The following is a 144179-nucleotide window of genomic DNA, read 5'->3' as shown; positions in this document are numbered from 1 at the left end:
ACACAAACTGAATGGGCACAGATGTCAAAACACTGATCCAGTTATGATTGGTGGGGTGCTGTAAAGCTAAGGTGGGTTCAGATTACGGTCTGAACATGCCTGAGCTCATCCCAGCTAATTACAGTGTAAAAGGTTTAGAGTAATAATGGTTAAAGGTTCACCTTTTGGAACATGTTACATGTTTCAGCTCCTGCAACCATTCCCCAGATTTTGTGACAGCGTGGGGTCAGGGGTGGGGTTGTGGGTGGGGTCCGGGCGGTGCCAGGGGTGGGATTGTGGGCGGGGCATTGTCAGGTACTCTTTATGGGGCCCCATTATTTCTAACAGAGGCCCTGGTTACAGGTGATGTATTTTTCCAAAGCAAATACACCTTTGCACATCGGTACTGACTAGTAATCTGATGTTTCTCTTCTCCCTCAGTTTTACTCTCAGTTAATGGGACTCCAGTGCTGACAGAGGTGGGCAGGGGAGGGATGAACAAGGATGTTGTGCAGGTATTCGACACCCTCTTTTTTTATCTGATGACATAATTGATTGTTAGGACGCTGCCGGCTGGAAGGTTGTAATGGTGCACTTAAGTCAGGCGAGCTTGTGGTGATGTTCACAAGAGTCAAAGATAATGGTGCTCACACGTCCAGCTCACGATCACATGGGTACGTCCCAGAAAAAGAGTGGATTTTCCAATACAATCAAGGAAGGTCTCAATATTCATATGTGGTTACCAAAAATGAAAAAAAAGGTGCACATAGCGTAATAACGTAAGGATTTTTATTATTAAAGTAAAAGGTACACTCACATTTCTGTAGAACATAAAAGCATTGAATGGAAGCACAAGGTAGAATTTCATCTTATAAGACATCATCACTCAGATGATGTCTTATAAGATGAAATGAGTCGGGGGAGACCTGCCTGCACCACTACGCTACTTTGTGCTTCCAGTCAATGCTTTTATATTCTATGGAATTGTGAGTGTACCTTTTACTTTTTCCTTTAATAATAAAAATCCTTACGGCATTACCCTATGTGGACCTTTTCTTTAATTTTTGGTAACCACATATGAATATTGAGATCTTCCTTGACTGTATTGGAAAATCCACCCTTTTTCTGGGACGTATGCGTGTGGTCGTGATCTGGACGTGTGAGCACCATTATCTTTGACTCTACGGTGAACATCACCACAAACTCGCCTGACATAAGTGGTATACACCTCTTTAAGTCCATTACCTCCGGTAAGCCTTGACACAGTCAGTCTGGCCCTGGCAGAAGGTATATTATCTGTGTGTGGAGGGTGGTGGATTATATGTGTGTGTGTGTGGGGGGGAGGGGTGTATTGTGTGTGGGGGGGGCAGGGGGTGTATTGTGTGTGTGTGTGAGGGGGGGCAGGAGGTATATTATCTGTATGTGGAGGGGGGTGGATTATATGTGTGGGGGGGAAGGAGGTATATTATCTGTGTGTGGAGGGGGGTGGATTATATGTGTGTGTGTGTGTGGGAGGGGGGGTGTATCGTGTGTGGGGGGCAGGGGGTGTATTGTGTTTGTGTGTGTGGGTGGGTTGGGGGTGTATTGTGTGTGTGTGTGTGGGGGGGGGGCAGGAGGTATATTATCTGTGTGTGGAGAGGGGTGGATTATATATGTGGGGGGGCAGGAGGTATATTATCTGTGTGTGGAGGGGGGTGGATTATATGTGTGTGTGGGGGGGGGGGCTTGAAGGTATATTATCTGTGTGTGGAGGGTGGTGGATTATATGTGTGTGTGGGGGGGGGGGGGGGGGGAGGGGTGTATCGTGTGTGGGGGGCAGGGGGTGTATTGAGTTTATGTGTGTGGGTGGGTTGGGGGTGTATTGTGTGTGTGTGTGTGTGTGGGGGGGGGGGGGCAGGAGGTATATTATCTGTGTGTGGAGAGGGGTGGATTATATGTGTGGGGGGGCAGGATGTATATTATCTGTGTGTGGAGGGGGGTGGATTATATGTGTGTATGTGTGTGTGGGGGGGGGCAGAAGGTATATCATCTGTGTGTGGAGGGGGGTGGATTATATGTGTGTGTGTGGGGGGGAGGGGTGTATTGTGTGTGGGGGGGGGCAGGGGGTGTATTGTGTGTGTGTGTGAGGGGGGGCAGGAGGTATATTATCTGTATGTGGAGGGGGGTGGATTATATGTGTGGGGGGGAAGGAGGTATATTATCTGTGTGTGGAGGGGGGTGGATTATATGTGTGTGTGTGTGTGGGGGGGGGGGTGTATCGCGTGTGGGGGGCAGGGGGTGTATTGTGTTTGTGTGTGTGGGTGGGTTGGGGGTGTATTGTGTGTGTGTGTGAGGGGGGGCAGGAGGTATATTATCTGTATGTGGAGGGGGGTGGATTATATGTGTGGGGGGGAAGGAGGTATATTATCTGTGTGTGGAGGGGGGTGGATTATATGTGTGTGTGTGTGTGGGGGGGGGGGGGTGTATCGCGTGTGGGGGGCAGGGGGTGTATTGTGTTTGTGTGTGTGGGTGGGTTGGGGGTGTATTGTGTGTGTGTGTGGGGGGGGGCAGGAGGTATATTATCTGTGTGTGGAGAGGGGTGGATTATATATGTGGGGGGGCAGGAGGTATATTATCTGTGTGTGGAGGGGGGTGGATTATATGTGTGTGTGGGGGGGGGGGCTTGAAGGTATATTATCTGTGTGTGGAGGGTGGTGGATTATATGTGTGTGTGGGGGGGGGGGAGGGGTGTATCGTGTGTGGGGGTTGGGGGTGTATTGAGTTTATGTGTGTGGGTGGGTTGGGGGTGTATTGTGTGTGTGTGTGTGTGTGTGGGGGGGGGGGCAGGAGGTATATTATCTGTGTGTGGAGAGGGGTGGATTATATGTGTGGGGGGGCAGGATGTATATTATCTGTGTGTGGAGGGGGGTGGATTATATGTGTGTATGTGTGTGTGGGGGGGGGCAGAAGGTATATCATCTGTGTGTGGAGGGGGGTGGTTTATACATGTGTGTGTGTGTGTGTGGGGGGGTTGAAGGTATATTATCTGAGTGTGGAGAGGGGTGAATTATATGTGTGTGGGGGGGGGGGGGGGCAGGAGGTATATTATCTGTGTGTGGAGGGGTTGGATTACATGTTTGTGTGTGTGTGTGTGTGGGGGGGGGGGGGTTGAAGGTATATTATCTGAGTGTGGAGAGGGGTGAATTATATGTGTGTGGGGGGGGGGGGGGGGCAGGAGGTATATTATCTGTGTGTGGAGGGGGTGGATTACATGTGTGTGTGGGGGGGGGGGGGGGTTGAAGGTATATTATCTGAGTGTGGAGAGGGGTGGATTACATGTGTGTGTGTGTGTGGGGGGGGGGGGGGGGGGGGTTGAAGGTATATTATCTGAGTGTGGAGAGGGGTGGATTATATGTGTGTGTGGGGGGGGGGGGGGCAGGAGGTATATTATCTGTGTGTGGAGGGGGTGGATTACATGTGTGTGTGGGGGGGGCAGGAGGTATATTATCTGTGTGTGGGAGGGGGGTGGATTATATGTGAGTGTGTGTGTGTGTGTGTGTGTGTGTGTGTGTGTGTGTATGTGTGTGTGTGTGTGTGTGTGTGTGGGGGGGGGGGGTTGAAGGTATATTATCTGTGTGTGGGAGGGGGGTGGATTATATATATATGTGTGTGTGTGTGGGGGGGGGGGGTTGAAGGTATATTATCTGAGTGTGGAGAGGGGTGGATTATATGTGTGTGGGGGGGGGGGGGGCAGGAGGTATATTATCTGTGTGTGGAGGGGGTGGATTATATGTGTGTGTGTGTGTGTGTGTGTGTGTGTGTGGGGGGGGGGGGGGGGGTTTGAAGGTATATTATCTGTGTGTGGGAGGGGGGTGGATTATATATATGTGTGTGTGTGTGTGTGTGGGGGGGGGGGGGGGGTTGAAGGTATATTATCTGAGTGTGGAGAGGGGTGGATTATATGTGTGTGGGGGGGGGGGGCAGAAGGTATATTATCTGTGTGTGGAGGGGGTGGATTACGTGTGTGTGTGTGGGGGGGGGGGGGGTTTGAAGGTATATTATCTGAGTGTGGAGAGGGGTGGATTATATGTGTGTGGGGGGGGGCAGGAGGTATATTATCTGTGTGTGGAGGGGGTGGATTACATGTGTGTGTGTGTGGGGGGGGGGGGCAGGAGGTATATTATCTGTGTGTGGGAGGGGGTGGATTATATGTGAGTGTGTGTGTGTGTGGGGGGGGGGGGGGGGTTGAAGGTATATTATCTGTGTGTGGGAGGGGGGTGGATTATATATATATGTGTGTGTGTGTGTGGGGGGGGGGGGGGGTTGAAGGTATATTATCTGAGTGTGGAGGGGGGTGGATTATATGTGAGTGTGTGTGTGTGTGTGTGTGTGGGGGGGGGGGGGTTGAAGGTATATTACAGTGGTGTGAAAAAGAGTTTGCCCCCTTCCTCATTTCCTGTTCCTTTGCATGTTTGTCACACTTAAGTGTTTCGGAACATCAAACCAATTTAAACAATAGTCAAGGACAACACAAGTAAACACAAAATGCAATTTGTAAATGAAGGTGTTTATTATTAAAGGTGAAAAAAAATCCAAACCATCATGGCCCTGTGTGAAAAAGTGATTGCCCCCTAAACCTAATAACTGGTTGGGCCACCCTTAGCAGCAACAACTGCAACCAAGCGTTTGCGATAACGTGCAATGAGGCTTTTACAGCGTCCTGGAGGAATTTTGGCCCACTCATCTTTGCAGAATTGTCCTAATTCAGTTACATTAGAGGGTTTTCGAGCATGAACGGCCTTTTTAAGGTCATACCACAACATCTCAATAGGATTCAGGTCAGGACTTTGGCTAGGCCACTCCAAAGTCTTCATTTTGTTTTTCTTCAGCCATTCGGTGGTGGACTTGCTGGTGTGTTTAGGATCATTGTCCTGCTGCAGAACCCAAGTTCGTTTCAGCTTGAGTACACGAACAGATGGTCGGACATTCTCCTTCAGGATCTCTTGGTAGACAGCAGAATTCATAGTTCCTTTTATCACGGCAAGTCTTCCAGGTCCTGAAGCAGCAAAACAGCCCCAGACCATCACACTACCACCACCATATTTTACTGTTGGTATAATGTTCTTTTTATGAAATGCAGTGTTCCTTCTACGCCAGATATACTTGGACACACACCTTCCAAAGAGTTCCACTTTTGTCTCATCGGTCCACAGAATGTTGTCCCAAAAGTCTTGGGGATCATCAAGATGTGTTGTGGAGAAATTGAGACGAGCTTTGATGTTCTTTTTGCTCAGCAGTGGTTTTCTCCTTGGAACTCTGCCATGCAGGCCATTTTTGCCCAGTCTTTTCCTGATGGTGGAGGCATGAACGCTGACCTTAACTGAGGCAAGTGAGGCCTGCAGTTCCTTGGACGTTGTTGTGGGGTCTTTTGTGACCTCTTGGATGAGTCGTCGCTGTGCTCTTGGGGTAATTTTGGGCGGCCGGCCACTCCTGGGAAGGTTCACCACTGTTCCATGTCTTCGCCATTTGTGGATAATGGCTCTCACTGTGGTTCGCTGGATTCCCAAAGCTTTGGAAATGGCTTTATAACCCTTTCAAGACTGATAGATCTCAATTACTTTCTTTCTCAATTGTTCCTGAATTTCTTTGGGTCTCGGCATGATGTGTAGCTTTTAAGGATCTTCTGGTGGACCTTACTGTGTCAAGCAGCTCCTATTTAAGTGATGCCTTGATTGTGAACAGGTGTGGCAATAATCAGGCCTGGGTGTGGCTATAGAAATTGAACTCAGGTGTGGACAACCACAGTTATAGTATGTTTTAACAAGGGGGGCAATCACTTTTTCACACAGGGCCATGATGGTTTGGATTTTTTTTCACCTTTAATAATAAACACCTTCATTTACAAATTGCATTTTGTGTTTACTTGTGTTGTCCTTGACTATTGTTTCAATTGGTTTGATGTTCCGAAACACTTAAGTGTGACAAACATGCAAAGGAACAGGAAATGAGGAAGGGGGCAAACACTTTTTCACATCACTGTATCTGTGTGTGGGAGGGGGGTGGATTATATATGTGTGTGAGTGTGGGGGGGGGGTTTGAAGGTATATTATCTGAGTGTGGAGAGGGGTGGATTATATGTGTGGGGGGGGGGGGGGGGCAGGAGGTATATTATCTGTGTGTGGAGGGGGTGGATTATATGTGTGTGTGTGTGTGTGTGGGGGGGGGGGGGTTGAAGGTATATTATCTGTGTGTGGGAGGGGGGTGGATTATATATGTGTGTGTGTGTGTGTGGGGGGGGGGGGGGGGTTGAAGGTATATTATCTGAGTGTGGAGAGGGGTGGATTATATGTGTGGGGGGGGGGGGGGGCAGGAGGTATATTATCTGTGTGTGGAGGGGGTGGATTACATGTGTGTGTGTGTGGGGGGGGGGGCAGGAGGTATATTATCTGTGTGTGGAGGGGGTGGATTACATGTGTGTGTGTGGGGGGGGGGGGGCAGGAGGTATATTATCTGTGTGTGGGAGGGGGGTGGATTATATGTGTGTGTGGGGGGGGGGGGCAGGAGGTATATTATCTGTGTGTGGAGGGGTGTAGGGGAGCCTGCGAGTGTCCTGTGGCAAAGTGGTCTTACAACACTGTTGGAACGCATATGGCGTCGTCGCACATGTGCACTCCAGCGGGTAGCAAAGTGTGATGGGTAGCCGAATGTGACGTTACAGGGACAGATGGTAAAAAAGTTTGTAACTGTGGGGAATGAGCTGATGGAAGTGGTAAAAGAGATTAGTTGGAGACGTGATAGGCTGTCCTGAAGAGATGAGTTTTCAGGGATTGCCTGAAGGTAGAAAGAGTAGGGGATAGCCGGACAGGTGGAGGTAGCGAGTTCCAGAGTGTCGGAAACCATGAACCAGACCGAGACAGAAGTACAATTAAATCACACTTGTTTATTAATAAAAAAAATGAGACAGTATGGTGGATGTCTGTGTGTAGTGCACTAAGACTGGCAAATATTTTAAGCAACAGACAGCATGGATTCATGAAAGACAGAAGTTGTCAGACAAACCTGATTTCTTTTTATGAGGTGGTAAGTAAAACCTTGGACAGAGGGGTGGCGGTGGACGTGATATACTTGGATTTTGCAAAAGCGTTTGATCAGTTCCGCACACACGGCTCATGTGTAAGGTAAAGTCTACAGGTTTGGAAACATCAGTTTGTAGATGGATAGAAAACTGGCTAAAAGACAGAATTCAGAGAGTCGTGGTTAATGCTTCTTACTCTGAATGGTCTAAGGTTATGAGTGGTGTACCCCAAGGTTCAGTGCTGGGACCCTTACTTTTTAATATCTTTATAAATGATATTGGGTCTGGGATCAAAAGTAACATTTCTGTCTTTGCAGATGACACCAAGATATGCAGTGGAATAACGTCTTTACAGGATGTCTCCAATTTACAAGCCGACCTCAATGCTCTGTCTAATTGGACGACTATGTGGCAGATGAGGTTTAATGTTGATAAATGTAAAGTTATGCACTTGGGGGCTAAGAATATGCATGCATCATACATGCTGGGGGAGTACAACTGGGGGAATCAATGGTGGAGAAGGAATCAGGGGGTTTTAGTAGATCATAAGCTCAATAGCAACATGCAATGCCAAGCTACGGTTTCCAAAGCGAGCAAAGTCCTTTCTTGTACTAAGAGAGGTATGGACTCCAGAGAGAGATATATCATTTTGCCCCTGTAAAAATCATTAGTAAGACCTCATCTTGAATATGCAGTATAGTTTTGGGCATCAGTTCTCAAAAAGGATATCGGGGAACTGGAGAAAGTGCAGAGAAGGGCAACCAAACTGATAAGAGGCATGGAGGAGCTCAGCTATGAGGAAAGATTAGAGGAACATGATAAGAGGAGATTAAGGGGGGATATGATCAACATGTACAAATATATAAGGGGTCCATATAGTGAACTTGGTGTTGAGTTATTCACTACAGTCAATAAAGAGGTTTTTGTTTTTTTGGAGGGGGGGGGGGGGGCGGTAAACAACCAAAACCCCCACCCGCTCCCTGGGTGGCCAGCGGCACTTAGCCAGCACACCCTCACCCCCCAGATCCCCTCCAGGCAGCGGTGACGGCTGTGGGTCAGGCGGTGGGCAGCAGGCTGTGGGTCAGGCAGCGGGTGATGGGCGGCGAGCTGTGGCTCAGGCAGCCGGTGATGGGCGGCGAGCTGTGGTTCAGGCAGAGGCTCCTATGTCCTCCCCTAGATCACGGTTGCTTCTGCCTTGCGGCCCTTCTCTCCTCCTGCTAGGCATCCATTAGGAGCGCCTGTCCTTTCAGCCAATCGGGTGATGGGTCTCCGACCCACTTCCCGATTGGCCAGGAGGATCAGTGTGACAATAACGAATATTAATTCGCTATCGTCACACAACTGGGTGTGCTCCCTACCCCCTCCATTGGAATCCATGCATCCGGCGTCCCTGTATATAGATGCATGGGCCACCACTGAGTTTATTGTGTTCCATATATGATATATGACCTGCATTACATCTTTACCCCCTCATGTAATACTCTACATCCACTTGCTGACCATGACTTCTGTCATGGGGGTCATATAAATCCAGTGGGTAGGTTATGTAGCTGGTGTTGGTGGAGGAAGATCCTAGACACTATTGTTGGATGCATGGAATCACATGCACTTTTGGATATCATTTGATGGGAATTGAATGGACTTTGTTTACTTATTATCATTTACTTTTGGACATTGCACTATAAGTTTATATTAATAAAATTATAGTTTACAGAAGTGTATTGTCACACACTGGAGAGATCCGGTGGTCACTACATGTAATTGGGATTTACAATTTTTGCACTGTCACTTTATCGTTAGCAACCTGCTGGGAACACCTAGTGTTTGCTTAATATATTGCATTCATTTGCATTTATGATGTACAGTGCATGTTTAGTTAGTAAGTAGGGTGCGTGGTTTATTATTTTCTTCTACATGTAAGTTTTCACACTCTACAAGGAGCAGCCCCTATCATCATCACACATATACACATTTGCACAGGTAGGAGAATAACAATTGGTTTATTGGGTGGTGTATTTAGGTTTTGTGCTGCCCCAGGCCTGACTAAGCTTGTGCACCCCCTAATTTAAATATGATCCACCCCTTCCTGTCAAGGTCACTCCCTTCCTGTTTAAGACATGTGTTTTGTCACAAATATGGCGACCCATCACATTTGACTACCCGCTGGACTGCGCATGCGCGATGCCGCCATGTGCGTTCCAACACTGTGGCGATCTGAGCTTGCGCAGAATTTTGTGGCCACGCCCCTGAGTCCAGTTCTAAGCCCCAACATCCAAGTGGACATAGAGTTAGATTATAATTATGCCGCCCTGCCCAAAGCGTGGCGAGCCAAGCGAGGCCGTGCCCGAAGCGTGACGAGCGAAGCAAGCCCGCGAGGGACCCTGCGGCAAAGTGGTGTCTTACAACAGTATTGGAATGCATATGATGGCATTGCGCATGCTCACTCCAGTGGGTAGCAAAATATGATTGGTAGCCGAATGTGACGTGACACCTGCCCTGAAATTTTCCAGTGGGTACACTAGTTCTGAGAGGCGTGGGGGGGAGGCATTCCCTTAATCTGCAGAGATTTCCTCTCACTTCCTGTTTGGCTATGGGGCAGGAAATGAAGGGAAATGAATGGATGAATAAAAAATAGAAATTTACCCGCTGAATTTTTTATTTTTTTTGCTCACCTGCAAAGCAAAAGGCATAATGAGCTAGTATGCACTGCGCAATTGTTATTCAAAGAGTGACAGCGCTAAAAGCTGAGAATTGGTCTGGATAGGAGGGAGGTTTAAGTGCACAGTAAGCGAGTGGTTAAGGCAGTTCTGAAGGCAAAAAGGGGTGCAACCCGGTACTAGGAAGGTGTACCTAATAAAGTGGCCGGTGAGTGTATACTCAACTATTGCATCCAATGGTTAAGGAATGCACCATTCTTTGCTACTGACGCTTCCAAAAAATTCACAGACAAGCAGCCAAGTGCCCCCTTCGGCCACGGAAGCCTTAGTAAAGGCAGTGCAGTACCACATACAACCAACAGGTGGCGCTACAATCCTAAACACTGTTAGTCAATAAATTTGCTATTTCTGACATTTCCATTTCAAATTTTTTTGAGATCCAATATTCTGCAGCAAGGGTATGTTTCTGTGATTTGTATGATTTAAATTTCTGTTTCAGTCTTAATTAGCCTGTAGGTACCAGGAATACCCAGGGGTGTCTGCCGTGCACAGAGACCACTTCTGATGAATGCAAAATGAGTTAGTGGTGTACATAAGAGCCTTGGGGACTGGAAAATTCAATTCAAATTGTAATACGAACTCTGGTTCTTCTCGGCGTACCGCCGCTTCCCAAGAAACTCTATGATGGCAACAAAAGTAAAACTTGCATCTGTTTAGAGAAAGTTGACTGCTACTTGCATCAAGCTTGTCAACAGCTTTGTAATTATTGTTGTCGCTGCCTTGTGATTCAATCTTGAAGTCTTCTAGGAAAAAAAAAAATTTTTTTTATATTTTTATATTATTACAAGCTGTCAAAGCACGTAAACAATTTTCACTAGTAGAGGCATCGCAAGAGCTTTTCCTGCTTTTATGATTTTTTTAGATTTTTTTGAAATGTACAATTACCTGGTAAAGATAAAGCAAATAGCTGATGAAGCTCAGTGTGGATGTCAGCAAGAAATGCTTTTATCTTGTCAGGCCTTAATAAGATCACAAGGATAGAGAATCGCTGGCAGACAAAAATTCTCATGTATATTGAGTCCAACGAGAGTGCAAAACAAACAACCAAAATTCCAAAGTTTTTAAATGACTGGTTCATAGCAGAAAAAAAAATACCAACATGTTTCGTGCTAATCTCCCTCTTCATCAGGGCTCAGGACTTTTATTGATGCCCAAATGGACGCAGATAAGCAGATATCAGACAAACCTGTACTGTGGTTTTCTTGGAACAGTTTCAGAATGCAAACAAGTGCACCAAAAATATAGATTTAAAAGCTTATTTTAAAGAAAAATGACACCTTTGCTATGGAGTGTGAGAAAGGGGAAGCAGTACAAGAAGCTGATCGATTCACGTGCTGACAAGATGCATACTAATAGGAGGAGAGAGCAGTGTGACAGAGAGGTGAGCTTAAAACTGTGCTGCTTCTCCTTTCACTGTCCAGTCACAGGCAGAGGGCAGGACAGGATGACCTGGGATCAGAGGAAGTGAGTTGAATAATGCTGGCCTTCATGCTAACAGCATGTAGTGGCAGAAAAAAGTAGACATCAGTGATCTTTTTAGCTGTCTTTACAGGTGGCATTCTGACCACCATTGTAAAAGGGACATTCTTGCTACTGACCACCAATGTAAGGGGCATTTATCATTATATAATTGGTTTTAGTAAGGGTTCCCTGAGACTTGGACATTATTTGAGGAATTCCACTGGGGTAGAAAGGTCAAAAAAGGCTGCTATAGATGGGCCATACTCTGTTGGAAGGCTGGTGGCCTCCATGGGCAGCCAAGGTAGCCATAGGAATGAATGAGCCTGTGACAAATTAACTCTAGGCACAGGACCTGTTTGGGAAGGTTTTTTATTGCAAACACTGTGCAGTGCCCGCCAGTGCCAGCAAAGGGCTGCACAGTAAAGAACTCGGAAGCAGGGATGAAAGGAAGTATTTTAACATGCGGGCTATATTTGAAGTCATCTTTACGACATATGAAGTCTTCCTTTAAATAAATGTACTTTCGTGGCTGTTTCTGCCCCAACCTGGGAGACATCTCATTACTGCTCATATGACATATGTCACCTGGACAGGAAATGAGAATAAATCACCCCAATGGGGACAGCAAAAATGGCCTGCCAGTGGTTCCTATCTGCCCAGAATAGGAGAGGGACATAAATCACTTAAATTCTGAGCACTTTCTCCCCCTTCCTGCCAAGGCCAATTTTCAGCTTTCAGCGCTGTCACACTTTGAATGACAATTGCGTGATCATGCTACACAGTACCTAAAGAATAATTTTATTATTTTTTTCACACACATAGAGCTTTCTTTTGGTGGTATGTAATCACCGCTGAGTTTTTTATTTTTTGCTAAAAAATCTAAAAAAGACAGAAAATTTTGAAAAAACAAACAAACATTTTTCTGGCAGAAAATTGTGTAAATAGATAATTTTTCTCCTTCACTGGTGTGTGCTGATGAGGCAGCACTGAAGGGTACTGATTATGTGGCACTGATTATGTGGCACTGATGAGGAGGCACTAATATGCCACACCGATGGACATGTATATGTGGCACTGATGGGCACAGATAGGCGGCACATATGGGCAATGATAGGCAGCACTGAAGGGCACTGGTTGGTGTCACTGATGGGCACAGACTGGCATTACTTCTGGGCACTGCTGGGGCTGCACTGATCATCAGGGCACTAATTTGCCACACTGATGGGCATTGATATGCGGCACTGATGGACACGGATAGGCGGGACATATGGGCAATGATAGGCAGCACGGATAGGCGGAACTGATGGGCATTGATTGGTGTCACTGATGGGCACAAACTGTCATTACTTCTGGGCACTGCTGGGCTGCACTGATGATCAGTGCCCTGATTATCTACACAGGTCTCCCCTGCGAGGAGATGCCACTGATTGGCTCTCCTTTGCTCACACTCTGTTAGTGTGAGGAGAAGAGAGCCATTAAACAGTACTTCCGTGTTAACATGGGATCGGCTGTGATTGGACACAGCCAAACGCATGGGTAAAGAGCCGAGTCATTGGCTCTTTACCAAGATCGGGGATGGGCCGTGTCCTAGGGTCATGGCATGCCTGCGATCGCCGAGCTGCACGCGAGAGCGGTGACACCAGGGTGATGTCATATGATGTCGTCCCAGGACAAGAGGGGATCCCGCCCCCTGTCATTTTACTATATGGCAGGCGGGAGGGGGTTAAGAAGGATCTCTGCTTTTGCAGCTTATTGCCCGGATTCACGACCAGGGCTGGATCTAGCCCATCTGATCTGGGAATACAGTATAGAAAAGTCAGGGGGCATAATGTCAGCACTGTGTGTGAGTCACTGACAGTCTGTCACACAGTGTCATAACCTGGAAAACACTAGTATGTAGTAGTCCCTCTTTACATCAAGAGTCCTTATCTGTGTCCCTCTTTACAACATGAATACTTTACATCAGAGACTTCATCAGAGTGCATCTTTACATCAGAGACTTCATCAGAGTGCTCCTTTACATCAGAGACTTCACCAGAGTGCAGCTTTACATCAGAGACTTCATCAGAGTGCATCTTTACATAAGAGACTTCATCAGAGTGCCCCTTTACATCAGAGACTTCATCAGAGTGCAGCTTTACATCAAAGACTTCATCAGAGTGCCCCTTTACATTAGAGACTTCATCAGAGTGCCCCTTTACATCAGAGACTTCATCAGAGTGCATCTTTACATCAGAGACTTCATCAGAGTGCTCCTTTACATCAGAGACTTCACCAGAGTGCAGCTTTACATCAGAGACTTCATCAGAGTGCATCTTTACATAAGAGACTTCATCAGAGTGTCCCTTTACATCAGAGACTTCATCAGAGTGCAGCTTTACATCAAAGACTTCATCAGAGTGCCCCTTTACATTAGAGACTTCATCAGAGTGCCTCTTTACATCAGAGATGTCATCAGAGTGCCTCTTTACATCAAAGACTTCATCAGAGTGCCTCTTTACTTCAGATTTCCTCATCAGAGTGCCCCCTTACATCAACTGTCTGTGTCAGACTGGCTCATGGATCAGTGGATGGACTCTTAGAGACTTGAAGGGGCACAACTAAAATCTGGGGGGACACAGCCCAACCCAGCAACTCCCCTAGATCTTTTTTAAAGTGGTTCTAAAGGCAGAAGTTTTTTTTTTACCTTAATGCATTAGGTAAAAAACCTTTCGGGTGCAGCCCCCCCCCCACCCAGCCCCCTTATACTTACCTGAGTGATGTCGATCCAGCGATGTGCATGAGAGCAGCGACTCTCCCGTGTGCCTCTCTCTCCTCATTAGCTCATACAGCAACAGGAACCATTAGCTCATGCTGCTGTCAATCAAAGCCAGTGAGCCAATGAGGAGAGAGGGGGTGGGGCCGAGCTCACACAAAGTCCATTTACAGGAGCACAGCTTGGGAGCGAGCCTCCTCGAGTGCCCCCATAGCAAGAGAACTGATCCCCATGGACTAATGGACTAACGTTATTTATTAGATTATCGCCCACTTACATGTCTGCAGTCCCACTGTCTTTTGTGCTAACAGTTATCTTTTTATTCATTTATTGGGGGCACTCGGCAGGGGGGGAGGAGCCAGGATCGCTGGCGGGGAACCCAAAAAGAAGAGGATTGGGGCTGTCCTGTGTAAAACTATTGCACAGAGCAGGTAAGTATAATTTTTTTATTTTTATTTTTTTAAATAATACATTTAGAATCACTGTAAGTTGATTGTAAATCCCCTACGACAGCACTGATGAGGTTTTGGGAGCGAGAATAAAATGATTACCAAAGCAGCTAGAGCATGCAGCTTAGTTCTTTGCTAAGCAATGAGCGTTCAGCATAGTACATTGTGTTTGGTCCCAGGCATCATGGAGCACCCTGCAGAGATGAGGATCAGACAGCAAATTCCATATTTTTACACTCACGTATGCAATACCTTAGATGACCTCAACCTGCAAAACTTAAATCCTTGCAAAAAAATCTTTTCTGAACTAATATAATTTTAGCTCGATTCATATTTCTTATTTTTATATTGAGATGGGAAGATGAAACATTTATCCTCACCTCTATTATTGTGTAATAGACAAGTGTTCCTGACACCAAGATAAAAAAAGGTGACAGAGGAGGAAGCTCCAGCTAATTGACAGCCTCATCTCTGTTCCTGTGTGGTGGGGGGTGTGTCTCTTCCCTCCAATCAGCTCTCAGAGCTCTCCTCACTGAGCTCTACAGAGTGTGATTTTAGTTCTCCTGCCACCGCTCCAGGACCGCAATATAAACATTGTGGGTTCTAACCCATACTCACTTATAGTGGTTTTAAACCCTTACACACACCCACATTGACACAATGACTTTCTTCAGGTAATACTCAGACACGGAACAAATCCTCCTACATAAGTTGTACCTGTTTATCTGCAGTCTTCTCTTCTCTAAAGTGCAGAATTTATACAGCTTGTCTGAGCTGTCAGAAAAAAGGGGCGGAGAGCTAAAATCACACTCTGCGGAGCTTAGTGAGGAGTGCTCTGAGAGCTGATTGGAGGGAAGAGACACACCCCCACCACACAGCACACAGGAATAGAGTTGAGGCTGTCAATTAGCTGGAGCTTCCTCCCCTGTCACCTTTTTTATCTTGGTGTCAGGAAAACCTGTCAGAAATGATTCATACTGATAACAGAGGAATGAGGCAGCAGACGGAAATTACATTTAGTGCTCTGGACTGGAACATGTACACATTATAGAAGGATATGCTTTGTTCATACACTATATTGTAAAAGTATTGGGACGCCTGTCTTTATACACACATGAACTTTAATGACATCCCAGTCTTATGCCCTGTACACACGATCCAAATATCGTACAACCGATCTTACGACCGTTTTCGGTTAATAATCACAAGTAGAAATTGAATAGCTAAATAAAGTCACGAAAATTCTTGCACGATAGAAAAATAAAATCGGAAGTGATGTCATGTGTTGTAATGTATCTGTATTGTATTTTCGGACGACAACTATACTGACTAAATGAAAATCGTACTATCTGGAATCGTACAAGGAAAATTTCCGTGCCTGTCCGATCGAATAATATTGGATGAACGGTCGTGATCGGCTGTCGAAAGTAGTGTACACACGATCCGAAAATCGTAAGATATTCGGATCGTGTGTATGGGCAATAAGTCCGTAGGGTTCAATATTGAGTTGGCCCACCCTTTGCAGCTATAACAGATTCAACTCTTCTGGGAAGGCTGTCCACAAGGTTTAGGAGTGTGTCTATGGGAATGTTTGACCATTCTTCCAGAAGAGCATATGTGAGGTCAGGCACTGATGTTGGAGGAGAAGGCCCGGCTCACAGTCTCCACTCTAATTCATCCCAAAGGTGTTCTATTGGGTTGAGGTCAGGACCAGTCAAGTTCCCCCACCCCAAACTTGCTCATCCATATCTTTATGGACCTTGATTTGTGCACTGGTCCAAATCATTTGGTGGAGGGGGGATTATGATGTGGGGTTGTTCTTCAAGGAATGGGCTTGGCCCTTTAGTTCCAGTGAAAGGCGTCAGCATACCAAGACATATTGGACGACTTCATGCTCCCAACTTTGTGGGAACAGTTTGGGGATGATCCCTTCTTGTTCCAACATGACTGCGCACCAGTGCACAAAGCAAGGTCCATAAAGACATGAATGAGTGAGTTTGGGGTGGAGGAACTATACTGGCCTGCACAGAGTACTGACCTCATCCCGATAGAACACCTTTGGGATGAATTCAAGCGGAGACTACGAGCCAGGCCTTCTCGTCGAACATCAGTGCCTGACCTCACAAATGCTCTTCTGGAAGAATGGTCAAACATTCCCATAGACACACTCCTAAACCTTGTGGACAGCCTTCCCAGAAGACTTAAAGCTGTTATTGCTACAAAGGATGGACCAACTCAATATTGAACCCTATGGACTAAGACTGGGGTGTCATTAAAGTTCATGTGCGTGTAAAGGCAGGTGTCCCAATACTTTTGACAATACAGTGTATTTCATGTCTGAGGGTTTACAAGCCCTTTAAGATTTATTTTTGTCTATGATCCAACTGCAGAGACTTTCTATCATTTCCTATCCTGTCAAGAAGTGAGGGGAATGTCCATAGAAAGGATGCAGATGTCAATAAAAATAAAAACCTGGAAGAGGCTCTAACTCGTTCCTTCTCTATAAAAGAAATAAAATGCTTTGACTGGAGTTGAGCTTTTTAAGTTGTAAATTATTAAAGATGAAAAATCTAAGCAACCCGTGAAGCAGAAACTTTATTAAACTGAACTGTTATTAGGTTTGCCGAAGCGGAATGTCTGGATATTGCTCATTGAGCTGCTTAGACAAAATTTGCTTGAAGAAAATTCTCTTTTATTTAGAAAGTGCTTTTTTTTTTTTTGCTGAAATGTATTTTGAAGAGTTTCATTTATTTTTTAATCTAGTGTTTATATATGTATTTGTGTTCATAAAAAAAAAAAAAAAACACAAAAAAAAATGCATAAAGTATTGAGGGTAGTGAGGGGAGAATGTTTGGCTCAAGAACAGGTCAAGGATAAGTGTAAGGAGCTTCCAAAACCCTCAAGAGCCCATTAACCACTTCAGCTCTGGAAGGTTTTACCCCCCTTCATGACCAGGCCATTTTTGGCAATATGGCACATGCGTTAATTTAACTGATTGCGTGGACGTGTGGCACTGTACTGCCCCAAAAAAAAAGAGATATTTTTTCCCACAAATAGAGCTTTTATTTGGTGGCATTTGATGACCTCTGCGGTTTTTATTTTTTGCGCTATAAACAAAAAAAAATATAGACAATTTTGAAAAAAATGCATTTTTTTTTACTTTCTGCTATATACATATCCAATAAAAAAAAATGTAAAAAATCGAATTTCTTCATCAGTTTAGGCCAATATGTATTCTGTTACATGTTTTTGATCAAAACAAATCCTAATAAGTGTCTAATGATTTGTTTTAGCAAAAGTTATAGCGTCTACAAACTATGGGATATATTTATGGAATTTTTATTTATATATATATAAATAATTTATAGTATATATATATATATATATATATATATATATATATAATATATTATATATTATATATTATATATATATATATATATATATATATATATATATATATATATATATTAAAAAAAATCTATAAATTATTTATATATATAAATAAATAAAAATTCCATAAATATATCCCATAGTTTGAGCGAAAGTTGTAGCATCTACAAACTATGGGATATATTTATGGAATTTTTATTTATATATATAAATAATTTATAGTTATATATATATATATATATATATATATATATATATATATATATATATATATATATATATATATATATAAATATAAATATAAATAAAAAAAATCTATAAATTATTTATATATATAAATAAATAAAAATTCCATAAATATATCCCATAGTTTCAGCGAAAGTTGTAGCATCTACAAACTATGGGATATATTTATGGAATTTTTATTTATTTATGTATATATAAATAATTTATATTTTTTATTTATTTATATATATATATATATATATATATATATATATATATATATATATATATATATATATATATATATATATATTATTTTTAATTTGAATTGTTTTACCAGTAATGGCAGCGATCAGCGATTTTTTGCGGGATTGCGGTGGACAAATCAGACATCTGACACTCTTGACACTTTTTGGGGACCAGTGACACCAATACAGGGATTGCTGCTAAAAAAATAAATAAATAATAAAAAAAAAGCACTGTCACTGTACTAATGAGACTGTCAGGGAAGGGGTTAAGAGGGGCGATCAAAGGGTTAAATGTGCTCTAAGGGAGTGCTTTCTAAGGCTGGATTCACACCTATGTATTTTTAGCGCTTTTTGCATTATGCAGATTTGCTCTACAGAACGTGTTCCATAGGAAACCATGGTAAATTGACTGTAGTGCAAATCTGAAAAATGCAAAAAGCGCTTCAAATGCATAGGTGTGAATCCAGCCCAACTGTAGGGGTGGATACTTTGCCTGGTGGAAGACTAAGATCTGTGTTACTGCTTAGAAGAAATATAAGATCTCTATCTTTCCCTCTCACAGAGCAGCAATCTGCCTTGTTTACGTAGGCAAACCGTCGCTCTGCCTCTCCTGAGAATGACTGGCAGGTCCCCGGAGGACCCAATGATTGTCTTCTGCTATGTCCAATCACAGCGGGAGCGGGGTGCTAGCGTGTGCCCCAGACCCAGTGCATGAAATCACGTACACGTAGATGATTTTGTGCAGGAGGGCCGCCCTCCCAGGTTTATACATATATTTATATTTTGTATTGTGTTATATTGAAATATATTGTGCTGTCGTCCTATGTTGGGATAACAGCACAATTTCTGTAATCACCTGTGTAAATATTTAGCAGTAAAGATATTTCTGGTTAAGTATCCAGCTGTGTGGCGTACTGTTTCTTCCCACCAGGCGAAGCCTGGTACAGGTACTTTGCATTGTTTTATATTGTACTGTATTACATTGCACCACAGCTGTGCCAAGGGGATTGAGTCAAGTTAGTGGGGTTTCTTGGTAGAGTGCAGGCCCAATTTAACCAGCAGCTCCTTCGGGGGTTAGTGCTACATATGTCATGAAGAATGAAAGCATTTCAGAAGGCAAAAAGGGGTCCAACCCGGTACTAGAAAGGTGTACCGAATAAAGTGGCCGGTGATGAGTGTATATTATCCACTTCCTGCCCGCCCTATAGCAGAATGATGGCCAGGCGGTGGTTCAGTTATCCAGTTATCCAGTTATCCTGATAAAAGCCGCCACGCGCCCAAGGGGACATGCATCGCTGCGATCGGTGGTGCGGTGTGTCAGTCTGTCACAACTCTACACCGATCTCGGTAAAGAGCTTCCGGCAGAGGCTCTTTACCACGTGATCAGCCGTGTCCAATCATGGCTGATCACAATGTAAACAGGAAGAGCTGGTGATCGGCTTTTCCTCACTCTCGTCTGACAGATGCGAGTAGAGGAGAGCCGATCGGCGGCTCTCCTGACAGGGGGGGTCTGTGCTGATTGTTTATCAGAGCAGCCCCCCCTCGGATGTCCACACTAGACCACCAGGGAAGCCCCCAGCATGTGGATGGCCAGGTACATCCCCCATGGCCATCCACATGTGAAAATCAATGCTCTATGGCACAAAAAAATGAGTGATGCCCAGCAATGCCACCCATCAGTGTCCATCCATGCCACCTATCAGTGCGCATCAGCGCCCACTTATCAGTGCCCCTCCATGCCACCTATCAGTGCCACCCATAAGTACCCATCAGTGCCATGCATAAGTACCCATCAGTACCGCCCAAGAGTGCCCATCAGTGCCATCTATGAGTGCCCATCAGTGCCGCCTACCACTGCCACCTATCAGTGCCCATCATCAGTTGCACCTCATTGGTGCCACCTCATCATTGCCTATCAGTGCTGCCTTATCAGTGTCCATCAGTGCAGCCATATCAGTGCCTGTCATTGAAGAAGAAAATGTACTAATTTACGAAAAACTTTAACAGAAACAAAGAAAAAATTATAATTTTTTTAAAAAATTCGGTCTTTTTTTATTTGTTGCGCAAAAAATAAAAATCACAGAGGTGATCAAATACCACCAAAAGAAATCTCTATTTGTGGGAACAAAATGATAAAAAATTTGCTTGGGTACCATGTAGCATGACCGCACAATTGTCATTCAAAGTGCGACAGCGCTGAAAGCTGAAAATTGGCCTGGGCAGGAAGGTGGTTGGCCTGGTATTAAAGTACAGCTTATCGTTTTTGGCTGGAGATCCACTTTAAAGATGAAGGGACTTTACTGAAGACGCTCAAACAAGCTCACACTGTAAAAGAATAAAATTCTTCTCTGAAGTTCTTGCAAAACTGACACTTCCTGGAGTGTCAATTTGCTGTGTCCCTGGCAGCACTCAGTTGTTCTACCAGCTGACTTCCATCTCACTACAGGATACAGGAGGTAAGTGTAGAATTCATCACTGAGGGCAGCAGGAGAGGGAAGAACACAATAGATTTGCTATAAGCATCACAACACAACAAAGCAACACCCAATGAGGACTCATGCACACGGTCGTAATAAAATATCGATTTTTACATAGGATCTTGCTGGCAGAAAACTGGCACATTCTGTGTAAAAACAAAAAAACAAAATGTGCTTCTGTCTACATGTGTTTAGACGCATATGCACATGGTGGCCACGTAAACGCCTGTACATGCGTATGTGTATGGAGAATTTGACGCATTTAAATTCTGTAGGGATATTTATGTGTATAAAATGTCAAGATCCTGCTTTTAGATCGTAAATCAGATTCATTGCGGAGTGCATATATCCATAACATCCTTAACCTCTTCCCTACCACCCTATTGCAGAATGACGTCCACAAGGTGGCTCTGTTATCATGACTGGGCATCAGTCAGGATAAGCCACTTGTGCCCGCCCCCGGGGGGGGGGGGCGTGCAGCACGGGCCAATCGGTGGGGTGGTGTGTCGCTCTGACACACCACATCTCCGATCGTGGTAAAGAGCCAATGACGTAGGCTCTTTACCACGTGATTAGCTGTGGCCAATCACAGCTGATCACAGCAACCAGGAAGTGCCGTTCATCGACTTTCGTGCTGACAAGGCGAGCAGAGGAGAGGTGATCAGCAGCTCTCCTGACAGGGGGGTCTGCGCTGATAACACATTGATTATCAGTTCAGCCCCCATCAGAGGTGCCAATTAGATGTCAATCAGTGCCAATCAGTTGCCAATCAGTGCCCATCAAAAAAGCAAAATCAGTGCCCATCAGTAATGCCTGTCAGTGCCCATCAGCAATGCCTGTCAGTGCCTTCTCATCAGTGCTGCCTATCAGTGCCATCTATTAGTGCCTATCAGTGTCACCTATCAGTGGCCATCAGTGCCACCTATTAGTCCCCATCAGTGCCGCCTATCAGTGCCGCCCATCATTGCCACCTATCAGTACCAATCAGTGCCACCTATTCGTGTCCATTAGTGCCACTTATTAGTGCCCATCAATGCCACCTATCAGTGCCCATCAGTGCTGCATATCAGTTCTGTCTATCTGTACTGCATATTAGTGCCTCCTCATCAGTGCCACTTCATCAGTGCCAATCAGTGCTGCCTTGTGTCTGTTAGTGAAGGAGAAAACTTAATTTTATAACGAAGAAAAAAGTTTTTTTTTAATTTGTTTAGCAAAAAATAAAAAACCCAGTGGTGATTAAATACCACCAAAAGAAAGCTCTATTTGTGGGAAGAACATGATGAAAATTTAATTTGGATACAGCGTTGCATGACCGCGCAACTGTCATTCAAATTACGACAGCGCTGAAAGCTGAAAATTGTCCTGGGCAGGAAGGGGGTGAAAGTGCCCGGTATTGAAGTGGTTACATCTTTACGAATGGGCCTGATCAGTCGTGGCCAGGGCCAGATTAACATAGGGGCTATTGGAGCTGCAGCTCCAGGCCCCTTACCTTAAAGGCCCATTTAAAAAACAAAAAAAGATTGACTTTGAAGGTCATGGCTTGGTGACCAGGGGTCACATTTAGGGGGCAGGTGTCTGAAGGTCTACCCCACTACTGGTCAAAATTTGGAGCTCCTATCATCTATGGTTCCAGAGATACAGGGCTCCTTGCGCAGCCTGTCAGAAGCTACATATGGAGCGGCCAGTTTAAATACAAGCTGGCACACTCTGTTTGCAGCAGACTGAGAGGATGAGCTCACAGTGCCTCTCCTCACTTCTTGTCAGGGGCACTGAGTTCAATGGGCAGCTTGGAGCCTGCAGAGTTTGACAGGCAGCACCGCATGAACGCCTGTCAGCTACTGCTTTACCACTCATTGAAAAGCAATACACCACAGATCACTTTTCAGAGGGCAGTAAGCATCATCCATTTCACACTCACCACCAACCAGGTCACTCCCCATGTTTTCCACCTCCCTTAAACTTATATCACAGGTGACCATTTCCCAACCTGCAGATGACAGACCCTACTCCAAAAGATATCACTCCCAGTTACTCCCCCCCCCACCTGCTGGTTGACATCCTTCCACAAACCTTTACATTTTTCCTTCCCAGTTTCCTCCACACTCCACTCCTGTACATACTGCCCACTGTCATACCCTCCACACTCCTCTCCTGTACATACTGCCCACTGTCATACCCTCCACATTCCTCTTCTGTACTTACTGCCCACTGTGATACACTCCTCTCCTGTACATACTGCCAACTATCTTTCTCTCCACACTCCCCTCCTGTACATACTGCCCCTATCATACCTTCCACCTGTACATACTTCCCCCATCATTCCCTCCACACTCCTCTCCCTCACTTGCAGATACTTCCCACTTTTATACCATCCATACTCCTCCCCTATGCCTTTTAGACACAAAAAGTGTCCTTTAGGCTGGGTTCACACTGCTGCGGGGGGAGATCCGGATGTGATTCGCACCGCACTGCAGTGCAAATCACATCCGATCTCCGTAGCGATGCGAGTTCAGCCATACAGATAGTATGGCTAAATTCGCATCGCTCCCGCAGCAAACTCGCACGGGACCCTTTTTTTGGTCCGCAGCAGAATCGGATCGCATGGGTGTTCACACCATGCGATCTGATTCCTGTGCGAGTGTGCAGATCGCACTGCGATATGCGGACGGATCTGGGGGTGTCATTAACATTTCATTGACACTCCCAGCCATTCGCATAGGGCAGTGTGAACTGCCGGCGGGAGGCATGCGATGCGGGAAACCGCCGCGGATTCGCGGCGTTCCCGCATCGCTGTGGTGTGAACCCGGCCTTAAAAAGATATTGAATATCCTCATTGTTACCCAGCTCTAGAATGCGCACACTTTTATTCCATCTTCACCCTGTCTTCCTTCTGGCTTCTTTGCCTTCAGTCACTTGCCTTGGTCTGGCTGTGTTGCTGTCACTTCCACGCATGCTCAGTCGCATTCTCTCTATCTAATCTCTCTCTATCAAAAAAAGTTTGTATTTTTAATTATTTTTTTTTTTAATAAAAAGCCCCACCATAATCCTCAGCACCAGGACCATGATGTTCTTAATCCGGCAAGTAGTCATTTCTTTTGGGGCTGCAGTGCTTCTCCCAGGCTTTGATAGTGGCTTCCCCTGCTCTCCACAGGCATTGCGGTGACTTCTGTTTCCTCCCTCCTCCTCAGTGTCCAGTTGGGACTTTTCTCTTCAGCCAATTGGAAAAACGGGTCTCAGACCTGCTTCTAATTGGCCGGATTGAAGATCAGTGTTTCAATAGCAAATATTCATTGGCTGTCATAACACCTGGGTGGGGTCCTGGTGCAATGGTCTGTGCCCCGATCCCAGCCTATTTTCATAGCTCCCAACTGTCCCTGATTTGGAGCAATGTCCCTCTGTCCCTCTTTCCCTCTCATTTTGGCTAGAATTATTGCTCTCGCTCTAGCGATCACGGCGGTACTTCACATGTGTGGTTTAAACACCATTTTCATACTCGGGCGCTACTCACGACTGTATGCGAGTTCGGCGGGACGGGCGTGCTTCAAATATTTTTTTTTCTTATTTATTTTACCTTTTACTTTTTATTTTTACACTGTTTAAAAAAAAAAAAAAACTGTCACTTTTATTCCTATTACAAGGAATGCAAACAATCCATGTAATAGAAATACAGGATGACAGGACCTCTTAGATATGAGATCTGGGCTCAAAAAGACCTCATATTTACACTAAAATGCAATTTAAAAAAAAATAAAAAACATTTGTCATTTAAAAAAATTTTAAAAATAAAAAGCCCCTTTAAGAGCTATGGGCGGAAGTGACATTTTGACATCGCTTCCGCCCTGCACTGTCATGGAGACGGATGGGCGCCATCTTCTTTATGTGAACCCAGGGGACAGACACGATCGCCTCCACCGCTGCCAATGGGTGCGGTAAGCGGCGGAGGGCACCAGATCACTGCGGGAGCGGGGGCCCCTCTCCCGCCATATATAAAAGTGATCTTGCGGCGAATCTGCTGCAGAGACCACTTTTATCTTGTACTGGACCACTGGCCGAACACGGGGATACCGGGGTTATGGCAGATAGCCATAACAACGATATCCATCCCCAAGGTAGGGACGTACATCGGCGTTCGGCAGTCCAGAAGTGGTTAAGGAGGTGTGGCAAGAAGTGGTTAAGGGGGTGTGGCAAGGGGTATGTCCTATGCCTGCATACTTTTGCTGATAGGTGTCCCTCATTCCCATCTCAAAAAGTTAGAAGGTATGTCAATACCACCTACATCCTCTGCCAGCAATACGGGAGGATGAAAAGCTGGAAACGGGGGGTGAGGGGAGAAGGACCGGGATAGGAGGGGAACCACTGATCATTCTTCCTATCATCCCCTGGATGGTGCTGAGTACCCCAACACTGCCCATCCCTCAACCACAGTCTTGTCTGAATGTGTCCGGGTTTCATTGCCCCTGAAACCCGGACACACGATTCAAAACCCGGACAGTCCGGGTGAATTCTGGACAGGTGGCCACCCTACTAACAGCAGACACGTAATTTACTACCTTGATTTTACACAGCCAAATTCAGAAGTGCTAAGCACAATCAGCTGTGCATGGGTCCATACTATACAATATTTCTGCGTTCAGATATGTAAAAACTATACGCTAAACAGATATGGACGCAGCATTTTTTTTTTTTACAAACTTCTGCAAGAAACATTAATATATCAGTTTGTTTTAGAACCTGAACATTCCAAAAGGGGTCGGATTATTTTGACCCGGACAAGGTTTATGTGCTGGGTCAATGTGACCGTGTATGCGTAGGGAGGAGAAAGGACAGAAGCCATCTCCTGGAACATTGTGACTGCGAGTTTTGTAAAAGCAATGAACTAGAACCCTAGAACGTCCCTGGAAATCCAGAGAGCGCGGAGCCGGGGGAGTCGGCACTCCCTGTGATCTACCGCTCAGGTAAGGCAGAACTGAAGCTCCACTGGGGAATATTCTAATTAACTAAAGCCAGGTTACAAATGCATGTTTCATTATAAAGATACAGAAGCTGGCAGCCAGGCAGAAAATGATCTCACCGCCTACATACCTAAAACACGACCAAATCTACATTAAACATCCCATTCCTAATAGGCATGTAAATGCTAAATTGGTTTCAAATGTACACAAGTAAATTAATATGGCCATTATCATATAAATGACTGTATAATAATATGGTAAATGGTTGCCAGACACTGTTTTAACTGTTTTGAATAATCCTATTTATAAAAAGTAGAAACATAACAGCTTTTACTGTCATTTGTGGCACATTATTGTCACTTTTGCACTCATTTACATTTAAAGAGACCCTGTTCTGCTCTATTTTCTATTTCAACAAAAATCATCCTGTGCGAGGGGGTAAGCGATTTTTGACGGGGGATGGCTGGTGTTGGCGCTTCAATCATCACGGCACCATGGTTAATATGGTGTCAGGATGATTTTTTCTATTATTACATTGTAATATAAAATGAAATAGTTCTACTCACCATAATATGGAATCAGTGGGAGCCCTGAGCGGGTCACTTGCCCTGTTGCCTGCCACCAGATGCGGCTTGTCACTTGCCACATGGCCTGCCACCAGATGCGGATTGTCACTTGCCACATCACCTGCCAGCAGATATGGATTGTCACTTGCCATGTTGCCTGCCAGCAGATGCAGATTGTCACTTAGCATGTCCCCTGCCACTAGATGCGTACTGTCACTTGCCACATTGCCTGCCACCAGTTATGGGTTGTCACTTGCCACGTCGCCTGCCAGCAAATGCAAATTGTCACTTGCCACGTCCCCTGCCACCAGATGCGTATTGTCACTTGCCATGTCACTTGCCACATCGCCTGCCACTAGATGTAGATTGCCACTTGCCACGTCGCCTGCCACCAGATGCGGAATGTCCTTGTCACTTCTTCTGCCACCAGATGCGGATTGTCACCTGCTACGTCACCTGCCATCAGATGCATATTGTCACTTGCCACATCGCCTGACTTCAGATGCAGCTTATCACTTGCCACATTTCCTGCCACTAGATGTGGAATGTCACTTGCCACGTCGCCTGCTACCAGATGCAGATTGTCACTTGCCATGTCGCCTACTTTCAGATGCAACTTGCCACACCACCTGCCACCAGATGTAGATTGTCACTTGCCACATCACCTGCCACCAGATGTGGAATGTCACTTGCCTCATTGCCCACCACCAGAGGTGGATTGTCACTTGCCACGTTGCCTGCCACCAGATGCAGATTGTCACTTGCCACGTCGCCTGCCACCAGATGCAGCTTGTCACTTGCCACATTGCCTGCCACCAGAGGCAGCTTGTCACTTGCCACGCCGACTGCCATCAGATGCAGCTTGTAACTTGCAATGTTGTCTGCCACCAGATGCGGATTATCACTTGCCACGTCACCTGCCACCAGATGTGGATTGTCACTTACCATGTCACCTGCCACCAGATGCAGATTGTCACTTGCCATGTCACTGGCCACCAGATGTGGATTGTATCTTGCCACGTCGCCCGCCACTAGATGCAGATTGTCACTTGCCATGTCACCTGCCACCAGATGCAGACTTTCACTTGCCACATCTCTTGCCACCAGATGTGGATTGTCACTTGCCACGTCGCCTGCCTTCAGATGCAGCTTATCACTTGCCACGTTGCCTGCCACTAGATATGGAATGTCACTTGTCACGTTGCCTGCCACCAGATGCCAATTGTCACTTGCCACGTTGCCCGCCACCAGATGCCAATTGTCACTTGCCACGTCACCTGCCAGCAGATGCGGATTATCACTTACCACATTGCCTGCCACCAGATGCCGATTGCCACTTGCCACGCCCGCCACCAGATGCCGATTGTCACTTGCCAAGTCGACAGCCAGCATATGCAGATTGTCACTTGCCACATCCCCTGCCACCAGATGCGTATTGTCACTTGCCACGTCGCTTGCCACTAGATGCGGATTGCCACTTGCCACGTCGCCTGCCACTAGATGCGGATTGCCAATTGCCACGTCGTCTGCCACCAGATGCAGATTGTCACTTGCCACGTCGCCTGCCACCAGATGTGGAATGTCACTTGCCACATCGCCCACCACCAGATGCGGATTTTCAATTGCCATGTCGCCTGCCAGCAGATGCGGATTGTCACTTGCCACATCACCTGCCACCAGATATAGATTGACACCTGCCAAGTCGCCTGCCAGCAGATGCAGATTGTCATTTGCCACATCCCCTACCACCAGATGCGTATTGTCACTTGCCACGTCACCTGCCACTCGATGCCGATTGCCACTTGCCAGATGCAGATTGTCACTTGCCACATCACTGGCCACCAGATGTGGAATGTAACTTGCCACTTCGCCCGCCACTAGATGCAGATTGTCACTTACCATGTCACCTGCCACCAGATTGTCGCCACGTCTCTTGCCACCAGATGTGGATTGTCACTTGCCACGTCCCCTGCCTTCAGATGCAGCTTATCACTTGCCACATCGCCTGCCACTAGATATGGAATGTCACTTGCCACATTGCCCGCCACCAGATGCCGATTGTCACTTTCCATGTCACCTTCCAGCAGATGCAGATTATCACTTCCCACATTGCTCGCCACCAGATGCCGATTGGCACTTGCCACGTCGACAGCCAACATATGCGGATTGTCACTTGCCACATCACCTGCCACCAGATATGGATTGTCACTTGCCATGTCGCCTGCCAGCAGATGCAGATTGTCACTTGCCACATCCCCTGCCACCAGATGCGTATTGTCACTTGCCACGTTGCCTGCCACTAGATGCGGATTGCCACGTCACCTGCCACTAGATGCGGATTGCCAGGCCGCCTGCCACTAGATGCAGATTGTCACTTGCCACATCCCCTGCCACCAGATGCGTATTGTCACTTGCCACGTTGCCTGCCACTAGATGCGGATTGCCACGTCGCCTGCCACTAGATGCGGATTGCCACGTCGCCTGCCACTAGATGCAGCTTATCACTTGCCACATCTCCTGCCACTAGATGTGGACTGTCACTTGCCACGTCGCCTGCTACCAGATGCAGATTGTCACTTGCCATGTCGCCTACTTTCAGATGCAGCTTGTTACTTGGCACATCACTGCCACCAGATGTAGATTGTCACTTGCCACCTCGCCTGCCACTAGATGTGGAATGTCACTTGCCACATTGCCCACCACCAGATGCAGATTGTCACTTGTCAGGTCGCCTGCCACCAGATGCAGAGTGTCACTTGCCACGTCGCCTGCCACCAGATGCAGATTGTCACTTGCCACGTCGCCTGCCACCAGATGCAGCTTATCACTTGCCATGTTGCCTGCCACCAGATATGGAATGTCACTTGCCACGTCGCCTACCTTTCGATGCAGCTTGTTACATGCCACATCGCCTGGCCACTATATGTGGAATGTAACTTGCCATGTCGCCCGCCACTAGATGCAGATTGTCACTTGCCATGTCACCTGCCACCAGATGAAGATTGTCACTTGCCACATCGTTTTCCACCAGATATGGATTGTCACTTGCCACGTCGCCTGCCTTCAGATGCAGCTCATCACTTGCCACGTCGCCTGCCACTAGATATGGAATGCCACTTGCCATGTTGCCTGCCACCAGATGCAGATTGTCACTTGCCACGTCACTTGCCATGTCGCCTGCCACCAGATGCGGATTGTCACTTGCCACGTCACCTGCCACCAGATGAGGAATGTCATCTGCCATGGTGCCTGCCACCAGATGAGGAATGTAACCTGCCTCATTGCCTGCCACCAGATGCTGATTGTCACTTGCCACGCTGCCTGCCACAAGATGCAGTTTGTCACTTGCCTTGTTATCTGCCACCAGGTGCAGATTGTCACTTTCCACATCACCTGCCAGTGCCATCAGATGTAGATTGTCACTGCATTGGTGGCGGCACTGGTTCATTTAGCAAAGAGGCAGGTCTTTGTGCACTGGTCATTTCTGAATGAGGCGGGCGAAGAGAGATGATGTAATTTTTCTGCTCTCCACCGCACCTCTGACATGGAAGAGGCCCGGCTGTGAGGGTGGAAGAGCGGTGATGGGGGTGGGCGGAGAGAGATAATGTCATCTCTGCTCGCCCGTCTGCTTCTCTCACCTGCCCACCCGTTTCTCTCATCCACTCGTCTCTCTCATCCACCCACCCGGCTCTCTCATTCGGCCCTGCCCTCCCCCACGGCCTGGCGGCAGAGAGGCCACAGCCCGATAGTGCATAGAGAAAAAGGGTTGGAACTTTAAATGAGCTAAATGAGGTGTCTATATGGTAGCTAATCCAAGGAGTCAAAGTAAAACAAAGAAGTATTTATTTGTTTGCCATGATTAAGTAGGTACATGGCAGACAATACATGCAATAATGGCACATAATGTAACAAATCATGTATCTAAAAACATTTACATGTTAAAAACATGAATAGAATATACAATATACAATAGTAATCATTATAATATGACAGTTATAATTCACGGCATTGCCTAAATCCAAAGACCATGTAAGTATGTATGCATTGCATCTAGGTTAGGGCGGATGCATGATACATCTATGAAAAGAGGTAAATATATCAACATCAACCATTCATGGACAAGAAATTAACATATATACAGGGAGGATAAGGTGGTCATCCCTGTAAAACTCACATATCTGCTTAGTGTTTTGTTTCACTTTTTTGTTTTGTTTTTTGTTTTATTTCTTGTCCATGAATGGTTGATGTTGATATATTTACCCCTTTTTATAGATGTATCATGCATCCGCCCCTGATGATTGGATAGATCCCATGAAACGCGCCGGGCCTAACCTAGATGCAATGCATACATACTTACATGGTCTTTAGATTCAGGCAATGCCGTGGATTATAACTGTTATATTATAAGGATTTTTATTATTGAGGACAATACTATTGTATATTCTATATTCTATTCTTGTTTTTAACATGTAAATGTTTTTGGATACATGATTTGTTACATTATGTGCCATTATTGCATGTATTGTCTACCATGTACCTACTTATTCATGGCAAACAAATAAATACTTGTTTGTTTTACTTTGACTCCTTCAATTAGTTACAATATAGACACCTCATTTAAAGTCCCAACCCTTTTTCTCTATGTACTTGAATAGGGATGGAGATGCATATTACCACGCATCTCATTTAAAGTCCCAAAAGCCCACTCTATTGCCACAGCCCGATAGTGGGCCATGGCGTGGTGGTTGGCGACCCCTGCTCTTTTGGACTGTGATCTGGTGAGTGTGGACACCATTGGAGTACAGTGACCTCATTGTCATGTTCAAGAAACCAGTGGTGAGATGATTGGAGCTTTGTGACATGGTGCATTATCCTGCTGGAAGGAGATCAGATCAGAAGATGGGTACACTGTAGTCCTAAAGGGATGGACATGGTCAGCAACAATACTCAGGTAGGGCGTAGTGTTAAACGATGCTCAATTGGTACTGAGGAGCCCAAAGTGTGCCAAAAAAATATCCCCCACACCATTACACCACCAGCCTGAACCATTGATACAAGGCAGGATGGATCCATGCTTTCATGTTGTTTACGCCAAATTCTGACCCTACAATCTGAATGTTGCAGCTGAAATTGAAACTTCTATTGTCCAATTTTGGTGAGCCTGTGAGAATTGTAGCCTCAGTTTCCTGTTCTTAGCTGACAGGAGTGGCACCCGGTGTGGTCTTCTGCTGTTGTAGCCCATCTGCTTCAAGGTTCGATGTATTGTGCATTCAAAGATGGTATTCTGCATACCTTGGTTGTAATGAGTGGTTATTTGAGTTACTGGTGCCTTTCTATCATCTCAAACCAGTCTGCCCATTCTTCTTTGACCTCTGACACCAACAGGGCATTTTTGTCCACACAACTGCCGCTCACTGGATATTTTCTCTTTTTCGGACCATTCTCTGTAGACCCTAGAGATGTTTGTGCTTCAAAATCCCAGCAGATCAGCAGTTTTTGAAATACTCAGACCAGCCTGCCTGGCACCAACAACCATGCCACGTTCAAAGTCACTTAAATCCCCTTTCTTCCCCAGTCTAATGCTCAGTTTGCACTTCAGCAAGTTGTCTTCACCACGTCTAGATGCCTAACTGCACTGAGTTGCTGCCATGTGATTGGCTGATTAGAAATTTGTGTTACCAAGCAATTGATCAGATATACCTAATAACGTGGCCAGTGAGTGAATGTGCATTTAACATAATTGATAAATGTTAATTAACTATAAAAGCCTCCCTTGTGTGGACATTCAAATACCACCACCAGGGTGCTGCCGTCTTTGATATGATGTCAGCAGCCTCAGCAGACTTAAGTGACACTTTATAGCAGACTTTCTCGGCCTTTAACTATGGAGGAACCCTTGAAATATTATTCAGGTCTTAGGGATCCCCTGCTAAAATGCTCAGATCTATAGCTCATGGTACTGTACATTAGCCACACCACATTGGTGGTCAATGAAAAGAAAGGCTTCCTTGCACTGGTGGTCAGTGAAAAGAATGCCTTGTTACAAGGGTGGCCAATAAGAAAAATGCATAGTGTAATGGTTGTCTGTAAGAAGAATGCCCGTTTTAATGGTGGTCATGGTAGACCCCTTATATATTGGGTGACGCTTGGAAGTATGTGATTACATTGGTGGTCAGTGGGAAAAATATTCTCCTTTTAGAGGAGCGGATTTTGGTAAAATGATCACTGGTGTCAGGGATTGCTTATCTGAGAAATGAGAGGAGATGCTCTATCAGTTCCATTCTGATGGTTCTGTTCAGGGGTGCTGGTGCCAAACCTATGTGGGCACCATCGGGTAGGAGATTTCTACATCACTGCTCATGAAACCCCTAACAACCTGTAGGCAGGTTGAAATAGCCAGTTAGGTGCTGTCCTGGATGGGAGAGTAATAAATAATGCCTATCCCGATTCTTTGGTTTTGGTTGGTTATCTTTGGGTCCGACCTATTGATCCTGTGATATAAAAGAGGGACAGTGGTATGGAACAAGAGAGGAAATAGTCGAGAGCCCGTAAGGGAAAGAGACGGAAAACAGCAACCATAGGGAGAAAGGAATGTCGCTCACTATTACCTGGATGTAGAGTCATCAGAAGCTGGGGTTTGCCCCCAACACACCAGCAATGGAAGAATGCCTCTGAAGTACTCTGCATCACAGACACTGCCTTTACAGGTGAACATTAATCTCTAAAAGCAAAGGCTCGACTTAAGGTCAAGTATTCTCCCATGGCAGACTCAGCCTTGTCCCAAGGCTTGGATGAATATGGAACAACAATAAAGGTACCTCATATGTAGTCAAGTAACCCTGTACAAAGTGCCTAGCATAGTCCAGAAGAGCCCACGCTGGGGTAGTCAAATTTTCTTAAAAGTTCCAAGACATTTTGCAAGTTAGCGAAAATTATTTATGGAAGGGAAAAAAATACAAGTACACATTTTAAAATTTTACCTGCAACGTTGGTGATTGAGTCTCATTAAATATGCCACAATTACAGCCAGATTGTAAATTATTATAAAAAACCTTGTGGAAACTGTCTCACTGGAAGTTTTTACTTAGCATAAACTTCTATAATGGTTACGAAGAAAACACACAGAATTCAGCAACATGTCAAGAGTTGGGGCAGGGACCACAGAGAGAAGTAGTGGTAAACTCATAAAATGCCCTACATCCATGGCTATATGTATTATAAGGAATTCATGGGCTAGCGCCTAGGGTAGACCATTAGTGGTGGCATCATCAAGACTAAAAAAATGATATTGCTCCCTTTTATCCAGGTCATGGTATATCTGGTCATAGTTAAATACGTTCAACTGGACTTATTCTGTTGCGTTGAAGACATTTCGTAGGTTCTTGAACTAAAGAAGATAAGCTACCAAATGTCTTCAACATTATATAGCGTAGAACGAGTCCTATTGAATATAATCAATGACTACCACTTATCCTGGTTTGTTATCTTTTTGAATTGAACATGAGATGTTTGCTGATATCTCTGTTGCCAGAAAGCCAACTTCTGTGTCTCTCTGATCCTGGTTCACTCCTTTACTAAGGACTCAACCTTCTTGACCTCAGGACTGAGCCCTGCACCCAGAAGCCAATCTTCTCTCATTGTGCCATCTTCCTCCAATTAGAGAACCTTTACTGAACACTGAGGTTTTCTGATTGGACAATAGGAGGATCAATCAAAAAGCAGGGACTTGCTCAAGGGATGGGGATCGGCCCAAAATCAGGGAAGTCAGTAGGTTTTGATTCACTTCATTTGATGTTACATATCATTTCCAATGTGGTTTATACTGAAGTTAACCTGCTTAGTATTTTTTCATCATATGCATAGTATGAATTGCCCAGTAGGTTGGTCATCATTTTTACATTTATTTGTTACAGGTGTCAATATATCACCAACATTTTACATTGCACTTTAAATATTGTGCTTTCACATCAGGCCATGTTCTCAAGGAGCGTACAATCTAAAGTCCATAGCTCACATAATAGGGCCAATTTAGACAGAAGCCAAATAACCTTCCAATATATCTTTGGAGTGATGTAACAAACCCACCAAGCACAGGGAGAACATGCAAACTCCATGCAAGTAGTGTTGCAAAGCATAAATGTTAACAACCATGCCACCATGCATGCTCATCAATTTATTTGGGTGATAGAACCAATCAAAATATAATCAGGTATAGCCAGTATTAGACACAGTCGCAGAGCCCACGTTTAGCCAAAGACTGCCATACATTCCTCATATTGTGGTGCCTTGGGTGTCCTTTTCAACACCACCTGACTCAATAAAAGTTGATTGTTCAATTGCCTTTTGTCAAAGAAACCAAGTGGAAAATTGCCACTGTGATATTTTGGGGTTCTGAATCACCAGCCAGCTGTCTTTATTTTGCAAAAAGGCAAATTAAAACAACTTATATTCAGCATGAAACAAACAATAAAGTAAATCATTCTGGTACACAAAAACAAAACTCTGGCTCACAGCCAGCATAAACTTGTCCCACAACAGGGTTTAAAGTCCCTTCCTGCTCGAGGGGTCCAGAAAAGTCACAAGAGCCCAGGCAGCATGTCAGTAGCCAGGCAGTCCACAGGCCTCTTACAACTGTGTCCTGTTACTCTCGACACCTCGTGGACACCTGCTGACTACTTCCTGCCCTGTCCAGCCTTCTCTGGCAGGCCGGTTAACGGTTTCAGGACCAAACTACCCATAGTCAGGGTTGCAGGCTTTTTCCCACCCAAAATCTCTTCAAACTCTGGGAACCCATATGAGGATGCAAGTCAGTTTTCCCTCTTTATTGGATCATCCCGCCTGTTCCAGGGGTCCAGAAACTTCACAAGAGCCACGACAGCATCTCAGCAGCCAAACAGCCCATGGACTTCTCACAAATGTGTCCTGTTCCACTAAACACCTCATGTACACCTGCTGAGTGTGTCCTGCACTTTTCAGCCCTCTCTGGCATGTGGGTTAACCATTTCAGGACCAAAGTACCCATAGTCAGGATTGGAGGTTCTTTCCCACCCAAAATCTCTTTGATCCCCTGAACCCCTGGACCCATATGAGGACTTAAAAATCCTGGGAAAACTGCAAGTCAGTTTTCCCCTTTAAATTGATCACCCCGCCTGCTCCAGGGGTGCAGAAAAGTCACAAGCACCCAGGCAGCATATCAGCAGCCAGACAGCCCACAGGCCTCTCACAACTGTGTCCTGTTTCACTCAGCACCTCATGGGCACCTGCTGACTGCTTACTGCCCTTTTCAGCTTTCTCTGGCAGGTGGGTTAACCATTTTGGGGCCAAAGTACCCATAGTCAGGATTGGAGGCTCTTTCCTACCCAAAATGTATTTGATCATCTGAACTCTGGGACCCAAATTTGATTACTTAAGAGTCATGGGAAAACTGTTGGTCAGTTTTTCCTTTATGGGATCACCCTGCCATTTCCAAGGGTCCAGAAAGTCAGAAGAGCCCAGGGAGCATCTCAGCAGCCAGACAGCCCACGGGCCTCTCACAACTGTGTCCTGTTCCACTCAACACCTCATGGACACCTGCTGACTGTCCTTTTCAGCCCTCTCTGGAAGGTGGTTTTTCACTTCAGGACCAAAGTACCCATAGTCAGGATTGCAAGCTCTTTCCCACCCAAAATCTCTCAGAGCCTCCGAATTCTGGGACCAATATGGGGACTTAATAATCCTGGTGAAACCGTCAGTTTTCCCTCCATTACGGGATCACCTCAGAACCCCTCACATTGCACGGGTGAGTATCTCTGAGGGGTCCACAATGCTTCTTGTCACCCCCCTTAAAGGGACCACAACCTAAACCGAGGAGACACCTACTTCCTATCCAGGACCACCGCCACAGCATGCTGTATATCAGCCTAACAGCCCCATCCAAACAGATGCAGGCACTGTTCAGGTATTCGGATAGCCGCTGGCTCCAGGTGTCAGAATTCAATAACTGAGAGGGAAGATTAGTCCAGCCCGTGTAGAGGAACCTTTTTTTTTTTTTCATTCATTCTCCATTCTACAGCCAGAGTTGGCCACCCCAAAGCACTGCCAAATATAGTTTTTCATTCACCATAATGTATTTAACCTACCTGATTTATTTTAAGCCTATCAACACACTGACCGTATCCGAGCATGCATAGGAATTTTGCACGTCGGAATTGCTACAGACAATCGGAATTTCCGATCTGAACTTTTTCCGACCGAAAAATTGAGAACCTGCTCTCAAAGTTTTGCTGGCTGGAACTCGGCCAGCAAAGGTCTGATGGAGCATACACACGGTCGCATTTTCTGACCAAAAGCTCTCATCGGTCTTATGCTGGCCAAATTTACGATCGTGTGTACGGGGGCATAACTGCTCCCTGATTATTATCTCCGCCTCTGTCTTATTCCAAGCCCTCGGTAAACAAGAATATCCTCTGCCAAAAAGTTCTGCTAAATGATTTCTTTGTGTGGTTTTTGCTGTTTTATTTAACCACTTGGGATCCGCGCTATTGCAAAATGACGGCAACAGCGCGGACCCACATTTCCGGGACTACGTCTATTGACGTGGTCCCGGTTACGAGCGGCCTGCGCGCCCCCTGAGGGGCGCGCGCGGCGCGCTCTGTGATCGGCGAGTCCGTGAGACTCGCCTGATCACCGATCCGTGTAAGGGGTCGATCCCGACCCCTTATCACGTGATCAGCTGTCAGCCAATGACAGCTGATCATGTGATAAAACGGAGCCGGTAATCGGCTAGTATTCCTCCTCGCGCTGACAGCGCGAGGAGAAAAAAAAAAAGCCGATCGCCGGCGGCCGTGTTCGGGACATCAGTCCCGATCACGGCCAGCAATTCAAACGGACACCTGCCCCCTGCCAGTGCCCACCTGCCACCCGCAGTGCCATCCTGAAATAAAGTAAGTGCCCCCCTGTCAGTGCCACCCAGCAGTGCCCATAGTGCCCACAGTGCCACCCAGCAGTGCCCACAGTGCCACCCAGCAGTGCCCACAGTGCCACCCACAGTGCCACCCAGCAGTGCCACCCACAGTGCCACCCAAAATCTGCCTCAAAGGTGCTGCACCCCAGTGCCGCCCATCAGTGCCCAGCAGTGCCGCCCATCAGTGCCCAGCAGTGCCGCCCATCAGTGCCCAGCAGTGCCACCTATCAGAGCCACCTATCAGTGCCACCTATCAGTGCCCATCAGTCCCATCTATCTGTGGTACCTATCAGTGCCCATCCGTGCCACCCATCCGTGCCACTTATCCGTGCCACCCATCCGTGCCATCTTATCTGTGCCCATCTTTGCCCATCAGTGCCGCCTTATCTGTGCCCATCGGTGCCGCCTTATCTGTGCCTATTAGTGCCGCCTTAACTATGCCTATCAGTGCCCACCAGTGCAGCCTATCAGTGCCCACCAATGCAGCCCATCAGTGCCCACCAATGCAGCCTATCAGTGCCGCCTAATCAGCGCACTTCAATGAAGGAGAAAAATGACCCGTTTGCAAAATTTTATAACAAACTATTAAAACATGATTTATTTATTTTTTTTTTTGCATCTTTTTTTGTTTGTTTAGCAAAAAATAAAACTCCGAGCTGTAACTAAATACCACCAAAAGAAAGCTCTATTTGTGGGAAAAAAATGATAAAAATTTCATTTGGGTACAGTGTTGTATGACCGCGCAATTGTCACTCAAAGTGCATCAGCGCTGAAAGCTGAAAATTGGTCTGGGACTGAGGGGGGTTTAAGTGCCCAGTAAGCAAGTGGTTAAACTGGAATGCATTCTCCCAACACAGGTCATTGTTTTCATATACTATATATACAGTATATATATATATATATATATATATATATATATATATATATATATTGTATTTTTTAAGATTTTCTGGCATCAGAGCAGTTAATCTTTTTAGTGCGCAATCCCTATAATTATGTCTTGCAAATGATGTTTTTTTTTTTTTTTTTTTAGAAAGAGGTTCCAGACTTCCTGTTCGGAGCCGTGGATAAACTCTCCAAGGAATGAATGTGAAAGATGACATGTCAGTGGTATCGGATCCATCTGCTTGTGAGGATGTCACACCTGACAGGTAGGTGATCCATTACATCAACTATTCCCCAGAGGCTTCAAAATCTGCATGCGTGTACTGTAATTATCTGACTGTGGCCGCTTTGTGTTCAGCTTGGTCTAGGAAACTTACAAAACTTTGCCAAGGAGGACGCTAAATACATAGTTTGATCTTATAACATGGAGAACATGAAGATCGTTGACGTGGAACCTGGCACCGAACGAAAAGCTCAAACAATACAGTAGCCTTTCAGAGACTGCTAAATGTCGGCTTGCTGCTTTCTAAACCTACAGCCATTGCCTCCATTAACCTGTTGCTGCCCGTGTAAAACATATTGCAAAAGCGTGGGCTTTACCGCCAACACACCGCACATGCGTCCCTTTTGGCGACTGATGTTTCTGTGCTAAAAGCACTCACTGTGCACTCCCAACCTCTCGATTTGTTCTAACGATCAGTAGTTGGCGGGACTGGCACCACATCATGTGCCCACTATGACAACCAATCACAGTGGTCACATGATTCCTGATCCTTACCATCCACAAGCGTTCATAACCTTTTAAACAGAGGGGAAATAGCTGAATTCCATGTAGATATAAAGGATACAAATGAATGCAGCTCTATTCATTAAATGTATTTTTATTTAAATGTAAGCAATGTAAGTACCTGGATTCGACTTGGTATCAGCCTCTGTACAGCAGAGCTCAGACTGGAGGAGGGGGGTGCAGCACAAGGGATCATACAGATGTGTGGCATTGCAAAATGCCACATTGATAGCAAAAGAGAGCAGAGTGATGGAGGGATGAACTCATCAGCTTGAGTCTTCTCTTTTCACTATCCAGTCACAGGTTGGAGGTGGAGAGGAGACCTGTATGTGAAAGTGGAACCGCAGCAAAGAAAAACCATGTCTTCTATTCTGGCTAACAGGGCTTTGCGCACCTACTCCGCCGTGATTTGACACAGATGGAGTTTGTTAACAGATCCTGGCCAATTCATAGTGGGGGGGGGGGGGGGGGGGTCGGCCACGTCAAATCACAGTCCAGAGCCCCGTGATGACAATCAACACAGGGCTCTGAAAAGAGAGAGCAATCTCTTTGTTTCTTTTCCCTGCAAAGCAAATTGATCTGTAGTAAAAATCAGCATACATTACACATTGTTAGGCACACAATTATCCCCTTGATTGCCCGTAGATCTTAACCCCTTCTCAGCCAGTGTCACTAGTACAGTGACAGTATATAGTATCCTCCCAACTTTTGAACTTCAGAATGAGGGACCCCTGATGGAGGAAGACAAAGCCTTGATCCGCCGGCCGGCCTGGGACTTCCCGGGATCAAATCCTGGGACAGTCGGGAGGTATAGAGCATTATCACTGATCACTGTATTGGTGTCACTCGTGATGTCAATGGCAGTTAGTCAGTTAATAAAAATTCAAGTATATATCCCATAGTTTGTAGAATGTAGATGCTATAACTTTCACAAAAAACAAATAATATACACTCTATTCTGGAAATGTTATATATATGCAACTCCTATCCTCATATTAATTTGTGGTTCCAAATTAATAATAACTACTGCAGTAGGGAACAGACACAAAAGATACACTCAGCATCTTTCCAAATAACTGTTCTGTTTTATTTGACGCAATTTAAGATTTTTATACACATGATTACGTAGGTATCATATTAATATTACAATTGTTCTTTTATGGTAACAAGGGGCGTAACATAGGCGGGCTAATTCTAATTAGGACTCGAAAGAATACAAACATGTACGGGCCAATTCTGGCACTCCTCTCTTACATGTAAAAATCATAATTTTTTTGCTACAAAATTGCTCAGAACCCCCAAACATTCTATATGTTTTTTTTAGCAGAGACCCTAGGGAATAAAATGGTGGTCATTGCAACTTTTTATGTCACACAGTATTTGTGCAGCAATTTCTCAAATGAATTGAATTACCAAAAAAACAAAACACTAAAGTTAGCCCGATTTTTTGCATGATTTGAAAGTTGATGTTGCGCCAAGTAAATAAATACTTAACATGTCCCGCTTTAAAATTTGCGCACACTTGTGCAATGGCGCCAAACTTTGGTACTTAAAAATCTCCACAGACAACACTTTACATTTTTTTACAGGTTACCTGTTTAGAGTTACAGAGGTCTTTGGGCTAGAATTATTGCTCTTGCTCTAACATTCGTGGTGATACTTCACGTGGTTTGAACGCCGTTTACATATGTGGGTGTGATGTACGTATGCGTTCACTTCTGCGCAGCACGTGGGGAGGGGGGGTGCATGGGCAGGGCAAAGGGGGTGGAGCCAGGGGGGGCGGCAAAATTAGTTCTCGCCTAGGGTGTCAAAAATCCTTCCACCAGTCCTGCTTTTTGGAGTTCCCCTTTAAAAAAGAAGCAGCTAGTGTTTTGCTGTGCGTTATTTGCTCTTTGTATTCCGTGCCATCCCTCCGCCCTTTCGCTGTTTGAATTCCATGAAGAGATCCCCCTATTTAATAATAGCTTTAATTATATTTGTTCATCTTCCCATCAGTGTATTCCTTGCCTCTCCGCACCTCATTGGCTGTCTCCAGAGACGTATGACTTCTCCCCCACAATGCACACCGGCTCACATCAATCCACGTCTGTGAAATTACACCTGCGTGGTCGTACACCCGCTCGCATTTGCATAATATTTTCAATTAACGGCACGCACAGATGTGCACTCCAAGAAATGACCTGCTTTAGCTGCACATATTAGGCAATTTAAATGCATCTGATCTCACACAGAAAACACATGCCAATTAGGAAGCTCCAGATCTATTGCCTCCATTTAAAGTGTACCTGTCAGGTATACTAAGCAGGGGAATCACTATTGGATTTAAAGCCTAAGTTTAGGTAAATAAATAAATCAGCACAAGGGATGTTTGATTTCGGTGTCCCTTGTGCTGGTGTCGGATGTCATATTGGAAATCTGTCCTCTGTACCCCTTCCCATACCCTTCTGCCATAATCTCTGGTGCTGCAGGGGTTAATACAGCCGCAGGACCTGTCATAGGCGCTCCTCTAGAGTGATGACTGTACCCACCCTTTCTGCCTCCGTCCTCCATTCATAGAAGCTGTGAAAAGCGATCTATGAATGGAGGAAGTGGACCTTTCATTCATTCATCTATCCTCCATTCATAGAACCTTACTATAATTTCCAGCAATGAAAAGTGATTTATGAATGGAGGGGGTAGACCTTTCATTCATCTGCCCATAATCCGTTTATAGAAGTCGTACTATAACTTTTATTAATGAAAAGCGATCTATAAATGGAGGAGGTGGCCTTTCATTCATTCGTCTATCCTCCATTTATAGAAGCTGTACTATAACTTCCAGCAATAAAAAATGATCTATGAATGGAGGAGGTGGACCTTTCATTTTTCTGCCCATCCAGTCCGTTCATAGAAGCTGTACTATAACTTCCATTAATGAAAAGCAATCTACAAATGGAAGAGGAGGACCTTTTATTCATCCACCCATCCTCCATTCATAGAAGCTGTACTATTGTTTCCAGCAATGAAAATGATTTATGGATTGAGGAGGTAGACCTTTCATTCATCTGCCCATCCTCCATTCATAGAAGCTGTGCTATAACTTCCAGCAACAAAAAGTGTCTATGAATGGAGGCGGTGGAACTTTGATTAATCTGGCCGTCATCCGGTTATAGAAGCTGTACTATAGCTTATATTAATGAAAAGCGATCTAGGAATGGAGGAGGTGGCCTTTCATTCATTCGTCTATCCTTCATTCATAGACGCTGTACTATAACTTCCAGCAATAAAGAGCGATCTATAAATGGAGGAGGAGGACCTTTTTATTCATCTGTCAGTCCTCCATTCATAGAAGCTGTGCTATAACTTCCAGCAATGAAAAGTGATCTATGAATGGAGGGGGTAGACCTTTCATTCGTCTTCCCGTTTATAAAAGCCGTACTATAACTTTTATTAATGAAAAGTTGATCTATGAATGGAGGAGGTGGCCTTTCATTCATTTGTCTATCCCCCATTCATAGAAGCTGTACTATAACTTCCATTAATAAAAAGCAATCTATGAATGGAGGAGGTGGACCTTTCACTTATTTGCCTATCCAGTCCATTCATAGAAGCTGTACTATAACTTCCAGCAATCTACAAATGGAAAAGGTGGACCTTTTATTCATCCACCCATCCTCCATTCATAGAAGCTGTACTATTGTTTCCAGCAATAAAAAACGATTTATGGATTGAGGAGGTGGTCCTTTCATTCATCTGCCCATCCTCCATTCATAGAAGCTGTACTATAACTTCCAGCAATGAAAAGCGATCTATGAATGGAGGAGGTGGAACTTTCATTTATCTGCCCATCCTCCGTTCTTCAGTGTATCAGTTCCCCCGCTGTGCAGCGGGCGCATGCTGCCGGCCCTTTTAACCCTTTTTTCAACCATTGCTGATCAGCCGCCGCAGTTGTTATGCTGCAGAATGGCACGGCTGGGTGAAACGACATTATGTAACGTTGCTTTGCCCAGTGGCCACTAGGGGCGCATGCGTTCCGCCTGATCGCCCACGGAGCCCATTCCCGCGATCGCTCGTGGCACACGGAGAACTGGGATCTGTGTTTGTAAACACACAGTTTTCAGTTCTCTGAGGGGAGAAGTGACACATCGTCTGTTCATACAGAGTATGAACAGCGATCTCTCTCTTCCCCTACACAGTCCCCTCCCCCCTTCAGTTAGAACACACACTAGGGAACACAATAACGCCTTGATCGCCCCCTAGTGTTAACCCCTTCATTGCTAGTGACATTTATACAGTAATCACTTCCTTTTTTATAGCACTGATCGCTGTAAAAATGCCAATGGCCCCAAAAATGTGTCAAAATTGTCCGACGTGTCCGCCATAATATCGCTGTCCTGATAAAAATTGATTACTAGTAAAAAAGAAAAATGAATAATAAAAAAGCCATAAAACTATCCCCTATTTTGTAGACACTGTAACTTTTGCGCAAACCAATCAATATACGTTTATTGTGATTTTTGTTACCAAAAATATGTAGAAGAATACGTATCGGCCAAAAGGAAAAACATTTTTTTTTATATATTTATGGTGGATATTTATTATAGCAAAAAGTAAAAGATAATGTGTTTTTTTTTTAAATTGCCGCTCTTTTTTTGTTTATAGCGCAAAAAAAAAAAAACGCAGAGGTGATCAAATACCACCAAAAGAAAGCTCTATTTATGGGAAAAAAAAGGACATTAATTTTGTTTGGGTACAGCATCACACGACCGCGCAATTGTCAGTTATAATGACGCAGTGCCGAATCGCAAAAAGTGCTCTGGTCAGGAAGGGGGTAAAATCTTCCGGGGCTGAAGTGGTTAAAAGCGCCCGCCCGCCACAGTGTGAAAGTGCCCTAACAGGCACGTTTATCAGCATCAGAAAAGCCATCCTGAAGAAATCCATGCAGCCACCAATGGAGTGCATGTATGTAGGAAGTGGCAGCAAAAAGGATACAGGAGATCAACAGTTATCAGATGGAACAAAGAACTAATAAAAAAAAACGGAAACAACTATTTTATTTAAAGAAAAATCTTAGCAAACAAAACGTCGCTCAGTTTGGGTCTACAGGAACTTTTAGGCAATTTTATGTCTTTTATGGACTTAAAATGGACAGATATATGATCACCCCCAATCTGCTAGATCGCCAACACACACAATCTCCTTTAGATCCACCAAAAATCATTCAATGAGGTCTACCCATTCGGATAGAAATTGAAGGAATCGTTTAGGTAGGTGCTCCTATTACAAGGTTCTGATAAATCCAAGCTAGGTTCCCACATATCTGGTGAAAATTTCTGCTCCGTTTTCACTGCAAATTTTCCGTTCGGCGGATCAGCTGCGATTTAGGAGTTTTTGGAGTCGGCGGCCACCGGCATCTTTAACCACTTGCCCTTCAGAATTTTCATCCCCCTACATGAACAGGCAATTGTTTTCCATACGGCACTGCGTTACTTTAACTGACAATTGCGCGGTCGTGTGACGCTGTTTTTTTTCTCGGATCGAATTTGTGTTCAAAACTGATGACATGTGCGATTCAGATGCGTTCCCATAGAAGGCAATAGCCTGGAATTTCGCATCCGCACCGCAGTGCAAAGAAAACGCACACGACTCTTTTTTCAATTGGCAGCGAATTCGCACTGACACTGCACCACACATATGTGAACCGGCTGCATAGAGAAGGTCATGCGAATTGGGTGCAGTTCAAAATACATCCAATTCGCATATATGTGAACGAAACCTAAAGGGGATTGTACAGAGATTGTATGGTGACACTGACTGAACCAGAGGAAGAATCAATCTCCTGGTTGATCGCTATAGTCTCTCCTTATGGCAGGCTGGCACCTCTCACTCCCCTGCCTTTTCTCTGGAGGCACGATCGCTCACATTTCCTCTATGTACACATGCACCTTTGTTCAATCATCCCTAATGGGAACAAACATTCTGTGACCGGGCTGTGAACACATCTGCCTGCTGTCTGGTGTTTGTAGACTAAACAATCGCTTTATTAAAGCAGAACCAAACCCATCGATTTAACGGGTTTCCCAAAACAGTTATATTTAATGCTTGCTGTCATTGTTACTGTTACAGTTGCTTGGGCTTTTCTTTGAACAGCCAAGCCATTTTAATGGCTGGTGGCATAGATGATAACATGTGCAGCACCATGAGGACTGCAGATCAGAGGCTAAGATGGCAGCTTCCTTGGCTGTAAAGGCCTGCCGAAAGCGACATGCTGTGCTTCACAGCCGCAGTATGTGTATAGCTGCGAGGGGCGGCATGTCAGTGTTCAGGGACTGTAAAACCACATAGTCTTACTGTCCCCCTACCACATGTGTGAATGAAGCCTAACTGAACTGGTTAGTAAGCTGGTTGCTAGGATGCTGGGTCTCACAGCGTCATGATGCTGTATGCCCAAGCCACTAGCATCCTACAACCAATTATGCACAGCCACTATAGACCTAGCAACCAATTAGGCACAGCCAACACAATCTTAGAAACCAGCAATACTGTGTGGCATATTTGCCAGCATCTTAGCAACCAATGATACACAGCCACTAGAGTCCTAGCAACCAATTAGGCACAGCCACCAGAGCTATAGAAACCAGTGGTACTGTGTGGCACGAATGCCAGCATTCTAGCAACCAATAATGCACAGCCACCTGAGTCTTTGCAACCTGTGATGCTGTGTGGCACAGCTGCCAGCATCCTAGCAACCAATAATGCACAGCCATCAGAGGCCTAGCAACCAATTATGCAAAGCCACCAGAGTCTTTGCAACCTGTGATGCTCTGTGGCACAGCTGCCAGCATCCTAGCAACCAATAACGCACATCCATCAGAATCCTAGCAACTAATTATGCAAAGCCACCTGAGTCTTTGCAACCTGTGATGCTGTGTGGCACAGCTGCCAGCATCCTAGCAACTAATAATGCACAGCCACCTGAGTCCTAGCAACCAATTATGCAAAGCCACCTGAGTCTTTGCAAATTGCGATACTGTGTGGTACAGCTGCCAGCATCCTAGCAATCAATAATGCACAGCCACCAGAGTCCTAACAACCAATTATGCACAGCCACCAGAGTCCTAACAACCAATTATGCACAGCTACCAGAGTCTTAGCAACCAGTGATGCTGTGTGGCACAGCAGCTGGCATCCTTGCAACCAAAAATGTTTGCTAGAATGCTGACAGTTGGGCGATAGAGTCATTGGTTGTTGTGCCAGGATCCCAGGGGCAAAAACAGGCAAAAAAGCAGAACTGAACTCCAAATGAGAAAACATTCCCACAAGGATAACTGCATTTTTTTCTGTGTTTATTACTTGTTTTATTTCTTTGGCCCTGCCCCCTGCTGCTATTCTGGCCTAGGCTAAAAGGACATGTCCCTGGTCCTGCAGCTTTGTGGGATAAATACATTACATCTCCCAGGGGGCTGCAGAATCAGGCACATGGTGCGGCTGGAGGGTGAGTCTGGCTCACCATCAGTATCTAGCTGCCTGCACTGGAAGAGGCAGCCTGCTGAAGAGGACCATGGTGTTGGCGTGGGACCCAGTGTATGTCCCCTGAACAGGGGATCTCAATAGGCAACGGGTGGATTTGCTGTGAAGGTGAGAAAGGCGATCTGCAGTGAAAATGCTTTTCAGAGGGAATTTGACAAGCGGTGAGTCATCTAAATTCCTGCACCATCATGCCGCAACCTTGTGCCTTGCACTACGGCCCCATTCAGTTTAATGGGTCAGGTTTGGCAGGTGGGTCTGCTGCCTTTGCAGCCTAAGGGGGAGTGGTAAAAATTCATATTGTCTGCATGTTTTTATCACCCCACAACTGCAAGTGTAGCCTTCCAACACTTTTTTGTTTTAAATCTCCTAGAATGTATTTATCTGATTTATGAAGGTTATGTTCACATCTCTGTGGGTTGGCAATGAGCACAAAATTGCATGTGTTCCTGACCCTCTGAGGGACGTGCTGCACTTTAACAGACGCACGTATTGCCATTAATTCCCCAAGCATCGGCACTTGCGCTGCATTTTTGTGCACACCAACAAGCATGGCGTGGCTGCACCATGTGGGAGATTTAGGCTCCATTTACACCTGGGCATTCTGGAATCGTGGCAAAACATGGGACGCGTTTGCAATGCCATTAGTTCTTAATGGCACCCCATTCACAGCGAGATTTTGCAGCGGTTATCACATGATAAATCACACTGCAAAAGCGGCAAAATCGCAACGCACAAAGCTTGTTGCTCAAAAAAGGGGCAGGAGCTTCTTTTGGGTGACGGCGTTTTGCAGGGATTCTGGAACACCCAGCTGTGAATGGAGCCCCAAAAAATGTGTTTAGGCATAGCTCACAACTGTCCCTGATTTCGAGCAATGTCCCTCATTTGTCCCTCATTTTGATCTGATCCATATAGTTGTATATAAAATGCACTTTTTATCTTTCAAAAAGTGTTTCCCAGTGCTATACCTTTCATCCAATTTCTAAATTGCTGCATTTGTACATTTTAAAAGCCAATATAAAGGAATAGTAGTGGTAACAAAAGCCCTTGTGGATTTAATTACCTTTTATTTTTTATTTTATTTTTAGTTAATTCTCCTTTAAGGGGGTGTGACAGGGGTGTGTCTTATGCCTACATACATTTGCTAGTAGGTGTTCCTCATTCCTATCTCAAAATGTTGGGAGATATAGTTTAGGGCAGTGATGGTGAACCTTGGCACCCCCAGATGTTTTGGAACTACATTTCCCATGATGCTAATGCACTCTGCAGTGTAGTGGGGCATCATGGGAAATGTAGTTCCAAAACATCTAGAGTGCCAAGGTTCACCATCACTGGTTTAGGCACTTCTTCCCCTGCATTTCTGCAGATAGGACGGCCCACTGAACTGAGCAGGCTGCCAACACGTAGAACGCAGGTAGTAATAGTGTGAACCCAGCCTAAGATCTCAGTCACACCATGAAGTGCGTCTGAGTGCGCACGCTTTTTACATTTTTTTTTGCATGTTTTGGTGCGTCGCATTCTAGGTGAGCTCATTCGTTTCAACGGGCTGCCCTGTGAATATGCAAAATAGGGGCAGGTACAATAAAAAAAAAAAAATCGCAATGCACCGAACCACATGGTACCGTGCGTTTTGGCAGGTGCACATTTGCTAGATGCCTGGGGTGTCATTTGAGAATTAAAATGGCACATTGCTTGCGTCTGTAAAAGGCAGTGCGTGTTGGTGTGGTGCGGGAAAACATGCGATTTTGCACCTTCACACAGAATGCGGGTTTGAAATCGTGAACCGTCAACCCCGCATTTCAGTGTGACTTTGGGAGCGATTTCAGAGACATTTGTGCGGGTTCCCTGAAGTCGCAAAAGTAGTGCAGGAACTACTTCTGGGAATGGGTGTGGCGCCGCAAAGTCGGCGTTGCACCGATTCCAACAGTGCTGTGATGTCAAAATGGCCCAATGTGAATGTGGGCTAAGTGCCAGTCACATATATGCAATGCTGGAACCAGTACAACTCCAGTGCGAGTTCCTGCATCGCATGCCACCTGCCAGCGGTTCACAATGACATCTTCAACCCACTGCGGGTGTCAATGCAAAGTTAATGACACCCCCAGATCAGTTCACGGATCACAGTGCAAACTGCCAAATGGTGCAGGAATCGGATCGCACACCCATGCAATCCGATTCCAGTGCGGACCAAAAAAAGGGTTCTGTACAATTTTGGTGTGAATGCGATGCGAATTCATCGTACAATCTGTATGGCTGAATTTGCATCGCTTAAACATCGCATGTGATTTGCATAGCAGTGTGCAGTTGTAAATCACCTGCGATGTCTAACATCGCACAAGTGTGAAGCCAGCCTCAAACTTGAGTTGTGTTCACCTTTACAGGTACCAGCTGTTGTTATTATTGAAGGATTATACATACTGGATCATGTTTGCCATTGGACTACAGAGCACACAGGGGTAGATTTGGGCTCCGTTCATACTATGGCATTCCGGATCGCGGGCGGAATGGGTGCGATTCCAAATCACGGGATGCCCTTGCGATCCCCATTATTTTCAATGGCACTCAAATTGCAGCACGATTTTTGCCCACCAATTGCCACCCAATGAATGCTGTAAAAATTGCACAAACAAAAACGCGGGGATCGCAAGGACGTCCTGCAATTTGCTGCGTTTCGGAAACACTGGCAGAATCGCAGCGATTCAGCCTGCTACCTGGAACATGCGAATGGAGCCTTACCAGAACTGCAAAATCAAGTGCAGCTCTGCATGGTAGCCAATCAGCTTGTTCATTTTAAAAAAAAAACTAGAAGGTGATTGGTTTCTATGCAGAGCTGCACCAGATTTTGCGCTCTGTCTCCGGGAAGATGAATGCCGTAGGGGGGCCCAGCACTGCACATCGCTCGCCATCCTCTACTGATCACATCACTGGACCCCTCTGTTCTATAAACAATGACGAGCTATACAAGGCAGCTGGCTGGTTACACGTGTAACCAACAGCCAATCAGAATCCTCCACATGAGGCTACGTCACCCCTGGAGCAGACAGCTGTCAAAAAGGCCCCAGACACCCGGACCATATAGCTGCCCTCACTGCTGCCTGAATGAATAATAAACAAAGAAAAGCAACACGTGTGCAGCATCATCCCATTGGTGGGGATCTGATGTCTTAGCTGAATGAATGACGTGCATCTTGTAAACTCACATAATGTGCCTCCTCTCCACCAGATGTAGATTGGAGGTGAACTTTTCTTACACTGAATTAGTATTGCACATAATTTTAGGATTGTTGGGTGTGCAGAAGTACAAATCCCAGCATGCCAAATATAAAATCATGGATCTCATCAGAGGGTCATCGTACACATCCAAGCTGAACATACAATCAACTTCAGATTTACCAAAAATATATAATAGAAGGACACACCTTTCTTATCCAATCAATCTGGATCCAGTCCCCTTCTAATTCACTTGTTGGTAGATCTAAAGGAGGTTGTACAATCAGATTGTAAGGTGTATGGCAAGATTTAGAACAGACACTGAGCTGCTCCACTGAACAGGTGACATATAAAACTTTGTATCCCCTTCAGTGCCTGCCATTGCCTCCTCCTCCTGACAATGCCAATAGCCTGGCTGCCTCTGGCAGGATTTTGCAATCACTTTAAACCCGGGATCCCATATTTATTCCTGATCAGTGACTTGTAAGGAATGTAGGCAAAGGATCTGCATGAAAGCCAGGCATTTTTCAGAATGAAAAAAACTGTTAAAGGCAGAACTTCAGACTTGTTCCCGATCGGCGAGTTTGAAGGCAATGACGTTGGAAGATCCCCAAGACAGCCAGGCAACTGGCATTTTCCCAGAAGAAGAAACCAGCTGCGGCAGTCTATCCATTAATTGCTCCTGACCAGTGACTTAGAAGGGCGTTAACGCTGGAGGATCACTAAGTCAGCCAGGCAACAGGTGTTTTCCAGAAGAAGAAACCAGCTGCCTATTCATTAGTTGTTCCTGATCAGTGAGAGGATCACCAAGATAGTTGGGCAACAGGCATTTTCCAGAAGAAACCAGCTGCCTTACAAGGCATTGAAGCTGGAGGATCACCAAGACAGCCAGGCAACTGACATTTTCCAGAAGAAGAAACTAGATGTAGCCGTCTATCCCTTATGTGTTCCTGATCGGTGACTTAGAAGGCGATGAAGCCAGAGGATCAGAAAGACAGCCAGGCAACTGGTATTTTCCAGTACCAGTAGCATTCATTAGTCTCAAAGCAGATTTTTTTGTTGTGTCCCCCACAGTGTGTTGGGTGTAGTAATATGGCGCCCCTTATTCATTTTTGAGTCTCAGTATGGCAGCTAATCTGATCAGAGCTAATCATTGACGAGTTGAGGTGTCGTGTACTCAGGGTGATGCAGGTAGAAGGGAACAGTCTTTTTTTTTGTTTTGTTTTCTCTTCCTGGTGTTAGCCAAGCTCTTCCTGTTTCTGCAGATCGGGCAGTGCGGCGGACAGCCCCGGCCAGGGTCCTTCGTTGGTGGCGTGTCGCTGGGAGTGTATGAGGCCCCCGGTGGAGAGAGATGTGCGGCTGGAGGTGCCGGTGACAGCTGGAGGAGACATGGAGACAGGAGGAGTGCTGGGGCCCGGGGGGCTGAGGCTGCTCGCCTGCTTCCTGGGGGTGTTTGTCTGCTACTTCTACTATGGAATCCTGCAGGAGACTATGTGAGTGGAGGGGCACCCCCCTGTGTGTGCTGGGTATTGGGTTACCCCATGGGTAGTGTGCCAGGTATTGGGTTACCCCATGTGAGGGGGGCACACTGGGCTATATATACACAGACACAGGGCCTGCCAGGACTGCCACTCATCATATGAGAGAGAGGGGGGAAGGGTCACTTCTCCAGGCTACATCCACACCGCAACATTATTTATTATATAGAGAGGACACAACACTTTATATGTGGCATTTATTATTTGATATTTTATAGTGTTATTTTTATTACTACTCATTTTTAATTTTATTTCATATTTTACTATTGTTGCTATTATTATTTGTTATTATTATTATTGGTATTATCAATAATTAATAATTTATAATGATGATGATAATACCAATAATAACAAAACAAATAGCAAAAATAATACTGAATAGTAATAAAAATAACATTTTGTTGTTGTTGTTATTTTTATTCATTTTTACTCGACATGCTGGTAGGTTAATTGGCTTCTGTCTAAATTGGCCCTAGTATATGAATGTGAGTTAGGGACCTTAGAGTGTAAGCTCCTTGAGGGTAGGGACTGATGTGATTGTACAATGTATATGTAAAGCGCTGCGTAAATTGACAGCGCTACATAAGTACCTGAAATAAATGTAAAATAAATAAATTCTTTTTTAGACCCCTTTCACACTGTGCCGCCACTGGTGTCAGCGGCGCTATTTTTAGCGCTGTTTTAGTGGAGATATTCGGGGTTAAATCCGCTCGCAAAACACCTCCGCAGCAGCGTTTTGCCGGTGGTATGACAGCGCTGCCCTGTTGATTTCAATGGGGAGGAGCGGTGAGTTCATTGCTCCAAAGAAGCTGCTGGCAGGACTTTTTCTGACGCCCTGCCAGCGCACTGCTCCAGTGTGAAAGGCCGAGGACTTTCACACTAGAGTGACTGGAGCAGCTGTTTTGGGGCGGTTTGCAAGCGCTATTTTTAATGCTATAGGGCAGTGATGGTGAATCTTGGCACCCCAGATGTTTTGGAACTACATTTCCCATGATGCTCCATTCCACTGTAGAGTGCATGAGCATCATGGGAAATGTAGTTCCAAAACATCTGGGGTGCCAAGGTTCACCATCACTGCTATAGTGCCTGCAAAACGCCCCAGTGTGAAAGGGTCTTATTATTGTTGCTTTTTTTTTTTTTTTTGTTATTCTTGGTATTATAATAAATTATTGATAATAACTAAAATTATAGCAACAATAATAAAATATAATAAAAGGGAAAAAATAACATAAATATATAAAATAATATACTATGTTTGGTATTATTGTATTGCTTTTATTACTATTCATTTTTAATTATTTTATTTTATTATTGGTGTTGCTATTATTCTTTTAGTTTTAATATTGGTGTTATTTTTATTGATAATAATATCTACAAGAATAATAATAGCAACAACAATAATAAAATACAAAATAAAATAATTAAAAAGGAATATTAATTTAAAAACGACAATAAAATAACATAAATATCAAATAATAATATATTATTTTCTTTTGTTTTTTTATTAAATTCATTTTAAATGTTTATCTTAAATTTTGTTGCTATTATTATTATTATTATTTATTAATAATTTATTATATTGTTATTGATAATACCAATAATAATAGCAACAACTAAAATTAAAATATAAAATAATTAAAAATGAATAGTAATTAAAATAACATATTATTTTTATTGTTGTTGCTATTTTTTTAGTTATTGTATTATAATTATTATTGGTTATAAAACCAATAATAACTAAAATATTAGCAACAATAATAAAATTATAAATAAAAAATGGAAAAAAATAACATAAATATATAAAATAATATGATTGGTATTATTGTATTGCTTTTATTACTATTCATTTTTAATAATTGTATTTTATGATTGGTGTTGCTATTATTATTTTAGTTTTAATATTGGTATTATCATTTTTATTGATAATAATAATAACTACAAGAATAATAATAGCAACAACAATAATAAAATACAAAAATAAAATAATTAAAAATGAATATTAATTTAAAAACAACAATAAAATACATAGAACATAAATATCAAATAATATATTATATTTTATTGTTGTTGTTATGATTATTATATTGTTATTGCTAATACCAATAATAGCAACAACTAAAATAATTAAAAATGAATAGTAATAAATTAATAACATATATGTCTAATAATGTATTTTTTTTAATCTATTTTATACAGCACTGTACATTCACATCAGCCCCTGCCCTCAAGGAGCTTGCAATCTAATGCCCATTTATTAAGAGCTGATTAACCTACCAGCATGTCTTGGAAGGAAACCAATAAAACACGTATAACAATAAAACATGCTCACCACTATGACACTGGGGATCTTTGCCAGGCTAGATCAGTACTTCTACTAAAAAAATAAACTAAAAAAATAAAATGTGCACATGTGATTTATAGTTTTTTTATATATATATATATATATATATATATATATATATATATAGATAGATAGATAGATAGATAGATAGAAGGAAAACAAGTGGCAGGGTGGTCCAGGCTCATGGATGCATGTAGGGAGCGAAGGCTGGGCTGTGTAGTCCAGTCCAATAGAAGAGCATCTGTAGGTCAAACTAATGAAAAAGTTCATGGTGGATCTGATAGAAAGGTGTCGGGCCACAAGGTACAGTGCAGGTTGTTGTGTATGGAGCTGTGTCGCTGCAGACTGGTCCGGGTTCCCTTACTGACCCATGTCCACAACCAAAAGCGCCTACAATGGTCACTTGAGCATCAGAACTGGACCATGGAGCAATGGAAGAAGGTATCCTGGTCTGATGAATTCATTAGTGGTTTGAGGAACACAACAAAGAGTTTGAGGTGTTGACTTGGCCTCCAAATTCTTCAGATCTCAACCCAAAATGAGCATCTGTGGGATGTTCTGGAAAAGCAAGACTGATCCATGGAGGCCTCACCACACAACTTAAAGGATCCGCTACTGAAGGCTTTGTGCCAGATACCACAGCATACCTATAGAGGGCTAGTGGAGTCCATGCCTCAATGGGTTATGGTGGGTGGTCATAATGTTATGGCTGATCGGTATATGACCACACATTGGACATTTAACGTGTTACAACCGATATATAGAGGGAAAGGAAGGAGGGTTAAAGCAAACCATTTATTCTGTCCTGAATGGGTAAAGCTCGGGTTTGTTTATGACTTTGTAGAGAAGAATACATTGTATGTTGTGTGTGAATTTTACCTGTGTGATGTCAATTTGTTGTGGTTCTGTATTGTAGAACGCGGGGGACGTATGGAGAAGGGGAGAACAAGGAGAAATTCCGCTTTGCACTTTCTCTGGTTTTTGTTCAGTGTGTTGCCAACGCCATATTCGCCAAAATATGTAAGTACAATCTCGTGTAAGTGACATTATGTACAGTGTATATATAAAATCTTTCTATCATTATGTACAGCAGTGTGGGGGGGTTATGCAGTTTTGTTGCGGGCAATTTTGAGGGGCAATGGCTGGTTTTGGCGGTTCAATCATCACGGCACCATGGTTGTTATGGTGTCAGGATGATTTTATCGCATTATTTCTATTATTACATTGTAATATAAAATTAAATAGTTCAATTCACCAAAATGCAGTATCAATGGGGGCCCTGAGTGTGTCACTTGCCACCTCACCTGCCACTAGATGCAGCTTGTCGTCTGCCACCAGATGCACTTGCTACATCACTTACCACGTCACCTGCCACCAGATGCAGCACATCACTTGCCACCTCACCTGTCGCCAGATGCAGCTTGGTGCCTGATACCACAGCTGCCACCAGATGCAGCTTACCACATCACCTGCCACAAGATGCAGTTTTCACTATTCTGCCACCAGCTGAGGCTTCCCACTGTTGCCTGCTACCAAAAAATATCAGATGCAGCTTGTCACTTTATAAAGGTAAAGGCAATTTGTAAGATTTTTTTTTTTTCCTTCTTCTTCCCCCCCCCCCCCCCCCCACTTTTTTTTTTTTTTTTTTAACAGTTAAAGTCTTGGTGGCAGTCAACAATGACAGCAAAGAAAGAGGCTTCTGCCTACTCCTTATGTACAGTGTATGTACTCCTTATGTACAGTGTATATACATTATCTATATTGTATACAGTGGATTTCTCGCTTATGAGCTCGGCAAATCCCCAGGATGAATGTCCTTTGATGTTGAAGGAAGCCCATGGTGAGGCCAATACAGAGGCTGTAATCACTGACTTAATTATATAAAAATGCTAGTTGCCTGGCAGACAGGTAGATCTTATGGTTTTAGTGCTTATCACTGTCTGAATTCTTGAATCGCTGACCTAGAACAAAGGTACAATAAGGACTCTGACTTCTCTGGTCATATACATGTTCCAGGTCATGGACTCAGAATTTATTGCAATCAGAGGTTCAGTCACTAAAATAAAAGTGTCCTCTGCAAAGAAGATGGGCTAAAGCTGAACTCCAGGCAAACAAATAAGCAGCTGACATACATATATGGGGGCTGGTTTCTTCATTCCAAAGGATTTGTATTTGTCTGGGAAGACTGGAGACCAGATTTTTCTGTGCTAAAGTTTGGAACCACTTGGCAGTCTCCTCCTCCCTGTGACTGGCCAGTGAGAGGAAAAGCGGCAGTCTGATGAGTTTATCTCTATCGCTCTGCTCTTCCCTACTATCGGCGTGCTGCTTGCACTGCAACACAGCTGAGTGGTTCCTTTTGCTGCTACTCCCTTCCCCAATCTGAGCTCTGCTGTACTTGGAGGCTGATATCAAGCCAAATTTAGGTATTTACACTGCTTGCATTTAAAAATAAATACAAATAGGAGGATGCATTGATGTATACATAGCTGCACTTATTACTTCTGCTGCCCGCAACACCGATCTCTGCTGTTTAGAAGAGAAACTGCCTCCTGGACACTCATCTTGATCAAACATTCCAGTGATGTCGATTTTCTGGTCCCCTTCTGGCCTCAGTGGTACCATCTGCTGGCTGTGTATTGTAGTAATGGGGGGAGGCAGGAGGCACCACCGCTTAGCAGGGAACCTGGAGTTTGACATTTGTCTCTGTCCAGGGGACACTTTACATTTGTATTTTGGTGACAACCATTTTTTAATGTTGCCCTAGCAGATTGCAAACTGAAAGGGAGAAGTGGATTGGCTGCTAGCAACACCACCAATGCACCTACCTGACCCCTTTTAGATGTGAAGCCAGGCTAGATCTGCAGGGTAGTTTATTGCTAGAATGCCTAGAGATCAATGACTAAGGCAAGGCTCACACTTGTTGATTCTCTGAAATCCATGGTGGATCGCTTTTCAGAGTGTGGCCAAGCAGCCAATGTCAGGTGTTCAGGAGGCAATCCTGCCACCTCCCAAATGCCTGTGGTTTCTTTTCTTTTTTCTTTTTCTTTTTTCTTTTCTTTTTTCTTTTCTTTTCTTTCTTTCTTTTCCTTAAATTGCAATTTTCAATGGGACTAATGTGCCACAAACCAAGTGTTTGGTTTGTGTTTGCAGAGCTACCCCTTCAACTTGAATGGGCTAGTTTGACAAGCAGTGCCACCTGTCAACTCGACATGCTGTGTTAAGAATGCTGCGACTCAAAGCATCATGGCTCCATGTAAACAGCCCCCTTCAGCTGTACGGAAGAGAGTACAACAGGATGCCATCTCTCTGCGCCAATGTAGCAGAAGCTGCCAGCAGTCGGCTGAATGTAAAGTGGAGAAGGAGGGAAATTACAAGAGACTCCATCTTGCTTGCAATGTTTCCAATTGGTTCAGTGGGAACAGGGACTATTGCGGTATCAGAAAATATTGTGAAACAATCGTTAAAACACAATTACATTTTATTATAATTTAATCCATATAACAGATAATACAAAGACATTGCTGTAGCAGAACCACATTATTAAATCCAATCACAGGACCCAATTGGTTCACGTTCTAAACAATTAAATGTTTTACGGAGATACAGGGATGACGCATAAATCCGACCGGTTTCGCGGTACTAAGAACACCGCTTCCTCAGGGAACGTCACTTTTAAACAATCTAGTATGAAAAATATATATGTAAGTATACAATAATATCATACAAAATATCAAGGAGTTTTTTACAGAAAAAAGGAAATAACAATAACAGCAGTAGTGAATAAACAATACATCAGCATTACATTAGAAAAAAACAAAACAGTGTTGGATCATAACTCACCCCTGGAGCTCCCAACCCACAGCACACGAGCGACCTATTTCGAGACACCCTCAGAACAGGGTGCCCCCCCTAAGGGCGGACACGGGGGGCAAGGTGGAGAGACTCAGAGCAGAGCAAACAGGGACTGAAAAAATAATGATGCAATGGTCCGTTTAAATGGTGTTCAATAAAGAGGGATAAATATATCAGAGACCATGGGCTGGTAAAATAGAGCAGTATAGGGGAATAAGTGAAGAGATGAATAGATAAGATCTCTCATGTTGACAGAAGGCACCCAGTGAGCCATGGTCAATGAAAGCAGTGTGCACCTCAGAGGATTATTGTTGTTTAAACGGAAAACATACCCCAAATACATTGGATAGTTAGATCAAAAACTTCTAAGGTATCACCAAATTTTCTATAAGGGATGTCCAGAAATTCAATTACAGATCTTTCCTGGTTCAGAATAAAAGGTAAGCATAGTTAGTCAAAGACCAAGCATCTAAACAGACCAGGAAAGAAAGTGCATGTAACTGAAGTATATGTAGAGTCAAAATGAAGGGACAATACCTGAAGCTCAAAGGTCCTACGCATTGCTCGTCTCCACACAGGCAGCGCTCTGAAGATTTAAATCTCGAGCGCGCCATTTAAACCCCCAACCCGGAAGTGTTCAGGGCACAGTGGTGTGCTCCTTAATCCTGTCCCCGCATCACGGCGCATGCGCGGATGTACTCGTGCGCACGGCCAACATATTCCCCATGAATGAAAGACCAGGGGGAATGTCTAGGGGCGTGGCTGGGCGGGGATTTGTGTGACACATAATCCCCGTTCACCATCGCCTCAACTAAGCAGGGATCAGTCCGGGTCAGGCAGCCTGCGCATTGTATTGCGCTCCCATGTAACGCTGCAGAGGATATCCGCAGTGAAATGGGAGGTGTGAAAATCACACCAGGGTGCCACACGTCCGCCCGAGGGGGGGAGAACAAACTCCTCAGGTCTATCCAGCTGCGGGGCACGGAAGAACCAATAGGGGAAAACATAGCAGAGTCATGATCCAAGACTGTAGTACAAAGTTAGCTGCTGTGAATGGACTGGGGAGTGTCACAATGCCGCGGACCCCCGTCACCAAGCGGGGCGGCAACAAAGGCCACCCTCACCCGGTGGCTCAGGCCGGCCGCAGGTGACAGTCGCCAGACCAAGCCAGCCAACATACAAAGAAATGTATATATAAAAGTCCGAAAAGGACCGTCCTCAGAATAGCACCTGAATCATATAGGTTCCGCATTTAAAGGGGAACCAACTTTTTCTTTAATAAATATGAAAGTTACTAAATAGTGATATAATATCACAAAATCAGTATAACCAAGCGAGTATTAGCGTCTGGTGGTAAAGAATTCTTAATACTAGGAACGACAGGAGGGGGGGGGAAAAAGGGGAGTAAGCGTAAGAAAAACGTAAAAATGAAACAGAAAAAAGGAAGGAAAGAAAAAGGGAAAAGGTAAGGGGAGGGCTAATGTCACTTCCCTCACAGAAACCCTCTTCAGTCCAGTGCCCTCACACCAAATGCAAGGTTTCTAGGGCATTACCTGCATTTTTTAAAAAAGGGGGAAAAAAAGGGGGAAAAAATGTACAATGTACATGTACAACATGTAACATATTTAAAGAAAACATTTGTAGGAATGGGCTTCATTTAGGCCAGGAGGGGTGAGAGCATTCAGCCGCTCTATCCATAATGCTTCGCGTCTCAAAATGGCCTGATCCCAATTACCCCCTCTGGGGTCCTGTGGGATAACTTCAAGGACAAAGAATTTTACTAGATCAAATTGAAATTTGTGGTGTATACCCACATGGCGACCTACCGTGGTCATTTTCCCATTAGTCGAATAGTAGAGATGGTCACCCAAGCGCTGGCGTAATTCCCTGATGGTCTTCCCTACATAGAATGCTTGGCAGGCGCAGACCATCAGGTAAACCAGCCCTCGGGTGCCGCAATCGGCGTGATGTAAAGGCCGAAACATCTCCCCATTCGGTAATATTGTAACTCCTCCTTCTTGAATCCATGGGCATTTAGAGCATTGGCCACATCTATAAGTGCCTCTGGGTCCCTCCAAGGATCCAGAGGGCATTTGATAGTGACTTTTTGTTAATTTATCACGGAGAGAGGTGGCTTTTTTAAAAACTAATTCTGGGGTAGATTTAACATAGTTTCCTAATATGTGATGTTCAGTCAGTAAGTGCCAATGTTGGGACAAAATATGCCGAAGTTGTTGGTGGTGAGCAGAGTATTTTGTTATTATTTTAGTGGTGGGGGGCTGTTGTATACGGGCAGGGCCATAGAGCAGTGACTGGCGACTACGGGAAGAGGCTTTATTAAAGGCCTTTCTAAGATTAGTGGGGCTGTAGCCTCTAACTAACAAACGGTCCCGCAATAGATTGGCCTGTCTGTGAAAATCCCCGTCCTCAGAGCAGTTCCGCCTCAACCTCAAATATTGGGCAAAGGGGATACTGCGAACTAGAGGGCGGGGATGTGCACTAGAGGCATATAGAATCGTATTTCCAGCGGTAGGTTTACGGTAAAGGTCTGTGGTAAGAGAGCCCGAGGGATGTTTCAAGATATTTAAATCTAAAAATGAAATGTTGTTGTTGTCCGCCATAAAGGTGAATTGTAAATTAAATTGGTTTATATTAAGAACCTTGATGAAACTATCAAGGTCCGATCTGGTACCGGACCACACAATAAATAGGTCATCGATGTAACGGTACCAGCACAGGACAGAATCCAGAAATGGTTGCAAGGTATCCTCCCCAAAGATAAACCTTTCCCACGCACCTAGGTAGAGATTAGCATACGAGGGAGCACAGGAGGTGCCCATGGCCACCCCCTGCTTTTGTAGAAATAACTGATCATTAAATAAAAAATAATTCCTCGTAAGGATAAATTTAAGCAATTTCAAAATAAAACAGTTGAGTGGCCAGGAGGCAGAGACCTGCTCCATTAAGAAAGATTCAACCATCCTGACGCCCTGCTCGTGGGGGATGCTCGAGTAAAGAGCCTCGACATCAACTGCCACGAGCAGGGCATCAGGAGGGATCTGGATACCCTCGATGTGCCTCAACAGATCCGTTGTATCTTTGATGTAGGACGGTAATCCTACAACGTGAGGCATAAGGAAGGTGTCCACGAAACGGCTAGCATTTTCCGTCAAAGAACCCAGGCCTGATACAATGGGTCGGCCTGGGGGAGTTTGTAGATTCTTATGGGTTTTTGGTAGGGTATAAAAGGTTGGGGTACGTGGGGTCACAATATTGATATATTTTAAAGTTACCTCATCAATGAGGCCCTCATTATGTGCACCCATTATCAGTTGGCGAAATTCTAGAGTGAAAGATTCAATCAAAGAAGAATCGATAGGGGAGTACCAAGATGTGTTGTGTAGCACCAAGTAACACATTGTTTGGTACTGTAGATGTGTCATGAGAACTAGGTTACCACCCTTATCAGATTGTTTGATGATTAAATCTGGGTGTTTTTGAAGTGTCCTGATTGCCAATTTTTGTCGAGGAGTTAAATTGGACGGCTGATCCGCCCATTTATATTTCTTAAGAGATTTGATAGACTCATGTAGAAAAGCCCAGATGGCAGGGCAAGTCATCAAATCTGGAAATGCGCGAGACTTGGCTTTAAGTGTTTGTTTCTTCTGTTTAGGCCCAGATGGGTCTGATAGCTCGGGTCCCTGACCAGAAGGCAGGGGATTTAGTCCCAAGGTATTCACAGTGTCCTCATCTGTGGCACAGGCACCCTCATCATAGAGGAGCATCAGGTCACGTAAGGCCCTGAACTCTTCCATGGTGAAACTTTTGGTACGCTCGGCTAGTTCTTTTTCTAGATTTAGTTTTTTACGTTCAGGATCATAAATGAATTTGTAAGTGAGATTGCGAGCGAATAAGTATAGATCTTTAATTGTTTCAAAAATGTCTATGGGTTCAGATGGACAAAAGCCAAGGCCGAGTTGTAAAACATATTCCTCCTCTAATGTTAATGTGATTGACGTCAAATTAATGATGTTTAATGAAGATGCCTGATCAAGGTGTGTTTCATTACTATTGGGAGGGTACTTAGGGTTTAGGTTTTGTGTACAAAGGCGTCTAGACTGCCTTTTCTGCTGCCTTCTGGATGGGTTGAGGTTAAAAGGTTGGAGGGAAAAAGGGACTGGATTTGGGGTTGCAAGAGTTTTGGAATTACACTGTGTAATGTGGGGGCCGCTGTATCTGATTTGTTAGAGGAAGAAGAAGGAACTGTTGTACGTATGGCCTGTGAGGCTTTGGCCGATTTCCCCAATTTTCTGTCTTTTTTAGGATCTTTATGGGGGTGCCCGTTTCCAGTGAGTGATCTCTTACGTGGGAGGGTGGGGCCGTAAGACTGAGTATATTGAGATAGGGACTGTGATGATAGAGAGGATAAGGAAGAATCTGATTCGGATAATTCCATTGGTGGTCTAATTAGGGGTTGGCGAGCGTATGCAGGATTTCTCCTGTTATAGGCTCGACCAGCCCATTTATATGCATAGCCGTCAAGGAAGGCTTGTTTATCCAATGAGAATTTACCTTGTTTTTTAAAAATGATTTCCTTATTTAATATCTCTAAACGGTCTCTAAGTTCCTTCCATTTTTCCGAGAAGGTAGTGGAAGTAGTGATATCCGGATATTGCTGTAGTAATCTATCTATTTCTTCATCTAATAAGGACATATCATTCGAGTGCTGGGCCATCAATTGCTTCATTAGTTCTATGCTACATGAGGTCAGGGTCTCTTCCCAGATTTTTTTAAAATCAGTACTGGGATCTTTTAAAGTAGGAAATACTTGTATCCGAAGGCCCAAAGGGCATATCTTTTCCTGCACATAGAGTTTGAAATATTGCATGTGCCAATGAAGATGGGATTTTCTTTTTAACAACTTAAATATTTTTTCCAAAAAGATTTTGATATCATCATCAAATTTATGACTAGTTAAACACTCAGCCTGTAAAGTGGACATGAAATCACCCCAGCTTGATCCTAAAACATCCATAGTATCAAAAGGATAATGAAATGATCGACTTGTACTCACCAGAACGCTGTACCCAAAGGATATACAGAAAAGCAAAAACAGACAAGGAGAAAAACAAGATAACTATAAGTCATTAATAAAGATTCAGGTTATAGTCTGAAGGACGAAAAATCTATATCATTAAACAGTTTATACCTTAAACAATTGTTGTAAGTGAGGCATACAAGAAAGTTTGGATCCCACAATCCAGGTGTGTTATCCACCCTAATATTGATAGTTAGTCAAAAAGCCTCCAAAATCAATAGGATACCATCGTCCCAATACGTATATAAGAAAAAACTGGGCATATAGCTCAGAACAACCAAGAGGAAACAGCCTCAAAGAGATAAATTTCCAATTGGTTCAGTGGGAACAGGGACTATTGCGGTATCAGAAAATATTGTGAAACAATCGTTAAAACACAATTACATTTTATTATAATTTAATCCATATAACAGATACGGTAATACAAAGACATTGCTGTAGCAGAACCACATTATTAAATCCAATCACAGGACCCAATTGGTTCACGTTCTAAACAATTAAATGTTTTACGGAGATACAGGGATGACGCATAAATCCGACCGGTTTCGCGGTACTAAGAACACCGCTTCCTCAGGGAACGTCACTTTTAAACAATCTAGTATGAAAAATATATATGTAAGTATACAATAATATCATACAAAATATCAAGGAGTTTTTTACAGAAAAAAGGAAATAACAATAACAGCAGTAGTGAATAAACAATACATCAGCATTACATTAGAAAAAAACAAAACAGTGTTGGATCATAACTCACCCCTGGAGCTCCCAACCCACAGCACACGAGCGACCTATTTCGAGACACCCTCAGAACAGGGTGCCCCCCCTAAGGGCGGACACGGGGGGCAAGGTGGAGAGACTCAGAGCAGCGCAAACAGGGACTGAAAAAATAATGATGCAATGGTCCGTTTAAATGGTGTTCAATAAAGAGGGATAAATATATCAGAGACCATGGGCTGGTAAAATAGAGCAGTATAGGGGAATAAGTGAAGAGATGAATAGATAAGATCTCTCATGTTGACAGAAGGCACCCAGTGAGCCATGGTCAATGAAAGCAGTGTGCACCTCAGAGGATTATTGTTGTTTAAACGGAAAACATACCCCAAATACATTGGATAGTTAGATCAAAAACTTCTAAGGTATCACCAAATTTTCTATAAGGGATGTCCAGAAATTCAATTACAGATCTTTCCTGGTTCAGAATAAAAGGTAAGCATAGTTAGTCAAAGACCAAGCATCTAAACAGACCAGGAAAGAAAGTGCATGTAACTGAAGTATATGTAGAGTCAAAATGAAGGGACAATACCTGAAGCTCAAAGGTCCTACGCATTGCTCGTCTCCACACAGGCAGCGCTCTGAAGATTTAAATCTCGAGCGCGCCATTTAAACCCCCAACCCGGAAGTGTTCAGGGCACAGTGGTGTGCTCCTTAATCCTGTCCCCGCATCACGGCGCATGCGCGGATGTACTCGTGCGCACGGCCAACATATTCCCCATGAATGAAAGACCAGGGGGAATGTCTAGGGGCGTGGCTGGGCGGGGATTTGTGTGACACATAATCCCCGTTCACCATCGCCTCAACTAAGCAGGGATCAGTCCGGGTCAGGCAGCCTGCGCATTGTATTGCGCTCCCATGTAACGCTGCAGAGGATATCCGCAGTGAAATGGGAGGTGTGAAAATCACACCAGGGTGCCACACGTCCGCCCGAGGGGGGGAGAACAAACTCCTCAGGTCTATCCAGCTGCGGGGCACGGAAGAACCAATAGGGGAAAACATAGCAGAGTCATGATCCAAGACTGTAGTACAAAGTTAGCTGCTGTGAATGGACTGGGGAGTGTCACAATGCCGCGGACCCCCGTCACCAAGCGGGGCGGCAACAAAGGCCACCCTCACCCGGTGGCTCAGGCCGGCCGCAGGTGACAGTCGCCAGACCAAGCCAGCCAACATACAAAGAAATGTATATATAAAAGTCCGAAAAGGACCGTCCTCAGAATAGCACCTGAATCATATAGGTTCCGCATTTAAAGGGGAACCAACTTTTTCTTTAATAAATATGAAAGTTACTAAATAGTGATATAATATCACAAAATCAGTATAACCAAGCGAGTATTAGCGTCTGGTGGTAAAGAATTCTTAATACTAGGAACGACAGTTTCATTTTTACGTTTTTCTTACGCTTACTCCCCTTTTTCCCCCCCCCTCCTGTCGTTCCTAGTATTAAGAATTCTTTACCACCAGACGCTAATACTCGCTTGGTTATACTGATTTTGTGATATTATATCACTATTTAGTAACTTTCATATTTATTAAAGAAAAAGTTGGTTCCCCTTTAAATGCGGAACCTATATGATTCAGGTGCTATTCTGAGGACGGTCCTTTTCGGACTTTTATATATACATTTCTTTGTATGTTGGCTGGCTTGGTCTGGCGACTGTCACCTGCGGCCGGCCTGAGCCACCGGGTGAGGGTGGCCTTTGTTGCCGCCCCGCTTGGTGACGGGGGTCCGCGGCATTGTGACACTCCCCAGTCCATTCACAGCAGCTAACTTTGTACTACAGTCTTGGATCATGACTCTGCTATGTTTTCCCCTATTGGTTCTTCCGTGCCCCGCAGCTGGATAGACCTGAGGAGTTTGTTCTCCCCCCCTCGGGCGGACGTGTGGCACCCTGGTGTGATTTTCACACCTCCCATTTCACTGCGGATATCCTCTGCAGCGTTACATGGGAGCGCAATACAATGCGCAGGCTGCCTGACCCGGACTGATCCCTGCTTAGTTGAGGCGATGGTGAACGGGGATTATGTGTCACACAAATCCCCGCCCAGCCACGCCCCTAGACATTCCCCCTGGTCTTTCATTCATGGGGAATATGTTGGCCGTGCGCACGAGTACATCCGCGCATGCGCCGTGATGCGGGGACAGGATTAAGGAGCACACCACTGTGCCCTGAACACTTCCGGGTTGGGGGTTTAAATGGCGCGCTCGAGATTTAAATCTTCAGAGCGCTGCCTGTGTGGAGACGAGCAATGCGTAGGACCTTTGAGCTTCAGGTATTGTCCCTTCATTTTGACTCTACATATACTTCAGTTACATGCACTTTCTTTCCTGGTCTGTTTAGATGCTTGGTCTTTGACTAACTATGCTTACCTTTTATTCTGAACCAGGAAAGATCTGTAATTGAATTTCTGGACATCCCTTATAGAAAATTTGGTGATACCTTAGAAGTTTTTGATCTAACTATCCAATGTATTTGGGGTATGTTTTCCGTTTAAACAACAATAATCCTCTGAGGTGCACACTGCTTTCATTGACCATGGCTCACTGGGTGCCTTCTGTCAACATGAGAGATCTTATCTATTCATCTCTTCACTTATTCCCCTATACTGCTCTATTTTACCAGCCCATGGTCTCTGATATATTTATCCCTCTTTATTGAACACCATTTAAACGGACCATTGCATCATTATTTTTTCAGTCCCTGTTTGCGCTGCTCTGAGTCTCTCCACCTTGCCCCCCGTGTCCGCCCTTAGGGGGGGCACCCTGTTCTGAGGGTGTCTCGAAATAGGTCGCTCGTGTGCTGTGGGTTGGGAGCTCCAGGGGTGAGTTATGATCCAACACTGTTTTGTTTTTTTCTAATGTAATGCTGATGTATTGTTTATTCACTACTGCTGTTATTGTTATTTCCTTTTTTCTGTAAAAAACTCCCTGATATTTTGTATGATATTATTGTATACTTACATATATATTTTTCATACTAGATTGTTTAAAAGTGACGTTCCCTGAGGAAGCGGTGTTCTTAGTACCGCGAAACCGGTCGGATTTATGCGTCATCCCTGTATCTCCGTAAAACATTTAATTGTTTAGAACGTGAACCAATTGGGTCCTGTGATTGGATTTAATAATGTGGTTCTGCTACAGCAATGTCTTTGTATTATCTGTTATATGGATTAAATTATAATAAAATGTAATTGTGTTTTAACGATTGTTTCACAATATTTTCTGATACCGCAATAGTCCCTGTTCCCACTGAACCAATTGGAAATTTATCTCTTTGAGGCTGTTTCCTCTTGGTTGTTCTGAGCTATATGCCCAGTTTTTTCTTATATACGTATTGGGACGATGGTATCCTATTGATTTTGGAGGCTTTTTGACTAACTATCAATATTAGGGTGGATAACACACCTGGATTGTGGGATCCAAACTTTCTTGTATGCCTCACTTACAACAATTGTTTAAGGTATAAACTGTTTAATGATATAGATTTTTCGTCCTTCAGACTATAACCTGAATCTTTATTAATGACTTATAGTTATCTTGTTTTTCTCCTTGTCTGTTTTTGCTTTTCTGTATATCCTTTGGGTACAGCGTTCTGGTGAGTACAAGTCGATCATTTCATTATCCTTTTGATACTATGGATGTTTTAGGATCAAGCTGGGGTGATTTCATGTCCACTTTACAGGCTGAGTGTTTAACTAGTCATAAATTTGATGATGATATCAAAATCTTTTTGGAAAAAATATTTAAGTTGTTAAAAAGAAAATCCCATCTTCATTGGCACATGCAATATTTCAAACTCTATGTGCAGGAAAAGATATGCCCTTTGGGCCTTCGGATACAAGTATTTCCTACTTTAAAAGATCCCAGTACTGATTTTAAAAAAATCTGGGAAGAGACCCTGACCTCATGTAGCATAGAACTAATGAAGCAATTGATGGCCCAGCACTCGAATGATATGTCCTTATTAGATGAAGAAATAGATAGATTACTACAGCAATATCCGGATATCACTACTTCCACTACCTTCTCGGAAAAATGGAAGGAACTTAGAGACCGTTTAGAGATATTAAATAAGGAAATCATTTTTAAAAAACAAGGTAAATTCTCATTGGATAAACAAGCCTTCCTTGACGGCTATGCATATAAATGGGCTGGTCGAGCCTATAACAGGAGAAATCCTGCATACGCTCGCCAACCCCTAATTAGACCACCAATGGAATTATCCGAATCAGATTCTTCCTTATCCTCTCTATCATCACAGTCCCTATCTCAATATACTCAGTCTTACGGCCCCACCCTCCCACGTAAGAGATCACTCACTGGAAACGGGCACCCCCATAAAGATCCTAAAAAAGACAGAAAATTGGGGAAATCGGCCAAAGCCTCACAGGCCATACGTACAACAGTTCCTTCTTCTTCCTCTAACAAATCAGATACAGCGGCCCCCACATTACACAGTGTAATTCCAAAACTCTTGCAACCCCAAATCCAGTCCCTTTTTCCCTCCAACCTTTTAACCTCAACCCATCCAGAAGGCAGCAGAAAAGGCAGTCTAGACGCCTTTGTACACAAAACCTAAACCCTAAGTACCCTCCCAATAGTAATGAAACACACCTTGATCAGGCATCTTCATTAAACATCATTAATTTGACGTCAATCACATTAACATTAGAGGAGGAATATGTTTTACAACTCGGCCTTGGCTTTTGTCCATCTGAACCCATAGACATTTTTGAAACAATTAAAGATCTATACTTATTCGCTCGCAATCTCACTTACAAATTCATTTATGATCCTGAACGTAAAAAACTAAATCTAGAAAAAGAACTAGCCGAGCGTACCAAAAGTTTCACCATGGAAGAGTTCAGGGCCTTACGTGACCTGATGCTCCTCTATGATGAGGGTGCCTGTGCCACAGATGAGGACACTGTGAATACCTTGGGACTAAATCCCCTGCCTTCTGGTCAGGGACCCGAGCTATCAGACCCATCTGGGCCTAAACAGAAGAAACAAACACTTAAAGCCAAGTCTCGCGCATTTCCAGATTTGATGACTTGCCCTGCCATCTGGGCTTTTCTACATGAGTCTATCAAATCTCTTAAGAAATATAAATGGGCGGATCAGCCGTCCAATTTAACTCCTCGACAAAAATTGGCAATCAGGACACTTCAAAAACACCCAGATTTAATCATCAAACAATCTGATAAGGGTGGTAACCTAGTTCTCATGACACATCTACAGTACCAAACAATGTGTTACTTGGTGCTACACAACACATCTTGGTACTCCCCTATCGATTCTTCTTTGATTGAATCTTTCACTCTAGAATTTCGCCAACTGATAATGGGTGCACATAATGAGGGCCTCATTGATGAGGTAACTTTAAAATATATCAATATTGTGACCCCACGTACCCCAACCTTTTATACCCTACCAAAAACCCATAAGAATCTACAAACTCCCCCAGGCCGACCCATTGTATCAGGCCTGGGTTCTTTGACGGAAAATGCTAGCCGTTTCGTGGACACCTTCCTTATGCCTCACGTTGTAGGATTACCGTCCTACATCAAAGATACAACGGATCTGTTGAGGCACATCGAGGGTATCCAGATCCCTCCTGATGCCCTGCTCGTGGCAGTTGATGTCGAGGCTCTTTACTCGAGCATCCCCCACGAGCAGGGCGTCAGGATGGTTGAATCTTTCTTAATGGAGCAGGTCTCTGCCTCCTGGCCACTCAACTGTTTTATTTTGAAATTGCTTAAATTTATCCTTACGAGGAATTATTTTTTATTTAATGATCAGTTATTTCTACAAAAGCAGGGGGTGGCCATGGGCACCTCCTGTGCTCCCTCGTATGCTAATCTCTACCTAGGTGCGTGGGAAAGGTTTATCTTTGGGGAGGATACCTTGCAACCATTTCTGGATTCTGTCCTGTGCTGGTACCGTTACATCGATGACCTATTTATTGTGTGGTCCGGTACCAGATCGGACCTTGATAGTTTCATCAAGGTTCTTAATATAAACCAATTTAATTTACAATTCACCTTTATGGCGGACAACAACAACATTTCATTTTTAGATTTAAATATCTTGAAACATCCCTCGGGCTCTCTTACCACAGACCTTTACCGTAAACCTACCGCTGGAAATACGATTCTATATGCCTCTAGTGCACATCCCCGCCCTCTAGTTCGCAGTATCCCCTTTGCCCAATATTTGAGGTTGAGGCGGAACTGCTCTGAGGACGGGGATTTTCACAGACAGGCCAATCTATTGCGGGACCGTTTGTTAGTTAGAGGCTACAGCCCCACTAATCTTAGAAAGGCCTTTAATAAAGCCTCTTCCCGTAGTCGCCAGTCACTGCTCTATGGCCCTGCCCGTATACAACAGCCCCCCACCACTAAAATAATAACAAAATACTCTGCTCACCACCAACAACTTCGGCATATTTTGTCCCAACATTGGCACTTACTGACTGAACATCACATATTAGGAAACTATGTTAAATCTACCCCAGAATTAGTTTTTAAAAAAGCCACCTCTCTCCGTGATAAATTAACAAAAAGTCACTATCAAATGCCCTCTGGATCCTTGGAGGGACCCAGAGGCACTTATAGATGTGGCCAATGCTCTAAATGCCCATGGATTCAAGAAGGAGGAGTTACAATATTACCGAATGGGGAGATGTTTCGGCCTTTACATCACGCCGATTGCGGCACCCGAGGGCTGGTTTACCTGATGGTCTGCGCCTGCCAAGCATTCTATGTAGGGAAGACCATCAGGGAATTACGCCAGCGCTTGGGTGACCATCTCTACTATTCGACTAATGGGAAAATGACCACGGTAGGTCGCCATGTGGGTATACACCACAAATTTCAATTTGATCTAGTAAAATTCTTTGTCCTTGAAGTTATCCCACAGGACCCCAGAGGGGGTAATTGGGATCAGGCCATTTTGAGACGCGAAGCATTATGGATAGAGCGGCTGAATGCTCTCACCCCTCCTGGCCTAAATGAAGCCCATTCCTACAAATGTTTTCTTTAAATATGTTACATGTTGTACATGTACATTGTACATTTTTTCCCCCTTTTTTTCCCCCTTTTTTAAAAAATGCAGGTAATGCCCTAGAAACCTTGCATTTGGTGTGAGGGCACTGGACTGAAGAGGGTTTCTGTGAGGGAAGTGACATTAGCCCTCCCCTTACCTTTTCCCTTTTTCTTTCCTTCCTTTTTTCTGTTTCATTTTTACGTTTTTCTTACGCTTACTCCCCTTTTTCCCCCCCCCTCCTGTCGTTCCTAGTATTAAGAATTCTTTACCACCAGACGCTAATACTCGCTTGGTTATACTGATTTTGTGATATTATATCACTATTTAGTAACTTTCATATTTATTAAAGAAAAAGTTGGTTCCCCTTTAAATGCGGAACCTATATGATTCAGGTGCTATTCTGAGGACGGTCCTTTTCGGACTTTTATATATACATTTCTTTGTATGTTGGCTGGCTTGGTCTGGCGACTGTCACCTGCGGCCGGCCTGAGCCACCGGGTGAGGGTGGCCTTTGTTGCCGCCCCGCTTGGTGACGGGGGTCCGCGGCATTGTGACACTCCCCAGTCCATTCACAGCAGCTAACTTTGTACTACAGTCTTGGATCATGACTCTGCTATGTTTTCCCCTATTGGTTCTTCCGTGCCCCGCAGCTGGATAGACCTGAGGAGTTTGTTCTCCCCCCCTCGGGCGGACGTGTGGCACCCTGGTGTGATTTTCACACCTCCCATTTCACTGCGGATATCCTCTGCAGCGTTACATGGGAGCGCAATACAATGCGCAGGCTGCCTGACCCGGACTGATCCCTGCTTAGTTGAGGCGATGGTGAACGGGGATTATGTGTCACACAAATCCCCGCCCAGCCACGCCCCTAGACATTCCCCCTGGTCTTTCATTCATGGGGAATATGTTGGCCGTGCGCACGAGTACATCCGCGCATGCGCCGTGATGCGGGGACAGGATTAAGGAGCACACCACTGTGCCCTGAACACTTCCGGGTTGGGGGTTTAAATGGCGCGCTCGAGATTTAAATCTTCAGAGCGCTGCCTGTGTGGAGACGAGCAATGCGTAGGACCTTTGAGCTTCAGGTATTGTCCCTTCATTTTGACTCTACATATACTTCAGTTACATGCACTTTCTTTCCTGGTCTGTTTAGATGCTTGGTCTTTGACTAACTATGCTTACCTTTTATTCTGAACCAGGAAAGATCTGTAATTGAATTTCTGGACATCCCTTATAGAAAATTTGGTGATACCTTAGAAGTTTTTGATCTAACTATCCAATGTATTTGGGGTATGTTTTCCGTTTAAACAACAATAATCCTCTGAGGTGCACACTGCTTTCATTGACCATGGCTCACTGGGTGCCTTCTGTCAACATGAGAGATCTTATCTATTCATCTCTTCACTTATTCCCCTATACTGCTCTATTTTACCAGCCCATGGTCTCTGATATATTTATCCCTCTTTATTGAACACCATTTAAACGGACCATTGCATCATTATTTTTTCAGTCCCTGTTTGCGCTGCTCTGAGTCTCTCCACCTTGCCCCCCGTGTCCGCCCTTAGGGGGGGCACCCTGTTCTGAGGGTGTCTCGAAATAGGTCGCTCGTGTGCTGTGGGTTGGGAGCTCCAGGGGTGAGTTATGATCCAACACTGTTTTGTTTTTTTCTAATGTAATGCTGATGTATTGTTTATTCACTACTGCTGTTATTGTTATTTCCTTTTTTCTGTAAAAAACTCCCTGATATTTTGTATGATATTATTGTATACTTACATATATATTTTTCATACTAGATTGTTTAAAAGTGACGTTCCCTGAGGAAGCGGTGTTCTTAGTACCGCGAAACCGGTCGGATTTATGCGTCATCCCTGTATCTCCGTAAAACATTTAATTGTTTAGAACGTGAACCAATTGGGTCCTGTGATTGGATTTAATAATGTGGTTCTGCTACAGCAATGTCTTTGTATTATCTGTTATATGGATTAAATTATAATAAAATGTAATTGTGTTTTAACGATTGTTTCACAATATTTTCTGATACCGCAATAGTCCCTGTTCCCACTGAACCAATTGGAAATTTATCTCTTTGAGGCTGTTTCCTCTTGGTTGTTCTGAGCTATATGCCCAGTTTTTTCTTATATACGTATTGGGACGATGGTATCCTATTGATTTTGGAGGCTTTTTGACTAACTTGCTTGCAATGTTGAAATGTGCCCGAATCCTTCACCCAACACCCAGACACAACTTTCATAGAAGTTCTCTCTCCCCCTTCCTTCTCAAGGTTTTAGTTTTGCAACTGTTAGACACAGTTGATGGCATATGAAATATGGCATTATTTCTATATGCTGTTTTTTATTTTAATAACCTCTCATAACACCCCTTACAATTTAATAATTTTCAGTGTGGCTAATCAGCCACTCAGCTGTTATTACATGCATGCCCCCCCCCCCCCCCTCCTTCCGCCACTTCGCCTGGGTCTCCCGTCCCATCAGGAGGCCTGATCGGCCAGAAGGCACGTCCCCCCTGCTGGCCAGTGACCTGAAAAAAGCCAGAATCGACTTTGATCGAGTCTCGGATCTAGTAACTCGGAGCGATGTCATGACATCTCTTCCTATTTACTGGAGCCTTAAAGCGGAGTTCCACCCAAAGGTGTAACTTGCGCTCATTTGTCTCCTCTCCCCCTCCGGTGCCACAATTGGCACCTTTCGTGGGGGACAGGATACTTGTCTTTGACGAGTATCCTGTTCCCACTTCCAGGAGTCCACGCCGCAGCCTCTGACATCGATGCAGGGCCCCCTCCTCCCTCCTTTTCTCTCCGTCGCTGGGCCAGTAGGAGAGAGGAGCAGGGCCTTCCGCATGCGCAGTAAGGTTCCCAGCGTGAAGCCGTAAAGTTACACTGCTGAGTACCCTTACCCACAATGGTGGCGGCAACACCCAACAGCTGATGGAAACATCAGCTGTGGTGCCGACATCGCTGGACTCCAGGACAGGTAAGTGTCCTATTGTTAAAAGCCATTAGCTGCAATACATGTAGCTGTTGGCTTTTAATTAGTTTTTTTTGGGCGGAACACCACTTTAAAGGTGCCAGTTTTAAAATATAGAAAGTATTAAATGCAGATCTTGGTGTTTTTGAAAGTTTTCAAGTGCTGAGGGATTTGGGATCTTGTAGACCTCAGATTCCTCCATAAAGAGTACCTGTCACTGCCTATTACTGTCACATGGGATGTTTACATTCCTTGTGACAGCAATAAAAATGATAAAAAAAAAAAAAGAAAAATACAGTTTAAAAATAAAAACTTTAAATATACAGATTATCTGCACATGATATCGGCTATCAACCTGAAAGTCAGCAGAAAAATCGGCATCGGTCCTGAAAAAACGATATTGGTCAACCCCTAATTCACTGTTCATTGACAGCAGCATTTCACCTGCAGCTGATCTGATCCTAAGCTGCTTTTGCATTCCCATTGACTTGTATAGGGGAAGGGGCAGTTCTGACATGAATGTAAGTTAATGATACAGGCCCTAATCGTCACCTGTGTAGCTCTATCCTAATAAAGAAGTTTTATTATAATTAGTATTAGGAATATTTGCTGTCATTATTATAGTGGGTCTTGCTCCTATGAAAATGTGTGCCAAATTATTAGTGCCAAGGAAACATGGAGGGGTTATTTGGCTACCCAGATGGTACCCATTAATCAGATTTACAGTTTTTACCACAGTTTACAATAAGCAGTCATGGTTTTAGCACATCTTTATGTTGCCATATCTCCTGTATTTTGTGCCTTTGTGGTCAGTGTACTTTAAATGGAGGGTTGTCATTGTGCTGCTCCCTAAATTCTGCGTCCGTGTTTCTTTCCAGTGATTCACTTCTTTGACTCGAAGGGAAAACCAGACCGCACACAGAGCTGGCTCTATGCGGCTTGTTCATTGTCTTATTTAGGGGCCATGGTGTCCAGTAATTCAGCACTCCAGTATGTCAACTACCCCACCCAGGTGAGTCAAAGACTATTGATGAACTTTACAAGTCCAGATGAAAGGAAGAAATATATTTTGGATAGAATTAAATGTCTTTTTTTTTTTTTTTTTTATTTAAAGTTTTTATACTGTTTATTTTCTATTTAAAGTGGTTCTTAAGGCAGAAGGTTTTTTTTTTAAATCTTAATGTATTCTATGCATTAACATAAACCTTCTGTGTGCAGCAGCCCCCTCAGCCTGCCTAATACTTAGCTGAGCCCCATCTCGATCCAGCGATGTTGCATGAGAGCCTTGGCTGTCCAGGGGCTTTCCCTTAGGGGCCGAGCCATGTTTATGTGTCTGAATGGACACAGAGTAGCAGGTCAGGTGCAAGGTGCTTGCTATCGGGGCCACTCTGCAGGAGGAAGGGGCCAGGAATGCGGGCCAGGGACCCAAGAAGAGGAGGAGAACCTGTTGGATTTTCCCTGCTTGATCAGCGCTGCATGCTATAGACAGCATCAATGATTGGTGTATTCTGACTCCCTGCTATCAGAATACAATAGCTCAGCAGGGAGGATTCCCCTATCCACTTTGAATGTGTGGATGAGGATATCAGGTCAGTTTTGTTTTCGTTCAACCTGCGCTGGTTAAGCAAAAAAAAACTGACTCATCTATGGGCTGCCTTTTAAAGAGTTACTTCCCCCCTTCTCATAAAAATGACAACAGACACCTGTAAAGCTGATGTCCATGTTTCATGCCACTTAGTTTGTATGGAACAAGCTGGTCCAAACAAACAATTTTCTTCACTTAGTGCTGCACTGGCTCTAAGCACTGTATGTAGTGTATGTAACTTCAGCTACATACAGTACACAGTGCTGGGTTTCCAGCTGGGAGACTGAGACTTCCCATCTCACACATGGAACAATGCAGATTCAGTCTGAGCTGCACTCAGCCATTCATAGGCAGCTTTGTATTCTGTGACTGAATACAAAGCTTCCTCTGGCTGAGTGGGATGGGCGTGCTGATGACATCACACACTCAGACTCGGCCAATCAGTGGAAGCTTTGTATTCATTCACAGAATACAAAGCTGCCTATGAATGGCTGGCTCCGCTGTTCCAGGTGTGAGACGGGAAGTCTGTCTCACACTGTGTAGTGTATGTAGCTGAAGTTACATGTAGTACATACAGTGCTTAGAGACACTGGTTTTTCAGGCGCTTTAGCGCTAAAAGTAGTGCCTGAAAAACACCTTATCTGCAGTCACAGTGTGAAAGCCCGAGTGCTTTCACACTGGGGCGCTGTGCTGGCAGGATGTAAAAAAAAAAAGTCCTGCAAGCAGCTTCTTTGAAGCGCTGTAGGAAAGGTGTATAACACTGCTCCTAAAGTGCCCCTGCCCATTGATCAGTGGGCAGCGCTGCTGAAGCGCCTTGGCAGCGGTGCTTTGCAGGTGCTTTTAACCCTTCATTTGGCCGCTAGCGGGGGTTAAAAGCACACTGCTAGTGACCGAAAAGCGTCTCTGAAACGACAGTAAAGCACCGCTAAAACTAGTGGCGCTTTAGCGCCGCCGCCTCCACACTGTGTGTGTGTGAAAGGGTTCTTAGTAAAGCAGATGGTTCCTTTGGACCAGCTTGGTCCAGACAAACTTTTTAAAGTGACGTGAAACATGGAGATCAGCTTGAAAGATGTTTTAGTAAAGAAAATTTAAAAAATATACTTATAAATAATTTCAGGCTTTTTATTCTTTGTATTCCTTACTTTTCTTGTCCTTCCCATTATACTCATGGTGGCCATTTTTACTAAGGGCAGATGAATCCATCTCTCTTTACTTCCTGGAACTCTGGCCAGATCCCTGGATCTGTCTCCTGGAACATGTGACAGGCACTTCCCAGAATGCAACTGTAAGGCCAGGGTGCCCTAACCAGTACTTTTAAAGAAAACATGAAGTGGAAAAACCAATAATTCTTAGAAAAAGTGAATGTAAGATGATTGCATACCAGCATGCAGATCTGGATGCTGCTGTGAAAGAGGGAAAGGTATGCTTTAAAGTGATAAGCATATGTAGAGTATGTGATTTTAAAACAAACCTGTCGCTAAATAAATATGTGCACTTAAATCTAGCTGCATGCTTTTAGTGTCCAGAACACCCAGGGGCTTTCAGTACGCCATACAAGTCTGGTACTAGGGATGAGCCGAACACCCCCCTGTTCGGTTCGCACCAGAACCTGCGAACAGACCTAAACTTCGTGTGAACTTTAGAACCCTATTAAAGTCTATGGGACTCGAACGTTCACAATCTAAAGTGCTCATTTTAAAGGGTAATATGCAGGTTACTGTCCTAAAAAGTGTTTGGGGACCCGGGTCCTGCCCCAGGGGACATGGATCAATGCAAAAAAAAGTTTTAAAAACGGCCGTTTTTTCAGGAGCAGTGATTTTAATAATGATTAAAGTGAAACAATAAAAGTGTAATATTCCTTTAAATTTCGTAGCTGGGGGGTATCTATAGTATGCCTGTGAAGGGGCGCATGTTTCTGGTGCTTAGAACTGTCCCTGCACAAAGTGTCATTTGTGCAGGAAAAAAAGTCTTTTAAAATCACTTGCGGCTATTGTCGGGTCCCGTAATACAGAGAACACTCAATGAGTGTTCTCTGTATTAGCCGACAATTCATTCATTCATTGATTAAAAAAAAAAAAAAAAAAGGCGTGGGGGTTCCCCTAAATTCAATTACCAGGCCCTTCAGGTCTGACATGGATATTAAGGGGAACCCCGTGTCAAATTTTTAAAAAAAAATTGACGTGGGGGTCCCCCTAAATATCCATAACCAGACCCTTCAGGTCTGATATGGATATTAAGGGGAACCCCGCATCAAATTTTAAAAAAAATTGACGTGGGGGTCCCCCTAAAAATCCATATCAGACCCTTTATCCGAGCACGCAACCTGGCAAGCCGCAGGAAAAGAGGGGGGGACGAGAGTGCGGCCCCCCCTCCCTCCTGAACCGTACCAGGCCACATACCCTCAACATTGGGAGGATGCTTTGGGGGTCTGTGACCCCTCAAAGCACCTTGTTCCCATGTTGATGAGGACAAGGGCCTCATCCTCACAACCCTGGCCGTTGGTTGTGAGGGTCTGTGGGCGGGGGGGCTTATCAGAATCTGGAAGCCCCCTTTAACAAGGGAACCCCCAGATCCCGGCCCCCCCATTTGAAATGGTAAGGGGGTACAAAAGTACCCCTACCATTTCACAAAGAAAGTGTCAAAATGGTTAAATAAGACAAACACACTTTTGAAAAATTCCTTTATTAAAAATGAAAAAAACAAAAAAAAGATTCCAGCGGTGCTAATCCACTCTTGCTATCCAGCGATGGATTATCATATCCAGCGACGGGGAATCTCTCAGTCCAGCGCTGTCCATACATCCTTCTTCTGTCTCCACTCCGGAGACACTGCAGAGAGCCCAGCGCTGACGTTTCTTATATTAGGAGGGCAGGGCCACCTGTCACCTGACCCCGCCCCCTCTGACGCTGGTGAAGGGAGCCAGGGGTTCCCCAGTGACGTGTGGGTGACCCCGCCCCCTCTGATGTAACGGAAACCTGCGTTACATCAGAGGGAGCGGGGTCACCCACACGTCACTGGGGAACCCCTGGCTTCCCTCTCCAGCGTCAGAGGGGTGGGGTCAGGTGACGGGTGGCCCCGCCCCCCTAATATAAGAAACGTCAGCGCTGGAATCTCTGCAGTGTCTCCGGAGTGGAGACAGAAGAAGGATGTATGGACAGCGCTGGACTGAGAGATCCCCCGTCGCTGGATATGATCATCCATCGCTGGACCCCGGAGACCCGTCGCTGGATAGCAAGAGTGGATTAGCACCGCTGGAATCTTTTTTTTTTTTTTTTTTGTTTTTTTTGTTTTTAATAAAGGAATTTTTCAAAAGTGTGTTTGTCTTATTTAACCATTTTGACACTTTCTTTGTGAAATGGTAGGGGTACTTTTGTACCCCCTTACCATTTCAAACAGGGGGGGGGCCGGGATCTGGGGGTCCCCTTGTTAAAGGGGGCTTCCAGATTCTGATAAGCCCCCCGCCCGCAGACCCTCACAACCAACGGCCAGGGTTGTGAGGATGAGGCCCTTGTCCTCATCAACATGGGGACAAGGTGCTTTGAGGGGTCACAGACCCCCAAAGCATCCTCCCAATGTTGAGGGTATGTGGCCTGGTAGGTTCAGGAGGGAGGGGGGGCCGCTCTCTCGTCCCCCCCTCTTTTCCTGCGGCCTGCCAGGTTGCGTGCTCGGATAAAAGGTCTGATATGGATTTTTAGGGGGACCCCCACGTCAATTTTTTTTTTAAATTTGATGCGGGGTTCCCCTTAATATCCATATCAGACCTGAAGGGTCTGGTTATGGATATTTAGGGGGACCCCCACATCAATTTTTTTTTAAATTTGACACGGGGTTCCCCTTAATATCCATGTCAGACCTGAAGGGCCTGGTAATTGAATTTAGGGGAACCCCCACGCTTTTTTTTATTTTATTTTTTTATCAATGAATGAATGAATTGTCGGCTAATACAGAGAACACTCATTGAGTGTTCTCTGTATACGGGACCCGACAATTTAGCCGCAAGTGATTTTAAAAGACTTTTTTTCCTGCACAAATGACACTTTGTGCAGGGACAGTTCTAAGCACCAGAAACATGCGCCCCTTCACAGGCATACTATAGATACCCCCCAGCTACGAAATTTAAAGGAATATTACACTTTTATTGTTTCACTTTAATCCTTATTAAAATCACTGCTCCTGAAAAAACTGCCATTTTTAAAACTTTTTTTTGCATTGATCCATGTCCCCTGGGGCAGGACCCGGGTCCCCAAACACTTTTTGGAACAGAAACCTGCATATTACCCTTTAAAATTAGCACTTTAGATTTCTCCCATAGACTTGTATAGGGTGTTCCGGCTTTTCGAATTTGCTGCGAACAGCCCAAATTGTTCACTGTTCGCTGAACAGGCAATGTTCGAGTAGAACATGAGTTCGACTCGAACTCGAAGCTCATCCCTATCTGGTTCATAGGTTAAAGCAGAACTAAACCCTCCTATTGTTTTCAGCCAAGGAAGCACAAGCAATGTGACCGTTAGCATTCCCTTCGCTGACAATGAGTACTGTTTTTTGAAACCGTTAAATTGATGAGTTTAGTTTTGCTTTAAAGCAGAAGTAAATACATTTTAAGAGTTTCAGAAAACAGTTACATGCCAAGAATGTAACTGTCACATTGTTTATGCTCTCAACCAAACTGTCAAACCATCCAGTGGTTGGTGTCATAACTGATCACATGTGCAGCATCATGGCAGTTGAAGATCAGAGGTTTGATGGCAGCTTCATTGGCTAAAAACACTAGGAGGGTTTATATCCACTTGAACACAGATCTGTTTCATAACCAAAGCTCCTGGAACATTCTAAAGGCCAAAGCAGAGTATGGTATACTGAAACAATGAAGAAATGACACTTTTCTACAATGTAAAGTAGTGAGTGTACAACTTGCATAACAGTGTACATTTGCTGTCCACTTAAAATAACTCATCACACAGCCATTAATGTCTAAACCAGCAACAAAAGTGAGTACACCCCTAACTAAAGATGTCCAATTTGGGTCCAAAGTGTCAATATTTTGTGTGGCCACCGTTATTTTCCAGCACTGCCTTAACCCTCTTGGGCATGGAGTTCACCAGAGCTTCTCAGGTTGCCACTGGCGTCCTCTTCCACTCCTCCATGATGACATCACAGAGCTGGTAAATGTTAGAGACCTTGGCTCCTCCACCTTCCATTCGAGGATGCCCCACAGATGCTCAATAGGGTTTAGGTCTGGAGACATGCTTGGCCAGTCCATCACCTTTACCCTCATCTTCTTTAGCAAGGCAGTGGTCGTCTTTTGAGGCATGTTTGGGGTCATTATCATGTTGGAATACTGCCCTGCGGCCCGGTCTCCGAAGGGAGGGAATAATGCTGTGCTTCAGTATGTCACAGTATATGTTGGCATTCATGATTCCTTCAAACTGTAGCTCCCCAGTGCCAGCAGCACTCATGCAGCCCCAGAACATGACACTCCCACTACCATGCTTGACTGTAGACAAGACAGACTTCTCTTTGTACTCCTCACCTGGTTGCCACCACACACGCTTGACACCATCTGAACCCAAAAAGTTTATCTTGGTCTCATCAGACCACAGGACATGGTTCCAGTAATCCATGTCCTTAGTCTGCTTGTCTTCAGCAAACTGTTTGTGGGCTTTCTTGTGCATCATCTTTAGAAGAGGCTTCCTTCTGGGACGACAGCCATGCAGACCAATTTGATGCATCGTGCGGCGTATGGTCTGAGCACTGACAGGCTAAACCCCCCCCCCCCTTCAACCTCTGCAGGAATGCTGGCAGCACTCATACGTCTATTTCCCAAAGACAACCTCTGGATATGACACTGAGCACATGCACTCAACTTCTTTGGTCGACCATGGCGAGGCCTGTTCTGAATGCAACCTGTCCTGTTAAACTGCTGTATGGTCTTGGCCCCCCTGCTGCAGGTCAGTTTCAGGGTCTTGGCAATCTTCTTATAGCCTAGGCCAGTGATGGCGAACCTTGGCACCCCAGATGTTTTGGAACTACATTTCCCATGATGCTCCACTACACTGCAGAGTGCATGAGCATCATGGGAAATGTAGTTCCAAAACATCTGGAGTGCCAAGGTTCGCCATCACTGGCCTAGGCCATCTTTATGTAGAGCAACAATTCTTTTTTTCAGATTCTGAGTTCTTTACCATGAGGTACCATGGTGAACTTCCAGTGACCAGTATGAGCGAGTGAGAGCGATAACACCAAATTTTAACACACCTGCTCCCCATTCACACCTGAGACCTTGTAACATGAACGAGTCACATGACACCTGGGAGAGAAAATGGCTAAATGGCCCCAATTTGGACATTTGTTGCCAGCGGTTTAGACATTAATAGCTGTGTGTTGAGTTATTTTAAGGGGACAGCAAATTTACACTGTTATACAAGCTGTACACTCACTACTTTTAAAAAATATTTACAAAAAATGTGAGGGGTGTACTCACTTTTGTGAGATATTGTATTTTTTGATTTTTCTGTTGCTTGAATAACTTTTGTCTAAGTGACAGTTGGCTTCAGTCGTGAGATGTTTCCATTAAAATAATAAAATGTGCTTCCTTTATTTTGCAGGTGTTGGGGAAATCATGTAAACCTATTCCAGGTGAGATGACCGGTTTCCTTTTCTCTGTCAATCCACAGAGAGGGTTTTCTTCATTTATAGGGCTTGTGTTGATGGGCAAATGCAGCTGGATTTCCAGGGCATTCAGTCTGCTTTTCAAATCAGTCACTTCTAAGATCTTTCAGAATTCGTTGACCCATACATTTTACCACCTTTTAAGCTGCCAATAAAAGCCCATTAAAACTAGTCTTTAACACATTCCCTCCTGGCCTATAGCAAAATGACGGCAGGGCGGGGGTTTTGTTGTTCTGATTGGGGGGCTTCATATAACGATCTTAAGAAGAAGCTGCTTCAGGGGCGCGCAGCAAACAGTGGTGCGGTGTGTCGCTTGGACACACCGCATTCACGATTTCGGTAAAGAGCCTATGATGTAGGCTCTTTACCATGTGATCAGCTGTATCCAATCACAGCTGATCACCATGTAAATAGGAAGTGCCGGTTATCGGCATTCCTCTACTGACAGCGTGCGAGTATCAGAGAGCCGACAAGCAACTTTCCTGACGGGGGATCCAAACTGATTATCAATGCAGTCCCCAACACTGTATCTGTATCCTAGGGCAGTACTTTGCAGGGGGGGGGGGGGGGCAGCACCAAAAGAGTCCCCGCCAGCTTGCGGTACACTTCTAGTGTAGCGCCAGTTTTATGAGGCGGACTGGGCCGGAAGGCAAATAGGCGGGATGCCCCCATAAAGCTGCCTCACTGCTGCCGATATGCGGGTGTCCGGCGTAACGCAACAGTGGGGGGTTCCTATATATTATAGTGACTTACCATAGTGTCAGTTGTACATATTAAGGAATCTTAATTTTATTTCTGTTGATTGCTGATGAGAACAGGAAGTGAGAGGAAATCCCTCCAAATTAAGAAAATTCATTGTCCCCACAGGCCCTCACTACTAGTGTCACCAGTAGAAAATTTCAGGGCGAAGGGGTGTGGCCTTCACAGGAAAGGGTGGGTCATTTTAAATTGGGGGGTGCCCGTGTTTGTTTAGTCAGGCCTAGGGTAGAACAAACCTAAATGCACACCTGGCAGTCCCACCAGTGATGCTGATCGGTGCCACCCATTTGTGGCCCAAAATACAAAGGCTTCTCTGAATGGGCAGCATAGGGGAGTTGGTGTAGCTGCTGTGCCTGTTCCTCCTCTCCTCCTGCCTTATTGTGAACTCATTCACAAAATACAAAGGCTTCTCTGAATGGGCAGCAGAGGGGAGGGGTGGGCATAACTGGGGTGGGCCTTGCTCTCCTCTCACAGCCCCAGTTTCCGTGTAGGCTCCTGCAGAGCCATAAATTTGTCTGATTTAAACAATAGAGATAAGTTCAGGAAATGTCATGAACCTCCTTGGACTTAACACATAGTGTGCCTGCACTTTTTAGAAAGTGTCTGAATCCCTGGATTTCAGCTTTAAGAACATTCTGAGCTAGAGACTAGCGCAGCTCCCTGCAGTCTCCCTGCTGTGTTGAAGTCAATATATTCTGCTTGAGCTCTGAATTAAACATTGGAGCTTTAGGATCTCTCTGCTGAATGTAAAACAATATGAAGCAGATAACTGCAAGGTTGATAACTTGCTGTATATTGCAGATACTTCAATGGTAACATATTAGTTGTTTGTCTCCACCCTCTACCATAAGGTGGCTGGGAATGTCTTGTAGTTGTGTTCAAACTGTTCCTTAAAAATCACCAAGCAAACTTCTCTGCCCAAAATCTATACTTGCTTGTCTTTGTGCCCGTGCCACCGAACTCCACTGAGGGGAGATGCTTGGCTACAGATTTCCTGCATTTGACGATTTCGAGAGTGCTGGATTCTGGAGTGATCCGTCGTGTTCTGTGGTTTCCTCCCCTGACCCCTTTTATACAGGGAACTGAACTGCAATGCACAGCAGGAGACACCGGCATCTGATGCTCCTTGGAAGTGTGCCTGATTGTGAAGATCTTTAAGCAAAATTATTCCTTCCGCCCAGCAGAGTGTGGCAAGCTGCCCTTGCAGACATCCTTTTAAAAATGTGAGCTGCTTGGCAGTTATTTTGACCTTTTTAGCTTCAATACTTTCTGGACACTGATCTGGAAATTTAGAATGGGGTCTGAAATTTCGGCTACCATGCACAGCTGCTTCAGTTTTATTAAAACTCCCCCAAAGTCTTTAGGAAGAGTACATCACCAGTGAGCCTGCGAGGTGCCCTCTGGAGGTTTTCTGCAGTCAGTTACAGAAATCTTAAACTAAATCTGAACCTTTTGACTTTAGCTGCGTTGCAGTGCTTGCTTAAGGCTGGGTTCACACTGCTGCGGCTACGAGAACCGGATGTGATTCACACTGCACTGCAGTGCAAATCGCATCCGATTTCTGTGCGATGCGAGTTCAGCCATACAGATAGTATGGTTGAATTCGCATCGCACCCGCCCCAAACTCGCACAGGACCCTTTTTTTGGTCCGCAGCAAAATCGGATCGCATGGGTTTTTCACACCATGCGATCCGATTCCTGTCCGAGTTTGCAGATCGCACTGCGATATGCGAACTGATCTGGGGGTGTCATTAACATTTCACTGACACTCCCAGCAGTTCACATAGGGCAGTGTGAACTGCCGCCGGGAGGCATGCGATGCGGGAACCCGCCGCGGATTTGCGGCGTTCTCGCATCGCTGCAGTGTGAACCCAGCCTAAAGCGGGAGTCCTGCAATTTATAATCTTTTATTTTTTTTTATTTTTTTTTTTTAAAGTAAGCAGCTGCAAATACTGCAGCTGCTGACTTTTAAAATATGGACACTTGCCTGTTCCAGGGTCCAGTGATGTCGGCACCTAAGGCCGAACCCTCCCTCGGTCCTCGGATGCTGTCGCCACCATCTTTGGTAAGGGAATCAGGAAATGAAGCCTTGCGGTTTCACTTCCCAGTTCCCTACTGCGCATGCACAAGTCGCGCAGAGCAATCCGAATGGTCCCTGCTGTCTCTGGGACCCGTGTGTGGACGGGACTCCCGTGGGAGTCTATGCCCGGAAGTGGGTGCAGATACCTATCTTAGACAGGTATCTGCACCCTCTCCCCCCTGAAATGTGCCAAATGCGACACCGGAGGGGGAGTTCCGAAAAGTGTAGGTTCAATTTTTGTGTGATGCTCCGCTTTAATAGCATTAGTACCTTTTATGGATTGTTTTTACCTGGAATTGCTCTTCTCAAGTATTACAACTGTACTCCAGGAATTCTGTAAAATATGCTGGCATACTATGAGCTAGGTCCAACTAGGTACATGCCACCTCCTGGACTTATCACTTTTATTTACATCTCATAGTTTTCTTGATCTCCATGAGTACATCTGTCGCTACACTCTCGGAGCTCTGACAGGAGAGATACTGGGGGTTATTTACGAAAGGTAAATGGAAGTACATTCGCTCTAAATCTGAGGGGTAGATCTGAAATGAGGGGTAGATCTGAAATGAGGGGAAGCTCTGCTGATTTTATCATTCAATCATGTGCAAGCTAAAATGCTGTTTTTTATTTTCCTTGCATGTCCCCCTCGAATCTACAGCGACTTTACTTCCAAGTGCACTTGCAGTGCAAAGTGGATTTGCCTTAATAAACCCCACTGTCTTCTCACTCACAGCATCTTTGCCCGCCCCTTCTCCTCCCCTCTGCTACCCATTTCCAGGAGCTTTTGTATTTTGTGATTGGGCAGGAGGAGGGGAGGGGTGGGCTCAGCATGTGACTGCAGCTGCAGGAGCTCAGATTAGAAGGTCTGGGATTGGAGCGCTGGAAGTATAGTGATAGCTATGCTCCTGGCACTCCGTTAAAATGTAAATTGTAGATGAAAGGTATAAGTCCACGTGGTATCATGCCCCTCATTGGACTTAACCCCCTACTTTTCCGACTCATTTTAACAAAGTATCTGAATTCCAGGTGATTTGGCTGTAATGTGTGTATAATTCTGTGTTCTCCTCTTTCCTTTAGTTATGCTCCTTGGTGTTACGGTCCTCAGAAAGAAGTATCCCCTGACCAAGTACCTGTGTGTCCTCCTCATTGTAGCAGGTGTAGCCCTGTTTATGTACAAGCCCAAGAATTCCGGCTCTTCTGACCATGCGTTTGGCTATGGAGAATTATTACTGGTAAGGATTGGATTGCTAAAAAATCTAGATTCAAAAAGGTTGTTTTAAAGGACTTCTAAGGCCCCTTTCACACTGGGGAGGTGCGGCCATCGACGGTAAATCACCGCTATTTTTAGCAGCGCTTTACCGTCGTTTTAGCGGCGGTCTGCGGCCACCAGCGGGGTGGTTTTAACCCCCCGCTAGCGACCGAAAAAGGGTTAAAACCACCCGCAAAGCGCCGCTGCAGTGGGTGCTCTGGAGAAGTAAAGCTGCTGAATCTGAGCTGGCGTTTCACAAATATCTTTTAAAGCATACAGATACAACATCCCAGTCCAGAATCTCACCCATTGTATGTACTCTGACCCTAACGATGGGGGACGTTTTGAAGCCCCTAAAACATTTTGTCTGTTTTTACTAAACACAATTAATATGGTGTTCTGAACACATACCAGTGGAGTTGTGCTTTCATTCCCCACCCTCCCTTTCCTAAAGCTGGCCATAGATGGATCGAAATTCATCCGGTTCAGTAAAGACTGGCTGAATTTTAACCCATGTATGGGCAGGGAGGCTTTGCAGAAGTCGATCTATCGATTGACTTCTGTACAACAACCCTGTCGGTTTCTGGCTATAGCCTGCAATGCTGGCCAGTGTATTCTGATGGCGGGGAAGTCTCCCTCTTGTCAAAATACAATAGGTCAGTGGGGCGATTCCCCCATCCACCTCAAATGTGTGGATGGGGGAATCAAGGATGCCACATCCTTAATAAACTGATGACTCCTCAGCTGTCAGCGGGTTGCCTGCTGGCAGCTGAATATAAACCAAAATTTGCTGGCGATTTAAAAAAAAAAAAAAAAGAATAAAAACAAATATCTATACCAGACCATCAACATGGGAACAAGGTGCTTTGGGGGGTGGGCCTAGTATGGTTCAGGAGGGGTGGTGCTCACTCGTTCCCCACCCCCCCCCCCTCTCCCCCCTCTCCCCCTCCTTCCCTTTCATGCATGCTCAGATAAGGGTCTGTTATGGATTTTGGGGGGGGGGGGGGGAATAACGTTCCAATGGAAGATCATTGAGGGTCCATTCACACCATTGTAGTGTCTTGGCACACGCTTATTATTGTTTTTTCATTAAGGCAGCCTAACACATCGAGAGAGGTGCATGTGCCATTCCTGGTAGTGCACATTAATCAGCAAAGTGCATTGGGGTGCTCTTCAGAATGAATGGCACCACTTGCCATCAATGCATGAAATGTGCATTACAGCAACACAATGGTGTTAATGGACTGTAAAACAGAATGCGATCAAGTACATCGTGCTTTTTACATTTCTATAAATACCGACAGCAGCAAGACAAGGGGTCATCCTTGGTGCTAGTTTCTCCGGCAACCATTTGCTGTATTGCCTTTGCTGTTCTGATGTATAAAGGCTGGAAGACTTCAGTTGTCACTGATTAGTGTATTCTGACAGCGGGGAAGCCTCCCCACTGTCTCATCGGATTCCCCTATCCACCTCAAATGTGTGGATCGGAGAATTAGATCTTTTATCAACATGGTGAGTGGGTAAAAACCAGCGCCCGATGGCTTGCTTTGGTGCACACAGCTTCTATTCTTTAACCACTTAACCCCCGGAAGGTTTTACCCCTTTAATGACCAGGCTATTTTGTTTGCTATAGGGCACTGCGTCACTTTAACTGACAATTGTGCGGTCGTGCGACGCTACACTCAAACAAAATTTATGTCTTTTTTTTAAAAAAAAATTTCCTCAAATAGAGCTTTTTTGGTGGTATTTGATCACCTCTGCATTTTTTTTTTTTTTGTGCTATAAACAAAAAAAAAAAGTTTAGGCCAATATGTATTCTGCTACATATTTTTGGTAAAAAAAAAAAAATCCTGATAAGCATATATTAATTGGTTTGCGCAAAAGTTATAGTGTTTACAAAATAGGGGTTATATTTATGGAATTTTTTTTTTTTTTACTTGTAATGACTGATCAGTGATTTTTAGTGTGACTGCGACGGACCGTTCAGACACCTAGCTTTACTTTTTTGGGAACCAGTGACATTATTACAGTGATCAGTGCTGAAAATATGCACTGACACTGTATAAATGACACTGGCAGGCAAAGGGGTTAACATCAGAGGCGATCAAAGGGTTAAAGAGGAAGTAAACCCTGATGGGTTTACTTCCTCTTTGATTCCCTGCAAAGGTAAAGCATAATGGACTACTATGCATTGCATAGTAGTCCATTATGTGTCACTTACCTGACACAGGAGCCAGCGAAGTCACCGCTGTCCACTGTAGTCCGGCGCATCCATTTTCTCGGTGGGTCTCGCCGCTCCACCGCTGTCATTTGTTTAGGACAGGGGTGGCCAACCCACGGCTCTCGAGCCGCATGCGGCTCTTTGGTCGGTTTCCTTCGGCTCTTCGGGCTGTGTCGATCGGGTTCCTTCGGCTCTTCGGGCTGTGTCGATCGGTTTCCTTCGGCTCTTCGGGCTGTGTCGATCGGTTTCCTTCTGCTCTTCGGGCTGGTTCGGGCTGTGTCGATCGGTTTCCTTCGGCTCTTCGGGCTGGTTCGGGCTGTTTCATTGCGGTGACAGGCAGCCCGAGTCTCTGCACTCCTCCGCTCCTCCCACACATCAACAGCCAATCAGCGTGTAGTGTCCCCCAGCCCGCCACATTTGAATACATAGGCGCTGGAGTGAGGCTGAAGGGGGGCAGAGGAAGGAGAAACACGCTGTATCTGAAGCCGATGAGATACAAAAAGGTATGGCCACAAGTGTGCAGGTTACTGATCTGTCCTCCCTTCTCCCTCTGTCTTGCTCTGTACTTTTTTTAATAACGTTTCACCTGAACACTGATAAGATCTGCTCAGCACATTCTCAGTCTGTTGATAGTGTGACACACTGCTGGCTGTTAACCATTTCAGCTTCTTTTCACTTATTTATCCAGCATGCGTATGATGTGGCTCTTTGCGGTAACTCGGTAAAAAATGTGGCTCTTGGTCTTCGTCTGGTTGGCCACCCCTGGTTTAGGAGATATTTCTTAGACCTACAGGTAAGCCTTAATCTAGGCTTACCTGTAGGTCAAAGTGTGTTTGTAAGGGTTTACAACCACTTTAAGTGTATTCCCCAATTGTGCTTTCATATGCCGCGTACACACGAGCGGACTGTATGGCGTACTTAGTCCGTCATACAATCCGACGGACAGTCCGCCATACTTTCCACTGAACGGACTTGACCAAACAGTCCGTCGAAAGCTTGCGCGATGACATGTACAGCAAGTACGACTGGACTAGAAATAGGAAGTCCAATACACAGCAAAGCACCCTTCCGCCGTGTAAATCCTTTCTGGGCATGCGCCATTCTTAGTCCGTCGAACTAGCATACTGACGAGCGGATTGTCCGCTGAAACCAAAGTATGACGGACAGAATTTAGAAAAATCCGAAATTCTTAGTACGCCAGACTGCATGCTGAAAAAGTCCACTGAAGCCCACACACGAGCGGACTGTCCGCTGAAATGTGTTTCGACGGACTAAGTACGCCATACAGTCCGCCCGTGTGTACGCGGCATTAGTGTGTGTGTGTGTGTGTGTGTGGGGGGGGGGGGGGGTGTCTCACTGCATGGACACTCTGATTTGTGTTCCTGATTAGCAGGAACACTAGATCAGTGTCAATGCCTGACAGCCCGGCGGTCTGCTTGTTTACATTGGCAGACTGACATTTTTTTCTCTGTAGGGAGTGATTGCGGGTGGCTCCCCCTGTGGCCAATCAGCGTGCGACCGCACCTCCAGTGGTCACGTGCTGATGTGACTATTGAACGTCACATACAGGTAAGTGATTTTGTGCAATAGAGCCACCCTGCTGCAGTAATATGTACGTCGGGAACTGGTTAATTTTCTTTCTTCTGTTCTCTTTTTTTTTTTTTGTATCAGTGTTTATACAACTAGGCTGTTGTCTCCCATGTTTGTGTGTGCATTTAGTGCCAGTGCATGTGTTTTTAAAATGGGAGTGACTGATTCACCACCAGTGAATGTTGGGTAAAAGTCACATTCACTGCTTTATAAATATGCTTCTAAATTGTGGTCTTCTGTTCTGTCCTCCCAGCTGCTGTCTCTGACCCTGGATGGACTTACAGGAGTGTCTCAGGATCACATGCGGGCACATTTTCAGACCAGCTCCAACCCAATGATGCTTAATATCAACCTCTGGTCAAGCCTTTTCCTAGGAGCAGGTAAATCATGTTTTTCAATTTTATCCACTTAACACAACCTGCTTAATTGTTTTCCATTGCTTTCCATTACTCTCAGTACATGTTGTACTCTGAGTTATGAGAAGAATTTTGTTATCAAAAAAGAATGCCATTAAAGGGACTTCAGAAGGTTTATCATAGAACTCATTTTTTTCTTTTCCCCTTGAGGACTAAAAAAAAAAAAAAAAATACTTGCAGCCAGCCAATGGAAAGTTTTGAGGCTACAAGTCTCCAAAATTATTTGTATCTGATGTATCTTTTTTTTTCCACTCCATTGAGGGACACAGGAATGCAGATAGTCGGTTTATTCAGCTGCCTAGGTTTGGGCATTATAAGCCTACTTCCGTATAAGCCCCTCCTCTACCCCGCTTGCCTTAGTGTTTTTGCTGTTGTCCCGGAAGGTTGGACGCATTTTGCTCAGCTCTGCAGAGAAAAGACAATTCATTTTATTTTTCTAACAACCTTCTTTTCTTTTGTGGCTTTTTTTCCTCCTTTCACTTTAATCAAGATTCCTCACTACGTTGCTGCTTGAGCTGGTCTCTATGTATAGCAAGTTAGCTATCTGGATCACCGCTTCCTCAGCCTAGCTTTGGAGGCCATATCTGGACCCTGGAAGATTGTGGGGCTAGTCTGGATGTGTTTTCAGCCCTGGGTTCTGCATTGCAGCATCTTCCAGACTTGAGGGTACTGAGTTAGTTTGTCACGGAGTGTTTTCCAGGTCCAGAGCCTTGCCACAGTGACCCTGTCTCTGAAGACTAATTCCTGTAAGTAAAGCCGTTTTGGGCTGTAGCATAGGGAGCTGCTCGCTGTTGCACCATTAAGCACCTTTTTATATTTCCCAGAACCACCAGTTATACTGCGGTAAGGGTTAAGGCTGAAGGACCTGAGCGCTGATGTAATTTGTTAGCTGAGTTGACTCACACTCCACACTCTTTCCTTCCATTCAGTCTGGAAGAAGCACCAACCAGCTGCTGTTGCTGCTGCTTCTGCTTGTGATCCATTACGTGGATCCCGGCTTTGTTTCCACTGCCTGCCTACAGTCAAAAGTCACCTCCGGCTGCCAAAAAAAAACTTCCTTAGAACCAGCAACTAGAGTTTTGTGAGTACCTGAGGTGTTGCCTCACTTTGGGCCTAGTTGCATTGCCGCTGCCATCACTACTGCCCTGGGGGACTTTACTAACTCGTAGTCCCTTAGTGGTTTTGAGAGCATTTACCCAGTATCCCCAGAAGGATTCAATGCCTTTAATCTGATACCTGGGACTTCCAATGCCCTAGGGTTATCTTCATCAGAGTCTTCCTCAGCTTCATCAGGTGAAGATGAGTCTTCCCCTATTTACTTGGGGCCATCTATGTCCACTTGGTACTTTTTGGCTGTATGTGCCCAGTTGTTCGGGCATGCTGACTGCAAAGGCTTGAAGCATGATGATGTTCCATGTCATGAAGATTTGGTCTCTGAATCTGGCCAGGCCTTTGGCCTTATCACCATCTCTAACTCAGATTCAGAGTCCCAGCAGCCTCCTGTAGTTTTTGTCAGATTTTACAAGAGGTTTTTCAAACTTCTTGGTGCAATGCATACAGTATTAACCTGCATCCAGAGGATCAGTTTTCTGTTCTAGGCTATGGGTCATTCAGGGCTCCTACAGCTCTTTAAGGCCTTCAGTAGGCCTTAAAACATGGCAGGCCACCTGTGGACTATGGACACTTTGTTGAACTGAAGTGGTTCAGTAGATCCCTAGAGCCGTGTTCTGTGCTAAGGGATAGGCAGTTCCTGTATAGCGTTCTTCTGTCAGATCACACAGACACCACCTAGTGCTAAGGTAGATGGTAGAAGGTGGACTTTCACAAGTTTGGGATTGCTTTATGCCTGCCCTTGTGTGGGTGCCTCTCGTGCAATCTACCTCTGTCTGCTAAATTTGTGGGTTTTTACCCTTGAGTTCTCTATCAGTTTCAGCAGTCACTTTTTGCATCTTTATGAACTATTGCTCTGTGCTGACACACATATCTCATTTGGTTGTCTGGCTATGCAACTTTGCTTTTGTCATGGAGTTTTCCTTTCCTAATCCTAATGGTTAGAAGTGTTAGACTTGGGCCTCCTCCGTAGACCTGCTAGTCCCTTTTTTCTGTGGACTATCCTCTGGGGACCTGTTCTTTTGAGGGCCTACCCTATTTGATTTTCTGTTGACCAGGTTATGTTGTGGATCTGTTTCTTCCTTAATCAGGTAGTTATGTTGCTGCACTTGTTTTGATGGGTCTATTGCTGGCTCAGGGTTCCTTCGGTTGGAGTCATTTCCCTCTGACAGATATCCTCTATCCTGGTCTTGAGCATCAGGTTTGTCCTCCGGTGGCCTTCCTTTGGTCATTTTGGCAATTTTCCCTTTTTTTTTTTTTCAGGGGACTTTACATCTTCTGGATCAGATTCTGAAATTGGTCCTTCCGGTGGTATTGGAGTTGCAGTCCCTTCTTATGGGCCTGTCAGTCGTTGTTGCTCATCCCTAAGTTGTACTGCTTCTGCACGTCTTGGCTGTATCTGAATGCCTGTGTCCCTCAAATGGAAGTGAAAGTATATACGATTTTTGTACTTGCAATAAAATCTATTTTTTGCTAAGCAAGTTTTCTAGCTCAGACATCCCTTTCACACTCTGTTGCCCAGTTACATTTCTGCACTGCAGTCAAAGCAATACAGCATTGTCCAGATCCTGATTGGATGGGGGAACAGCAGTTCATCTCTGATCCCTCCTGCAGTCCGCAAGCTCCATTTGTTAAATTGGATTCATAAGACTGTTCGTTACTGTAGTTCCTGATTGGCTTACCCGTGTTGGCCCTTGAATGTTGATATGTGGAAGATTCCAGGAGGCTGATACAAACACAAGACTGAATTACTATATAAAAATACTTACTTGCCACTTTATTGGGTACATCTTGCTGGTTCCGGGTTGCACCCCCTTTTACCTTCAGAACTACCTTAATTCTTCCTGAAATAGATTTAGCAAGGTGTTTGAAACATTTCTCAGAGATTTGGTCCATATTGACATGATGGCATCATGTAGTTTTTGCAGATTTCGTCGGCTGCACATCCATGATGCGACTCTCCTACATCCCAAAGGTGCTCTATTGGATTGAGATCTGGTGACTGGAGGCCATTGGAGTACAGCGACCTCATTGTCAAGAAACCAGTGGTGAGATGATCTGAGCTTTGTGACATGGTGCATTATCCTGCTGGAAGGAGCCATCAGAAGATGGGTACACTGTAGTCATAAAGGGATGGACATGGTCAGCAACAATACTCAGGTAGGCCATGAAAACATGGATCCATCCTGCCTTGTATCAACGTTCAGGCTGGTGGTGTAATGGTGTGGGGGATATTTTCTTGGCACACTTTGGGCCCCTTAGTACCAATTGAGCATTGTTTAAACCCCACGGCCTACCTGATTATTGTTGCTGACCATGTCCATCCCTTTATGACTACAGTGTACCCATCTTCTGATGGCTCCTTCCAGCAGGATAATGCACCATGTCACAAAGCTCAGATCATCTCACCACTGGTTTCTTGAACATGCCAATGAGGTCACTGCACTCCAATGGTCTCCACAGTTACCAGATCTCATCCAATAGATCGAATCATGGATGTGCAGCCGACAAATCTGCAGCAACTGCGTGATGTTATCATGTCACTATGGACCAAAATCTCTGAGGAATGTTTCCAACACCTTGGTGAATCTATGCCACAAAGAATGAAGGCAGTTCTGAAGGCAAAAGGGGGTTCAACCCGGTACTAGGAAGCTGTAACTAAATAAATAAAGTGGCCGGTGAGTGTAGATGCATCACTCTTCTTTCAGCTCTGTAGAGAAGTTATTTAAATAAATGCTTATTTCAGCAAAGCTGAGACTATAAAACAAGATCTGAGATACTTGGGATGTCGGCTACACTCCACTTGGCTCCTCTTGCAGTATTTATTTTAATAATCAATGAATTGACTGCATACAGTAATGTCTCCACTCAAAAACCCACCGTCCTCGATGCGTTTCACCACTCCTGACTTGTTTGCAAGGATAGAGGAAGTCAAATGCATTGGGAAACACATCAAGGAAGGTGGGCTTTTGGGTGGAGACATTATTGTATGCAGTCAATTAATTGATTAGTAAAAAAAATACTGCGAGAGGAGCTAAAAAGAGTGCGACTGACATTCTTTCATCTCTTTTAATGGAGGTGTCTACAATGACCAGCATGTCTGGGTACAAGACAGGCCAGCCTTGAGCGTAGCTATGGATCTATGCCTATTAGATTGTAAGCTCTTCTAAGCAGGGCCCTCTTAATCCTCTTGTATTTTATTGTATTGTAACTATATTGTCTCCTTTTTATATTGTAAAGCGCTGCGTGAACTGTTGGCTCTATATAAATCTTGTATAATAATAATAATATGTATGTTTCTATCCTTAGGATGCTGTCAGGCGGGCCTAATTATGTGGCCACTTGGTCTATTTTATATGGTTTGATTAAATGAGGCCTGAAGTTCATTCATTTGACCTATAAAATATACAAGCATGCAGTTATTGTACAAATAATCAGATGCTATCAGAGGTTATTCTCACATCTGTATGGTACAGAATCTTAATTTAGGCTACAAAAGGCACCAATTTCCCCTAATTTGAATTGTAAATCCCTCTTCATAATTCATGGTATCATGGGTAGTTTGTCTGATGTCGGTGAAATTGAATTGCTCCATGCACATTACGGCATGGAGAGGCCTTATTTCATACACAGCAGTTCTGTTTTTTTTGTAGTGAATGGTCCAGGTGAAGCTTTGTTCCAAACACAGGCCACTAGGGGGCACCGCCACACTCGCTATCTATATTTAGATGGCCGGTCGTGGAGTGCATACCAAACAAAGGAGAAGGGCTCGGTGCCGGCTCAGGGAGATGCAGTTTACTAGTCTGTAGTAGAGCGTACACACAACAAAGGCTGGGGGGTTTCTTTTCCTTTTTTTTTTATTTTCATTTTTTTAATTAGGCACATTTTAGTTTTTGTCTTTAAAAGGCAAGGACTGGAAAATTAATTGAAGTCCTTTTTATATTAATGCATTACATATTCTATATTCATATGATATGTTTTTTATATTTTCCAATTCCAGAAATGAGACTAGCATAGTTTAGCTTCACTTTATGTTAATATGGCCCAAAATTGGAGATCGTAGGTTTTTAAAGGGCACCTACCCCTGTTGAGGAAGTACATTTGTAATCGGTAGTTGGGTGATATGGTTATAAGTTATCGATCACTGTTTTCTCCCACAAAAGCTCATCATCCGATCAATTGAAACCTGATCAAATTCATGACCAAAACATCTTGTTGCTGCTGATTGAGGGAAAACAAAAATCTCAAGTTTGATTGAATTCGGTGTAAATTGGGGGCGTCTCCAAAGTTTCTAAACATATGGCCATTTTACCGTTCTTCAGGCATTAGGGGGGGCGGACTGTGGCTGGTGGGAGTAGAAAATGCCCTACCATCAATGGGAGTAAGCAATCACCAACTGGTTTTAATGGGAGAAATAGCGCCCAGTTGTTGGTATCAGTTGGAGGAATAATACCCTTCATTGGTGTCAATGGGAGGAATAGCACCCCATTGTTGGTATCAGTTGGAGAAATAGTGCCTCATTGTTCGTGTCGGTGGGAAGAATAGTGCCTCATTGTTCGTGTCCGGTGGGAGGAATAGTGCCCCATTGTTCGTGTCGGTGGGAGGAATAGTGCCCCATTGTTGGTGTCCGGTGGGAGGAATAGTGCCCCATTGTTGGTGTCCGGTGGGAGGGAAAATAGTGCCCCATTGTTGGTGTCCGGTGGGAGGGAAAATAGTGCCCCATTGTTGGTGTCAGTGGGAGGGAAAATAGTGCCCCATTGTTGGTGTCAGTGGGAGGGAAAATAGTGCCCCAATTGTTGGTGTCAGTGGGAGGGAAAATAGTGCCCCATTGTTGGTGTCAGTGGGAGGGAAAATAGTGCCCCATTGTTCGTGTCGGTGGGAGGGAAAATAGTGCCCCATTGTTCGTGTCGGTGGGAGGTGTCCCATTGTTGGTGTCAGTGGGAGGGAAAATAGTGCCCCATTGTTGGTGTCAGTGGGAGGGAAAATAGTGCCCCATTGTTGGTGTCAGTGGGAGGGAAAATAGTGCCCCATTGTTGGTGTCAGTGGGAGGGAAAATAGTGCCCCATTGTTGGTGTCAGTGGGAGGGAAAATAGTGCCCCATTGTTCGTGTCGGTGGGAGGGAAAATAGTGCCCCATTGTTCGTGTCGGTGGGAGGGAAAATAGTGCCCCATTGTTCGTGTCGGTGGGAGGGAAAATAGTGCCCCATTGTTCGTGTCGGTGGGAGGTGTCCCATTGTTGGTGTCAGTGGGAGTGAAAAGTGTGGCATTGGGGGGGAGAATAGTGTCCAAATGTTGGTGTCATTGGGGGGAATTGTGTCCCATCCTAGCCTTCAGTGGGAGGAATAGTGCCCCATTGTTTGTGTCGGTGGGAGGGAAAAGTGTGGCATTTAGGGGGAGAATAGTGTCCCATTGTTGGTGTCATGGGGGGGGGAGAGGGGGGGTGGTGTCCCATCCTAGCCTTCAGTGGGAGGAATAGTGCCCCAATCAAGGGGCCACATCTGGCAATTGACAATTTGCAGACCACTGGTCTAAATCAATAAGCTATTTGACTGTCAATTCGATCATTTTGCTGAAATCGCAGATCAATCTGAAATCTAAGCATGTATGGCCACCGCATACAGATAGGCTGAACTTATACTCAGAGTACGTTCATTTGCTAGCTTTAGCCCACCCTGTGCTGAATACCTTGCTAGAGCAGGGCACATACCTGTCAAGGTATTCAGCTGATAATGTGACCAGTATCTGCCTACACAGCAGCTCATATTTGTTTAAAGTGACACTAAACTATAGCCTTACTCTCCAAAAATAATCTATATATATATCCTTGACTTAATGGCTCTGTCATCTATTTTTCATGAAACACTTTCTGTGTTTTTTCCGCCTCCTTATAACATCCTCAGTGAGCTCTTGAACCTCTCCATTTCCCCCCTCACTTCTGTTGGGAAGGAGGTGTTCACATTCGTTGTTGCCGTGCACTGCTCTATGCATACTACATATCGCATAATTCATTAGCCCATCTTGGGATCGAGCAATCGATGGTGGCTACGTTCTAGTATACAGAGGGACCGCGGAGAATGAATGTAGCCACCCTCCAACAGGAAGTCGGATTACAGCAGCCAAAAAAAAGAAAGTAGTTTTGGGATTTGGAGGAGGCTGAGATCAATAGACGGACACATACTGGAATAGTAAACTTTGATCTAAAAAGGGAAATTCTATCACTTTAAGGTATTCTAAAGCCCCATACACACTATCAGATTTTCTGCAGATTTTTTTTTCTGCAGGTTTACCAAAACCATGTAGTAGAAGAGCCTGTCTGATTGTATACTAATTGAAACTCCTAAGGTTTGACCTCATAGTATATGGTTTTGGTAAATCTGAAGGAAAAAATCTGCAGAAAATCTGATGGTGTGTATGGGGCTTAAGTCCCTTTTGAGAAATGGGAGAAAGTGGTGTTGGGGGATCGATTTAAATACAAGTTCTGGAAGGAATGGGTTTTCCAGCTATCCGTGTTGTCTACCATTGTCTTGTTCTTCTGCAGGTATCTTGTTTACTGGAGAATTATGGGAGTTCCTGAGCTTCACAGAGCGTTATCCCTTTATCATCTACAACATTCTGCTCTTCAGTCTGACAAGTGCCCTGGGCCAGGTGAGATTAGTGATGGCAAGGCTTCATATTTCATGAATTACAAATGTTTCCATCTATGACGGTCTGAACTGGGGTCATTCTGTATCAGAGAAGGACAAAGCCCAGGAATCTGGTTTCTAGCATGACTATAAAACGTACAACTGTCATCTAAAGAAGCACCCCTTACATTATGCAATTTTATTTTCTTTAACCTCAGGTGGAAGGTAAGAAAATTACTTACCCCATCACAATAGCACAGTGTTCCTCCATCAGCACTGACTATGCTGAATACAATGATTCCTGGTGGTGGCTGTAGCTCCCGGCAGTGCATGCAGGAAAAAATTAAGACCAGCTGGTTGTACTCAAGTCAATCGAATCGGCTTCAGTACAACCAACCTACTCCTAGATGGATCGAATCTCCGCTGGTTACTGCTGAACTGGCTGAGATTTGATCCATTTATGGCCATCTTTACTTTTTTTTATTGTTTGTTTGTCCTCTACTGCTTTATCTTAGTGCCTTTTGTTAAAAGAGCTTACACAACATACCCTGCTTCCATCCCCATGCCCTAGTTCTTCGCTGTGTAGGGCACAGAACATGACCGGGATGTTTTTCTTGCAAAGGCTTTTTGTCGCTTGACGGGGCAGAGTGAAGAGCTCGGAAGCAGGAATAAAGCTAAGTATTTTAGCACAGAGGCTACACTGAGAGGTGTATTTAACTTCTTGCCGCCCATGTAACGCATATGTGCAGTGGAAAAACCAGTGGTCTCTAACGCCCACATGCTGCACATATGTGTCTATGGACGCCTGTGGTTTCTGTGCTGAGAGCATGCTGGGCACTCCCAGCACAGAGACTGATCTTGGTCTGTACTAATGATCGGGAACTGGTGGGACCCCATAATGTGACCACTGTGATAGCAAATCACAGAGGTCCCGTGACTAGGCAGACTTTCCTGATCCCAGGCAAACGGGCCCAGTTAAAGGGGCGCCATGGCAGGCAGGAAGGTGAAAAACACAGCATCACTTGAGGTATAACTAAAGGCAAACCCTTTTTTAACCACTTGCTTACTGGGCACTTAAACCCCCCTCCTATCCAGACCAATTTTCGCTTTCAGTGCTGTCGTACTTTGACAATTGCGTGGTCATACAACGCTGTACCCAAATTTCATTTTTATTGTCCCCCCCCCAAATAGAGCTATCTTTTGGTGGTATTTGATCACCTGTGCAATTTTATTTTATTTTTTTAAATGTAAAAAGACCGAATTTAAGAAAAAAATTTGTATATATATTTTTTTAAATCTATTTATTTTGTTTTAAAAATTTATAACTGGTAATTTTTTGTCCATCATTGATGTACGCTGATGAGGCGGCACTGATGGGTGGCAGTGATGGGCACTGATCGGTTACACTGATAGGCAGCACTTCTAGGGGGTACTGATTGGCACCACTGGTGGGCATTGATAGGTGGCACTTGTGGGCACTGTTAGAATCTATAAATAAGGCATAATTGCTTCTTCCTTTTCGGGACTGATGTCCCTTTAAGATAAGCCGGTGAACGGCTTTTTTTTTCTCCTCCACTGCTTTTGTTTTGATCATGTGATCAGCTGTCATTGGCTGACAGCTGATCACATGGTAAGGGGCCAGGACCGGCCCTTTACTTGGATCGATGATAACCCGAGTCTTAGTGACTCGTGATCACAGCACGCTCAGTGCGGATGTCAGGTGGTTACATTTTAGATTAGAGAGTGGAGAGGGATTAGAAACCCTTGTCAGTCTTTATTGCTGTCTGTGCCCCCCTTTAGAGTAGAGAGAGTCACTCTTACCATTTTATTAAAAGAAAATGCCAAAATTTGGGTTGACACCAGAACAGAAATCTTCCAATGGAGACACTCGGGATCACTTTGGAGGGATTTCCTCTCACTTCATGTTTGGCTATGGGACAGGTAGTAAAGGGAAATCTCCCCAATGAGACACAAATGGCAAAAAACTGACAGGAATTGTAACCCTCCCTTAAAAAAGATAAAAATAAATTTGCCTTTAGTTACACTTTTACCACTTCTTGACCTTGCTATAGCTGAAAGACGGTTACAGCGTGCTCATCCAGTTCTGGGAGGTCATCCATTGACGTCCTCAAAGAACTACGTTCCTCAGGCACGCTCTGTGACTGCTGTGTCCTTCCACAGATCAGGGTAAAGGGCCAATTGCAGCTGATTACATGTAAACAATCAATCAGCAAACAATGTGAGAAGAGCTGGTAACCAGCAAGTGTGACAGCGGACATTTACACTGATGATCAGGGCACTGATCATCAGTGTCCTAATTATCAGCGCAGCCCCCATCGGCGTGTCAATTGGTGCAGCCACCATGGGCGCACATCTGTGCAGCCTCATTAGCGCACACCAGTGAAGGAGAAAAAATACTTTCTAAGAGAAATGTGTTTTTAAAAAAAATTTAAATAAATTTGGCCTTTTTTGTTTATCAAAAAAGAAAAAAACACAGCAATGATTACATACCACCAAAAGAAAGCTCTATCTGTCTTAAAAGAATGATAAAAATTTAATTTGGGTACAGTGTTGCATCACCATGCAATTGTCATTCAAAGTGTGATGGCACTGAAAATTGGCCTGGGCAGGAAGGGGGTGTCAGTATTGAACTGGTTAAAGTGAAATTGTCATTTTTAATGCTCATTCTCATAAGGCTTCATTCACACTGGCACTCCCGTATTTAGCTCTTCTAATCACAAGTGACCCAGGAAGTAGAAAAAAAATCCTTAAAGCGGAGTTCCAGCGAGCTGTGTTTTTTTTGGCTTTTAAAAAAAGAAAAAAGAAAAACATAGGATCCTAACATACATTAATGCCGTTCTCGTGCACGTGCAGTGTGAAAAGCTCAGGAAACTTATCACGTTGCCATCACAATGTGTGGCATGGAAGTGCCTGCCCCATTATGATGGCACCCAAGATAAGCAAAACGGTAACGGCACGTCATTGAGTCACTTCCGGTTTTGGAATATCGCAATGATGAACGGTGGCCATCTACACTGACTCCTGGGAATTATGACACACAGCTCCCAGGAGACAGTGCGCCGCCGGATATGATGGACGTATCCGCAGGTGGCAGAGACAGGAAACTCAATTGAAAGCAGTGCTATCCAGTTAAGCTGTCAAGAAGAAAAAAAAAAAACTTTCCATTGCACAATCTATATAAGAATGATTTTGATAAGTTCTGTAAGTGGGTGGAACTCCGCTTTAATGCCTCCCTGATTACTCTTTCGTAATCACGTTTACATCACGTTTACATGTATTTCGCTGCATTTAGAGAATCAGATCATGGATGCACAGATTTCTATTTTCACTAAATGCAGCTAAACACATTACAAGCATTTATTTTATATTTAGAAATATCCATTAAATGCATGCAACGCCAGGTTTGACGGGGCCAGTGTGAATGAGACCTACAAAAATGGGCGGTGCAGTGCGTTCTTGGTTGTTAGGAATGGGACAGTGCAGAACATGTGCATTAAAATGCACCATGCTTGAGCTTCTCCCAAGGTCCTGGAACATGTCCACAGGAAAGCAATAGATTTTTGTTTGTACCGACAGACGGTGAATAAACTCTTCTATCCACCTCAAAGGCCCTGCAGTGAAGTTCCCCCCCACTGTTCCCATCTCTCTGCTGCCCCTGCTGCTTCCATTATTGCTGCATTAGAAGATTTGCTGTTGATGTTCCTATATACATCTGAAAAGCCTAAGAGCAGGTTCAGTGATTGAAGAATATTAACTGACCAGTGCTGTAAATTAGGAGTTCAATGCTGGTCACCCACATCTGGGATACTGGTCTAGTATTGAATGGAGCTTCTCAGTAAAAATCAATAACTGAGTTTAAAGTAAACCTGAATCTCGCCGAAAAGAAGCTGGTTCTCTTTAATGCTGTCTTCAGCAGCAGCATATACTCCCCTTTTCTTCCCCACTGCTGTATTCAGTACTTCCAGGTATGGAGGAGCATGTGATGGTGCTTGGTGATTGGCCAGCACTGTCACATGGGGGCAGTTAGACCAATCCCAGGGCTGTGTAAGTTGCAATGTTTTTGATTAATGGGATTAATAATAGAGTATTTTTCCTCCTGTGTTTAAAATAGCAACGTTCCTCAGGGGGGTTTGGTTTACTGTGGACCAAAACTTCCCACGTTGGCCATCAATCTACGTTTTTTTTTTTTTACCCTTATTTGTCTGTAAAAGGTTTATTTTGCAGTCTTGGTTAATTAACTTGTGACTTTTCTGTTCCATTTCAGACCTTCATATTTATGACAGTGGTGTACTTTGGTCCCCTGACATGTTCGATTATCACAACTACCCGAAAGTTCTTCACCATCTTGGCTTCAGTACTCATATTCTCCAACCCCATCAGTAGCTTACAGTGGGTCGGGACTTTCCTGGTGTTTTTAGGTGAGAATGTTTCACCTCTATCTTTATGTGTTTCTTTGTGTTGTGTTTTATTTATTTATTTATTTTTTGGGCAAACCAACCAAATTTAGTGGTTTCCCCCTAAATTCCTCCATACTCATACCTTAATAGGTGGGCTGTTTTTACCCCCCAGCCACCTTTCATTGGGCCTTATGTTAAAACAATGACTCCCTTTTATTAACACTGTGTTGAATGGGAAACTGAAATGAGCACTTAGGCTGCTTTTGCTTGCCTTGTTGCCTAAAGCAGTTGTAAACCGTGCCAGAAAAAAAAACAAAAAAACTTTCCCCTGTAAGGCAATTGCATAATGTGCCAGTATGCATCACATACTAGCACATTATTAAGTACTTTTCGTAGGACGAAGCCCCCCAGCAGCATGCTGACAGGGCTTCCATCTACTACTGGTCTTCTGGGTTTGCGGTCTTCGGGTGTATGAGTGGCCGGAGCCACCATGACATCAGTCCCACGCATGCACGCGGGAGCCCTAGGCTCTGGTGCGGAGCTCTGAAGTCCGGCACAGTATGCCAGGCCTTCAGAGCTTTTGTGCCAGTGGCATCACCGGCTGCATGCAGTGTGAATATCTCCTAAACAGTGGGGATATTAATTTTACCAGCTGGTAAGTCTTATTATAGGCTTACCTGTAGGTAAAAAATCTCTAAGCAGACTATCGCTTTAACAGGGTTCCGTGGGTGAGGAAGACGGGGTGGAGAGGCGGGGCAGTGACATTGGCTCTCTTAAAGGGGAACCAAAGTCTGCAATACTTGCTTTTCTAGCAACAGTCCCAAAATCTGCAAAGTCTGTGATTGTCGACAGCATCTTCTCCCTGGCTTCCTCCAGGTATGTTTTTTGGCCGCTTTGATTGGGTGGCACGGTATGACATAGTTCCCATGCATGTGCAAGAGTTTAGGTACACAGGCATTGTGCTGGTAATGCAGCTCAGTGTACATTCTACAGAACACTGCAAGTGGGCAGGTAAGTTTTATTTTGTTACAAAAGAGATATTGCATGCCTCTTCCGGGATAAATAGTCTGCCTGAGCGTAAACTTAGACCCCTTTCACACTGTGCACTTTGCGGTCGCTACAGCGCTAAAAATAGCGCCTGCAAAGTGCTCTGAAAGAGCCGCTGCTGTGTCTCCAGGGCTTTCACACTGCACCGGTGCACTAGCGGGACAGTAAAAAAAAAGTCCTGCTAGCAGCATTTTTGTAACGGTGTATACACCACTCCTTCATCACAGCAGCGCTTTGCAGTGGTTTTAACCCTTTCTCGGCTGCCAGCAGGGGGGCAAAACCGCCCGATAGTGGCCTAATACCACTGCTAAAATGTTGGTCAAACAACTCTAAAAATAGCGCAGTTTTATCGCCGATGCCATTCCCGCCCCAGTGTGAAAGGGGCCCTAAAGTAAGGCAAAACCGTTTTTTTTTATTGTTTAGATGGATGGAGAGGGATTAGAACCCCTGTCAGTTTTTATTAGTCTGTGTTCCCGTTTTAGGAGATTCATGCTCTCTATGTCCTGTATACCACTATGCTTGAAAGTGGGGAAAAAAAATAACATTTTTGGGTTGTTCCTGGAAAAGTAATGGAGTGGAAATCTTCCAATGGAGACACTAATTTGTAGGGATTTTCTCTCCTTTTCGGTTTGAATATGGGACTTCAAGTGGAGGGAAATCTGCGAAATGGGACACAGATGTTGGGGAAAAAAAAATAATCTGACGAGTTATAACCCTCCATTTCTCTATCCAAAAGGAAACAAGTTTGCCTATAGTTCTACTTTAATCCTGCCATTGATGGACCGAATCTCGGCAGGGACCGGTCGAGATTCGATCCATATCTGATCCAGCCTACCAGATTTTTGGCATGCAAGTATTGCTGGTGGCTATAACCGCTAGCAGTAATCATTGTCTTATGCAGGCAAGGAAAGTCTCCCCACGCCCCCCTACTGGCAGAACACTATAGCACCGCAGAAGGCATTCCCCCATCAACACTGACTGTTGATGGGGGAATCGAGCGATTTTCTTGCACAAAAGAAAATCTAATCACCTAGTGCCATCCTGAAACGCTATGACAGTGTAAACATTGAATTGTTTACATTAATCTTGTCTGCATTGCCATTGCAGAGGAGGACTGAATAACGGAAGGCATCTGCTCCACCTACCTGCTCGATTAATTGGGGGGGCATTATTAAAAAAGTGTCAGACAAGTTCTAGCACAATTGATGCCATTGCCCATAGCAACCATTCTGCTTTGATCTTTATTTTTTCATACACAGCTTTAAAAATAAAAATTTAAAGCGGAGTTCCGCTTAAAAAAATAAAAAATTAAAAGTCAGCAGCTACAAATACTGCAGCTGCTGACTTTTAATAATCCGACACTTACCTGTCCCAGGGTCCAGCGATGCGGGGGATTGAAGCCAGGCTCGTCTCCCCCTGCGCTCGTCATTTTAACTGTGAGCACCCAGCTGTGCGCATGCGCGAGCCACGGCGTGCGCCCTGACTGGCCGCGCAATCATCTGAGACCTGTCACGTGTCCCAGATGATTGACAAGAAGGAGGGAAGAGAGGCGATCTCCCTTTCTGCGCCAAGGGAAGTGACGTCAGGAGCCCAGGTGCTGAAGGAGGCAGACTGCGAGGGACCCCCTAGCAACAGGCATTTAGAGGTGAGTAAAAAAAAAAATCTCCAAATGGGTTTTTTTTTTGTTTTGTTTTTTTAAGCACAGTACTATTTCTTTTTATTTCTTTTTTTGTGGGTGGAACTCCACTTTAAAAGCAGATTGACTGCTCTCCAGTTGAGACAAAGTTTGTCTGAGACACTTTTTTTTATTGAATCCCCCTATGTCGTCAGTGTTACAGGCGATTCAATCTTTCTTTAATGCATTCCAAAAAGTGAAATTGCCCTTTACCATTATAGGAGGAATGACCATTTGCTCACATCATTGCCTTGTTGCTAAGTGATCAGGATAAGGGGGGGGTTGGTGTTGTTGCCAGTCGGACTTGGCAGTCACCCTGCGACAATGAGCCATCGCCATGTACTCATAGTATATGACTGTATAACTCACGTGTTATGCCCACTCTCTTCCTGTCATACTCACCGCATTGCGATTTTTGTTTTTTCCCGCAGGTTTAGGCCTGGATGCCAAATTTGGCAAAGGACCCAAAAAGCCGTCCCACTGATATCCTTTACCGGGGAGCCGTCGCATGACGTATTCAGACCTCATTCACTCAGCTTTCTAATTATATTGTAACTTTTTTTTTTTTTTTTTTTTTTTTTTTTTTAAACTAGAAATATGTAACATTGACTTATATTTTATTGATGATGGAAGGGAAATTTTTTTTATTGGAGTAGCGTGGGTGTATTAAAAGACAGACAAGATGGAGTATGTCTCACTGCCTTCACTTCTGTATAATTTTAAGAGAACTCCGATGTACGGGAGAAGGAATCTGTAGTGCTTTCAACTGCAGAACTCCTTCAGATCACTAAATCTAACCAGTTAACACGTTTTTGCCTTTCCTCGCAATGGAAGAGCCCATTGAATGCGGATCCTGGCCTGACACCCTGAAAACATGTCTGCGGGCGCTGTTACATCATCAGTTTACATAAAACAGAATAGGGAAAGCTTCTATTCTGTTGAAGGTGATCTTTTCTTTTTTCCTTTTATTTTTTTTATTTATTTATTTTTTTATTTTATTTTTTGTTTTTTTTTCCTGGTTCAGAATCTGCTCAATTGTGAAGTGATAAGGATAAAGAACAGCTGCACATTTCCAATCTCTTTTTTTTTTTTTTTCAATTTTATTTATGTATTCTTAGCCTTGTAAAACAGGCCACCTTACCAACAGCGTGTTTTAGATTTTATTGTAGTTTGTTACTTTGGGGTTATATTATGTTTTTTTTGTTTTGTTTTTTCCACTTGCAAGAAATGCTAAAAGTACACCTGTTCTTTTATGCAGAATAAATCAACAGGTTCAGTTTGATGCCCAGACCGCCTGCTGCATATAATCATCATGGTATTCCGATTGATATTGGAAGCAAAGAGAAAAGCCTAGGATCATGTGACTTACTCACCGTCCTCACATGGCAGTGCTGTCATATGGGGGGTGAAAAGAGAATGCTCAGCCCACTAGAAGACCTGAATAGGCTTATTTTCCTAAATCCAGGCTGTAGATGTAGAGACAATGGAAGGAAGAGGATGGTAAGTCTTAGCCCTTGTACACACGGTCGGACATTTCGACAACAAAATCCGTCTGATTTTTTTCCGACGGATTTTGTCCGAAACTGGTGTTGCATACACACGGTCGGACAAAGTTGTCAGAAAATCCGATCGTTTGGAAGGTGATGATGTTATTTAGTTACGACAGGACTACGTTCAGGATAGTAGCCAATAGCTTTGGTCTGAGCATGCGTGCCACTTTGTCCAATCGAAATTCTCTACAAACAATCGGACAAAGTCGGATCGGATCATGTTGTCAGAAAGTTTTATATCCAGCTCTCAAGCTATGTTGGTCAAACATTCCGACGGAAAAAGTCAGATGAAGCCCACACACGGTCGGATTAGCCAACAACACAGTCCGATCGGACATTTTCCGTCGGAATGTCTGACCGTGTGTACAAGGGCTTAGATGCTGCAGGGACGGCCTTTAAACTGAACTTGTTCTGTAGCCCTGCATGTGTAAAGTGTGGCTTCACTAAGGGAACCTGTCATGCAAGAAATACTGGGCTGACATTACTTACTCTATTTTATTGTTTGCTTGTTGGTTGTTATGCTGATACTTCTTTTTTTTTAAGTACTGACCTGGAATAAGTATGCAGCCAGTGAAGTTGGAACTGTTGACCACTTCAGCCCCGGAAGGTTTACCTCCGTCATGACCAGGCCATTTTTTGCAATATGGCGCTGCGTTGCTTTAAAGCGGAGGTCCACCCTAAAGTGGACCTCCGCTCATCGGAACCCTCCCCCCCCCCTCCGGCGCCACAATTGGCACCTTTCAGGGGGAGGGGGGTGCAGATACCTGTACAGTACAGGTATTCTGCACCCACTTCCGGGATAGCTCTCTGTGGAAAGGGGCGTATATTACGCCCCTTTCCGCAAGTGCCCAACCCTTTCCGCAAGTGCCCCGCTGCCTGCTGGGAAACACACAGATCCCAGAGGCAGCGGGGACCGTCCTTTTTGCGCAGCGCGATTCGCGCATGCGCAGTAGGGAACCGGGAAATGAAGCCGAAAGGCTCCATTTCCTGATTCCCATACCCAAGATGGTGGCGGCAGCACCCGACATACGATCTACAGATCGGCTTCGGGTGCCGACATCGCGGGCGCGCTGGACAGGTAAGTGTCACTATTTTAAAAGTCAGCAGCTGCAGTATTTGTAGCTGCTGGCTTTTAAAAAAAAAAAAAAAACGCGGAGTCCCGGTGGACTCCCGCTTTAACTGACAAATGCACGACGCTGTACCCAAATAAAACGTATGGGGTTTTTTTTTTCCCACAAAGAGCTTTCTTTTGGTGGTATTTGATCAACCCTGGGTTTTTTTTTTTTTTTTTTTGCGCTATAAACAAAAAAAGACTGACAATTGTGGAAAAAAAAAAAATTATTTTAGGTTATAAATCGCACCCAATAAAAAAAAAAAAAAAAAAAAAAAAGTATAACCTCAAATGTATTTATCAGTTTAGGCCAATATGTATTCTGCTACGTTTTTGTTAAAAAAAAAAAAAAATCCCAATAAGCGTATATTGATTGGTTTGCACAAAAGTTATAGCGTCTATAAGCTATGGGATATATTTAATGTCATTTTTTTATTTTTATTTCTTTTTTTTACTAGTAATGGCAGTGATCAACGATTTTTTTTTTTAGCGGGATTGCAGCGGACAAATCTGACATCTGACACTCTTGACACTTTTTGGGGATCAATGAGGCCATTACAGGGATTATTGCTTAAAAAAAAAAAAAAAAAACTGTTACTGTACTAATGTGACTGGCAAGGAAAGGGGCAAGGAAAGGGGTTAACAGGGGGCGATCAAAGGGTCAAATGTGCTTTAGGAGTGCTTTCTAACTGTAGGGGTGGATACTTTGACTAGTGGAAGACAGAGATCCGTGTTACTGCAGAAATATAAGATCTCCATCTTCCCCGGCGGACATTGGGCCTGCCGGACCCGATGATTGTCTCCTGCTGTGTCCAATCACAGTGGGAGCGAGTCGCTAGCAGCACGCATGTGTGCTCCAGACCCAGTGCATGGCACGGTCCATAAAAGGTTAAAGTAGATCTATAGCCCAAGCTTTTTTTTTTTTTTCATTCTGGATAGGGTAAGGGAAGGTTTTAAACCCTGTCGGTTTATTTTTTGCTGTCTTTGTCCCATTGGGGAGATTTCCCCAATTTCCCTTCACTGTCCCATAGCCAAAACAGGAAGTGAGAGAATCTCTGCGGATTCAGGGAGTGCTCTGGGGACCCCCAGACCACCAGAACTAGTATCCCCATTGGAAGTAATTTCATTACTTTTCTGGGGACAGCCCAAAATTTGGGATTTTCCTTTACTTCCACTTTCAATGATAACGGTAAATCGGACAAACGCAGAGAGTGTTCTTCTTTAACAGGAACACAGCATTAAAAACGGACAGGGGTTCTAATCCCTCGCCACCATATCCAAAACTAACGAAAACGTTTTGCCTTTAGTTTTACTTTACCCCTTCTAGCTGCCTCCTGAAATGCTGTTTTTGGTGGTCACATGATTGAAGGTTTCCAATCACAATTCTGCATCGGGAGCTTTTCTAAACAGTTTAGTTATTGTGCTGGGAGCGCGCAGTGAGCACGCTATTAGCACAGTAAACTGTTTACCTTTTTTAGGTGTGTGTGTGTGTGTGTGTGTGTGTGTGTATGTATGTATGTGTGTATGTATGTATGTATGTGTGTGTGTGTGTGTGTGTATATGTATGTATATGTATGTATATGTATATATATATATATATATATATATATATATATATATATACGGTATATATATGTGTGTGTGTATATGTATGTATGTATATATATAATTACAAAAAATCGTTAGTTGCAGCCCTACTGTCTATGCATGTACAGTGTGTGTATGTGTGTGTGTGTATAATATATATATATATATGTATGTGTGTGTGTGTGTGTATATATATATATATATAATCAGCGTTAAAACCCACCAGCGGAGAGGCCTATAGTTCTATTGGTCCAGCTTAGACCGGTAAGTATGTGCCATGCCTGTGTGATCCACGTGAAAGCAGGCAATCGCTGTTGTAGCCACCGTTATTCCAGTGATCTTCTGAGTCCCATGCCAAGTGGTTGTGCTGCTACATTGTGAACAAAGTGGTTTGCTTACTTTGCTCAGGCACCAGTCGGAGAACATTTTGCATTCTCTCAGTGAATGCAAACCATTTTGTGATAGGACAATCCGAGATCAATCTGTATTTATTGATTAAAATGCAAAGTGTTCCCTGAACGGAGCCTGTGCAGAGCAAGTGACCTCCTGTGTTCACTAAGCAGCAGAGCAGTCACTTGGCACAGGACCCAGAGGCTAGTGGCAATCAATGTAGTAGCAGGGCCTGCTACAGTGATTTCCGACTTCCATTGGGATCCCACAGGTATGGGACATACTTAAATTGGTCCAAGCATGTAAAAATTTCCATACTTAAACTTTGAACCTACACATTTGTTCCTAATAACCAAGCAAGTAGTATTTTCAGAAGAAAGTCAGCACTGGTCAACTGTGTATTGCTTTCATGACAGGTTTTCTTTAACAGAGGTTTTACGTGAACTATTTCAGGTTCAGATCTAACCCTCAACTAGTTTATTTTTCCTGCAATTTTTTTTTTTTTTTAGTCCCTTTTTAATAAAAGATCTGATGAATATTACAATACAGAAATCCAAGCACACAAGCCTCTGTCTGGCTGTGAATTTGCGCCATTTGCATAACGGCGGCTTCAAAGTTGGAGCATCAGGCCCTCCACAGACTTCTCCCACCACACATGAAAGAGGAGACGAGCAGCTGTGTAGAGCTTTCCATCTGGTGCCAACGAACCCCCCCCCCCCCCCTTCCCCTCCATCCAAGCCCCTGTTTCTCATTAATACCCAGGACTGGCACAACGCTGCCGGGGACCAGTCTGCCTGCCGGTGCCAGCAATGGAAAAAGACCAAGGACAAGGAAGATTTAGAGCGAACGAGAGCTGGCCGAATATTAATAAATGCGCTCGTATTTTTTTATGACGCCTGTGATGGGATGAACAAGAGGTGGAGCCAGTTAATTTCAGCCGTATATTTTTATTGGCGAGGTGGCCTTTTCATAACTGCTACTGATGACAATGGTGCAAAGCAGCCTGCCAAGTTTTCTTTTTTTTCTTTTTAAAGGATCCTTAGCGCTAAAATACGAGCTGGCATGTAGAAGGGAGCTATTACTGACATTAACAAACTGCAATTGTTTTACACATTCTCTGGCGAGATCGTCTTTAAAGGCAGCTTGTTGCTATTGGATTTATGCAAGTCTGTTAAGCTGAACTGCGGGCAAACATCTAAATGCACAGATGAAATACATGATTTGCATTTCTTTCTGTTCAGTCCTGAGATTTAAATATCCCTGCTGGACAGTCCACCTAGAAGAATGACACCACATTTTCTGTTACAGATAAGATTGAATGGTGAAGGAGCAGCAGCAGATCTATAAGGTCATCTCTCTCCTCCTGTCAAGTTCCTTTTTGCCATCCCTTTTGAGTGCAGCACACCTGATTTGGTTTCTAGCATTGCTCCTCTCTTTTCTAATCTGAATGCTGTGCTGATATCAAATTCAGAAGCGTAATTTAGCTAAAAAAAAAAGTTGTGTTAAAGTGCAAGTTTATTTGCAGAAGAAATGAAAAGGTGGGCCAAGACCCTCCACCAATCCACTTCATTATTGCCCCCTCCCGCTATACTTCAGTGGGTAATGAGCTTTCAGTGCTCAAGTAGCTGGTGTAGTGGTCCAGGGATTTTAAATCTCAACTCTCCTTCCCCCTTCTTTTTTTCTGTAGGGATTCTGGGGTAGATGGATCATAGCAATTCTGATTGGTCAAAGTGGTCACATGCCAGTGCTGACTAATTGGCATGGCTCTGATCCATCCCAGAATTCCTACAGAAGGGGGAAAAGATTCCAGATCCCTGGACCACTACACCGGCTGTGTGGGCACTGATGGCTAACCCACAGAGGTAAGTACAGCGGGAAAGGAGTAGGTCTTCACCATTTTTTCTGAAAAAGGTGAGCTAATCCTTTATTGAACATATATCTGCATTCATATATGTACCTAAAGTTCAGCTTTAAATTGCTGTGCTGTAAAATGTCTCTATTACACTTTTTTTTTTTTTTTTAGCTTTACATACCTAGAGACTGTCTTTTTAGCTTGAGAGTCGGGGTCCGTCCTAACCTGACGCCAGCCAGTACACATCTAACAATTTAAGGTTGGTCATATAACTATAAATGATTGATCACTAATTCAGTAGTCATAAATGATCTTTTGATCATTGGTGTTGATTTTTGAAATTTTCCTTCAGGACGGATTGTTCCTTTTTCATTGATTGAACTGGTCATTAGGTACAATTGATTTCTGCAAGATCCGAGTCTGTGAAGCGAAGGTTTGTATAAGTTGTTAGGAGGCCCTCTGTCTTGGAGACTTGGAGAAGCCTACAATAAGAATAGTCTGCATGCTCAGGCTTTTACTATTTTATATCATCTCTTGGAGTCACATTTATCAGGCTGTTTCTTAGGACTACTAAGTAGGACACTTCAGTCTCACATAATCATGTGCTGTGCATGCAAGCTCATCCCATGCTCCACTGCGTGTAGGAGAAACCCCTATGGGGTTCAGGTAGAGGGTAGAGGTTCTTCAGAGTAGGAGTATAAGGGCAAGCAATAGGGATTTAGCTAGTGGGGCAGCCAGGAGCAGAAGATGAATGTCAGGGAAAAAACTTCAAGCATCTAAGATGGTAGGCCATGCTCTGAATTATTTTCAGTACAACAATTGCATGGTTTACTTGCATGGTATGTTCAAAATCTGTTTTTCCTTTGGTAAATCAGTCTTATTTGTACAGCGTTAGGGGTGTCCAACTGCATCCCATCGCGGGCTGTGTGGTGTCCAGCACTGTACTCTATTAGGCTTATATACTAGCGGCTCCTAAACTTGAGTTTAGGAGATATTGGTGTTCTGTTTTGCCAAAGCTCCTAAACTCTGTGTCCATGTACACATAGACTTTTTGCAGAATTTGAGAGCTGCTGCGGTTAGGTGAGGTGAGGTTCAACCTCCCTCTTCTGAGCGGAAGAATCTCGCTCAGGATAGGAACTTTTTGACTGCCTGCTGTGGGAAAAAACAAATGAGGCAAGGCTGTGGTAAATGTAGGCCAAGTGTACATGAGGCCTTAGGTGGAACAAGGAGAGAAACGTCTCAGCCATTGCACACCATACAAGCCCAATGTGTAATAGGTGATGATAGCCTCAGCCTAAATCCATCTGGGCCACGCACCCTGACATATGAGTGGCCTGGATTCACTGGGTGAATAATGACAGAAGTTAGCCTGAGGCCGTTATCTCCTTTTACACGCTGGGCTTGTGCGGTGGCTGAGATTTTCTCTTCTTGTTCTGCGTATTCCTTGGAGTCAGGACGGACTACTAGCCTGACCTGTATCCTCAGTGGAAGTTGGCTTATTCTCTATCGGGACTCTCTACCTCCAGCCCTTAAGGGCTGTGTACTTTCCAGGACCATATTGTTAAGCCTGTCCAAATTCAGGGCTATATACTGTCCAGGATTGTACTGTGTTGGGGACTGTCCAACTCCAGCCATTGTGTAGTGTCCAGGACTATATTGTATTAGCACTGTCCAGACCTCTACTGTATCAGAGCTGTCCAACTCCAGCCCTTAAATGCTGTATATTTTCCAGGACTATACTGTATTAGGGCTGTCCAATTCTATATATTGAAGGCTATGTAATGTTTTAGACCAGGGTTTCAAAGCTAGGGTTCCTCCATAAGTTGCTAGAGGTGTAACAAACAAGTTCTGTGTCTCAGGTTCCCACTGACACTATTCATCTGTAAGGGAGAAATTCTTCCCAATGTCCACAAGTCTAAGGAGCATTCTTTCCAATGACCGTCACACTAATGTATCATGAGTTGTAGATATAGTAATTTTTTAGCAGGGGTTCCCTGAGACCAGAAAGTTATTTCAACACTTCCTCTATGTTGAATAGTTTGAGAGGTTGTTCTAGACCAGCAGTTTCCAACCAATGGTTCATGCACCACTGATGGTCCACGATGTTAGGGCTGTCCAACTCCATTTCTTGAAGACTATGTATAGTCCCAGACTATGCTGTCTTCAGGTAGTTTAACTCCAGCCCTTGAGGACTGTAGTCATCACATGTAGTGACCAGGACTGTACTATGCAAGGGCTATTCCACACCATTTACGCAAATTCGCTTTACATAGGATTACGACAATATCAACTTGCTCGATTACAACTGATCCAAAACACGGCAGCAAGGCTGATAACAGGGGAAAAAACCTGGGAATCCATCTGTCCTTCGCTGAGGAGCTTACATTGGCTAACCGTAAAAAATCGGATCACGTTCAAGACCCTTTGCCTCACCCACAAATGCGTGCATAGAGAAGCTCCGCAATACCTAATGGAGAAAATAAATCATTACACACCAAACCGCAGTCTTCGATCAGCCAACAAAAACTTCCTCCTAGTGCCCAAAGCCCGGTATAAGTCCAAGGGGGATTGGAGATTCGCTGTCCAAGGGCCTCAGCGATGGAATGCTCTATCAATCAACATCTGCCTGGAAGAAAATCACCTGGCTTTTAGGAAAAAACTCAAGACCTTCCTCTTTTAGCAGATGATCAAAGCTCGCCACAGCGCCTAGAGGCGATTCGGTTCGCATTGTGCGCTATACAAGTATTTCATTCATCCATTTATTCAATTATTGAGGGCTATGCACTGCCCAGTACTATAGTGTGTCCTACTCCAACCCTTGAGACCTGTGCAGTGTGTAGGACTATACTTTAAGTATGCCAAAGGTGCACATGCAGGGGTAGGTTATCATCAAGATTATTTTTTTACCTCTGCTGAAAATTGATTCATGTAATTGCCCTTGCTGATTTTTTTTTTTTTTTTTTTAACTGCCTGATGTCTACTCTAATACTGAAATCATCGAAAGTACGTCTGTGTCTATCGACATCTTCTTGCAACTCTCACACAGTTCTTGTCCTTGCCACTTGCACAATTTGAGGTTAAACTCTTGCTCCAGATGCCCACATGTTTCAGATTTGTCATTTGCTATGGTCCGCATCCAGATCTGCTCATCTATGGCTTGACTTTACCATAAAGTGAACCTGTGCTTGTTAAACACACTACAATTGCCAATGTCCTTTAGAAGTGCTGGTTTCCTGGCTGTAAATCTGATCTTCCCGCTTTGCTGCCTAAAGGGTCCAGAGGTTTCAACTTCAATGGCCTTGTGACTATTTGGGGAGGGGGATTTACTAGGTAGTGAGGGAACTTGAAGCCTTCAAATGTAGTCGGCAGCTTAGATGTTTTCAGATACAGGTTCATTTTTCGTTAATTGTCACCCAGTTCTACAAATTTAGGAAGATGTTACACAAGAATCGCGTAGGATGACACTTTACCATGGCTGACTGTAGATGGGAAGATTCCACAAAGTCTCTTTTTAATGACTATTCAGTGGATGTTCTTCAATATGATTAAATCCCAGAGAATGTTGAGCCGAAATTGGCCAGCCTTTATTTTTTAATATAAAATCCAATTTGTTACAAAAATGCACCAGTAATTTAGGTTCTTTCAGTGGAAATTATTTTTTCCTCGAAGATGTGACTTGTTAATATTTCACCCATGTGTGAGAGGTACCGTGTACTGCTGTCTGTGGACTATGAAGGTTCTCTTCGGATATGTTAAATATGTGTGAATAACATGTCACTGAACTGTGAAACATCAAGTGCGTCAGCAAGGAATGCTGCAGAATATATCAAGAGTTTTTTAAATAAATAATAGTTAAAATCTCAAAATGTATGTTTGTCGTGTTTTTGGTGCTCGTTGTGTAAATTCAAACAGAATTGAAGAGTTTTATTAGAAAAGACAAATGATCATGAGAGAAAATTATGTAGGCCATCTTTGTTCACCTCCGTCTGAAAATGCCTGGCTGTCAAATATCTCTAGTTAAAAACCCCTTTTCTACAGGGGTATGTCTTTAAATTACAGATCGGTGGCCCTTTACCTAGTGCCATTCATAAACTGCCCTGGATAAATAGATATATAAAGTGGGGACGAAAATTTTTCAGACCCCCTTAAATTGCAGCCATTTGCTAAAATGGGAGACGGGAGACTGCACTCCTGTGGTCCATAGAAGTACAGCCAAACAAGCTTTGGTTGTACTTCTCCTATACATAACACCAAAAGAAAGCTCTACAGTTGTGCTCATAAGTTTACATACCCTGGCAGTATTTGATTTCTTGGCCATTTTTCAGAGAATATGAATGATAACACATACTTTTCTTTCACTCATGCTTAGTGTTTGGCTGAAGCCATTTATTATCAACTGTGTTTACTTTTTTTAAATCATAATGGCAACAGAAACTACGCAAATGACCCTGATCAAAAGTTTACACACCCCAGTTCTTAATACAGTGTATTGCCCCCTTTAACATAAATGATGGCTTGAAGTCTTTTGTGGTAATTGTGGATGAGGCTCTTTATCTTCTCAGATGGTAAAGCTGCCCATTCCTCTTGGCAAAAAGCCTCCAGTTCCTGTAAATTCTTGGGCGGTCTTGCATGAACTTAATGTTTTGAGATCTCCCTAGAGTGGCTCAATGATATTTAGGTAAGGAGACTGAGATGGCCACTCCAGAACATTCACTTTATTCTGCTGTAGCCAATGACAGGTCGACTTGGCCTTGTGTTTTGGATCATTGTCATGTTGGAATGTCCAAGTACGTCCCATGCGCAGCTTCCTGGCTGATGAATGCTAATGTTCCTTCAGTATTTTTTGATAACATACTGCATTCAACTTGCCATCAATTTTGACCAAATTTCCTGTGTATTTGTAGCTCACACATCCCAAAAACAGCAATCCACCTCTGTACCTTTCATCATAGGCCTTGTTGACTCCTCTCCTAATGTAGCGTTTACGGTTGTGGCCAAAAAGCTAAATTTTGTTCTCATCACTCCAAATGATTTTGTGGCAGAAGGTTTGAGGCTTGTCTCTGTGCAATTTGGTGTAATTTAAGCAGGATATTTTGTGGCATTTGCATAGTAATTTCTTCCTTCTGGCGACTCGACCATGCAGCCCATCTTTCTTCAAGTGCCTCATTGTGCATCTTGAAACAGCCACACCACATGTTTTCAGAGAGTCCTGTATTTCACCTGAAGTTATTTGTGGGTTTTTCTTTGCATCCCGAACAATTTTCTTGGTAGTTGTGGATGAAATTTTAGTTGGTCTACCTGACCGTGGTTTGGTTTCAACAAACTTAACTCATTTTCCACTTCCTGATTAGAGTTTGAACACTGCTGATTGGCATTCTCAATTCCTTGGATATCTTTTTATATCCCTTTCCTGTTTTCTACAGTTCAACTATTATGAATTAAAAAGTAAACACAGTTGGTTGATAATAAATGGCTTCAGCCAAACACTAGCCATATGTGTAAGAAAAGTTTTTGTGTTATCTTTCATATTCTCTGAAAAATGGCCAAGAAATCATAAATTCTGCCAGGGTATGTAAACTTATGAGCACAACTGTCTGTCTCAAAAATGATATAGAATGCATTTGGGCACAGTGTTGCATTATAGAGTAATTGCCAGTCAACCTATCACAGAGCTGAAAACAGAAAAATGACCTCATAATAAAGGGGGTATTGCAGCCCGGTACTCATTAAAGAAAGACTGTTATGGGGAGTGGTAAGTTCTAACTTATGGCAGGAATTCTATACAGGGTAGGTTAAATACCTAATTCCATGTCTCGCTGACTGGATGTACGAGGCAATGTTCCTGGCATTTTACATTCTGCAGCATGTCTGTCACTATCAGGAGCTACACCTCCCTCATCTAGCCATTGAAAAAGCAACAGACTGTAGTAGGTGTGTATTTTCTTGTGGAATGATCCAGTACCAATGTGTAGAGGACTTTTATTGCTCTCTAATACCAAGGACAGGATAAGGGGTGGGCAGGAGGAACAGCTGCCCTGGGCACAATTGTATACTGCAAGGATGAGGATGCCGCCATTCTAAATACTAAAGGTTTGCTTATTGGGCAAGGTATGTCTTTTTGCTGATGGTACAAAGGTATGGAACATTGCATTGCTGGAAGATTGGTCTAAGCAGTGAAAACTGCAGTTCAATGTTTCTAAATGTAATATATTGCACTTAGGGGAAACATAATCCATTGACAGAATATAACATTGGTGGTACAGTGTTAGCCTGCACTACAGAGGAAAAAGATTTGGGGTTACTTATGTCAGATGATTGCAAAATGAGAAAACAGTGTGACCAGGAAATGGGGAAAGTGAATAGAATTCTATGATGCAGAGGGATCACCAGCAGGATGAAGGAGGTCCTAGTTTCTCTATATAGATACAGTTAGGGCCATAAATATTTGGACAGTGACACAAGTTTTGTTATTTTAGCTGTTTACAAAAACATGTTCAGAAATACAATTATATATATAATATGGGCTGAAAGTGCACACTCCCAGCTGCAATATGAGAGTTTCCACATCCAAATCGGAGAAAGGGTTTAGGAATCATAGCTCTGTAATGCATAGCCTCCTCTTTTTCAAGGGACCAAAAGTAATTGGACAATGGACTCTAAGGGCTGCAATTAACTCTGAAGGCGTCTCCCTCGTTAACCTGTAATCAATGAAGTAGTTAAAAGGTCTGGGGTTGATTCCAGGTGTGTGGTTTTGCATTTGGAAGCTGTTGCTGTGACCAGACAACATGCGGTCAAAGGAACTCTCAATTGAGGTGAAGCAGAACATCCTGAGGCTGAAAAAAAAGAAAAAATCCATCAGAGAGATAGCAGACATGCTTGGAGTAGCAAAATCAACAGTCGGGTACATTCTGAGAAAAAAGGAATTGACTGGTGAGCTTGGGAACTCAAAAAGGGCTGGGCGTCCACGGAAGACAACAGTGGTGGATGATCGCCGCATGCTTTCTTTGGTGAAGAAGAACCCGTTCACAACATCAACTGAAGTCCAGAACACTCTCAGGGAAGTAGGTGTATCTGTCTCTAAGTCAACAGTAAAGAGAAGACTCCATGAAAGTAAATACAAAGGGTTCACATGTAGATGCAAACCATTCATCAATTCCAAAAATAGACAGGCCAGAGTTAAATTTGCCCAAAAACACCTCAAGAAGCCAGCTCAGTTCTGGAAAAGTATTCTATGGACAGATGAGACAAAGATCAACCTGTACCAGAATGATGGGAAGAAAAAAGTTTGGAGAAGAAAGGGAACGGCACATGATCCAAGGCACACCACATCCTCTGTAAAACATGGTGGAGGCAACGTGATGGCATGGGCATGCATGGCTTTCAATGGCACTGGGTCACTTGTGTTTATTGATGACATAACAGCAGACAAGAGTAGCCGGATGAATTCTGAAGTGTACCGGGATATACTTTCAGCCCAGATTCAGCCAAATGGTGCAAAGTTGATCGGACGGCGCTTCATAGTACAGATGGACAATGACCCCAAGCATACAGCCAAAGCTACCCAGGAGTTCATGAGTGCAAAAAAGTGGAACATTCTGCAATGGCCAAGTCAATCACCAGATCTTAACCCAATTGAGCATGCATTTCACTTGCTCAAATCCAGACTTAAGACGGAAAGACCCACAAACAAGCAAGACCTGAAGGCTGCGGCTGGAAAGGCCTGGCAAAGCATTAAGAAGGAGGAAACCCAGCATTTGGTGATGTCCATGGGTTCCAGACGTAAGGCAGTGATTGCCTCCAAAGGATTTGCAACAAAATATTGAATAAATAAATATTTTGTTTGGGTTATGTTTATTTGTCCAATTACTTTTGAGCTCCTAAAATGTGGAGTGTTTGTAAAGAAATGTGTACAATTCCTACATTTTCTATCAGGTATTTTTGTTCAACCCTTCAAATTAAACGTTACAATCTGCACTTGAATTCTGTTGTAGAGGTTTCATTTCAAATCCAATGCGGTGGCATGCAGAGCCCAACTTGCGAAAATTGTGTCACTGTCCAAATATTTATGGCCCTAACTGTATGTATATCACTAGAGGGATCACCAGCGGGATGAAGGCGGTCCTCATTTCTCTATATGGATCAGCGGGATGAAGGAGGTCCTTATTTCTCTATATAGATCTGTATATCACTAGAGGGATCACCAGCAGGATGAAGGAGGTCCTAGTTTCTCTATATAGATCTGTATATCATTAGAGGGATGACCAGCAGGATGAAGAAGGTCCTCATTTCTCTATATAGATCTGTATATCACTAGAGGGATCACCAGCAGGGTGAATGAGGTCCCGATTCCCCTATATAGAACTTTATATTACTAGAGGGATCACCAGCAGGGTGAATGAGGTCCTGATTCCCCTATATAGAACTTTATATTACTAGAGGGATCACCAGCGGGATGAAGGAGGTCCTCATTTCTCTACATAGATCAGCGGGATGAAGGAGGTCCTCATTTCTCTATATAGATCTGTATATCACTAGAGGGATCACCAGCAGGGTGAATGAGGTCCTGATTCCCCTATATAGAACTTTATATTACTAGAGGGATCACCAGCAGGGTGAATGAGGTCCTGATTCCCCTATATAGAACTTTATATTACTAGAGGGATCACCAGCGGGATGAAGGAGGTCCTCATTTCTCTACATAGTTCAGCGGGATGAAGGAGGTCCTCATTTCTCTATATAGATCTGTATATCACTAGAGGGATCACCAGCAGGATGAAGGAGGTCCTAGTTTCTCTATATAGATCTGTATATCATTAGAGGGATGACCAGCAGGATGAAGGAGGTCCTCATTTCTCTATATAGATCTGTATATCACTAGAGGGATCACCAGCAGGGTGAATGAGGTCCCCATTCCCCTATATAGAACTTTATATTACTAGAGGGATCACCAGTGGGATGAAGGAGGTCCTCATTTCTCTACATAGATCAGCGGGATGAAGGAGGTCCTCATTTCTCTATATAGATCTGTATATCACTAGAGGGATCACCAACAGGATGGAGGTCCTGATTCCATTAAATAGATCTGTATGTAGCACCCTCTACCAATAGGTAGGTGCTAGTAATGTTTTTTTACTAGGAACTGTCAGCACAGGCAAATTTAGGCAGGCCTATGCTGCAAGCTAGGCCTTTCTGTTTTGATCTGGGGGCTGGGAGGGGTCAGAGTAGCAGTGGGTGTGACCACCTTGTGCTCTAGTTCTGAGGCGCCTCCCCTGCTTCCAGGGAGAATATTCTGGAAGAGAGGATGGACCTAGAACTGAAGTGGCAGGCAGCTCAAGTGGGAGCCCTGACCAATCCCCAATTGGTATTGGCAGGGGGCGGGCCTCCTATATAAGTGGAGGTAACATGCCACTGGGGGAGATGGTGGCTAAGTGTAAATGTGAGATCTGAGGTCTTTTTTTTTTTTTTTTTTTTAAAGGTCATGTCATGCTTTTTTTTCTATTACAAGGGATGTTTACTTTCCTAGTAATAGGAATAAAAGTGACCCCAAATTTTTATTTTATTTTTTAATAAAAATAAAAATAAATCAGAAAATAAATTAAATTAAAGCGCCCTGTCCCGCAGAGCTCGATTTGCATACATAAGTCGCGTCCACATTTGAAAAACACACACATGTAAGGTATCGCCGTGCCCGTTAGAGCAAGAGCAATACTTCTAGCAAAAGACCTCCTCTGTAACTTAAAACTGGTAACCTGTAGAAATTTTTAAACGTCGCCTATGGAGATTTTTAAGGGTCAAAGTTTATCGCGGGCGCAATTTTGAAGCATGACATGTTGGGTATTAATTTGCTCAGTGTGACATTATGTTGCACAATATGAAAAAAAAAAAATTGGGCTAACCTTACTCTTTTTTATTTTTTTTAATTCAAAAATGTGTATTTTTTTTTTTCCACAAAAATTGCACTTGTAAGACCGCTTTGCAAATACGGTATGACAAAGTATTGCAACGACCGTCATTTTATTCTCTAGGGTGTCTGGAAAAAAAATATATAATATTTGGGGGTTCTAAGTAATTTTCTAGCAAAAAAAAATGATTTTAAATTCTAAAAACCAAGTTTGATAAAAAATAGGCTTGGTCTTTAAGTGGTTAAAGTAACAGTTCCGTATCGCAAAAAATGGCCCGGTCATGAAGGGGGGTAAATCTTCCAGAGGTCAGGCCGTTTAAAGGCTGTGTTGTCAAATATAGACTATATTCAAATTCCCTACACTGCATGCCTATTTTGGGTCCGCAACTAGAATTACTGAAATGCAAATGCCAGGTTACTAGACATGTGCACAACTAAAAAAATTATTTAGTTTCTTTACGTTTCCATTGATTCATAATTTCGTGAGACAGGAGTTTTCATACTCGTTCGTATTTTTGTAACCGTTTTATTTTCGTTGATACAAAATGATTCGTAATACCGTTAATCTGGATTGCCTTTTTCGTTGATTCGTACTTTGGTAGGAAATAAAGAATAATAATCCTATGCTTGCTTTTCTAATAAGTACTCTACTTACTCCAGTCCACTCTCTCAGTCACGAGACCTGAAAAGATTCAGGAATGCAATGTGACTCAGACACAAAAGGGATAAGCTGATTGGCTAAAGATATTAACCACTTCAATACCTTAGGGCGTCATATGATGTCCTTGACATTGAGTGGGGATATCTGATGCCTGCAGCTACAGGCATCATTCAGATATTATTCTTTCCAGCCGGTGATTCTGTGAAGAATGATCATACCGTTCTTATAGACGACAGGAGGACACACCCCCCCGCCACCATCCTGTGCTTCTCCGCGCTCTCCTGTGCCATCGGGCGCCCAGAGGAAGAATTGGCCGGCACCGGATGGCAACGATAGAGATTTCTGGTGACTAGATGGTCGTCAGTCATCTCTACGACTAGCGGTTGCGCCCTGGTTCCCGGAAGTAAACAAAGCCGCGATCGGGGCTGTCGGCGTGCGATTGCTGATTTATTTTTTTCTCTATCTCATGCTTTCCAGCCTGGAGGAGAGATGCGGGGTCTTAATGACCCCGCATCTCTCCATAAAGAGGACCTGTCAAACATCCCTTGTAATAGGAATAAAAGTGATCAAAAAAGTGCAAAAATAAAAAAATTAAGTAAAATAACAAAAATAAAGTTAAATGCTCCTGTCCCCGGTAGCTTGCGTTCAGAAGCGAACGCACATGTAAGTCCTGCCCACATGTAAACACAGTTCAAACCACAAATGTGAGGTATTGCCGCGTCTGTTAGAGCGCGTGCAACAATTCTAGTGCTAGACCTCCTCTGTAACTCTAAAATGGTAACCTGTAAAAATTTTCAAAGCGTTGCCTATGGAGATTTTTAAGTACCGAAGTTTGGCGCCATTCCGTGATTGTGCGCAATTTTTAAAGCGTGACATGTTAGTTATCTATTTACTCAGCGTAACATCATCTTTCACATTATACAAAAAAAAATGGGCTAACTATACCGTTTTGTAAAAAAGGGCCGTTTGAAAAATGATTGCGCAAATACTGTGCAAGATAAAAAGTTGCAATGACCGCCATTTTATTCCCTAGGGTGTTTGCGAAAAAAACCTATATAATGTTTGGGGGTTCTGAGTAATTTTCTAGCAAATTTATCTAGTGATTTTTTTTCATGTAGGAGAGAAGTAGTTAAGTAAGATAGATCACTCACTAATACACTGCCCATTCGAAAGAACGATTCGAGGACACGAAATTAGGAACATATGAAATTAGGAACATATGAAATTAGGAACATACGAAATTAGGAACATACGAAATTAGGAACATACATATTAAGATACACTTACACTGCCCATTCAAAAGAACGATTCGAGAACACAAAGAAACTAAATTACGACCACATGAATGAAAATACGAACATACAAAATTACGAACAAAGGATTGAAAATACGAAATGTAAATCATTCATTATAGATGTAATTTTCTTTCTTTTACTGTTTTGGAATTTTCGTAAGTTTGTCCGTTCGTAATTTAGTGTGTTCGTTATTTTGTTTTTTCGTAATTTCATAAGAACAAGGAATATTAATATTATAATTGGATGTGGCACTACCCCCTGTGCAATATCACTGGCCCAATAACCCATTCGTAATTTCCGTATTTTGGTTCTTTCAGCTATTCGAATGTTCAAATTGATCCGAATATACGAATACTAACAAATTCGTAGAAAAATCCATTTGTTACGAACCGAATTGCACATGTCTACAGGCTACTAGCATTTTTAGAAGTAGGTCGGTATCTGTCTGATGCCAGGTTCCTTCCACTTGACCTAAAGCCATTGAAAAGTACAAATGATTGTATACAAAACAGGAGAAGCCATTAAAAGTGACCTTGCTTCAGAAAACATCCTTCCAGTTCAAACAACACTGACGTCTTGTCCTTGGTGAAAAACTTAGCAGATAAAAGCTTGCTATTTTTATTTCTCGGTGATGCTCCGCTCACACCATGTAATTCGTTCTATTGTCTCTGCACAGCAAAGTGAATATTATATACAATCCATGAACAAGATTCTGCTGGCCAGGAGATGCCGGACGCAGTCTGGAGTAGATAGACGCTGGAGCCTTTAATCACCCAGAGGAATGGAGGAGCACAAAACCTGAAAGATAGAATCGGGGACAGAAGAAAGGAGCAAGCAAGGGACACTTTAGATGGTTTAGTGGTGATTTGGGTAGTACAGGAGGAAAGCATTGTTGAATCATCTTTATAGACAGCTTCCATATTTCACCATCTGCTGCCTTTTAACGTGGCTGTGGAGCGAGTAACACCTTCTGTTATGGCAAAACAAACACATCTGAAGGTTTGATTGAGTTAGCCATAGTATTTATGAATAAGGTCCCATTCACATAGCTCCCAACTGTCCCTGATTTCGAGGGACTGTCCCTGATTTGGAGCGATGTCCCTCATTCTTCCTCATTTGTCCTTCATTTTGGTCTGATCTATAGAGATGTATATAAAATGCACTTTTTAGCTATCAAAAAGTGTTTTCCAGCGCTAAACCTTTCATCTGATTTCTAAATTGCCGCATTTGTGAATTCTAAAAGCCAATATAAAGGAAGAGTAGTGGTAAATAAAGCATTTGTGGGTTTAACAAATCTTTTATTTTTTTGTACAATTCTCCTTTAAGGGGGCGTGACAAGGGGTGTGTGCTATGCCTGCATACTTTTACTGATAGGTGTCCCTCATTCCCATCTCAAAAAGTTGGGAGGTATGCATTCACGCCTGAGCAACATGAACACGCGTTCCGTCTGTATGTCCGTTTTCCTCCATCTTTTGGCGGATGAAAAACAGACATACGCGTATGTCTATGGGCTAGCGGACGTTAGCGGATGATTATCTGCTGACATCCGTCTCTGTTAAGTAAAGTTTTTTTTTTTTAACCCCTACTTTTCATCCGTTAAATAAAAGGGAACAGACGAAAAACAAATGTTAGCAGGCAACATCCGCTTACAACCGTTTTTAAACCCCCCTTTTTTTCCCCGCCTTTAACTGCTTGCCGACCTGTGCACGACGATGTACGTCGGCACAATGGCACGGCTGGGCAAATGGGTGTACCTGTATGTCCCCTTTAAGACGGGGCTTAGTGGGCATGCACGCGTCCACCCGCCGTGTCCTCCTTGAGCGTCCCCAAGGTCCCGTGGACTCTATGTCCACCGGGGGCCCGTGATCGTGACACAGAAAGAGGAGATGCCTATGCAAACAAGACATTTCCCTGTTCTGCCTAGCAACATGACCGGGATCTACTGCTCCCAGTGATCAGGAGCAGTGATCTCTGTCATGTTGTAGTGAGCCCAACCCCCACAGTTAGAATCACTCCCTAGGACACACTTAACCCCTTGACCGCCCCCTAGTGTTTAACCCCTTCCCTGCCAGTCTCATTTATACAGTGATTAGTGCATTTTTATAGCATTGATCGCTGTATAAATGTCACTGGTCCCAAAATAGTGTCAAAAGTGTCCGATGTGTCCACTGCAATGTCGCAGCCACGATAAAAATTGCAGATTGCCGCCATTACTCCAGTCTATACGTATGCTAGTGTCCATCATCGGCATCACCAGGGCTATGGTGAGAGAAGAGCGTCACATGGCCTTCATACCTGGAAGTACCAGGTTTTTTTTTTTTTGCTTTTGCTGTATTTTTGGTAATACATTAAAAGGTTACATGTTTAACACAGAGTATAACAAATGGAATATCTTGGCATCCTAAGACTCTACGCATTTCGTGGATCCCTGTCCAGGAGTTTTGATGCAAAAAGATATCTATAAATATAAGGAAGTGTCAGAATATAAGAAACCTAAGTTGAAAAAAAGATGGTAAGTAATTCCGCACAGAAAAAAGGGGAAAGGAAGGGATAATTTATGGCAATAAGTCCAGATGCTTACAGTGCCTTGCGAAAGTATTGGGCCCCCTTGAACTTTTCAACCTTTTGCCACATTTCAGGCTTTAAACATAAAGATATAAAATTTTTATTTTTTGTGAAGAATCACCAACAAGTGGGACACAATTGTGAAGTGGAACGAAATCTATTGGATTTTTGAAACTTTTTTAACTAATAAAAAAATGAAAAGTGGGGCGTGCAAAATTATTCGGCCCCCTTGCGTTAATACTTTGTAGAGCCATCTTTTGCTGTGATTACAGCTGCAAGTCGCTTGGGGTATGTCTCTATCAGTTTTGCACATCGAGAAACTGAAATTCTTGCCCATTCTTCCTTGCAAAACAGCTCGAGCTCAGTGAGGTTGGATGAAGAGCGTTTCTGAACAGCAGTTTTCAGCTCTTTCCACAGATTCTCGATTGGATTCAGGTCTGGACTTTGACTTGGCCGTTCTAACACCTGGATACGTTTATTTGTGAACCATTCCTTTGTAGATTTTGCTGTATGTTTGGGATCATTGTCTTGTTGGAAGATAAATCTCCGTCCCAGTTTCAGGTCTTTTGCAGACTCCAACAGGTTTTCATCCAGAATGGTCCTGTATTTGGCTGCATCCATCTTCCCCTCAATTTTAACCATCTTCCCTGTCCCTGCTGAAGAAAAACAGGCCCAAACCATGATGCTGCCACCACCATGTTTGACAGTGGGGATGGTGTGTTGAGGGTGATGAGCTGTGTTGCTTTTACGCCAAACATATCGTTTTGCATTGTGGGCAAAAAGTTAGATTTTGGTTTCATCTGACCAGAGCACCTTCTTTCACATGTTTGGTGTGTCTCCCAGGTGGCTTGTGGCAAACTTTAGACGAGACTTTTTATGGATATCTTTGAGAAATGGCTTTCTTCTTGCCAATCTTCCATAAAGGCCAGATTTGTGCAGTGTACGACTGATTGTTGTCCTATGGACAGACTCTCCCACCTCAGCTGTAGTTCTCTGCAGTTCATCCAGAGTGATCATGGGCCTCTTGGCTGCATCTCTGATCAGTCTTCTCCTTGTCTGAGCTGAAAGTTTAGAGGGACGGCCAGGTCTTGGTAGATTTGCAGTGGTCTGATCTCCTTCCATTTCAAAATGATCGCTTGCACAGTGCTCCTTGGGATGTTTAAAGCTTGGGAAATCTTTTTGTATCCAAATCCGGCTTTAAACTTCTCCACAACAGTATTACGGACCTGCCTGGTGTGTTCCTTGGTCTTCATGATGCTCTCTGCGCTTTCAACAGAACCCTGAGACTATCACAGAGCAGGTGCATTTATACAGAGACTTGATTACACACAGGTGGATTCTATTTATCACCATCAGTCATTTAGGACAACATTGGATCATTCAGAGATCCTCGCTGAACTTCTGAAGTGAGTTTGCTGCACTGAAAGTAAAGGGGCCGAATAATTTTGCACGCACCACTTTTCAGTTTTTTATTTGCTAAAAAAGTTAAAAAAATCCAATAGATTTCGTTCCACTTCACAATTGTGTCCCACTTGTTGGTGATTCTTCACAAAAAATTTAAATTTTATATCTTTATGTTTGAAGCCTGAAATGTGGCAAAAGATTGAAAAGTTCAAGGGGGTCGAATACTTTCGCAAGGCACTGTACAAGTCAGCTCAAAGGGTGAACCCAGCATTTCAACGGGGCGTAGGGGCGACAGACGAATGTCTATCCCGTGGGGTGTGGTGGGGTATCCCCACCAGGCCAAAGGCAGAAACTTGTAGGTATCTGGGCTCATTGCCACACATTTTTCCTTCTTTTCCCTTTTTTTCTGTGGGGAATTATTTGCCATCTTTTTCTACTTGGGTTTCTTACGTTCTGACACTTACCTACACTTAGACCCCTTTCACACTGGGGTGCCTGTAAAGCACCTGAAAAGCGCCTCTCAAGCCACCTCCGTGTGCAAGCCCGAGTGCTTTCACACTGGGGCGGTGCGCTTGCAGGACGGGAAAAGTCCTGCAAGTAGCATCTTTGGGGTGGTGCGGGAGCCGTGAATACACCGCTCCTCCACCACCCCTGCCATTGAAATCAATGGGCACCGTTGCCGAATTGCCTGCGAATCGCTTCGGTAGCAACGCTTTTCTGGCACTTTTAACCCTAAAATTACAGTAAAGCGCCGCTAAAAACCATCAAGGTGGCCAGAGCCCCGGCGTAAAAGTAGCCTTATAGATATCTTTTTGTATCAAACTCCTGATAAAGTAACAGGGATTCACCAAATGGGTAGAGTCTTAGTGTGCCAATTATTCTGTTTGTTATACTCTGTGTTAACCTTTTAATATATTACTATGTACTAGAAAATGAATTATTACATCTAAAAGGTGAATTTTTTATAGTTCCTTTGTACGTTTTTATTAAAATTAGAAGCTGTTATTGTGTACTGTTTTGATCATGGAATGTTCAATTATGAGTAACATTTTTTTAGTGACCTGCCTCATTCAAAGTCCCATGACCATTGCATTTTTCTTTGTAGTTCGTTGTAAACATCCCTTGTAATAGAAATAAACATGACCGGTCCTCTTTATTGAGAGATCTGGGGTCAAAAAGACCTCATATCTTTAATTTACCTTTTTAAAAGCAAAAAAAAACCCAAAAAACTTTGCTTTTAAGAAGGAAAAAACCCCATCCCTTTAAGGCCAGGAGGTGGAAGTGACATTGGACGTTGCTCCGGTCCTCCAAGGGCATAGAGCAGAGTGGGGGGCTATCTTGCCCTCACACAGCTTCCTGCCTAAAGATCGGATGGTTTCCCAGTTATGGACGGGTCCAGTAAGCTTGGGAAACACTGGGAAGTGTCGGGATGGGGGGCACCTCTCCCACGGCACTGCAATTGGCAGAAGTGATGTAAAATTGCATTGGTATTGGGTTCAAATTCTGTGTCTCAGTGAAGAGTTGTGCTGCCTGTGGATAGTGCCAAGTCCGCAGGTGACTATACTGTCTGAACAAACTGGTTCTAAGGAGGTATGTCAATACAGCAGCAACAGAACAGCCAGAGTGCAGAGAAGAGGAGGCCATGGGGAATGGTCTTGCAGTGTGGAGGAGCCTGCGGTAGCAGAGGATCGGGTAAGTAAACCTGCTTTTCCTGGCCCCCTCGAGCAGCTAACCCCCTACAGTTTGGGCGCAGCCCCATTGCAAAGGGCGGAGTTCTCACTTTCCCAGTGTTGACACCTGCACGTTTCCTAAACAAATGAAAAAACACAAAGCCTGCAATTGTGGGTTGTGCTTGCAATGTCATTGTTAATGGTCCCCCAAGAGTGGGTAGCAAATGGGCGGTTTGCCGCGCACTGAAAAATGAACATCGTTTGGTGATCAGAAAGGTTCTGGATCTACTTTGGGGTGTTTGTTGTGTGTAGGACAGCTCTTTCAACTCAATGGGCTTCCCTAGGCGTGGCGCTCATTAACGCATGAAAAATGCACAAAAAAAGTGGGAACACTTGTTGCTATGCTCAGGTGCAGTGGTGGCTGGTGCTCCACTTACCCCATCCACAATCGCTTCCCTTCCTCGGCAGAAGCAGTAGGAGAGCAGCCAGGTGGACAGAGCCAGGCCGACAGAAATCTCCATCTTTCTTCTCCTTGCTTCAACTATACTTCTGCACTTGAGACTGCACACTCATTGGCTGCCGCTAGCCCCCCCGCCTCCTCCTCCACTCCTCTACTCCTCCTCTCCGCTCCAACCACCGCCGTACACATTTGTCAGGACTGGGCTCAGCGCTTCCTTCTCTGAGCTGGCCACTCAGCTGTCTGCTAATTGCCAGCTCCTATCTCTCCACATTCCTGTTAAAAGACTTGCTTGGCTGAAATTCCTTCTGGCTCCAGATCCTGGTTGTTGTTTTACCACGCTCATCTCTGGCTCCCTGACGTTTGACTTGTCTGACTATCCGTTCCAGTTCCTGAACTCTGGCTATGTTTTGCCTACGTTTTGTTCTATTTACTTTTATTAACCACTTCCCGGTTCAGTTATTCTGACTGGGCGTCATATGATATCCAGCAGGATAACAGCCCGTGGGGGGGGGGGGGGGGGGCATCACGCAATTGGTGATGCCCCCCCTCTGACGGAGGCTCTTTACCACGTGTTCAGCCGTGTCCAATCACGGCTGATCACGATGTAAACCGGAAAAGCCGCACTCACGTCTGACATTCGAGTAGAGGAGAGACGATTGGTGGCTCTCCTGATGGGGGGTCTGTGCTGATTGTTTATCAGCGCAGCCCCCCCTTGGATCCCACCCAGGACCACCATCATGCCACCTAGGACCACCAGGATGACCATCCTCACTGGAACAACAGGGAAATGCAAATGTGTGCCAAGGCAGCTGCCAAAAAAAGCCCAGGCAGCTGCCAATCAGTGCCCACCACTGCCATCAGGGATGCCCATCAGTGCCACGTATCAATGTCAATGATATCAATGTCCAGCAGTGCCGCCTATCAGTGCCACCCATAAGTACCCATCTTTTCAGTGTCACCTATCAGTACCCACCAGTGCCACCTATGAGTACCGATCAGTGCTGCATATCGGTGCCACCCATCAGTGCTGCCTACCAGTGCCCATCGTCTGTGCCTGTCAATGCCTGCTCATTGGTGCTACCTTATCAGTGAAGGAGAAAACTTCAAATTTTATAACAGAAACAAAAGCAAAACTTTTATCAAATAAAACAAAACCGTAGAGGTGATCAATTACCACCAAAAGAAAGCTCTATTTGTGGGAACAAAATGATAAAAATTCTGTGTGGGTACAGAGTAGCAGGACCGCGTAATTAAACAGCGACAGCGCAGAAAGCTGAAAATTGACTTGGGCAGGAAGGGGGGGGGGGGGGAGTAAGTGCCTGGTATTGAAGTGGTTAAACAAGTGTGATTTAACTGTACTTCTGTCTCGGTCTGATTTCATGGTCCCTAACAACATCAGACAAGTGGGTGGGCTCGGGGCACAGTCCTCTGCGCTCAGAGCCCACCATTTTTAGAAGCCAATTAGAGCCTCAGGCTCTAATCATGTGCTTCAAAAAAAAAAAAAAACCCCCATTGAAATCCATGCGTCTGGTGCCCTGCATGCAGGTTAGGGGCCAGGTGCATGGATGGGGGGGGGGGGGGGCGGCCACCACTGCTCAGGTGTGAATGCAGCCTTGAAGCTGTTGATTTGCCAACAGCAAATAAAAGCTGGAGGACGAGTCCGAGGTCCTTATCTCTTGTTCCGGATTAGTGAAGCCACCAACAGCCATCCAACTAGCATCTCCAGCTCAGCGGCGGCAGCCTCCACATGTTCTGCTAATTCACACTTTTTTTTTTGTTTTGTTTCCTCTTTCATTTCCTAAATGACTTTGCAGTTGAACGCGTTGAACATACGTTCGATATTGATACACGTGAAATGAAAGCACATGGCGTGTGATCCGCGGCATTAAATTAATATTGCATAACATTCGTTCATAATCCGGAGACAACACAATTATGCAAGGTTCCTGTCTCACTTCCAGGGTTTATTTAAAGCTTCACCACTGATGCAGATGGCGTGGTTTTTTTTTTCTTTTTTTTTTTCTTGCTTATGCTAATGAAATGTACCTTGCACTTCGGTGAAGGCTGCAGACCTCTGTGCTAGGCAAGCAGCTCTGTGCCCGCCGGTCTCCAGAGGGGCGTCTGTACAGGAGCAGATGCTGAGATGGTATGTGCCGCCTAGCTGGGGACTTGTGTGCTGCCGGAGTATTAAACACTGCCAAGAGGCAGGTGCTGCCTTTGGGCAACCCCTCACACCGGCCACAACTGCTGATCTAAAGAGGTTTCATCTGTCGGCGCTCATTACCTGGCAAAAAGGAAAAAGTGCAAACTAGGGCAACCGTCTCAATGAACCCTCTGCTGTCCTACGTGCCTATCCTGCGCTGGGTTAGAAAAGGAATGTTTAGCTGAAATTCCTGAAATGTGCAGTAAAAATATCATCCTTCTAAAAAAATCTCTCCATTTTATCATTAACCACTTGACCTCCTGGAGATTTACCCCCTTAATGACCAGGCCATTATTTTGCACTGCGTTACTTGAACTGACGTTGTACCCAAATAAAAACGTTTGTCCCTTTTTTTCCCCCACAAATAAGAGCTTTCTTTTGGTGGTATTTGATCACCTCTGCGGTTTTGTATTTTTTGTGCTATAAACAAAACAAAACCGACTATCTTGAAAAAAATAAATAAAAATAACTATATTTTTAACTTTCTGCTATAAAACATACCCCCCCAAAAAAAGGTTAAAAAAAATGTGTTCATCAATTTAGGCCAATATGTATTCTGCTACGTACTTTTGGTAGAAAAAATCCTAATAAGCGTATATTGATTGGTTTGTGCAAACGTTATAGCGTCTACACACTATGCGCTATATATTGGAATTTCTATTTATTTATTTATTAATAGTAATGGCTGCGATTTAGCGGCGGACATTCGGACACTAATCGGCACTTTTGACACTTTTTGGGGACCATGGACACTGATAACAGTGATCGGTGCTAAAAAAAATATGCACTGTCACTGTACTAATGACACTGGCAGGGAAGGGGTTAACATCAGGGGCGATCAAAGGGTTAAACGTGTGCCTAGGTTGTGCTTACTAACTGTGGGGGAGGTGCTTTGACTGGGGGAAAGCAAAGATCCGTGTTCCTGCTTAGCAGAAACACAGGATCAGTACCTTCCCCTCTGACAAAACGACAGTTTACCTTGTTTACATAGGCAGATTGTTGTTCTGCCTCTGCACTGTCTAATTGGTGGGAGCTGGCGGACATCGGGTCCGCGGTACCTGCCGCTGGGCTCCCGCTGTGTATAGTCACAGTGGTAGCGGGTCACCGGTGGCGCACGCCCCAGAAGTGTCAGATCACCCATTGGGTATGTGATCGGGCACAGAGCAGCCGCCCTGCTGCAGTATATGGGGCAGTTGCTAGAATTTAGCATTTAAAAAAAAAATAACAAACATGCTATACTTACATGCTCTGTGCAGTGATTTTTGCACAGAGCAGCCCCGATCCTCTTCTTCTCAGGTCCCCCGTCAGCGCTCCTGGCTCCTCCCTCCTGCCAAGTGCCCCCCAGAGCAAGCAGCTTGTAATGGGAGCACCCAACCAGGCTGGCTACTGAACCATGGCTCTACGTGTCCATTCACACACAGAGCCGTGGCTCAACCCCACCCCCTCTCCTCGTTGGCTTACTGGCTTGTTTGACAGCCGATGGCTTCTGCTGCTGTCTTAGCCAATGAGGAGAGAGAGTCCCCAGAGAGCCGAGGCTCTCGTGCACATCATTGCAGTAAGATCGGGCTCAGGTAAGTATAATGCCGCGTACACGCGACCGGACTTTCCGGCAGACTAGGTCCGACTGTCTTCCTGGCGGAGTTCCGACGGACCTTCCAAATGAACGGACTTGCCCACACATGAACGGACTAAGTCTGTTCGAAAGTCCGTTTGTTTTGAACATGACGTAAGACGGGACTAAAAAAAGGAAGTTCAGTAGCCAATAGCTGCCCTTGCGTCGTATTTGGACCGTCGGACCAGCATACAGACAGTTTTCCCGATAGAAATTGAATCCGTCGGACAGATTTGAAACATGTTCTATTTCTAGGTCTGTCTGAATTTTTTAACGAAAAACGATCGGATTGTCCAACGGACTGATTCCCTCAGACCTAGTCTGCCGGAAAGTCCGGTCGTGTGTACGCGGCTTTAGGGGGGCTGGGGGGGGATGCTGGACATTGAAGGTTTTTTTTTTTACCTTCATGCATAGAATGCACGAAGGTAAAAAAACCTTCAGCCTTTACAACCACTTTAAATCCACTAGTACATCTAACACTCCCCTCCCCCTAGACTGACAATGTTGCTGTCTGCTGTGCCTCCAGTTCTCATTCATCCAGAGTGGAGGCCCTCTAATACAGGAGGTGTATTACTGGCCAGATCACCAGGTGGAAACAGAGAGACAAAAAAAAAAAAAAAATGAATGCAGCCACCACATCCAATGATTGGTAAGCTGCAATATATAAAATTTAGAGTTTTGGGTTTAATACCAATTTAACTGCTTGCCAACCACCTAAGGTGCTAGTACGGTGGCAAAGCTGCCTCCCTGTGCATATACCTAGTACATGATCCGCGTGCCGGCCTGAGCTGTGATTCGTCACTAGACGTGTGGTTTCATTCCAAATTAATATTCAGACACATTTTTCGTTATTCAGAGATTCGGATATATCCGAATACCTGAATTACAATATAAACTAATTTTACCGAATGCTCCGAATAACGTAATGAAATTCAGACTGAATTTCGAATCAAGTTTTACATTTAATGCCAGTCAAATTGTCACTACACATATTGCTGAAATCAAAGACTGTGTGTGTTATTAGAGTACCAGTTCAAAATAATGCTGTTTTTGTTAAGCCAAAGGTGACTTAACCACTTCAGCCCTGGAAGATTTTACCCCCTTCCTGACCAGAGCACTTTTTTGCGATTTGGCACTGTGTCACTTTAACTGACAATTGCAGGGTCGCACAATGCTGTGCCCAAACAAAATTGACATCCTTTTTTCCCCACAAATAGCGCTTTCTTTTGGTGGTATTTAATCGCCTCTGCAGTTTTTATTTTTTGCGCTATAAAACAAAAGAATAGCGTCAATTTTGAAAAAAAAAACACACATTATCTTTTACTTTTTGCTATAATAAATATCCCCCATAAATATATATAATGTATATTGATTCATTTGCGCAAAAGTGATAGCGTCTACAAAATAGGGGATAGATTTAAAGTGGTGTTCCCATCTTAAAAAAAAAAATAAAAAAATAAAAAAATAATTAAAAGTCAGCAGCTACAAATACTGTAGCTGCTGACTTTTAATAATCGGACACCTACCTGTCCCAGGGTCCAGCGATGTGGGGTATCGAACCCCTGTTCGTCTCCCTCTCCATTTGGCAGCGCCGGCATTGTAACTGTCGGGGCATGCACGAGCGGCACCGCAATTGGCCACGCAATCATCTGGGACCTGTCACATGTCCCAGATGACTGGCATGAGGGAGGGGGCAGAGCTGAGCCCTTCCTGCACCGAGGGGAAGTGACGTCAAGAGCCCAGGCACTGAAGGAGGCCGATTACGAGGGACCCCCTAGCAGTAGCCATTTAGAGGTGAGTAAAAAAAAAGATTTTCCAAATGTTTTTATATTTTATTTTTTAAGGCACTTTTTTTTAATATATATTTTTTTTTACTAGTAATGGCGGCGATCAGTGATTTTTATCATGATTGTGACATTATGGCGGACAGATCGGACAATTTCGACACATTTTTGGGACCATTGGCATTAATGCAGCGATCAATGCTAAACAATTGCATTGATTACTGTAAAAATATCACTGGCAGTGAAGAAAAAAAAAAAAAAGGTAAATTTTAAACAAAATTCGAAAATTCCGAATACAAATTCCAAATACGAATCAACTGAATTTAACTAAATGAAATAACTGTATATTGATTGGTTTGTGAAAGGTCAACGTGGTTTACTCAATATGTGCCACGATAAAAGAAAATGGGGATGTAATTTTCTTTTATCGCCTATATTGCAGTTGGTGTACATTTGGTCGTATAGGCCATGTACATTCTGTGTTCACTGTTTAATTGTTATAAATATTAATAAAAACTTTTTTCACTTATTTGTATTGTCATATGAGTAAATTGCTTTTAAAGTCTCATAAAGGGGAATCCCCGATATCCATTTGTCAATTAGGGATGTGGCACATATTGAGTAAACCACGGTGACCTTTCACAAACCAATCAATGTACAGTTTTGTTTTGTTTTAGGGGGGGGGGGGGGGGGGGTTTACCAAAGACATGTAGCAGAAGACACTTTGGCCAAAACTGATAAGAAAATGTAATTAAAAAAAAAATTATTGGACATGTTTTTTTACCCAGTTTATTTTCATATATAATGCAAAAAATAAAAAAATGCAATGGTGATTAAATACCACCAAAAGAAAGTTCAATTTGTGTGAACAAAATTATATAAATTGTTTGTGTACGGTGTTTCATGACCGCGCAAATGTCAGGTAAAGTAGCGCAGTGCTGAATAGCAAAAAAAAAATGGCCTGGTCATGAAGGGGGGTAAAATCTTCCGAGGTCAAGTGGTTTATACTACCCTTGAATGTTCCAGAGGTGTGCACTCATGCCATCTAGTGGTTTTGATTATTATTCCTTACAAGGAAATCCAGTGGCGTACCTTTAGACCAGAAGGTCACCAATCTTTCTAAATAAAGGGTCAGTTTACTGTCCTTCAGACTTTGGGGGGGGTGGACAGTGGCAGTAGAAAATGCCCCAGCGTCAGCAACAATGCCTCAGGCTTGGGAATAAGAAAATTACATAGAAGTAGTCAGAGGAATAGTACCCCATCATTGATAATAGTTAACCGCTTGCCAGCCAGCCACCGTCCTTATACTGCGGCAGGTTGGCACGTTCCCACGAGCCATGGTAGCTGTATGTCGGCTAGGGTTGCCACCTGTCCAGGATTCACCCGGACAGTCAGGGTTTTGAATCATGTGTCCAGGTTTCAGGCAGACTGAAACCCGGACACATTATTCAAACTGGGCAGTGGCTCCTCAAGTAACCAAGATAGTCACTCAAATCTGTTGGCATCTAGGAGCTGCAGGTGGCTGTCTTGGGGCAAGTTCCACATGACTGGGTGGCAGGGTGATGATGTCAGAGCAATTTGGCCACACCCACAGTTCGCTGCTGCACGCTATGCACACCACATTACTACTCTCCTTGGGGCACTCAAAGGTTTCCCATCCTGCTAAAGTGTTCGGGTTTGGCTTGAAGAAAAGGTGGCAACCCTAATGTCGGCCCTTTAAGCAGAGATAGCAGGCACACGCGCGCCCGCTGTACTGCGGGAGAACCGATGCGCATGGCCGGCACCTGCGATCTCGGGCACGAGAGCCAGAACACAGACGTGTGTGTGTAAACACAAATCCCTGTTCTGTGAGAAGGAGATGCAGATCGTGAGTTCCTAATAGATAGGAACCACGATCTTTCCTTTCCTATAGTCAGTCCCATCCCCCCACAGTTAGAACCCACAGTCAGGGAACACACTTAACCCCTTGATCGCCCCCTAGTGTTATCCCCTTCCTTGCCAGCAACATTTATACAGTAATCATTGCATTTTTATAGCACTGAACGCTGTATAATTGTCAATCATCCCACAAATGTCAAAAGTGTCCGATGTGTCCGCCATAATGTCGCAGTCACAATAAAAATCGCTGATCACCGCCATTACTAGTAAAAAAAAATGCCTTAAATCTATCCTATTTTGTAGACGCTATAACTTTTGCGCAAACCAATCAATATACGCTTATTACGATTTTTATTACCAAAAATATGTAGGAGAATACGTAGCGGCCTAAACTGAGAAAAAAAATAGCTTTTTATTATAGCAAAAAGTACAAAATAATGTGTTTTTTTCCAAATTGGCGCTGTTTTTTTATTTATAGCGCAAAAAATAAAAACCGCAGAAGCGATCAAATACCACTAAAAGAAAACTCTATTTGTGAGAAAAAAAGGACATCAATATGTCATGCCATCAGTATGTTTTTCAACAATAAGGTCTTGAGAGAGCTCTTTGCTTTTTCCCATCGTGAGATGTTTCTTGTGTGACACTTTGGTGATCAGACACATTTTTATAGGCCATCAGTTGAGACTGAACTGATATTAATTTACATTGACCAGGGGCCTAATTGCTTTCTAATTACTGATAGACTTCAGCTTGTGTCTTTGCTTTCCATACCCTTTTGCACCCCCCTTTCTTCATGTGTTCAATACTTATTTTCATTACGCCTGCTTAACCCTTTCATGACTAAGCCTATTTTTGGAATTTGGTGTTTACAAGTTAAAATCCATATTTTTTGCTAGAAAATTACTTGGAACCCCCAAACATTATATATATTTTTTTAGCAGAGGCTCTAGAGAATAAAACGGCGATTGTTGCAATATTTTATGTCACACGGTATTTGCGCAGTGGTGTTTTAAACGCAACTTTTTGGGAAAAGGGACACTTTCATGAATAAAAAAAAAACAAAACAGTAAAATTAGCCCAATTTTTTTGCGAAATGTGAAAGATAATGTTACGCCGAGTAAATAGATACCAAACTATAATTGCGCGCACTTGTAGATTGACGACAAAGTACGGTACCTAAAAATCTCAATAGGCGACGCTTTAAACATTTTTTACGGTTACCAGGTTAGCGTTACAGAGGAGGTCTACTGCTAGAATTATTGCTCTCGCTCTGACGATCGTGGCGATACCTCACATGTGTGACTTGAACACCGTTTACGTACGCGGGCGCGACTTCCGCATGCGTTTTCTTTGCTTCGCGAGCTCGCGGGGACGGCGGGCGCTTTGAAAAATTTTTTTTATTTTTTTATTTATTTTATTTATTTTTAAATGACTAAATTGTTTAAAAAAAAAAAAAAAAAAATTTGATCACTTTTATTGCTGTCACAAGGAATGTAAACATCCCTTGTGACAGTAATAGGTGGTGACAGGTACTCTTTATGGAGGGATCGGGGGTCTAAAAGACCCCCCACCCCTCCTTTACACTTCAGTGTATTCAGATCGCCGAAAACGGCGATTCTGAATACCGGATATTTTTTTAAAACCGGCGCCATTGGCAGCCGAGTAAACGGGAAGTGACGTCATGACGTCGCTTCCGTGTTTACGATGAGGAGACTGGAACGAAGCCGATTACGGCTTCGTTCCAGTTCCTCCCCAGCAGCCAGAGCCGACGGATCTTTAATCGGTGCTCCCGATCGAGCGGGAGCACCGGTAACAGCGGCGAGAGGCGGCGGGAGGGGGGGGCGTCCCCTCCCGCTCCTCCGGCATAACAGCCGAGCGGCTTTTAGCCGCATCGGTTGTTATGCCTGGATAGCCAATCGCCTGCTGTAAAAATCGGTACCGGGATGATGCCTGCAGGTGCGGGCATCATCCCGGTATAACCCCCGGAAGCCGAGTACGCAGATGTGCGTACGCTCGGCGGGAAAGGGTTAATATCTGAACTTATTTATTTTGGTTTCTTTGTATGTATGTATTGCATGGGTTGTTACCGACATGTGATGAAAATTTCATGTCAGGAGCCCCTTTAGAAATATAATTACTTAGAAAAATGGTGACGTGTTCAATACTTATTTTACCCACTATATGCATGCATCACACCTGATCGGCTCCCAGAGTGCTGCTGTACCAAATTCAGGTACTTACACTACTGATTACTGACTACTAAAATATAAATATAATAATTTAATAATGAATGCAGAGTTGGGTTCATTTGTGTGTTTTGTATCTGCCTGGAGTTCAGCTTTGAAACATTTTTAATAAATATATAGCTGGAATAAATATTTTTTTTTATCAAAAGAGCAGATTTCAGAGGAAATTTCCGTGGGACCAGATTTGGCCCTTTGCTTGTATTTATCTGACCCTTTGGACACTATTCCTCCCACTGATACCAACAATAGAACACTATTTCTCCCATGGACACAAATGATGGGGGACTCTGCCTCCTACTGATACCAATGATGGGGCTCTATTCCTCCCACTAATACAAATGATAAGGCACTATTCCTCCCGCTAATACCAATAATGGGGCACTATTCCTCCCACTGACACCAATAATGGGGCACTATTCTTCCCACTAATACCAATAATGGGGCACTATTCCTCCCACTGACACCAATAATGGGGCACTATTCCTCCCACTGACACCAATGATGGGGCACTATTCCTCCCAATGATGCCATTGATGGGGCACTATTCCTCCCAATGATACCAACAATAGGGCACTATTCCTTCCACTGACACCAATGATGGGGCACTATTCCTCCCAATGATGCCATCGATGGGGAACTATTCCCCCCCAATGATTCCAATGATGGGCACTATTCCCCCCACTGATACCAATGATGGGCACTATTCCCCCCACTGATACCATTGATGGGGCACTATTCCTTCCACTGATACCAATGATGGGGCACTATTCCTTCCACTGATACCAATGATGGGGCTATTCCTTCCACTGATACCATCGATGGGGCACTATTCCTTCCACTAATACCATCGATGGGGCACTATTCCTTCCACTGACACCAATGATGGGGCACTATTCCTCCCAATGATGCCATCGATGGGGCACTATTCCCCCCAATGATTCCAATGATGGGCACTATTCCTCCCACTGATACCAATGATGGGGCACTATTCCTTCCACTAATACCATCGATGGGGCACTATTCCTTCCACTTATACCAATAATGGGGCATGATTCCTCCCACTGATACCAATGGTGGGGCTCCATTCCTCCCAATGATGGGGCACGATTCCTCCCACTGATACCAATGATGGGGCACTATTCCTCCCAATAATACCAATGGCGGGGCTCCATTCCTTTCACTGATATCAACGACCAGGTACTATTCTTCCCCCTAATACCAAATGTGGAGTTGTTTACTCCCACTGATGCCAGGAAAATTTCTACTCTCACTGGCCACAGTCAACTCTCCCCCCCCCCCCAAAGTCTGAATGACAATAACCGGTTTGTTTAGAAAGTTGAAATAGTGCCCCAAGGGCTGGATAAAAGCAAGCAAAGGGCCGCATCTTGCCCCTGGGTGCAGTTTGGAGACCACTGGTTTAGTTGCTACCTTTATATCATGAAGAACACTCCCCTTATCCACTAACCCGGGGCACTATAACACACAACAGGTCCTTATTTAGGCAGGTCTGTTAAGAGGTGACAACTGTAGCCGACTTGTGCTCCTGCTTTGTCACTTGTGTCCCTGGTGGAGACTATAAGCTCATTGTGCAGACATGGTTCTCTGTTACCACTACCAGGAAGCCAGTCATAAGCAATAATGTTGCAACTGATGCTGCATATAGACCAGAAGTGTCTGAAAGAGGCTGGAGGTGATCGGCAGCGTTTAGAAACAGATTTAAAAAAAACTTGAAAACAGTGTTTTATTTAAAACAAAATGGTAATGGCTTATGATAACAGTGTGTAATCAAGTTAGGGTTTATCTCACTTTCAGTGAAGTCGTCTGCCCACTAACATGCAGGAAAATCATTGTGATCTAGTGAAAGGCACTATAAAGACACGCATATGAATCTCCAGCTAAGTGGAAAGCCTTTTGATATTCATTAAAATGAGTGGTACGGACCTGCCAACACAGCCCATTTCCACCTCGTGATAATTCCCTCTTTGTGTTTTCCCTCATTGATTTTACAATTGCAAGAACCTGGGCTGAATTATTTTTAACCTCAGTTAATTAACTCAGGTTATTGGAGCTGGAAAATCGATCGGGGAAAACGGAAGCAGGACATTATCGGGTGACTGGAGTGGTCAGGAGGGAAGTCTGGAGAGGTGGACGGCGGGGGAGACTAATTTAGTGGATGGGATTAAAGAGAAACTCCCGTCAAATGTTTAGTCGGTATATATGATTTACATCTATGCTTTGCGGGAAAGTGTCCGATAACACGCGGCAACACATTGCAATGCCATTCAGTTTGTATACCACCCCAACCTACTATGGCGATGTCCAGGGCAGGACTTACCATTGGGCTTGACTGGGCTCAAGCCCATGGGCCCCACCCAATAGGGGGCCCGCCAAGATATATAGCCGAGTCTACCCAGCTCAGCTCTGCTCACAGTTACTGGGCATGACTGTGAGCCGAGCCGAGTACACTCGACTACTCTCAGCTCCATTCGGGACTGCGAGAGGACCCGAGAGCCGCTGAGATACACAGGACTCGGGTATCTCTGCAGCACCATTTTTAAACTTCAAAACTGCAAAGACAAGCCTGCAAATGACAAGGCTGCAATGACACTGGACAAGGCTGCAGATGGGACACTGATAAGGCTGCATTGATGGGCATTTAAATGTAAGTTTTTTCCTTAAACTTCCTTCCTAAAAGTTTTTTCCTTAAAATTCCCTCCTAAACTTGGGGTGCGTGTTATACGCCGATAAATATGGTAATGTATAGAAGGTAGGGCCCGAAAGTGACTCAAGCCCAGGGGCCCCCACCACCCTAAGTCCTGCCCTGGCGATGTCCATGTGCCATGCACCATAGTGTGTTGCGGAAAAATGTTATGACATTTGGGACGTTTTGGTGCCTTCAATGGGCTGCCCTAATGCAACACACATTAAACATGCAATATAAAGTGTGTTAACGCAAATGCATTATTGTACCAGACAACTGTACACAGGCCCTAAATCTTTACTACTTCCCCTACCGGGCCAAATTTCTCTAGTGTGTAAAAATCATAATTATTTGCTAGTAATTACTCAGAACCCCCAAACAGTATATATTTTATTTAAGCAGAGGCCCTAGAGCAGGGGTCCCCAACCAGTGGCCTGGGGGCCACATGTGGCCCGCGGAGCCCTCTGATGTGGCCCACGACCTCCTGCTCTGGGATAGAATAGAAAAAATACTGTTATTAAAGGTCAGTATATTACTAAAATCACAGTGTATATATGGGCATATATTTTCTGCAGGGGGTACTGGGCTGCTTTCAAACTGATAAGCAGGTGCAGAGCAGTTTACCTGCAGGTTACTTGCACTGAGCCGTAGACTATTATTACCTGCAAGTTTGGTGAGCTTTCTGAAAGTGCACCAAACCTGCAGAATATAATAGAAGTCTATTGCAAACTCCAGGAAAGCCAAAGGAACACTGCGTTGCACACGTGGTGCAGGTAAACCGCAGCGCATCAGTGTGAAAACAGCCTTGGACCCCTTTCACACGGTCAGTCCAACAGTCCGACCAATTGGACCCTCCATTCACCTCTAAGTAGTGGCAGACATAAACCGACTTGTTATTCCCAAATAAGCTGCGCTATACTGATCCGATAAATGCTATGTGAAGCAAATGAGTGAATAAATAAAGCATGAAATCAAAAAATATTAACAAAGTGCAGACAGGGAAATGCATATACTAATGTTCAAATATTAGTCCATCATCCCATCAACAAAAAACGTTTTGCTTGTAATCTCCAACGTGTTTTAAACACACCACACCGATATAGGAAAAGTGTCATCAGAGTTTGCAGGAAAAAAGAGGACTTCCACCACCAACACTACTGCCGCTTACCAGCTACACTGATCCCATCTCAGAGACCAGATATCGCCAAATCAAAAACGCTTCCTCTGAGTCAGGACTGCATGGAGGGTGTATCCTCTTTAAGCGCTTGGTTCAAATGGTTAGAAGAATCCTACGGCCACACCGCTTATTCCAATGGTTAGAAAAATCCTACGGCCACACCGCTCATTGCCCAGCACATATAATAACGAAAGGAATCGCCATAGTGTGATATAGTCACGAAATTTAATATAATAAAAAAGATTGCACTTACATCAAGTAGAAAAAACTTTGCTTTGTAAAACAAACAAATTCGCCGGCCGGCTTAGTAACGCTGCCCGTCGCTTCCGGGTCCAGCGTAGATCGCAGTGACGTCAGTACGTCGCTCCTCCCTACGCCGTTTCGTTATAGGTAACGTCTTCCAGGGGCACATAAACCGACTTGTGTTCTACCTCCAATACGATCTGCCAAAAAGTATCGTGTGTCCGCTCTGCAAATCACCTGCTCCGCTCATTGTGGCCCGCGACTGGTTACCAAGTCGCTTAAGTGGCCCATGCGCTTCAAAGGGTTGGGCACCCCTGCCCTAGAGAATAAAATGGTGGGTTTTGCAATTTTTTTTTTTATCTCTCTCTGTATTTGTGCAGTGATTTTTCAAATGCAATAAAAAAAAAAAATACACTTTAATGCAATACACAATAATATATATATTTATTATACCGTTTCTCCGAAAATAAGAGCTAGCGTGATTGTCGGTGGTGGCTGCAATATAAGCCCTACCCCCCAAATAAGCCCTACCCGGTTTCCCCGAAAATAAGTCCTACCCTGAAAATAAGATCTACAAGGACTTTAACTAGGGCTTATTTGGGGGGGTAGGGCTTATATTGCAGCCATCACGACAATCACGCTATATTATATATATATATACATACATACATACACACACACACACACACACACACACAATATATAACCCAATTGTTTGATAAAATAAAAAAGATGATGTTATACCAAGTAAATAGATACCTAACATTCCACGCTTTGAAATTGCGCACGCTCGTTGAATGGCGCCAAACTACAGTACTTAAAAATCTCCATAGGCGACGTTTTAAAAATGTTTACAGATTACCAGTTTAGAGTTACAGAGGAGGTCTCTCGCTCTAACGTTCGCAACGATACCTCACATGATACAACACCGTTTACATATACGGAAGCGTCCTATGTATACATACGCTTCTGCGCGCGAACACGAGGGGACGGGGCGATTTAATTATTTATTTATTTTTTATTAGTATTTTATTTTTTACACTTTCCATTCAATTTTTTTTTAATCACTTTTATTCCTATCTAACCATCCCTTGTGATATAAATACGGCATGACAGGTCCTGTTTATGGAGAAATTTTGGGGTCTATAAGACCTCAGATCTCTCCTCTACTCTATAAGACATTGATCTCTACTTTCCAAGAAAAAAAAAA

The 144179-nt window shown here is 44.1% G+C and overlaps 1 protein-coding gene across 1 annotated transcript; it reads left to right on the top strand.

The window, feature by feature from the left end:
- The first annotated feature begins 38286 nt into the window (after nucleotides 1-38286).
- Nucleotides 38287-105366, top strand: SLC35B1 (solute carrier family 35 member B1). The gene is made up of 10 exons (XM_077459994.1): nucleotides 38287-38369; nucleotides 50872-51099; nucleotides 54402-54505; nucleotides 74117-74250; nucleotides 81429-81459; nucleotides 85409-85563; nucleotides 89645-89771; nucleotides 97455-97561; nucleotides 101825-101978; nucleotides 105111-105366. Exons 1-10 carry the CDS (start codon nucleotides 38302-38304, stop codon nucleotides 105161-105163), a joined length of 1161 nt encoding a protein of 386 aa, XP_077316120.1. The 5' UTR covers nucleotides 38287-38301; the 3' UTR covers nucleotides 105164-105366.
- The last annotated feature ends 38813 nt before the right edge of the window (nucleotides 105367-144179 follow it).

This window comes from Lithobates pipiens, unplaced genomic scaffold, assembly GCF_037356315.1.
Source record: "Lithobates pipiens isolate NorthernLeopardFrog02 unplaced genomic scaffold, aLitPip1_a1.2 Scaffold_28, whole genome shotgun sequence".
Classification (NCBI taxonomy): domain Eukaryota; kingdom Metazoa; phylum Chordata; class Amphibia; order Anura; family Ranidae; genus Lithobates; species Lithobates pipiens.
The sequence above is the reverse complement of the archived record's forward strand: the minus strand, read 5'-3'. Positions and strand labels throughout refer to the sequence as shown.

Excerpts from the sequence above, each read along its gene's own strand:
- SLC35B1 (XM_077459994.1), top strand. The coding sequence starts at position 38,302 with ATGAATGTGAAAGATGACATGTCAGTGGTATCGGATCCATCTGCTTGT. Across the intron at positions 85,564-89,644 it reads GCTATGGAGAATTATTACTG|CTGCTGTCTCTGACCCTGGA; the intron begins GTAAGGATTGGA and ends CTGTCCTCCCAG. Across the intron at positions 97,562-101,824 it reads TGACAAGTGCCCTGGGCCAG|ACCTTCATATTTATGACAGT; the intron begins GTGAGATTAGTG and ends GTTCCATTTCAG.